Source organism: Molossus molossus, unplaced genomic scaffold, assembly GCF_014108415.1.
Source record: "Molossus molossus isolate mMolMol1 unplaced genomic scaffold, mMolMol1.p scaffold_m16_p_20, whole genome shotgun sequence".
NCBI classification, from domain to species: domain Eukaryota; kingdom Metazoa; phylum Chordata; class Mammalia; order Chiroptera; family Molossidae; genus Molossus; species Molossus molossus.
The window spans coordinates 50,337,057-50,481,235 of NW_023425356.1; the positions used below are offsets into that span (position 1 = coordinate 50,337,057).

Below are 144,179 nucleotides of genomic sequence, written 5' to 3' on the forward strand. Positions count from 1 at the left end.
AAACACATCAGGTTGTTGTAAAAATCCTGAATAGTTGGACCTGGACAACACAGAAAAGGCAGTAAAGGTCCTTCCTCCTGAAGGATGACCCCGAGAGAAGGTAGGGAAAGTATCCCACGAAATCAGGCGACACTGGAGTCCAAGAATCTCAAACCCAAGGAATGGAGAAGAATACGACAGTGGATGAGAAATCTGAAGACTTGGGTATGTGCCTGCTACTAGGGACCAAGAAATCCAAGAACTGTTCAGAGATCTGTCCACTGCTACTTAGCAGTACCATCTGAGAAGCAGATCTAAAAATAGGGTGCTAACAGGAGACATGCAATGTCCCCATGAAATTCGGAGATCCAGGTGCCAGATGGAAGTGGCCACACAAATGTCATCCAAAAACACAAGCAATCAAAACCCTGGGGCCTTCAAAGAAGCTATTCCTGCCTCATGGATTCCTTCCACATGCACCCACATTTATTCCTAGCTTATGCCTCCCTGGGGGACCTTCCCATGATGAGTCAGAGAAGAACCTACTCTATCCTCCTCAAGGATGTGGCCTCATTCAGAGAAGATGCTGTACAGTTAGTTACCTTACTTTCTCCTAACCCTGGTCATGCTCAGGGGTTCATGTGAAAACCAACCCAACAGCAAATGTGGGTTTCGTAGTCACATGCCGGCCATTAGATGATGTGTCAGACACCACACTCCTATCCCATTATAGAATGTGTTTCTCTCAGCTGGTATTTGACTTAACCTTTCCCATTTCTCCACGCTAGGAGCAGTTTATCTCCCAAAGAAAACAAATAACACTGTCAGAAAGTTTATCCTAATAATTAGCTGGGATTTATGGCCCGAAAAGCACCGAATGGTTCTCCTTCACAGGCGTTGGGAACTTGAAAACATTCGTGCACCATTACCTACATCCCTCCTGAATTATGGCTCAACCATGCAGAGTTGAATCTGTCATTATTTCCTCAACCCTCCTCCCAGTCCTTCAAATCATTCCTGTTTTTCTACGCACTCTCCATCAATCACCGGCATCTCCGTGTGTTGAGGGCCCCAACGTTTAAACCTCTCGGATGCTGGGCCTCATTTCTTTCCCAAAACTCAGCAATGCCCTTAATGATATATCAGATGTTGTCTTAAATTTCTGTCTAATGTACTCCATGGGTGGTTTCCATAACTCAAATTTCTTGATGGATAACAGGATCCAGGGAAGTCGGCTTGGCTGTAGAAGAGAAGGCACTTCTTCGCATAGACCCATCTAGTTCTTTTTCGGTTCTGATTTGTCCATTTACTCAGTGGGGTTCACATCTCTTTGTATCTCTCGCTCTGAGATATTCCTAACGCTCTTCCCTGAGCAATATAGTCGGAGCCTTTTACTTAGTTCTTTAATCCAACTTCAGGCTGTGTCAACAGACGCGGCCAAGTTCAACTTCACCGTCAAGACTAAGCCATACTGATTGGGACAGACACTTGACAGTTTATCAGTTCACCAGTCTTCTTGGAATTCTACCAACTGTGACTTTTCCTACGTAAAATGTATCCCTTGTTACTCAGAGTCCATTCATTTGATTGGCAACCCTCCCCACGGTGACATTAGCCCTTAGTTTTGCTTTACTTGGCAGAAGCGCTCACATTATTTGACACCATCCAATCACTAATTTAAAAAGTCACAGTCAGAGATGACACACAAGGATTTGAATTCCGTAGCAGCAGTGACAGCCATTAGCTTAGATCTTTGTTTCCCTTGGAATTCATCGAGTTCTAAATATTCTGACCAAAAACTTGAACACAGAGGAAAAAATATTCTCTGTGGTCTTCTTTGCTTACCAACAGATAAATGTTCCTTTTAAATGTGTAAGTGGAATAATAGCTACCAAGCCAACAGTGGAATGAAATCTAAACACTCAGGGAAAATAAAATCCGTGTATGACCAGCTTGTTATTTGAGACCATGAGAACCTCGAATGTGCCAAGTATGAGAGTCTCACTAACCTTACCACATACCTGACATCAGAATAAGTCACTCAGAGAGAGTCTAGCCAACACCATGACTTTCTCTAAACATTTCCTCCAAGCATCCTTTAGTGGAAGTTTAAATTTCACATCTTCAGGCTAAAATGAAATTCCTTAAATCTTTCCTTGCATGACTTGTTTTGAAACACAATAAGCTTTCTCTTGATTGACCAAAATAATTATGCCTGTGTGCAGTTTCCAAGATTTAAATTGGAAATAAATCTTAGCAGGATAAAATGTCTGGCACTGTTCTTTGCTGGGTATACAGAAGAGGGCAGGGGAATGTGTTCTGCGAAGATTTTGAAGGGAATTCGATGTCTTGAGCACTGGCTCTTGAATACCTCTGCCGTCACTAGCTCCAAATCACTCCAGTTTGAGCAACGCCTGAGCGGTCGAGAGTTGCTGTCCCCAACTAGCAGGGACATTTTGTAGCCTTCATACTTTAAAAGACTTTTTTTATTCCCAGTTATTTCCTGCACTTCTTTTCTAAGTTTATTTTTTTTTATGGTATCCTACCCTTGATTAAATAGTATTTTTACTTTATAGGTCTAGAGATAAAGAAATCAGTAGTCGAGTCATCAGATTTCTAAGTGACCCGTTCACTTGTGTCTATCAAAGTCTTACTAGTAAAATAACCTAAATAACTACCTATTGGCACAAGGATGGTTGAGAAAGTCATTTAGCCCCTAATAAAGTGTTACATTACTGTGAAATAGTTTTAAAATAGGAAAGCCCTACTTATTCTCCTCCCTCCGTTAAATAAATATACTTCTCATCCCCTGCTCATGTTCTCTATTACCCCAAACCTTTCATCCTCTGCTTTCTGTGGCCTGACGCTCACCCCAAAGCTCCACTTTCATTCGCCAGAGCTCTGGTTTTCTGTTAACATTCTCCAAGGAGAACCTTTACTTCTTGTTGTTCTCGCTCTTCTCTGATGGAAAGGAATGAAATGGTTTTGGAGCTGGACAAACCCAGATCCAGACCTTGGCTGGATGACTGAGTCATTGGTGGCTTTGGATAAACTACACGGCCACATGGACTTCATTCTCCATCACTGTCCACTCGGGGTGGGGGAGAGGTCTCTCAGACAGGAAGATTAGCACTAATGTGCTATTTTTGTTGTTGTGTCATTTGGCTTGGTCCATAGGCTGCAGAATCCTGAGACAGATTCACAACGGAGTTGGAGACTCAACCCCTATTACTCAGAGATCCCGGAGTTGGAGGTAGACGCGGTTTGGGGTCGTTCATCATGGGAGAGAAGATAAATGTATTTTCATTGTGGAATATTTACATAATATTCGACCAAGGCATTACTTAAAATTTATATATAGGATTAAAAACTTGGATATTTGGGTAGCCAGAGGCATAGAATATGTGTAAATTTATTGTTCCTTTCCCGTAGCTACGACCCTCCATTTTTCCCTAACAACACTCTTCCACAGTTTGATGGAAGCATGGATAAAGATGCTCTGTGCTCCCTCAGCTGGAAGATGACCAGAGAACTTAAATTAGGTTATATGGGTAGAAACGTTCTAGCATTTGAATCTTGAGCACCCTGGCAAAGGCTGAAAACTGAATACGATGCATGAAAGGGCCGGGATGCTCCAAGAACCATCCTTGCTTTCCTGCTGCACAGAAATCTGGAGCTGCCCTGGTTCCCGCTCTTCCTAACCCTTATTCCGCATCCTTCCCTTCGGTTCATGGCCTGTCCGCTTATCCTCCTGACTTCAAGGCAGCCAGAGTCTGTCTCTGCAACCTACAGACAAGCACCTGCCCTAGTAGGATCTTCACTCGCCAGAAGTGGAAGCCGAAGCTTCAGAAGCGAAGCCCCTTGCCCGAGGTTTTCCCAGCTGGTCCGTGACGGTACCAGGATGTGAACCCACAGTTCAACAATGGCACCAGCTTCCTTCCGCTGCTGGCGCTGGCCACACATGCCACTTCTTGGAAATACTCCCTCTCTATGGGATGCTTTTGCTGAAGTTCAAGTTTCTCCTAATAGTAAATCCAAAAACACACCCCGCAACCTAAGATTCTCCTCCAGCCAGGGAGCTTTCTCTTTCTTCTTCTTCGCAACGTTGTTCAACATTTGGAGTCTTAACTCTATTTGGAATTGGTCTTATATGGGGTTTGAGGTGGGGCTATGATTTTATTTTTCTCTTATATGAATTATAACTGTCTCGGTTCTTCTTTTCCTGTGGAATCTGTCATGCCACCTCTATCATGTATCAAAATCCCATGTGTTCATGCCCTGCTTTCTTAGCTGTTCTATCAGTTAGTCTGTTTGTACACCATACCTTTTAACTTTAAAATAACGTTCTGATCTTCATATTTGGAACCACAAGTATTGTCTCCCTTTCTTTTTTAGAAACAAATGGAGCTGTTCATTGCCCTTTGTTGTTTTACACAAATTTTAGAATCAGCCTGCCAAAACAAAACCCTACTAAGAGTATTATTATTTTAATTAATAATACAGAGCTTATTTATCTATATAATTAAGAATACAGAGCTTATTTATCTATATTTATAATTGTTATAGACATGTTATTTCATCAGGAAGATTTTGATGAAATGTTTGTCATTATTCATCATTCATTTCTTAGGACAGTTTTTCTAGACAATAAATGGTGAAGTAGATTATGTGCTCTCCCATGCCAAATAGTGAGTTATGAAAAATTTTAAATGTGCAGAATAGGTTGAAAGAGTAATGTAATACATTGCTCTCATCAAACATCTTGATAGAAAACTGTTAACATTTTGCCATTTTAAAGTAAGATGCAGACATCATGACACTCCTTAAAATGAAGATATCCCTACATCTGTTAAAAATAAAAAAATTTTCTTATAACCACAATACTATTATTGCCCTAGATAAATTAATCATACCTTTCTAATCTAACTTAATACCAGTCCATATTTAACTATTCTCATATTGTCCCCAAAATTTCTTAATCTCCTGTTTTGTTTTTGTTTTTTTGTTTTTTTTATGAACAAAAATCCAACTGCAGTTTATCCGTCATATTTGGTTGTGTATCGTTTTCGGTCTCTATTAATTGAGACAGGTCCCAGTACTTGTTTTCTTTTTACTAATATTGAGTTTTGAAGAGACTGGGCCAGTTATCCTGTAAAACTCCTTTGCTCTGAATTTGCTTGGCTGATTCCTTCCACCTGGATGATAATTATCTTTCTTCTTTTATCTTTAATTCCTATAAACTGGAAGTTGGGTTTAAGGCAGTGGTTCTCAACCTTCCTGATGCCTCGACCGTTTAATACAGTTCCTTACGTTGTGGTGACTCCCAACCATAAAATTGTTTTCTTTGCTACTTCATAACTGTAATTTTGCTACTGTTATGTCTTAGGTGACCCCTGTGAAAGGGTCGTTCGACCCCCAAAGGGGTCATGACCCACAAGTTGAGAACCGCTGCTTTAAAGGAATAATTAGCTTCAGGTTAGACATGTTTACTAAGGATGTTTTTCTCGGCAATGTTGTACACACACCTCACAGTGCATCAGGTAGCACAGAAAATCAAATTGTCTTACTATTGGTGATGCCAAATTCGAGCACATGATTAAAATGGCAAGAGTCAGATCTTTCCATTGAAGTTATTCTTTTTCCTTTTTTTTTTTTTTACATCCTCACCTGAGGATATTTTTCCATTTATCTTTAGGTAGAGTGGGAGGGAGGAGGAGAGAAAGAGAGAGAGAAACATCGATGTGAAAGAGACACATCGATGGGTTGCCTCCCACACGACCCCAACAAGGGCCAGAGACCTAACCTGAAACCCAGGTGTGTGCCCCTGCCTGGGAATCTAACCTTCGACCCTTTGGTCCGAGGGTTGATGCTCTAACTGCTGAGCCAAACCAGCCAGGGCTACATTTTGGGGGGGGGGGGGGTTGTTTTGGTTTTTTTGGTGAAAACACAAGTTCTACTCTCTTAGCAAATTTTAATTAAACAACACAGAATTATCAACTACAGTCACCATGTTATACATTAAATTTTCACGCCTTATTCACTTTATAACGGAATGTTTTTACCCTTTTATCAGCCTCTCCTTATTTCTGTCACCACCCAGCCCTTAACAATAACCATTCTACTCTCTGTTTCTGTGTTCGACTTGTTTTTCTTGATGGAGTCCACAAAAGTGACAACATGCAGTATTTGCTTTTATCTGGCTTATATCACCTAGCACAATGCCCTCCAGATTCATCCGTGCTGTCGCAAATAGCAGGTTTTCTTTCTTTCTTTTCTCTTTTTTTAAAGGCTGAGTACTATTCCATTGTATATTTACACACCACCCTTTTTTTATTCATTCATCTGTTGATGGACACTTATGTTGTTTCCATGCTCTGGCAAGTGTGACTGATGCCACAATAAACACAAGAGCACAGATTGTCTCCCAGAGAGTGACGGTGTTGCCTTTGGATTTGTACCTTGCAGTGGGATTGCTGGATCATATGATACGTCTATTTTTAATTTCTTGATGAACTTGCATCCTGTTTTCTATGGTGGCTGCACCAATTTATATTCCCACCAGCAGCTCGCAAAACTTCCTTTTCTCCACGTTCTCTGCGGTATTTGTTACATCTTGTCTTTTGATCATAGTCATCCTAACAGGTGTGAGGTGGTGTCTCAATGTGGTTTTGATTTGCACTTCCCTGATGATTAGTAATGTTGTCATGTGCTTGTCCACCGTTTGCATGTCTCCTTTGGAAAAACATCTAGGCAGGCTCTTTGCCCATGCTTACATCGGGTTATTTGGGTTTTTGCTATTGAGTTGTGTGAGTTCCATGTATATTTTGGATATATGAACCCCTAATCGGATTTGTGGCTTGCAAACATTTCCCTCCGTGGGCTGCTCTTTGGTTTTGTCCTTTGCTTCTTTTGCTGTGTGAACGTGTTCAAGTTGCATGTCGCCCGCTTGTTTGTTTTGCATGTGTTGCCTTTGCTCTTGTCGAATGCAAGAGACCATGTGGAGACACAGGTTAAGGAAATGACTTCCTGTGTTTTCTTCTGGGAGTTTTAATCTCTTATCACTCCAAACATGTTCCGTTTCTTTCATGGTTTCACTTTTCACGTCTATGCTAATGGTTCTCAAATCGTTTCCTAAACCAAGGTCTCTTACCCAAATCTTGAGTCAGGTGCCTACCTGCTTTTTGTTTTTAGTTTTTGTTTTATAATACAAAACAAACCGGGTGATCATTCCTACCTCTTCCCCCCTCCCTCCCTTAATGCCCGTATGAGTCTTCCTCTTTGGTGTCTGTTGACTTTGTCCACTCGTCAATATTACTGTTACCATTACCTGAGGTCATGCCTTCATCATCGCTCACCTGGACTATATCACAGCGCTTTATCGTCCTGCCTACAGTAATTTCCCCCTTGCAATCTATTACTCATACTGTAGTCAGAGTAAATTTCCTAAGCCATGACTTAATCATGTCCCTCAATTGCTAACAGTTTTAGTGACTCAACATGCCCTCAGGATAAGGTCGAACCTCCTGAACACAACTTACAAAGTCAACAGCTGAGCCCCTCTCTAATTCCCAGTCTCTTACCTCACACTCTGCATGCTGGTCACATTCTGGCCCAACCTTGTGCAGTTTTTAATGAACAATTCCGGACTTTGTTCATGTTTTGCTTCCTTTACATCGTTAACTCCCCATAACCTGTGAGGTCTCACTTTAGGTCTTCCTTTGTCTTCAAAACCCTTTCTGATCCCTTATGTCTCAAGAATGAATGAGGGGCACCTTCTGTTGATTGCATTATACCTGGTACTTATCCCTCTTGGAGATTTGTTTTCATACTTTATTAGAGGTTGAGTTGTTGGTTAGAGGTGGCATCTTTACCAATTTCTTAGCACCTGGCACAGAACCTGGCATGGGACAAGTACTCAATGAATAACTGATAAATGAATAAATAAATGCATGCGTACACATACAAATGAATTACTTATTCTTAAAAGTTTATTCCCAGTTGGTAAGCTAGCCATTGGTACTTCCCTTCCTATATTAAGAAGTGTGAACATCATTCTCAGGTCAGTGTGTTTTATAAAACACAACATGTCAAAAAATTCAAAGTTATCTTTAGCATGTTGAACTGAAAGTTTTTCAAATCTCTTCAAAGCACAGGTCCATATTATTTTCAAATGAAAGTGGAAGTTTGCTAAGTTCTACTTCGTAGAAGATAATAGTAGGTAATACTTATTGAGCACTGTTTCAGCCAGTGTTCTTAGTACGTTACATGTCATAAGTCATTGAATCCTCACAACAGCCAATGAAATTGCTACTAGACCATGTTATAGATGATAATCTGAGGCATAGTTGCATTTAGCAACTTCCCCAAAGTTACACGGCTAGTAAGCAGAGCTGGGATTTGAACCCAGGCAGTCTAGCTGAAAAATGCTTTTGGCTTGAGAGCTTTTCTATGCTCTTGCCATCCTTTGATTTATCTTCCAGCCTTGGCTATATTTAATATGTAAACGTGGAACCTCTCCCATTCAGTCTCTATAAAGCCGACTCAGAATTAACTTTATCCTTTGAAATCAAAAGCAAAAATGCTGACCCTTACTATGAGGTAGCGCCATGCCTCCACATTCTCGTCCATAAATCTGAGCGAGCATGCACATGGCACTGAATTTCTTTCTGAAGTCTCAGGACTGACTGAATAATTTGCAGGGACCAGTGCAACATGGAAATGCAGGGCCCCTTGCTAAACACATTAGGAAGAATTTCAAGGTGTCGACAGCAGAGTGTGAAAGCAGCCGACGGGCCTTCTGAGCACAGGGCGCTCCGCAGCTGCACGGGAAGAACGCCCACGAAGCCAGCCCCGCGAAGCCTCCTTCCTAAGACACGTGGACCACAGTCCCCTGTCTACAGGCGACACGCACTGCACGACGCTGCTGAGCGTTTCTGGACGTAGGGCTAAACAGTCTGTCCTCCGCGTTCACACGGCCCTTTCGGCTGGGAGCAGCCCTTACCCGTGAGCACAGTGCAGAGCGTGGTGCCCCGCTGCCCAGACTAGCGCAGTGTCTCCGTGCTTCACCCACCAAAACACCTGTTTCCAACTCATGTGACAGGAATGTGTCCCCATTTTACAGATGAGCAAACAGACACACTCAGTCATTTCTATAAGGTCACTCCGCCAGCACCTTTGAGGAGCTCCTAGCGAAGCCCAGAGCCACCTGCCAGCAGAGACCACGGTTTTTGCATTATACCAACGACCTCTTCTGTGGCAACGGAACAAAGCACCCTCTGTCGTGAACTAAGAAGCTGGACTCTGAGATACTATTTTTTCCCCCTCTTAGTTGCTCTGTGTATCTTCCCTGTGGATCCCAAATTCTTCAATCCTGGGCACATATGCACAGGACAACGTTTGCTTTTTAAAAAGAGCAAGGCTAACTTGAGGCTTGGCAAGATCCTTCCCGGGGGCTGTCGTGGTCACTCGCAAGTACCAGCGGCAAATGCAGACTATTAGGAATTACAAGGCCAGCTGTTGTGTTATATCATTAGATTCTTGAAATCAACTGGGAGAAATCCACTTCTGCCAAGAGGCAAGTCTCCAGGCTCCGCAACAAATATCAATTCCAATTTGCTTGAAGTTGTGCAGGGTTATTATTTTTTCCCCTGTTTCTCGTGGTTTCAGAAGTGGGTCTCTGCGCGTTGGTGGGAGCTGAACCTGAAGTATGTCACGGTTTTCATCGAGATTGAAGAGGATGGGCACTCACTCATGCCCTCTAAAACTGCGCTGGGCACACATTTTCCATTTCAATGGAAGAAAATGTGTGTTTATTCCTGCTCTCTAAACCACAGCTGGGCATAAAACTTGTTGGGACTTGGAGCTGAGAACGGTGCATAATTTGCAGAACCAATCATCTGGCCTTAGACAATGGAAAAAAAGAATTGTAATGTGTTATTCTCTCTTGTGAACAGTTATATTGTCCAGTTTGGGTAATTAGCCATCCAGAAATTTACACGTGGTTCCCCTCGGCAAAACTCGATTGTGAGTCCGACGACAACTGTGATGATTTCATAGCGTTTTAGAATCATGAAGTGTTACCATTGGAAAGGACCTTGACAATCACATAATCGAAATACCTCATTTTACAGATGAAGACATTGATGTTCGGAGATGTTTCGAGGTGGCTGGAATCATAAAGCCGGCCTCTGAGCTGGGCCCGGACATCTGAGCTTCTGATCCCAGCCGAGTTCTCTTTCCATGACCCTGCACCTGCCTCCCTGGACTCAGTGGAGATGTCGAACTCCATTTGCTTTTCCTCTGCCAGTGACTTCCAATGTAGCAGGGAAACCCTTTGAAACAAGAACACATACATAAATCAAGTTTCATTGAGCATATGCTTATTTTATTAATATTAACACAGCATTCAGTCTGGTGCCTTGTATACAAGCAGCCTCCAATCATTCTTCTAGTTATGTATTCAGTCAACAGATATTTATTGAGCATTAAAAAAACACACACACACACACAACCATAACAGGTGCTTATGAAGATGGAATTCATGGTTCATTTTTAGAAAGATAAGTAAGACATGATCCCTGCCCTGAAAGAGCTTACAGTCCAGTGGGACAGAGTTAAACAAGCAATGAATAATTGTTTGATGAATAATAATTACACGAATCTATATTCAATAATAAATACAATAAAACAATACAAAAGAAAGATGCACTTGGCAGAAGGCTTTGTTGAGTAGGGGCCATATGGAGTCCAGTAATGTCCCAGTAGAGCGAGATGTGAAGAACAGCCCTGCAGACCGGTCGCAGAGACAGCCCTACATGACCAAAGGCACAGAGCATGAAGGTCACTGGACAGCCTGGAATCCTGGAGGGGGAGGGGCTGCGCAGCAGGTGAGCCGGATGATTCCATCAAGTTCAAAAATAGCTCTGACATGGCACGGTCAGAATGATCGCTGGACATCCCCTTCGGATCCAGTGCCCTTTCAAACCTCTCTCGTCTCCCTGTAGAAAAGAGAGCTGCTCCTGCAAATACACCCGGCCGCTGCAGGAAGACAGCGACATCCTGAATAATTTGCTCTAACTCAGAGAGCGCCGTGACTGCCCAGGAAAAAAAAAACAAACTGTTTTGAACAGATTTTTAAACTCAGGTGGTAACAACGATTAAGTTTAAAAGGTGTTAAACACGGGCGCTTCAGTGGTCTCTTTTAATTAGCATGCTATTGTGAATATGTAAACCGATGACATCAATGCATCAATAAAGTAGTGTAGTAGTGTTACTATGTAACTATTCTTTCTAAAGTAACTTAGAACTGCCTTCTTTCTCCAATTTCAAACCAGTTCCACGGGCTCTGGTCTGCCTCTAGCGTAGCAGTAGGCATGTATGTATGTGTGTACGTGAACTATGTGTGGATTATGTGTTTATCCCTCGTCTCTGAGCATGCCAGGCATGTGAACCGGTTCCCCAGATTCCGGCACTGCCCCACCCACGTACATGCATGGCCATCGGAGCTGTGGAAAGGCGGGTGGGCCCTCCAAGCCCCCACATGAAGTGGCCCTCCGGGGGGCCAGGACCTCTCCTCTCCTCCCATGGCCAGCACATCTCCGGCATCAGGACTTTATTCTGGCTGGGCGACAAACAGCCGGGACCCCACAAAATGGAAACACAAGGGGTAAGACTTGGATCCCACAGGACCCTCCCCTGAGGTCAAGTCTCTTGAGTGAAACTGTAATATACTACTAAGAAATATTAGTCTCTCCTCAATTAATTTTCTATAGAATAAATCATAAAAATGCTTTCTTCTGCTCAAACTCATATGCTAAAACACCATAAAAAGTCACACTTATCCTGTAGCTCTGAGTGTTTCTTGACCCCAAAAGCAAGTCTACTGGAATGTCTGCTCCCCTGGAACAGGGCATCCAGCCATTTATATTATATGTAGCATGAATTTAATTTCCTTAGGCTCACCTGGAATTATGTGGTGACATAGTTGTATTATAATTGCATAGTGGTATAACTTTCCTGTATTTTGCACCTACTTGCTCATGGGGCAAAGACCTTGGGGAGACTCAGTTAATATCACAAAACTACTAAACTCTGGCTCTAGATCTAGGACATAGAACTTTTATTCTTTAAAAGAACACACGAGTTTGTTAAAAAAACAAAATGATAAGATCTTGCAAGTCCAGGAAACGTAGTGATTACCACGTCATTGGGAACATTCGAGAGCAGGTGGCAGCAGAGTGGGCAGTAAAGCAGTTTGGAAAGCACAGAGTATGTCTTCACAGTGGAGAAATGGAAGGAGACATTAACTTGAGGGGTTTTTTGTTTTGTTTTGTTTTGTTTTGTAGCAAAATGCAGAAAGGTACAAGATTCGGTGAATGAGTTGCAGGTTAAGGAACTATTCTTAAGTTACAAATCTAGGAGCATGTTGATGTCCGTGGTAAAATGAGAGGTGGGCAAGGCAGGCTAGGGCAGTGATGTAAGCATAGGACAAGGAGCATCTTCCTGAAGGGGGGACAGAAGACAGAAGTAAAGGACAAAAGGGTACAGAAAGAGGTCGTTTTATTTTAAAGCTTCCTTTTCAATTGAATTTTTTGGGGAAAAAAAAATACTGCAGTCATGGGTTTCAAAATGAAAAGTACAAGCAGATGTTTGCAGATGCAAACATTCATCAAGCATCAAGTGTCTGCTATGGACTGAGTACTGTGCACCCATTAACTTACCTCCCTGGCAATGACTCTGAAGTAATTATTTTGATCCCCACTTTTCCGGTTAGGAAACGGGGTCTAATGACGGTAGTTCCCCCTTATCTGTGGTTTTGCTTTCTGAAGTTTCAGTTACCCATGGTCAACTGTGGTCTGAAAATACTAAATGGAAAATATCAGATATTTTGAGACAGAGAGAGTGGGAGAAACAGAGAGAGAGAGAGAGAGAGAGAGAGAGACCAATCCCATTCAGATCACTTTTATTAGAGTATATTGTTCTAATTGTTGTTGTTACGCTGTGACTGTGCCTAACATATAAATATAAAGGTACATATGTGTGAGAAGAAACATCATATACGTAGGGTTTGGTGCTGTGGTTTCAAGCGTCCACGGAGAGTCTTGGAATGTACCCCCCTGAATAAGGGGGGACGACTCTGCATCGTTGTCCTAAGGTCCCACAGTGAACCCTGAAACAGGCTGGTGTCTCCCAGGAGTTCCCCGCTCCCCCTCTAGCCTGCCTTTTGGAGATGAAGGAGACGGCCTGGTCTTCAGTGGACTCAGGGCAAGAAAGACAAGTGGGCGACTTCCACACACACCCAGTGCTGGGAGCTGCTAGCCACCTCGGGGCCAGCAGAGAAGGCCCCGCAAACTATAATCGTTCAACACGTTTCTTTGAAATATTTAAGCAGCTGTTTCTGCCATTCGGCACTGTTTCATCGGGGGCTGCACAGGCTTGTGTGACCGACCTTCCCTCGGCTGCCTGGTCTCCCCGGGTTGGACGCGGGCCTCTCCTTGCAGTTCCAGCCCGAGCCACCATGTGGCGTTGTTGTTCAAGTCAGACATCTGGCCTGCCGGCCTTTGCAGGGCCTGGTTCTAACCTAAGGGGTGTCTGTCCCCTGTCGGTCGGTCGGGTGGAGGTGAGGCGTTTTAAGTCTGCTTGTTCTCCCGTGTCCTGGAAGCGGAGGGAACAGCCGACCCGCTGTGTGTGCCCAGACAAAGCCAGCGGGACACACTGGCCCGGGGCGCTGCTTCCCGGCAGGGGACAGCTCTGCATTCGCTGTCTGGCCACCTTCCATCGGCCCCCGCGGGACAGCCTTGCTCAGTGCGGCCTCGTCGGGGCGCCCCCACGCGGGGCCTGGGCAGCACACGTGGGCCCGCCGCGGCGTCCTCCAGCTCCTCCCACGAGAGAGCCACGCACAGCGCGTGGAACACGAGGTCTCGCTCGGTCGCTCCGCAGAGCGGCACTGCCACGGCGGAGCGCGCTGTGGAAGGAGCCCCCCGAGCTTCAGCATCTGCACCCGGAGTCCTGGGATCTCCTTGGGAACCTGCGATATTCCGGGCCTCGAACCGCCCGCCTGCTCCGGAACGGTCACCCTGGCTGCCTACCTGCCGCCGTCGCCGCCAGGGCTGCTTGTTGCGCTGGGGTCGCCTCGGGCTTCGCTGTGACACCCGGACACCCAGGGGACAGCGGCCCAGACACCATCTCAGCGCGTCTGTGCAGGCAGCTGGCATGTCGTGCCCACCCTCGTGCTCTGGCTCAACCCGGTCTTCCACCTGCACCCCGGACCCCCCCCCCCCCCGCAGCTCTGTAAGGAAGGTGTTGCTAATGGCAACCAGGAAGCCGAGCCTCCGAGGGGCCGGCTTTTCTCAGGTCACCACGTGGCAGCGGGAAGGCGGGGCTCGCTCGGGGTGTCCGGGCGCCTCGGGCACCAAGGGGGAGGCAGGGTATTCCGAGCCAAACGCCCATTTCAGACAACGACCCCACGCACATCCCACAAAGAGAGTTGGGGGTCAAAGAGCAAGACGTCACAAGGGGTGGGAAACGAGGGACACAGACGTCCACGAAATGAGCGAGACTTTAACCAGCGAAATGTCCTGCACGCGTTGAGCTTCCTCGAGGCAGAATTCCCGCGAGGACGAGACCCGGGGAGGCAGCAGGCGAGTGGATTCCACGGCCTGGGGGAAAAAAGGGAAAAAAAGAGAGAAACCTCTCATCCGCGGATGTTTGTCATGATGTCTTTCACTGGCCAATGTGTTTCGCACATGTGAGTGTCTAATAAACGCTCGCTGCTAATGACGAAGACTGATGGCCTGAGAGCACCTTGCGCGGACCTGTCAGCTTGGCCGCGGGCGGAGCGCTGCACCCCATTAGCAGCTTGCTGAGCGCCGGGTCTGCCCGAGTCGCCGTTTGAACCCGCCGCGGGGGGGTCCGAGGGCTGATAACACGAGGCCGGATACGCGCGATGCCAATCATTCCGATGGGAGCTGAAAAGTGCCGTCAGTCATCTGGGGTGGGATCCACGTGACGCCGAACATCTGGATGAGTGAGTGTTTCCAGTTCTCACCGGGACGGCGCGGGGAGATGCTGGCGCCCACTCGCAGAGCCCCGCCGGGCTCCGAGACGAAGCAGGTTCAGGGCAGGGCGCGTTTGGGGCCGCGGGGCCACATCCCATTCATTCGTTCCCTCGGTCGGCACGTGCGTGGGAGCGCGGGCGCCCAGCGCAGGGTCGACAAGGGAGACCAAACGTGCACCGAGCCCTTCCAGTCCAGTGGAGGAAGACAGTGACGCCGGTGCAAGGTCGTAAAGGCTGGCATAGAGGCATAAAGCAAGTGCCGGAGGAAGGCCAAGCGGAAACAAGCTATTTGTGCCAAAGAGCCTTTGCAAAGCTTCCAAGATGAGGTGGCGCTTGAACAAGGTCCTGTGAGACTAGACAGGGCAGGGTGAGTGTCCTGGACGAAGAAGAAAGGCGGATGGTGATGTACACGGAGACAAAGAGATGCTTACAAACACTTCCTCGGGAACAGGAGAAATCAGGAGCGGGGTGGATCGTGGGGTGTGTGTCTGCTGGAGGTGCTGGGCGTGACAGGGCCAGGCTTCAGCCCTCTTCAACGCCACCCCTCCCCTGAGACAGGAGGTCCACGGGCAAGACGTCATGTTCACCTCTCCGCCTCCCCATGCCTGCCCTTTGCAGACCACAGTCTGGGTTCCCAGGATCCAGAATGCTTTGCCCAAATGTCCCCTCAAATATGCTTGAGGACCTATACAGCGCTTGTCCCAAAATCCATCCTCTAAAGGTAGATCATGCTACTGAGATGAGCTTCACCTACGCAGAGTTGAGTGGTGAATGATCATGGATGTGTGAGCTGGAGTCTACAGGGCGTGTATGAGGCCCCTCACACATAGGTTGGAGCTGAATATATTAAAGGAAGGGGAGCAGGCTTCGGCCTGGGCTGGGAGCCAGTGATCCCCTCCCATCATGAGCAAGACTGGAATTCCCAGGAGCCAGGAATGCTCAATTAGAATCTGGTCTTGCAGACTATTACAAAGGTAGAATAATCAACATTAAGATCATGCTACATGCATTACTTAACACTGTTACCTTGCTTCATAACTTTTAAATATCTAAATACATGGTACATGAGCCTCCACTGATATCCTTGAGCTAGGTTTTGTAGATGTTAGGGTCAGGTTTGTGTGGGGGGAAACTGGTTGATGAAGAGGCTGGGAAGAGATGTTGGGACTGGACTATGAAGGGTGTTATAGGACAGTCTTGGCATAGACATTTCCGAAACTAGACATGTGACATGTTATAGGGCTCAAATGTTTCCCTTTCTCATTCCTTCCACTGTGCCTGCCCTCAGAGATGCTTCTTTGCTAAACTATTGTTATAATTATCATCTGTGACATGCAACTGAGTTCTTAATTATGGAATATCTAATAGATTCATGAATCTCATCTAAATTCCCCAACCTGACTAAAAGCTCCGATATAAGATAAGAAATATCTAACATTAAAAAAAGAAAAAAAATCTTCCACGAATGTGTTGCATAGGTTTAGGGTGGTGGTTTTACTCATAAGTGCTTAACAATTCATTTCGTTGTTGACGAAAAACAAACTTCAGGGTCCCTGCGGAGCCACGTTCCGATGCCAACCCTATTCGTTATATTCCTTTATCCCTCCAGGACTGGCCATATAATTTGTAGCGCCCGGTGCAACATGAAAACGTGGGGCTCCTTATCCAAAACTTACTAAGAATTATCAAGGTGATAGTAGAGCGTGAAATGAAGCCTGGTTACTTCTGAGCGTGGGGTCCCAGGAGGCCAACTGCCCAGGTCTTTCACGCATTTAAGACAAGATGCTCTTCCTTTAGGCTTTGTTGGTCAACTCAGTGGGAATGATCTTTCTAAGTCTTTCCCAAAGCATGGTCCAGTAGGAGGCGAGGTGGTTGTAGGTGAGCATCTGTTTAACGTCCTCCTTAGGGGCGAATGGGTTATGATATATCTAACAGTTATGCAAATGTGCTCTAGGGAAATCGAATTTGCACCTCAATCCATAATTTCATGTTGATTATTGTTTGGAACAGGGCTAAGTCAAACAAATGGACTGAAGTGAAGAAAAGCACTAAGTGAGTAAGAGTACGGATGGTATGCAGGTGGGAAGGAGCCACGGTGCCGGAATCGCTGAAGTTCGGGAACGGGGGAGAACCGGGTGGCTGAGGTGGCCTAATGACCTGGAGTGTTTGTGTGGTCGCATTCTGGGGCCACACCTGACCTGTGATTTTTTGTTCTGGCTGATCCCTTTGTTGTGTTTGTCTGTGAGGCTGGTAAGACGTTTTCATATTGAAAAAGAAAGGCCACCACCTCTAGGTCCTGGTCGTAGGCCCTCAGAGTCGTCGGCTGTCACCACACCCTTTCCTGATCCTGGTTTGCAGGCGAAGACTTGACTAGTCACAGAGCTCCTCCTACGATTTTCCGGGAGGCCCTCCACCCCCGTGTTGGTTCTTTCTGATTTTATACGTGTGCGTGCAAAATTCAGCCAAGATTATTTGAAATAATTGCCTGAATTTATACCCCCTTTTTAAAATCAAAACTGCATAAAAGGGTACAAAGTGAAATTCCTAATTACACTTGATCTTATCAACAATCCAGTGACCTGTTAGTATATTCACAGGGCCAAGTGCTTGCCCAGGGTCATAGAGAGAGCAAATGGTGAAGGCAGGTTTATGGTTAGCTCTTCTAATTCCCAAGCTCAAACCATTTCCACCGTTCTTTGCTAGAACAATGAGCACTAGGGCCCCGTTATTCCATCCTGGAAGGCTATTTCTTCCTAAGTTCACCCAGGACTAGTGCTCCAAATTCCCAGCAGGTATTAATCTTAGGGATTTAGAAACAAGAGATCAGAATTCCTGGGAAATCCTGGGAAATCCCAAAGTCACGTAACTGTTCTTGAAATAGTCCCAACATTCTTTATGCTCTTTACTTATTACTATGGATGTCTAAAAAATGTTTAATAAATATATTTATTACCAATTATGAATTTATTATTAAAAATAATAGATATTAAGTTTGGTAGTACTAAGAAGAGCTATAGCCTATGGCAAATATTCAAACCCTGGAAAATACCGGAAAACATAATTGGGTAACATTGAAATAATGTAACATTTAGATCTTCTAACAAGGTTAATAGCAGTACACAAAATCACATCAAGCCCGGCTGGTGTGGCTCAGTGGATTGAGTGTCGTCCCACGGACTGAGAGGTCCTGGTTTAATTCCTGCTCAGGGCACGTGCCTGGGTTGTGGGCTCGATCCCCAGTAGGGGGCGTGCAGGAGGAGGCAGCCAATTGATGTTTCTCTCTCACATTGATGTTTCTATCTCTCCCTTGCTCTTTCTCAAAAAAAAAAAAAAAAAAAAATCAATAAAAACATATTTTTAAAAAATCACATATCCCCCTGGCTGGTTTGGCTCAGCTGTTTGAGCGTTGGCCCGTGGACCAGTCATGGGTTCAATTCTGGTCAAGGGCACATACCTGGTTATAGTTTGTCCCCGGCCCTGGACAGAGTCATGCGAGAGGCAACCTGTCGATGTGTCTCTCTCACGTCAATGTTTCTCCCCCCACCCCCACTCTATCTGAGATAAATAGAAAAATATCCTCAGGTGAGGATTAAAAAAAGAACAAAACAAACATGCCAATATTGTCAATGTAGCTTCTAAAATTTGCTCTTTTTAGAAACTCTGCTCACAGAATTTGTATAGTTCCATGTGATTAAACTTGCTATTGTTTACTTTATTTGCAAGAACGACTCGCTATCAGCACTACACAGGGCCACCAGCACACCCACGGCGTGGAAATAGCTACACGCAAGACAGACGAGGCTGTGCTCTCTCCTGTGCACCCCTGTCCTGGGACAAGATGCCCACCTTAAACGCCGACACCACGTCTCCATTTCCTGAGATTCACTTGACTCGGCAACTTCTCTATGTTGTTTATTAATTTTCATTCTCCCAGGAGATGGTATTTGTCTTCCCACTTTCCTGATTTCCACACCGACTTTGCTTGGCATTCGGGATTTAGAAGAGGATCTGATGGTAAAGAATGCTGGGCAGAGACTTCCACCTGGAAATGCTCCGTAGGCAGCGACCGGGGCGGCCAGGTCCAATTATGTGTGTCCCATCACAGGGGGCGGCACCAACTGAGGTGTTGAACAGCACTTCCTCCTTTCCCAGATCAAGAGCCTTTTAAACCTTATAGTAGGCAATGGGTGTACTACACAGATTTAAGATCCACTCTTCCCAGGAAGAACTATTATTTAGGAGTTAATTGCTAGTTGCTTGTTTAGTCTTTTCTGTGTCTGTCAGATCACTGCCGAGTCCCCACTCATAAACAAGACGCTTCCTAGCATGTCCTCGCCAGACCAAACGGACATGTGTTTCCCATTTAAACATTTCATTGCCCCAACTGAAAACAAATCAGCTGTGTCTTTGGGATCTTACGGGGAGAAGGTTGGGATTTATTCCTGGACAAGCCTGAGGAAAACATTACCCTAATGGATGAAATATGTTTGGACTGAAGGTTTCTTAAAAGTGTTCAATGGGTCTTTCCCAACTTGATCTCCTCTTCCGTGAAGAGGCAGAAAAATGCAGAGAAGTTCATCGGCATCTTCTTAGCTCTGTCCTCAAGCGAGTGATGGGTAAACCGTGCCTGGGTTCAGACAAGCAGCAGAGGTAGGCACCATCGCTACAGATGACTCACACCTGGGGCAGTGTGGCCCGCACTTCCTCCTCTTGGCCTTTTATAGCGGCAGAAACCCACTTCCTGTTTTCCAAAGCCAAATTCCTCCTTCCGTTCCATTTTTCCCAAGAAGGCTCTCACTGATGTCTCAATGCTCAATGTGGTCAGCAAGAAAATTGGTTCTGGAAAAAATATTTGACTTTCTGCGTAGAAAATAATGGTCTCCTTAAGACTGCAAGCCCACTGTGGAGGAATTTTGGCTTCTTTTATGATTGGTACCCTGCTGGGCCACAGGAAATAGGAAAATAGATTATTTTCCTTGGCACCCCGGGGGTGTGTTTGGTTTAGCAGTTGGACAGTTTTTAGAGCTCATGCCGGGCAGCGACAGCATGAGGCCCTCTCAGAAGTGCGCGGCAGGGTCTGAAGCACAGGAAGGAAAATCCACCGACACTAATGGTCTTATTCTGAAATCTAAGTGATAAGAATGCTCGGTGAGCAAAATACATTGGTGCTTTTTCCCCCTTCTTCTTTTCCTTTTTGTTTGATTTTGCCACAAAATGTTTGGAAACCCAAAGAACCTTGAGAGCTGGCGTACTCCACAGTGTCCCCACAGAACAGCGGGGCATCCGGAAGCTGGCATCTGGCTCCGAGGGGTGCCGTACCACTCCAGCACCGAAAGAACATCAGGACGGTGGGGAGAGGATATTTAAAATTGAACCTCAGACAGATCTCTAATTCAGATTTAGAAAGAAGTGTGGACGTCCCTTCTCTGTCACGCAAATCGGTGAGCCTCAATTTGGAAAGAGTACGGGTCTTTCTGTTTCAGGTGAGTCCTACAACCAGCCTGAGTCTCTTAGCAGAGAGCGTTTTCGCAGAACCATTCGTCTGTGGTTTTTATCTAAATCATTTTCTAGCTTTCGTATTCCTCGGTCTGAAACCTATCCTTCTGAATTTTAATTTGTAAAAGACAGACCCTAGGTTTCCTTGCAATTGTCATTCTGTGATGTCAGGCGGCACCATGATTTGCATTCGTGTGAAATGTAAGCACATGATCAAGTATTTTCGCTATTCTCTCGAGACTTGGGCCATTTGAAATCTTGATAAACAAAGTTTTAGGGGTTTTTTTGTTGTTTTTTTTTTTACCTTTGTGCAAGTAATTGATTAAAATAGTGAGCAAAGTGAACCTAAAACAAAGTCCTGAAATATGCTAATGAAGAAAGACAACCTTTGGCTATGGTTCTTCTGCCAGTCAAAAATTATAGCCAATGATACTCTATTATTGTCAATCTCAGATTTCCCCCCGCCCTTCCCCCGCCCCCTTTTTTCTTTCTATTGAGAAATGAGGAACTTCCTCAAAAATCCTCTTGGGCATTTTCAATTTTCTAGTTACCTACCTGAGGATAAAACCATCAAGTTGAGTGCAGAAGTTTTTCCATAGTGAGTTTCCTAATTTTTAAAAGGCTTCCCCAAATGAAGATAAGTAAGTACTTTAGAATATCCTAATCTACCAGTTTGCTAATCTGACGATTGAAAGGGGCATAATGAGCACATCCTAGCCTCTTAGGACCGTGCTCTCTCTTCCTTTTTTCCCTCGCAAAGCATCCATTGCATTGTCCAGGAAGCAAAGTCGTACAGGACTTAATGAATTTTAGCAGGACCCTGGACTGACTGAAAGACCACAGACGTTGCTTTAGCAAGTCAAGCTGGGTTCACTTTTCCAAAGGAGAAGCCAGTGCTGCGGGACACAACATCTTTCCAGGACAGATGGGAGGACAGATAGCCACACCCTACGATCCTGCATGGGCGGGGTTACCGGGTCTCCGTGGATGAGGATAACACCTTCAGGAAGCCCAGCTGCTCAGCTGCCTCAGGTTCGGCCTTATATAGACCAGAGCGGGCCCGGGCAGAGGTCGATCTGAATACCTGCCTAAGATCATGCAACTTATTGTAACACAATCGATTGTACAATCTACTGCATTGTTATCGTTGGGTACAGTTCAATACAGGACGTTTAGGCATCTCCCTCAGCCTCCAGGGGTCAGTGTGTGTTGGGTCCAGGTACGTTCCTGAACTCGGTGCAGGATAAGGACCGGGGTCTTCAGTCACTGTTCTGTAGGACTTCCATCTGGGAATGGGGCTTTGAGACTTCTGAGTGCCATTTTGGTATCCAGGCCAAAAAGAAAGCACACAGAACCAAGCCTGGAGTTGAAGAGTAGCTAGGCAACAGGAGAAACATCCCGTGGGTGCTGTTTCTGGGAAGCGGGGCGTCACACACACTCTGCACGTTGCAGGTTCCTTATGCGCTCAGGGCCCGGCCTCCTGACCTACATCCCGGTCTCTCTCCGCCGCTGCCACCGTGTCCCTTGAGAGGATGGAAGGAAAAGGAAATCCACAGGCGACGCAAGCAGTTCGTTCATGCTTCGTGCATGTTCTCTCTCAATCCCCCGCCATCTGCAGGGGAGGCGTCATTTCACTGAAGAAGACGAGAGGCCCTGGCCAGTGTGGCTCAGCGGTTAGAGCGTCAGCCCGAGGACGGAGGATGCTCAGTGAAGGGCACACACCTGGGTTGCAGGCTCCATCCCCAGCCCCGGCTGGGGCTGTGCAGGAGGCAACCATTCGATGTATCTCTCTACGTTGGTGTTTCTCTCTCGCTCACCCTCCCTCCCTTCTCTACCTAAAAATCAATAGAAAAATGTCCTCGGGTGAGGATTAACAACAACAACAAAAAAGAAAGAAAAAGACTCATAGGAGATAAGCAACTTCCCAGGATCACCCTGCAAGTGACTGACTGAGCGGGGACTGGAAACGGGGTCCGCACGTTCTCACTGCACCCCCTTATTCCCTGGAAGCCCTGCTGAGAGCCACCGTGTTAGCTACTCTGCAACAGGACCCCTGTGCCCCAGCTGGTCCTTTACAACCAGGTCCTGTTCCTTCCAGACCACGCAGGGATGATAATGGCCAATAATACCGCTTTCCTGTTGCAGCCCAGGGCGTGGGAGACTCCTGGGACCGGTCTGTGGAGGCAGGAGTTCGGGTGCAGTAGGTAAGCGTGGGAGATGTTTGGGGTAGACATGTTTCGGAGACCTTGCCTCTTCTATGCCTAGAAGCTTGTTTGGGTGATTTCGGTTATATGCAGGATTCTTTTCTTTTTTTTTAGTCTTAAAAGTATTTAATATCCTTCCTCCCCGCCTGGCTCCGGCGTAGTCCAGGGTTACACAAACTCTCCCACCTGGGACTCACACCTCCCCCAGCTGAGTCTGCAAGGTACACGTGCTGTCTTTTTTTTCTCCAGATTGGACACATTTTGAAATGTAATAAGCACAGAAAAGCACAGAGATGACTATCAGGAACACGCTGTGCTTACCACCCAGCTCTTGTCAAACTTCAACACTCGTCATCTCTGCTTTTCATATTTCTTTAGAGAAATAAAGCATTTCAGATGGATCTGAAGCACCCAGGGTGCCCCTCCCAGTCCTAGCCCCTCCCTCCTCATTCAGAAATCGCTTCTTCTGAAATTATTCTTCTAAAATTGTTTTCATTCCTGTACCAGTGTGCATTTTTACATTTGATATAAGTGGTGGCGTACATGCTTCTGCAACTTGTTTATTTTTTCCCCTTCGAGGTTGTATTTCTGAGAGGTGTCAAAGTGTAGGTGTCGCCAGGATTCGTTTATTTATTTTCTTGAATTTCTGAACCGCATTCCATCGTCTGAGTGTATCCCAGTTTGTTTATTCTCCAGCCGATGGACATTTTGTGTGTTTCCAATATTTTGTTCTTGCAAATGATCCTGCAGTGAACATGTGTGGTCACGTGTTCCCACGCACACGCGAGAGCATCTCTGGCTGTCCAGTGTTGCTGGCCTTGCTTTACCTCTGCTGAACTGAGGGACACTAAGCGGATACATATGCGAGACTCCATGAAATGGTTTTCAGATGCCTTCGATCGGTAGATGACCTGGCTGCCTTTGGTTTAGGAATTCCCTTGTTTATAACTAGAATAACGTTTCTGAACTATTTTGCAGGAACTCTAGGGTGTCAGGCATTCATTTATCGAAAGTGTTATTTAGTGTATTTATTTGCTGCAACATTCAATGATAACATCCAAAGGGCGCAAGATGCCAGTGAAATATATATTATAATATTTAAATAGTCAATGTGGGGAAATAAGAATATGTGGTCACTGAGAGCTGTAAGTCCATGAATTACGACAAAGATCTTAAAATGCAGGTGGTCTAGAAGGAAGGGAAAAGTAAAAGGAAGGAAAGGAGGGAGGGAGGAAGGGAAGGAGAGAGGGAACAAAATAGAGAAAGAGAGCCCCAGTTGGTTTGGCCTGTGGACTGAAGAGTCATGGGTTTGATTCTCAGCCAAGGGCACATACCTTGGCTGCAGGTTTGGTCCCCGGCCCCAGTCAGGGTCGTGCAGGAGGCAACCAATTGATATGTCTCTCTCACATTGGTCTCTCTCTCTCTCTCTCTCTCTCTCTCTCTCTCTCTCTGAAAATCAATGGAAAAATATCCTTGGGTGAGGATTAAAAAGAGAGAGAAAGAAAGAGAAGAAAGGAGGTGTATTCATTAGGTTGGGCTGAGTTGCAGTAACAAATAGACGTTGTCATGCAATAGTTCACCAACATAGAACTTTATTTCTCTGCCACGTAGCACTCGAAGGTGATTCCGGGTTGGCAAGGTTGCAGCTTTGCTTTCCGTAGTCACTTTTCAGGGTCCCTGGTTGACTGCTGCTCTTTCTTCTTCAACATGTGGCCCCCGCAAAGTTGATCAGAGGTTGTCAGATCCGTCGGGCAGATGGAAGAAATAAGGAAGACTTCACTCAGAGCCAGGAGCCAGGGTTGAAATGGTCAAACACCACTTCTGGTTGCATTCCGTTGGCTAGAAATGAGTCACGAGACCACAGGTGACTGCACGGGATGCCGGGTGATGAAGTCTACCCATGTGCCCAGAAAGAATAACAAACGGGCTTTGTCCAGTGCTAGTTCCCTCTTCCGCAGGAAAGAGGAAAGCAGTCGGTACGGTTTTAACTGAAGAATGCGCAGCCAACATTTGGAAGGGGAAACAGTTACACCAGTTGAGCTGGAAAACAATGGACAGTTAAAAATGCTTTCTCTCTTCCTCCTTGCTCTGTAGTGTCTGTGCTGGTTTTGTCTGCCTACGTTCTGCTTCCTTCTTCTTCTGGAAAGGAGAGGTCCCCGCTACTCCGTGCACACAGTTTGGGTGAGTTGGCCCCTGGCAGAAGAGAACAGAGGTTTCTCTGAGCCGCCTCCACCCCCAGGGCACAGCGCTCGGGTGGTGGGTATGCACCAACCAAGCCAGGAAACCGGAGCTCTCCCAGCATTGCAACGACAAGCTTGTTTCTCAGATCTCTCTTGCAAAGCTGGATGGATGTCAGTCTGCATCTGCCAGTAGCCACTTGTCCCGCTATGTGAACACCTGCCTGCAGACACGAGAGACACACACAGAGTTCCGTGATGTCAAGTCTCAGCTCCAGCCCCTGAGGTTCTAGAGCTGCCATCATTCCTAGGGCCCCTCCTTTCATTCTGTGACTGACCTCCCGTCCATCTAATAAAGCCCCTGAATAAATCGTCGCCACCTAATCGGGGTTGGGTTTCTGCCGGCTGCAACTGAAAGTCCCTGGCCAGGTAGACGTTGGTGGGTAAAAGTGGAGTGTTATTTCTCAAGGCCTTCAAGCCTCGAACTGGATGACTGGAGGTAGTTTGTGCCTCAGGGAGGATCTCAACCCAGTACCAGGTCCCCAGGGCTCCGGAGGGTCAGACACACTCTGGGAAATGTGAAAGAACTTCCCCCTTCCAGCCAAGTCGGGAGTTTTGAAACCCAGTGGAACGTACTGGGGCTTAAGAGGAGCTAGAGGGATGACCGGAAGTCTCCTTTCTCAGCCCCTTCCCAACCTCTCTGCTGTCCCCTCGCCCCACAGGCCTGGCGTAAGGTGTCAAACCCTCCTCGACTGTCAGTCACAATATACTGAGCTGCTGCTGCGGGTAAGATGAACTCTGCTCGAAGCTCTGTTACCCTGCCCCAAGGCAGAAGAATAGAAGCCTTGACACTGAGGTCCCAGGGGTGACTAGAGCTCCGGGTCCTGTTTCTAAGAGAAAAAATTGGGGCCACATAGATGCAGACCCAAGAATTATGACTCAGCATTTCCGGCACCGGATTCCGGTCGATGGAATCTCCAGAAATTAATCGAAAGGCAGCCGAGCCCTGGCCGGTTTGGCTCAGCGGTTAGAGCGTCGGCCTGCGGTCCGGAGAGACCCGGGTTCGGTTCCCGCTAAGGGCACGTACCTCGGTTGCAGTTTGTCCCCGGCCCTGGTCGGTTGTGCGGGTGGCAGCCACTCGATGTGTCCCTTTCACGTCGATGTTTCTCTCTCTCTCTCTGTTCCTCTCTCTCCCTCCCACTCTACGTGAACAAAAGATGGAAAAAAGTCCTCGGGTGAGGATTAAAAAAAAGAAGAAAGGCAGCCGAGCCAGGCCTTAAAGGAGCTGTATGTCGCTCGGTCCCTGGGGTGCCCGGCGAGAGCACTGAGGAAGGTCCGCATACCTACGTCCTGCGTTTAGGTGTAAACCGACTTGATGGACTGTTCCACAAGCTACAGCCTATCCTCCTACTTTCGGGAATATGCCTTCATAAGGATCTGAAAAGTCAGGTTAACACTTAGAATTCTCGGGCTGTTGGGAGTTCTTTTCCAGAACGTGGCAGTGTGGAATGGTCAGACCCTGGCGCCCCATGACATAGCCCCGCCTCCAGCCTGCCCACTTCTTACCCCAGACTCATCCTGCATCCAAAGTACCTGCTCAGGTGGCCACCGCAGCATGCGTACCCAAGGTCCACTTACATCTCTGACCCTCACAATCAGTGGCCTCAGGATAAACGACCTCTGTGGGTCCCCAAAGTGGGCTCCAATCATTTGGCCAGGGACTTTCAAATCCCAGGTACCCGAAGGACCACCTACAGTGAGGGGTGCAGGTTCCAGGTGGGCTCAGCCAGCAGGCCCTTCGTACTCTCTGCCCAGGGGAGGGGCGCAGTCATGCTGGTGGGACCCAGGGCAGGGTGTGTGAGCCTTGCCTGGTCGAAGGATCTGGGATCCCCAGAGCTGTTTGGGCTCCAGGAGCCCTTTTCTGGGTTCAGTGGGCAACCCTAGTTAGTGTCCTTTAAATGAAGCCCCTTGTAACTGAAACTGGTTTGATAGGTCGCTGCCCCTGCAACGGAAAGACTCCTTATTAATTAGTTTTCAGTGCCAAAGTCTCAAACAAGCGGTCTGTGCTCCATGCTTCCATTTTTTTAAAGCACTTATTCTTACCGGAACTTGCTACACCTGCCCCTCTGCTCCCAGCTCGCTAGCAAACTGTACTGCAGAACATCAGGAATCCAATGGCCTTTGGATCGACAGCACTGGAGTCGATCCAACACCCCTTCTTTTTGGAAACGTCTCTTTCCTGAACTCTGGGACAACAAAGAGGATCCTCCTCCTGTTTCTCAAACAGCTCCTGCAGTTTGCCTTGGGCAGCCCTCCCCCCACTGTGGATGTCCTTCGAAGCCCCGTCTTCCTCCCTGGCTCAAGTGGCATCCAGAAGCCATTGATCAGAATAATTATTTGGGTCACAACGATGCTCTCTCTTCTGGACGGACTGATTCACTCAGTGTCACCTCTTTAAAGATGAACCCCCGACTTCCTTCTCTGTCCTTAGCCTTGGTTCCAACCCCGACTTTCGTATCTTCACTGACTCGATATTTACATTTTGGTTTTCCAATTCAATAACCCACTTAAAGCTGAAATGATCACCTCCTGTAACCGGATCTCTCCTGCTTTTGTTGATTTTGTTTAGTTGTGTCAGTGATTCATTCTTCCAGTCCGCAGGGTCCAGACCCATGTTTCCTTGGATGCTCTCCTCTCTCTCCTGCCTTGCAGTTTTATTGATTCTCTCTTCGCATGATGTTCCCAATCCATCCTTTGGCTTTGTGCCCCTTCCCTGTCCTCCTGCTTCCTGTTCTGATCTCATTTATCTTTATGCTTTGACCACAGTAATTCTGCTCAAATTATTTGTTGCATATTTGTTCCGCTTAAAGATTTCCACTGGATCTCTATGGCCTGAGAATAGTCCAAACTCCTTTGCCTGACACACGAGTCCCTGCAAGGTGAAGGCTCTACCTCAGCTTCCAGTGTTTTCGTCCACTCTGCTTCCACATTAGCTCTTGTCCCATTAGCCATGGTCCCCGAACACAAATCCCCATTCCTGAATCTCTGCCTTACCCCTCCTTCTCTCCTTCCCCACTCGAAAGGCCCTGCCCCCCTCCTGCCTGCATCCTGGCTGCTGAAACGCAGGTCCCTGTGCCCACTTCCGCCGACGGTGCTTCTTTCTCCCTCTTCTGCACCCCAGTCTCTTAATTGCTTACCCCTTTGTCATCCCAAACTGCGGCACACGTCTGTTCGTGCCAGAGTTGCCCTTTATTCAGACTTTCACCTGTTAACTGGGAATTCCCTTTTACGGTATGCAGCGTTTGACGGATGTCTACGTCCCGCTCGGTTAGCAGGTTAATTTGTGTGGAAACAGAACCCGTGTCTCCCAGTTTGGGTTTCCCGTTCGCCCCATTGCCACACGCACAAAGCTATGCATGACGGGTGCTTAAGAACTGTTACTTCGTTGTTTCTCGATTCTAAGACGAAAGGCTGCGCCTTGTCTGAAGTCTGTTTTGTCAGATGGTACCGCACTGTGGGGACAGAGATGCGGAGGAAGCAGCTGACCACACCTGTTCTCTCCACACTTCCCTGTTATACTGGTCCATGGGCCTCCCCCTCCGCCCTCGTCCCTGCTTTGAAGGGACAATAGGTCATTTTCCTTTGCATCCCACTCTGACACGAAGTGCTCTCGCTTGTACTGTCCTCTGAGTGTAACTGTAGACCCTGGCAGATCTGTTCTTGAAGTTCAAAGAGAAAAGAACGGGCAGACTCAGCCGCACAGAACAAAAGACGACACGTGGCATCCTTGTTTCTTTTTATTGAAAAGGAATCATTTCTATTCTAGCGCAAACAACGTATATTTTACATCATAAAGCAAGATATAATTTACATATTACATTTCTTATGAGATCTTTATACCCTAAATGTCATTCCCTTTTTCATTCGGTCACCTCTTCTGGTTCCATTTAACCTGCTTTGTACCCCACAGCTCGGCATCCTGTGCTGGAGGGACTGGGGACACAGACAGGCAGCGTGGATGTGTGCATGTGCATCTGCGTGTAATGACAGTGACGAGCGAGGGTATGCCTTTGGACTCTGGCCCTGAGGCCCTCTGTTGTCGCCTAGCTCCGGAGCCAAAAGGCTCCTCCTGCAAATCACATATGAAACTTCTCCTTCTGTGGAGTCGATAAGCGAACAACACTGATTGCTTACACCACGGGTATACTTCCTGATCTAGTGCTAAGATAGTAGATGCTTGTGGTATACGTTCACCAGCAATGCCGGTTCCTACGGCACCAGCTCCTCGTGGTGCTCCCAGACACCGCTTGCCCAGGCAGGGGCTAAAAGTGCCCGTTTCACCTACCATTCGGATCATGGGGTCAGGCTTTTCTGTTCACCACTGAAAACAGGTGTCAAGATAGACACTTCCAATGGCTTGCACGGCTGTCTCTTGACTTGCTCGTCTAAGATTCCGCCCCCTTCGCAAATGGTTTGCAGGTATGATTTCTGTTCTTGCACTACAATCCAGCTCCTCTTTTAGCCTCACTCCCCAGACCCCAAACTCCAGAATGTCACCAATTTCTTGGATTGCTCTGATTTCACCAGGGATGTTTTCATCGGTTAGGATACACTGTTCCTTTGAAACCCAGTAATCCACAGCAGCTAGAGGGACGACAGGGTTCGCCCAGGGTCTCTCTAGGAAGCAACTATGTGTGCTGTCAGCCAGCCTACGTGACCACTCGGTAAGAAATGTTTGCGTAGCAGGTGAAGAGAATAGGGAACCGGTTGATGAGAGCAAAATGCATCAGATGGGCATCCTTCTGGTTACAGAAAAAAGTACAGAATCGACATTCAAAATTCATTTTCAGATTGATGGCTGTTTGACTGAAAAATGCCACCGTTGCTTACTCTGGTACGCCAAGGCAAATGACAGGTGTGCGCCCAAGTGCGTCTTAGACCCAAATTCCTTGCCTGTGCAAGTGGACGTATTTGGCCAAAATCAATCTAAAGCTTTTCAGTGACGCCTAACTAAAATTATTAGAACCATGCTGGTCAGGATGAAAATGTTAAGTTGAAAATGTGTCTGTTCTGTGTATCTTAAATTATTCTTTGGTCAGATGATGTGGTTTCTGAGAGGTCTGAAAATATGAACCTATTTCTCATTTCCAAATGCAGAAGTTATAAGCATTAAAAGCAGGGCAGCATATCCTTGCTAGAAAACAAGGCCTCCAGGTACCCTGTTCCCCTTGAATGCTTTTCTAGTCCCCTTCCTCCCATGGCTACAAAGTGCTGGAAATACAGAGAATACGGGAGAAGGAAGGAGCAAATGAGTAGGGCCTCACAACACCCCTGTGAGGTAGGCAAGTATTGTTAAACCCATTTTACAAAGAGGTAAACTGAGGCACCGCTTGGCAGTGGGATTTGGTCAAGTCCACCCGACATGTTATAAAAGCACAGCTGGACACAGAGGAAGGAACAAAAGAAGGTCAGTCCTGGCTCCCAGCCCCAGCCACTAGCCTTTATTTCAAAATAGTAGGAAATAACGAGAGCCCATCATGGCCTGTTTTGAAATGTAGACAAACCTTTAAGTATTCCAATAAACACGTGTCTTTCTGATTCCTGTCGGGTAGGAAAGGGCAGATGGCCAAATGGCTTTCCCTCCCGTCTCTAAGTGTGATCCCCACGACAGACCAGGACGGACCAGCGTCCGCCAGAGCTCGGGCTCCAACCTCAAGGACGTCCTTCCAGCCTGACATCGTCTCTCACTTATGTAAAACCCGAATGTAAAAATGAGATCTGTTCGCCAACAGCTGGACTGGGCTCAGTCGCTCTGTGGCCTTAAGAGGCTCTGATGGAGAGAAAGAAAGGAAGCAAAAGTCCCCAATAAACAGGTCTCATCGCCGCAGAGATGAGGAAAGTGGTGATGGAGTGAAGTTTGCTTTCTGTTGTGTTTGCAAAACTGCAAACTCAAGCTTGCAAGGATATTTTATATATATATACTATATAAATATGTACAGTCTCTATATAAGCGTGCGTCCGATGGCCCTTAAGGGATACCGGCCATGCCTTCACAACTTGGTCTTTGTTTTCCGAGAGAAATTTCTCTTCCTCATTCAAACGAAAAATGTGTCATCTACCAAACAGCCCATGACAGCAAATCCTTTCCAAACAACAAAAATCTTTAACTTAAGACAGCTCATTGTTGGGATGGGGGTGATGGTGAGCTCAGCTACAGCTTAGAGCTTAAACCGAGAGCGTAAGCCCGGCGTGGATTGCTCAGAATTCACCAGACACAGCCAGGCTCGTGGGTCAGACAGGCCAGTGGCCGATGGTGCCCGCGACGGCTTGTCTTCCCCCTCCCAGGAGCTGATGGAAAAACCCTCCCATGACCAACAGAGATGGAGACGGGGAGAAAGGGGATCACATCCGGCACAGATTCTTTAGAAAGACTTTGGCTTTTCAGAAGTTCGTAGAGTTCTATTCAGAGAACTGGGAAGAAGGAAGGGGCAAGGCACTGGGGTTTCAGCACGTCATTGAGGAGACTATAGGAAACCATATATATGTATATATGGTTTCTTTGGCTGCTGTAGACTTTTTAAAAACCCATGCAATCATGGGTGGGGGGCAGGGGGTGAGCCCAACTGAAGAAGCTCGGAGTATATAAAGCAAAGCGTGGAGAGAAGGAAAAACAAAGTGAACACACCCAGAAACAAGCGGTGCTGCCGTCCCCGAGGGGGAGGTGCACTTGCGACTAGTTTTCCTCCGGCCCCTCTCCTGCCCTTCTCTGCCATGGTCCCGAAAGCTTCGTGCTGTGTGTGTGGTGTTTTGTTTGTTGGTTTGGTTGTTGGTTTTTATTTTATTTTTTCCAGCAGATGAAGAAATGACAGAACAGGATAGGTGTCTTATGGTGTTGGTTTTGTTTTTTTTTTTTTTTTTTTGGTGTTTTTTTGTTTTTTTTTTATTTCTTCTTAGGCCTGTTTAATAATTTTTTTCCTCAGTTGACTGTTGGCACTTGGTTCCTCTGTAAACTATACTCCTTGGCCTTCAGTCTCAGGTTGGCAATGCTGTTGGCCATGTTGATGCCCTGTGCAGGGCTATTGTTGGCACATGTGGCAGAATAAGTAGCCATGGCACTGTAGGGACAAAGGAGAGAGCAGGGAGAATAACAGGCATTAGTTTCACGAAGCTGCAAGTCTGTGCCCCAGCTGGGTGGGACTCTGAGGAGGGGGCCGGCAGGGGCAGGGGTGGACTGGCTGACCTCTGAGGTCCCTGCAGCCCCAGGTTTCCATTAGTCTACGGCACTTGGCAGAGGGTGGCAGAGGGTTTGGGGGGCCGGGGGCAGCCGTGGGGAGCGGACCGAGGGACGGGGCAGAGAGGCAGCCTGCCGTGCTGGGTTCAGTGAGTCATGGTTTATTTCTGGGGTGACAGAAAAAGGCTGCTTGTGCTGAAGAGCAGGTGTGTGATCAGCTGACCGACGAAAACTGTTTAACCCCTTCCCGCCTACGTCCCTGGCCTGTGGCAGCGACCAGGGAGACACTGAGGCCTCTGAAAGAAGCATCTTTGCCTTCCTCACTCCAGGAAGTCGACTTTCACCCTAACGGTTCAGAGAATCAATAAACACCATATCAAACAGCGTGCTTGGAGACTCAGCTAAGCGACCCAAGGTAACTCCTGCACCATTCTTGATTCCTGGTTGGCAGTGCCAAGCATTGCCTCGTCCAGAAGGTCCCATCCCGTTTGGCCTTGATTTCATAACTTCTCGAAAGGACTCGAGCAGCTCCGGACACTGCCCTTCGGGCCATTTTGGGGATGCTGCAATCTCCGAGATACAGAGCAAAGGCCTCCGTCCCGGGATGCCCGACCCGCCTCTCACTGTCTGTGTCGCTGAGAACAACCCGAAGTTCCATTTCCCTATGTCAGAGATTGTAATTGAGACCTAGCAATACCACCGGGAAGAGATTTGTAATTGTTGGTTTTCTGTGACTTAGACCCACGAATTGCTTTTAAAGGAAAAAGTAATGGTTTCCTAGACTCGGAGGCAAATTATCCATTACTTTATATAAACAGTTAAAAAGGAACTCATTTTAATGGAACGAAACCATCTCTGGTTGTTTCTAAGATTAGCAAGAGCCCGTCCAGCTGAGACAGACGTACAAACGGAAGGACAAGGGCTCCCCCACTGCCCCGTGCCAGTCATTCCGTCAGCCACACAGGGGTTTGTGGTTCCGGGGATCGGGTGCCAGACAAGAAGGAGAGGAAAGGAAAGCTACCGTACCCCTCAGGAGCCTGTGTCATTAATACTTATTCGAGACACTGCATCATCAAGACGTATAGTCAAGGCCCATAATAGCCTCTTGCGGCTCTGTTACTAGCAAGTAACCCGGGAAAACTGGGTTGAAGAAATATAATTAGTCCCAGGTCACTAGGTCTTTCCAGAAATACACATCCTTAATGTGAAATCCTTACAGCACTGGTGTGTGTGTGTGTGTGTGTGTGTGTGTGCGCATGCACAGAAGGAAGAAGGTTCAGAAAGGCTTTAAGAGATCCGTATGTTCTTGTATTCCGTTTTCACCCCCTCTGCTCTGACTCATTTCTAGACTGACGACTTGAACCATCTACACACAGTTCGGTTCTCCGATGGCTCCCTGGACTTTTCCCGTTAGCACTCACTTTAGTTCCTGCCCTGTAGGTTCCACAGATTAGACACCGTGTCTGCCTTGCTCATCTCTGTCTCCCCGGGTGGGGTGAACCCCCTACCTACCACACATTTGGCCTCCCAAAACCTATTTAATGAAGACATAAACCACTGAGAAATGTCTAAATACCGTATGATCAAAACGATTCCAGATCAATGTCATTTTTCTCTGTCATCCTGTTTCGAGTAATATTCGAGAGATATTTTCTAAAAATATTTCACCAGGATGCTTTTATTCTTAGAAGTGAGCCCTTCCCGTTAATTTTGCTGTCTTCATAGCACGTATAAAACCAGAAAGGCCATGACAAAAGCGGGGGATGGTGATTGCATGCCCTTCAATCCATCAAAAATAGCTTTTAACAGTGAAGAATGAACAAATATTCGTGCAGGCTAGACTTACAGAATAGACTATCACGTTGACCACTGTCTACCATGCAGAAAAAGAGTCCCGAGTTAAGGTAGGTTTCAATTAGGAGTGAGATCAACGATCAGAACAACCCATTAAAATCAAACACGCCTTTTCCCCCTTTATAATATACCAAGAAACTTCATTTATTTTCAAACCTACACATATATAATCATTTAATTCCTAGATGAGTCGCATGCTTCCATTCAAGAGCCTACCAGAAACGCTCCCTGGTGGCCTAGTGGTTAGGATTCGGCGCTCTCAGGAAATATATGCGGGTTTCTAACCTCCACTCAAGGAAGTTCTAGGACACGCCGAAATCTAAGATTTCAGAGAAATCAAAGATCTAGGTTAGCATGAAAAGAGACGCTTGGATTCGGGAAATGTGCCTAAGTCACAGATCACAACATCAACCAAACCAGGCTCCTTCTCAACCAGGTGTCTGAGCGAGAACGAAGCCCCAGAGATGGTCCTTCGGGGTGTTATCAACAGGAATCACTATTTACCTGTATTGTCTGTTACGTACTGAGGATGAAGTTGGACAGCTTCCTAAAACGGAAGGCTAAACCCAAACCACTATCGTTGCGGTTTCGAGCTCATCTGTTACAGAGCCGTTCTCGCTGCGGTCTCTGCGGAGCTTCCTCGTACCATCTGATAGTCTCGCCTGAAGACCGATGCGGCTGACACGTCTCGGAAACACCGAGTTTTCTCACCAGATGCGGGCCGGAGAGTCATATCCCCCCTCGCTCGATCCACTTTCCAACTCAAAACCGAGCGAGTGGAAATTAGGGCCTAGCTTGCCCAGGAGATGAGATTTTCACTGAGATGGTTTCCCTTAAAGGGCAGCTGGAATCGGAGCAGAGAACCCGCCCTGACTGCGCCGTGGCCGCGAGGCCTCGAGCGAGCAGGGCCTGGGGACAAAGCAGCAGTTGACATTTATGAGCGACTTCTGCAGTCTCCAAAGAGCTTGGCCAGGGGTAACATCTCCACTTGACAAATGTCCAGGAAAGTTAGAAGCTCTCAGAAACGGACCTAAATCTCAGAGCCATGACAAGGAAACGGAGAGAGACGGTCCTGATGCAGGGCCTCTCAGCAAAAGTCGGGCCATCTAACGACAGGCCGGGGCGGCATGAGGCTCTGTGCACCCCAGAGGGGACTGTGCGTCCGGATTCCCGCAGGGCTTGGACATGGGTTTCGGTTCTCGACCTGGACTAACAGCGGGAGTGGTCCTTTGACGTGTCAGTGACGAGCAAGACTTGTTCCAGGTCAGGAAATCCAGAGTTAGGGAGGGGCACCCCAAAACAACATTAGAAGTTGGCTGGAGGCAACCCGCTTGCAGAAGCCATAGCAGGTGCGAGAGAGCCTTGAGCAGCTGCCAATCCGAGTGTTCACGACCACCTGTTCCCCTCCTCCTCACAGCTCCTCATGGGTGTGAGGCCAAGAAAGAGAACCCCGAAATGTGTTCTCACAAGACAGACGCCAATGAGAGCAAAGAGCTGTTTTCAATTAAATGTACAGGGCCGTCCGAACGAAGTGGTTTGTCTAGATCAAGCACACGGTCACACCAACAGCCTGCTGACCAGCACCCCGAGATCCTGGCCCTGGGTCTTCCTTTTTGAGTAAGAAGCATGGACTTCCTCTAACATGACAGGCCAACGTGCCCTTTGGGACTCGGGGTTCACAGAGCTTGGCTCAAGCCACATTTCTGTTTTGTTTTAAAGGATGTCAAGGCCTTTGTGTCCCTGACCAAGAAACAATGTTGCCAAACAAAGTGCACTGAGGAATCAGAGATGAAAAGGAATGCTGGCGTCCCCCATGTCCACTCGAAAGTCTACCCCAGAGACCCCCCAGAGCGGACACAGGGACGTGAGCTTGAACAGGGCACACCTCCTTAGTGGAGATGCCCAAGGAACGGCACCCAGGCTAACCACCAGCAGGGGTGCACTTCTGTGTCCTCTGCGGACACATCAGGCTGATGACTTCAACCTGCCCTGAGAGGTTGTCGTGAGGACGAGTGTGTTACAACGGCTGCTGAACACCAAGGAAGTCCCGGTGAGACTGTACACAATATGATTGTAAAGCCAGGAACCTGGGGGGGGGGGGCATCTGCCTCTCTGTTTTCTGAGCACCCCAAGTGTAAGTCCTGCAAGTCACAAAACAATTGAGGACAGTAGGGGAACAACAGTACCTGACTCGGTTTTCAACTCTAACTTTGTTTTTCTATGTGGCCCTTTTGGATAAATGACAAGCTGTTGAGAATTCCACCCCCGAGACAGATGGGTTAGCCCGAGACATCTGTGTGTTTTCTGAGGTCCTAGGGTTCCCCAGCTGAGGGGTGTGGGGCTGGAGGCTTGCACGACTCTGTCTGTGCCTCGTGGAGGTTGGAGGTGGTCTCTTAGGTCTGTTGATTTGTCACTGCAGGAGCCCCGGAGCCATACTTGCTTCATCTAAGGAAATGCGAACTTTCCCAGGGAAGTTCACTCTTAGAGGAGACCCCATAAATCCTTTCGGAAGTGATCTTTTGTGATTTAAATAACCATTTCTAACTCTTGCTTTTAAAATTCAGAAGTTGATATATATATTTTTTAATGTATATTCAGCTCTTGGACACACCTGGGCCCTGTTCCGCTGGTAAGCCTTCAGTTTGCACTGCCTGTCTGGGGGGCCCTTCTGCCTGTCTGGGGGGCCCTTCTGCCATTTCCATCTTTTCTTGCTATGAACGTGTTATATCGGAAGCCCTGCGTCTTTGCACGGTCTCGGGGGCCGGTGTACCCCGCGGGGGCGGGGGTAGGCGATAGGAAAGCTGTTCAATCTTGGATGCAAGGTCACGTAAGGGATAGGCGACCCCATTGGCCGGAGGAGCAGCAGGGGCCAGGACAAGAACATAGCTCTTCCGACCTCTGCCCATACCCTGCGGTCACCTCACTGTTCCAAGAAAGTCCCAGGTGCCAGCAGCTGGCATCACGGGAGTGCCTTCGAGCCGCAGGAGCGAGTCTGCGTACTGTGACGCGGTCCCTGCCATCCGTGGGCGCAGTCATTGAAGGGGGCCCTGCTCTAGGCTTCAGACTTCCCTTAGCCTGACGGACCCATGTGCTTGCGTCCCTGCTGGTTTCCAGGGGCCGTCCCCACGCGAGGACCTCCCTGCTTCATTCCTGGGACTGTGTCCCGTGTTCTTCAGCACGGACGTCCCCCTGAGCCCGCCCCCGGGGCCCCCCGCCCCTCTGACAGTTACCTTTCCAGTGTCTTCCGTTAGAATCCGTTATGAAGTCCCTCGTGTAAACAACATCTTGGGAGGGACGAGGATCTATTTTTGAAAGTGTGAAAGGGAGAAATGAGCCAAATGCGTTCAGCAGATGTCGGCAGCACCGTGACGACCAAAGCGGGGGAGGAGGAGGAGAGAGGGGGACTCTGTGGACACAGGTAGCCGGCCTCCCTCTTACTGGTCAGTAGTTCCTGCCGAAGCCCGGCCCGCCCCCTGGACACGGTCCTCTGGTCCCACAGTGCGGGGCCAGGCCGCCTCTGTCTCGGGGAAGGGCTTCTGGGCTATTCCATCTGACACAGCAGCCCGGAGTCCAGGGCGTGGCTACCCCGTGCTACCCAGGAGGCAAGCCTACGAGACAGAGTCCGGTGCTGGTGTGGTTTCTGCCTAAGGAAACAGTTCTGAGCTAAGCCGTGGGCACCTGTGCCAACAACAAGCTTGCTTCCCTGGCTGCAGGCCCGTGAAGGAGACACCTGGCAGGACAGGGTGTCCGTGTGGGGAGGACTTGCTCCCGCTGGTGCCTCGGTTGCCCGCCTGACATCACCACCGGTAACATGCTCCAGAGAAGAAGGGGGCCGGGACGTGCTCAACATCGTGTGAACCGCATGCCCCGGTTTGCCAACGCCTGTTGTTCCGGCGTCATTATTAACAGCACCCCCTTCACTCGCCAAAGTATCCCAGTTTGGATGACAAATTATGCAGCCAGCCCTCTCGATGTGAAAGACACCCAGGAAAAAAATGTGTTGGCTAGTTCCCATCCCATAATCCTGACCATATGCACACAGTTGCTGTGAGTCTTGATTTTCTCCTCTCTTCTCCGGGGCAGAGTTTTGAAAGTCAGCAGACTGTTCTGCCTGGTGAAATGTCTGCTCACTGTCCCAGGTTGCGTGGCCAAGCCATCCCAAGGGGGTGTCCCCACGCCCAGCGGGGGGCCTCCGCTGTAGGCGTGCTTCACTGATCAGGGACAGACCCTGGACCAAGGGCATGTTTACGTAGCTCCCCAGTCTTATACTTTTACTATTTCCAATATGACGTCAGGTTTAATGTAGACAGTAAGATGGCCGCGTGTCCTAGGGTGTTGGGTAGAAACGGGGATCGTGAACGCTGGGCCTAATCCTGCCCGCTGGAGGCTTCCCTTGGCAAGTGTTCAGTCTCTTGTTTGGAGCCAGGGCAAGGACAGAACCAGAGCGTTCCAAGAAGTAACCAAGAGAAATGCCTTTTAATGAGTGTCACATGAGAGGGTACGGACTCGACATAATGGTACCAGCAGAAACAGCCCGTTCAATTTCTATAACACAGGAGGTCTATCATTTCCTTTGCTTTCCATCACTTGTTTTATTTTGTGTGTGTGTGTGTTTTTTTTGGGGTATCATTCCTCCACAGGACTTGTATTTCCTACCAAACTGTGAAATGTGAAATCATAAAGTATTTGGGGTCTAAACACAGAGAAAAATCTCCGAGGAATAGAATAGCTTTTTTGCCACTTTGAGAAATGAATCAAAATAGAAACACTTCAGTCAACATTGGGTCAAAAAACATTATTATTGATTAAATTACTGCTTCAAACCATCATTTTCCTACTGATGTCTGGAGATTAACTTATTCTTCATACAGAATATGAACAATCAAATTCTATGAATTTTTAATGAATTATTTTTTTTTACAAATTCTGTAGCTAAGAGAGAAATGGTATAAAAGTATACTGTGAAATGAGTAAAAAGCACTAGGTTATATAATTTTAGGTGAAAAGAGCAGAATACAAAATAATATATACACTAAGTCTACACTATATAAAATATTGAACTCTAATTGCAAAAGTAAACAAAACTAGTAATGTCAAGATGGTGGAATGATGAGTATTTTTAAAAAAAATGTATCTAATATTTCTACATAATCTTTCAAATTAAAATAGAACATTTCCCAAAAAGGCACACATAAATTGCGTGTTAATAATTTCAGTTAGATGCTCATATACATTAATATATATGATGCCGGCCCTGGGGCTTGAACTTCTGCTGAGGTCCAGGTAATCTAGCCCGATATAAATTCAGGGAGGACTTCATCCCCACTCACGCAGGGCACTGCCCTCAGCCTGTCACTGGCAAGGACCCCGGGCAGCCATCTGGAGTGTTCCGAGCTGGTATGAAAAGTCCCTGCATTAGACCCAGGCAGAAAAGGGAGCAGGACTTCCTGGCTGTGAGCCAATCACACCAGAGACCTGGAAATGCCAAGCTTGGAACCACATCCATTTCCCAAGCCGTGCCGTGAGTCTGTGAGCTATCAATGTCCATCAGAGAAACAAAGCAGCCTTCCGGGTATTTAAAATATTCAAGTCTAGGCGGCTTCACAATGGTCTTCAGCATGTGCCTTTAGTCAGTGCTACGGGAGAGGAGCCTGGGTGTTAAATGGGACACAGATCTGAGAAATCAGCCAGGCGCACCAGGTCTGAGAGCAAGAAGAATTCCCAGTGTCCTACGCAGGGCGTGTCTGTGCACTGCGCCCAAAGTAATTCAGGCTGATTTCACAATGGGGGTTGCCGGAGAGATTTGCAAATGCATTTACAGTGTTTCTTGCAAGAAACTGACTTGGAACAGAGAACATTTAGGTGAGGCCTTTTGCTTTGATTAGAGAGATCAACTTTGGAAACGAGTCTGCATTTCATAAATGTGGCATTATACATCAGGAGCTGGGGGGTGATCTCCTACGATTCATTTAAAACATCTCCCTAAACCACTAGTTAACGTGAACAATGAAAAGGTAACCAAAGCGCAACAAACGAAGTTGTAAATAGTTCTTTCTCCACTGCGGTCAGCCAGAGATCACCTCAATCTGGCCGCTAAGCGTCCCCAAGTTTAGACTCAAAGAAAGGCACTTATACCGATGAGCATGTGTCAGGCCCTAGGTCTCAGGTTCCCTCTGGCTTGAACCTAGACCATAACGAAGGGAGGTTCAAGGCCTCTGCGAGACACTGAAATAGCACTCTGCTATTGGCTTCTTTGAAAATAGGCACCTTTTTAATAGAAGAGTTTAGTGTAAATCTTACATTGTTTTTATAGTTCAAAAAGCCCACACAAACAAACTGACCCCCACGGAACTTCAGATGAGTAGGTAAGAATTAGCAATAGACTAAGAAGGCGTGGACCATATGACATCCCCACCTGCTCACAAAGAATGGTGGCTATGAAACCGATCAAGATGGTCTCGGATTTTCTTTCCTTCTCTCTCTGTGCCTCTCCTTCCTTCCTTCCTTCCTTCCTTCCTTCCTTCCTTCCTTCCTTCCTTCCTTCCTCCCTCCCTCCCTCCCTCCCTCCCTCCCTCCCTCCCTCCCTCCCCTCTCCCTTCCTTCCTTCCTTCCTTCCTTCCTTCCTCCCTCCCTCCCTCCCTCCCTCCCCACCCACTTCCTTCCTTCTTTCCTTCCTTCCTTCCTTCCTTCCTTCCTTCCTTCCTTCCTTCCTTCCTTCCTTTTCCTTTTCCTTTTCCTTTAATTCAAAATCAGTTTTACTGTGAAGTTCGCCCCTGGTCCTGCCCTCAGCCTTACAAACTCACTCCCTACTGGAGCAGAGGAAAACGACCCTGTCTCAGATTTGGAAATGGCATCGTTTGGTTCCAGGATGCTTGCAAGGGGCACTCTGAGCACAGCTCAGTGACCTTTCCTTTCCGAGTCTTCCCCATCTTTGAAACCTTTGCAAGAGTTCCTGAGTCCAAGAGGAGATGGCTGACGGCCTGCCCCCTCTCTTCTGCCCCAAACCCTGCTCCCGGGGCAGCTAGTGATCTCCCGTGACAAGCTGGGGGTGTCAGCAAGTTGAATGTCTCTGAAGAGGTTAACCCAGTGAGAAATGTCAGCCAGCCGCACACGCAGCTTTGAACGTGACCGAGCGCGGAGAAACGTGTGGCATTGGAGCAAGGGGGGGTGGGCCCGCCATTCACCTGTACGGAGAGGCCGTGCCCCAGGAGAAGTAATCGGTGGGCCTCGGGGCAGGACGCGGCACGATGGGCTGCTCCACGGCGGTGACGTCCCCTGAGTAGGATTTGAGGAGGGAGGCGTTTTTGTTGGCCAGCATGGCTCTCTCGTTCCTGCGGAACTTGGCTCTTCGGTTCTGGAACCACACCTGCGAGGCGGGGGAGGGGAGAGGACACGGGAGGGACAGGAAGAGGAAGAGGAGGTTATGCCGATGGAGTCCTGGTCGGTTTCACTGGGCAGTGCCTTCCTCGGGGAGATGGAGGGGAGGGTGGGCTTCTCCTGAGAACCCCAGGGCCGCGCCCCAGTCCTGCCCGGGGGCCTCGTCCAGCCTCCTAAGGGCGAAGACTCATCACAGGACGAGACCGCAGAGGTGACGGCCAGGACTAAGCCACGAGAGGCCGAGTTATGGGCTCTAACAGTCCCCGTGTAATTACAATCGAGAGAAAGAAGAAGAAGCTCATCAGACGTCTGCTGCAGAGACGACATCAAGTTCCTTGAAAATGGGGAGCCTCCTCTGCTCTCCTAGTGCTTTTCGGCCATGTGCAGAAAACCCTTCATCTTCCCCAAAGCGGAGCCCGGGGCAAGGCATCCAGAAGGAGGTGGTGTGTTTGGGAAATGCAGGGAACAGCCGTGGACGGCAGTGCTCAGCCCCGCTGGACGCCAGGGACCTGCACGGGACAGACCCCCCGGGGGGCGAGAGGGCCCAGGAGTCGCACACCGTCCACGTTGGCTATTACTGTTCCAGCCCGGCCGACATGCTGGACACAGGCGGGCAGCTTCCTGGGCCTCTGAGAGAATCACGGGAAACGGAAAGGAAGATGCCACCTGGCTGGTGTGGCTCAGTGGTTGAGCATCGACCCTGCACCAAGAGGTCACCGGTTCGATTCCTGGTCAGGGCACATGCCCAGGTTGTGGGCCCGATCCCCAGTGGGGGGCGTGCAGGAGGTGGCCAATCGATGTTCCCTCTCATTGATGTTTCTCTCTCTCTCTCTCCCTTCTTTCTCTCTAAAAGTCAACAAAGGGGAAACAAATTTTTTTAAAAAGGAAATGAAGATACCCAAGGTTGGAAGTTGAATGAAGTACATCCAGTTGTTGGAGGGGTATGGGCAGTGCCACCGCGTCATAATCACCCTCTCATTGGTTAAGTGCGCCGGGGCTGGGGACTTGTCTGAGCACACTGCGTACATCAGTTCTAGCTGGCAGAACAGTCCACATTAGGCTGTACTACTTCTATGTCAGAGTTGAGGAGACAGGTTCAATGGGATAAGCCATCGGCTGAAGTTCACACCGATAATAAATGGCTGTTTGAGCTCGAGGACATCTGGCTCATGATCCCGCAGCTCTCCGTACGGCCACGGGATTTTATTCCTTCATTTACTCATTCGGGAGCCTCTACAGAGAGCCTGCTGTGTGCAGACCCCGGCCATCCTGCTGGGGACAGAGGACGAGACTCATGCTCTGCCTATGAGTAGCTCACAGTCTACTAGAAACAGACCCAGAAAATGAAAATACTGCAGAACAAGAGTTTTAGGTGCAGTTATAGAAATGCACGACAAGGTATGGGAGGAAACAATTCTATGGTGCAGAGGGGGACGTTTGTACAACTCTAGGGAGCAACATTCACAGAAAGTACCGTGGGTTGGATGCCCCGCGGATGGGTGCCCCGTGGAAGGCCTGGGTGGAGGTCAGTAAAGGCAGAACCTGGACATAGCTTTCCTGGCTCCGCCGACTCCCAGCTCTTTTGTTTAAATGTGCTCTTCACATTGCTAGTCGGGTTATCATGTTAAACGCACATACACTCCCACGAGTGCCCTGCTACATGCCGCCCGTGGGTTCCCCGCCACCCAGAGTCAAACCACAACCTCTTGTCGTAGAATGAAGACTGCTCAAGAATGAGCTCTTTGTCCCCCAACCCAGCCCCACCCTGCCTGGCTTGGACCCTGCACTGGTCCTCTGTCTTCCCAGCTCCTACCCCGGCTCAAGTCTGTCGATGTCGTCGGTTATTCCTCACCTACATCTATTCACGACGAATACCCCCTCCGCTGTGACGTCCTTCCCCTTCGTCCAGGTACCTCCGTTGTGAAATGTCTTAGAAAGAACATGACTTCAAAGTCTAACTGAGTTGGGTAAAAATATTGGCTATAAGACTTTAAAGATTTGTCCTTGGGTATGTATTTAATTTCTCTGATTCTTCGTCTCCCCATTACATGAAGATCACGATACCTACTCTCAGGGTCGTTGTGACCACTGGCACAGTTCTGGTGTTGAATATATGTGGATTCTCTCTGTCTTTCCCAGGTGGGTTCGACCATTCCTTCCTCTGATCTATCACTAATTTGTTTTGTTTTGTTTTATTCTTGAACATTTCTTTAATGTAGGAGTCATCTTACCGTATCATAACAGTGTGCTGTGCACATCTGTCTTGCCTGCCCCCAGTCTGTGACATCCTTAAGGAAGACCAGTGCCTTAGGCACCCCCAAATCCCAAACCAGTTCTAATAGCATAATAGATGCTTGATAAATGTTTAAGGGAGGGAAAAAAAGAGTAGAGGGTAAAAAGACGAATTGCGAGAATATGATAAGATATGGCTTCCATCCCAGAAGATGTCACAGTCTAGTGGGGGAAGCTGGCCCACATACAACTCGATGTAATACATGTCATGTGGTGATCAGTGCTGTGCACATGAAGAAGACCAGAGTCAGAAGGGCGTGGTTCAGGGGACAGGGGGGACTTCCTGGGGGAGACTGGGGTGCAGCAGGAGAACCCTGGCCTGTGGGCCCAGGGAACGTGCTCACTCTGAAACCACTGGGAGACAGGGGCGTGAGAGACGAGTCAGGGAAAATAGTTTCTGCACAGAAGAAAGGCATTTAATTATGGTTCTGATGGGGCCAACATAGCTCCCAACCCCCAAATTGTGCTGAAACATTCTCCCCCCATTTGCAGCATTGCCCGGGCCAGGTCTCCTTATCTAAAATTCAGATTAGCACAGGGAAGGTGGTGCCTTCAGGTCCTGGGGGTTATGGTCTCGAGTTGTTCATTATACCGCTGTAGCCACGCCCGGGGCATAAAGGATGGGGGTGGGGAGGGGGGAGGGGTGTAAGCAGAAACAGAGCACGTTTGGGGAGCTGCGGTAAGCGGCATGGGGAAGAGGGTGTGGGGAGGCCAACCTCAGAGTCCTGCTTTGGGTAGAGTTTTGTCCCTGTGGTCACTGAGCAGGGACCCGAGTGGTCCTGTGTAACTCCCTCCAACCCCTTCCCAGGGACACCACGGCGCCCAGGCAACTTGCCCCTTTTGTCACCGACATTTTTCTCCTGGGGAGCGCTTGTCAGTGAGCTTGCTGTTTCCCATGGGACAACCTCACATGCTTTCTCCTCAGCCCGAGGGACCTCCAGGACCCTCTTCCTCCCTCCACAAGCATCTGTCACTGTGCACCGTGCGCATGGCCCTCAGGGCCACTCGAGTCCCCGGCGGGCTAGAGGGCTATTATTTCCGGCCAGACTGAACACAGACGTACAAACAATAATTTCTGCAGGAAGACAGGACAGCTTTGGGCCGCCCCCCCCACCCCCCCGATCTAAACAGCAGCCTACCCCTGGCAACACGAAGATAATAAGACGGTGACTTTCAGCAGAGACCAAAGTGCTACTTGAAAAAGCATTTAGCCAGGAGACTCCTATTTATTCAAAGTCTACTGTAGGGCTTAAAACCACGAGCTCTGGGTCTGCAGAGCTGGGTTCAAATCCTGGCCCAGCTAATTCCTCCCTGTGTGAGGCTGGGCAGAAACTTCACCTGTCTGCGCCTCCGCTTCCTCACCTGGGCAATGAATACAAGTGTCACTGAGCCGGTGTGAGGGTAAACAGATCTGCTTCCGCAGAGGGCCAAGACGCGGCCCCGAAGTGCTCAAGGGGTGAGTTCCCTGGTCATCGTCACTCCTAACCAGGGGGTGTTACTCCTCGCTGTGGGTGAGCCATGGCATTAATGGTAGAATTAGTCCCCTTCCCTCTCTCACCCTCCCTTAGCCTTCTGCATGCCACAGAGTCTCAGACCCTGCCCTTGGCTGCGCCCCTCACACAGCTCCCTAAGTCGAGGTCTTCCTGTGACCCCCCGTGGTGCCGCAATCACATGTGTTCGTACACATTTCTGGAAGGTCCGTGCGTTGCCAAAGTCTAGGGAGGGGAGCTGAGCTTCGAGTGAGAGAGTTCATGTCTCTGTGCGCCTTAAGGCTCGAACTGAAGTCTGGGGGTGCGGGAATCGGAATGGGTGGGGAACGAGGAGGAGTGAGACCTGTCGCAAGGCATAGTCTCCCCCACTAAAGACACAGCCCCCCACCCCACCTAAAGACACAGGCCCCACCCCACCTAAAGGCATAGTCTCCCCCACTAAAGACACAGCCCCCCACCCCACCTAAAGACACAGGCCCCACCCCACCTAAAGGCATAGTCTCCCCCCACTCCCCTAAAGGTACAGCCCCCCACCCCACCTAAAGACACAGCCCCCCACCCCACCTAAAGACACAGCCCCCCACCCCACCTAAAGACACAGCTCCCCACCCCACCTAAAGGCATAGTCTCCCCCCACTCCCCTAAAGGTACAGCCCCCCACCCCACCTAAAGACACAGCCCCCCACCCCACCTAAAGACACAGCCCCCCACCCCACCTAAAGGCACAGCCCCCCACCCCACCTAAAAGCATTCAGTTCAATTTTTAAAAAGACTCTGCTGCCTCAAGAAACACTATGAGGAACGGACCCTGTCCTGAGGCCGTCCATTTACATCCTAATGAACTCGCACCCTCTCCAGCCGCGCACCCCGGGCTCGGGCTCGTGTTCTGGGGCAGCCTGGACACCCCGGGCTCATGTTCTGGGGCAGCCTGGACACCCCGGGCTCGGGCTCGTGTTCTGGGGCAGCCTGGACACCCCGGGCTCGGGCTCGTGTTCTGGGGCAGCCTGGACACCCCGGGCTCGGGCTCGTGTTCTGGGGCAGCCTGGACACCCCGGCTCGGGTTCTGGGGCAGCCTGGACACCCCGGTTCGTGTTCTGGGGCAGCCTGGACACCCCGGTTCGTGTTCTGGGGCAGCCTGGACACCCCGGTTCATGTTCTGGGGCAGCCTGGACACCCCGGGCTCGTGTTCTGGGGCAGCCTGGACACCCCGGCTCGTGTTCTGGGGCAGCCTGCAGAGACGAGCCCCGACAGGGAGGACTGCTCACCTGCACCCTGGCCTCGGTGAGGTTCACCCGGCGGGCGAGGTCTTCCCGCACGAAGGCGTCGGGGTAGTGGGTCCGCTCGAACACGCGCTCCAAGGCCTGCAGCTGGCTGCTGTTGAAGGTGGTCCGGTTCCTCCGCTGCTTTCTCTTCTTCTTCTCCTCCGAGTTCAGCTGGTCATCTGGGGTAGAAGACACTGACGATGAGAGCTAGTCGCACCCCGTCACTGTGCGTCTACGGTGAGCGAATGCTGCTTTGCTCACAGATTTACCGACGTGCTAGAGCCCAGCAGCCCTGTCCCCGTGCAGATGGGGCCTCGCTGCCCACGCCTTCCTGTGCCCAGAGCCCAGCAGAGCTGACACTTGGTTGCTGCTTGGAAATCTCGGACCAGACCTGAGCGTCTAGGGCAGTGGTTCTCCACCTTCCTGATGCCGGACCCTTCAACACAGGTCCTCGTGCTCTCTGTGGGCGCATCTGCAGGTGCGCCGACCCGCCTGGGGACGGGGAGAGGAGCGGGGTCTCGCTTCCTAAGACCATCCGAAATGTGTGTTCCGATGGTCTTAGGCGGCCCCTGTGAAAGGGTCGTTCGACCTCCAAAGGGGTCATGACCCACAGGTTAAGAACCGCTGGGCTAGAGGGACATTTCTTACGTGCTCTCTGAAGCCTTTTTTGTCCAAGAGGCTACAGGAAAATTTTGCTGCTGCCCAGATCCTGTGGGCTTCTCTAGAGCTGGGGAGAAGGTTGCTTTGGACCTCATTTGCCTCGGACAATATTATGTTCATTCATATGGTTTCATAACCAAGGAGACCAGCTATCCCTGGCTCTCTCTCCTCCACACACCCACCTAAACACAAATGCAAAGTCACAGAGGAGAAGTTTCTCCGGGAAGCAGCCAGGAATGTGTAACCGCACCTGCTCAAGACTGTGCTGTTGCTGAGGCCCCGGCCCAGATCAGGGTTAGTGCTCGTAGCACCATCCACCTGAGCTGACCGGGGCCTGGGACTCACCTGTCACCCTGGGAGAACTCAGGGACAAGGAACAGCACAGAAAGACCTCTGACCCCGTTTCACCCCAAAATGGAGTCCTTAAGGCCCAAAGACCTTAAAGTCCTTAGAAGAAGCATGACCCCAAGTTTTCACCGTCCAGTTCCCTCCTTGGTTTCCCCTGAGTCCCCCCCAAAGTACCCTGGCAAGCTGACCACCCAGCCCGTCCACAGCAGTTAGAGTTGAATGCTCCTGTCTGCCACCCGGCTCAGCCCAGGACTGATGGACGCATGAGCTGCACGGAAAACCCACTGTGCCGACACCCCATCCAGCCGTCACCCCGTCCAGCCATCACCCCGTCCAGCCGTCACCCCGTCCAGCCGTCACCCCGTCCAGCCGTCACCCCGTCCAGCCGTCACCCAGAGGCCGCGCCGCCACGGGCCTGTGCAGCAGATCAGCGTGAGCTGCCAGGCGAGGCCCACGTCCCACGCAGCCGGAGGAACTGGACGCCCACTTCCAACAGCTCTGCGCCCAGAGAGAAAGACGAGGGCAGAGGGAGGGTGGAGAGAAGGGAGCCTGAGCACTTGCTCACCTTCCACAGGAAACAGCTCTCGGCTGGTTTCCCACAGGCCAAGTCCCCTGACCCCCTGGACCGTATTCACACAGTGCACTCAGGCGACCACGGCACCCGGCACATGTCCTGATGAAGTGGCAGTAACGTCGGCACGGAGGGAGGGAATGTTCTAGATGTGGGTGTGCAGTCACAGTGTAGCTAACTCTGGGAGCGCCTCCCTCGCCCAGTGCCTAAGAGCTGAGGCCTCCAAGTCTCTCTGGCCAGAAGCTTCCTCCCCCCGCGCCCCCCCCCCCAGGAGTGCCCTCGGAGCTTAGAACAGAGGGGGCACATTTCTTCTTTAAATGTTGTTTTCTTTATTGATTTTAGAGATAAGAAGGGAGAGGGAAAACCCTGGCCAGTTTGGCTCAGCGGTTAGAGCATCGGCCCACGGACCAGAGAGGCCCGGGTTCGGTTCCCACTAAGGGCACGTACCTCGGTTGCAGTTTGTCTCCGGCCCCGGCTGGGGTCATGTGGGTGGCAGCCACTCAATGCGTCTCTCTCACGTCGATGTTTCTCTCTCTCTTACTCCCTCTCTCCCTCCCTCTCTCCCTGAAGATAAATGGGGGGGGGGGGGGATGTCCTCGGGTGAGGATAAAAAAAAGAAGGGAGAGGGAAAGAGAGATGAAACATTGACGAGAGAGAACCGATGAGATGGCACATTTCTTTAGGCAGCCAGTAGAGTAAGTGCTGGTTGAATCTGTTTCCAGGGAAGACGGGGACCTTTTCTCGTTTGAAACACTGTTTCGGTAGAAAAGAAAACCTATATGGTTCCAACCACATCCCCCGGCTCCAAAGCCCCGAGAGTCGTCCTTGGCTTCGCGGTTGCCTGGCCCACCCTTCTCTGGTTTTGTCACACCTGGTCTGGGAGCTCTGCTTCAAAGTCACCGCGGTGACACTCACCAGGGGCGGATCGGTGGCATCTTGAGAAAGGAGCCAATGTCACGATCATGATTTCTGAGATCTCTCAAGGCCTGGAGTATTCTAACCAATATCCCCCCTGACACCGCTATTTGGTTATTAGCGAACTTCATCTGCAACAGTATCCACACGAGAACGCAAGCTCCTGGGGCCCCATTTGTGTGCTTCTTCCTAGCTGCGTGTTTGCGGTCACTCCCGGTATTGCCATTCTCTTCCCAAGTTCCTGTGGTACGGTTCTGTATGTCTCGTACCCCGGGCCGCTCTGCCACCCCGGCCTTGCCAACCCCAGGCCCTGCATTTCATGTTCCCATTACACAGAGGTTTGCAAAAGGTCCCTGGCGTCTACAGCTACCCGGACAGACCAAGGAGACCTTGGCTGTGATCTGAATCCGGGGGAGGAAGCCCCTTCCCGCTGGTGCTGACGCGGTCTCCTCCGGAGAAAACCTGTCTCGGGCACCACGGTCGCCTGGTGCTGGTGGCGCCTGCGTCCCCGCGGGCTGCCGCCGGGCTGCACACAGGACCTCCACGGCTCGCGCTCAGCCCACGGCCTGCGTCAGACCCCTCGGCGTCTCCCACTGTCCACGCAAACCCGCGCTGACGGCCACCGCTCCCCGGAGTGGAGCCAGGGGCCTGAGAACCAGGGTTTCCGACAGAGTCAGTAGCTGCAATGACCTGAGACCGGCCCAGCAAAGTTTCCCACGAACGCCCTTGTTGTCTTGAGCAAATGAAAACACCAGTGTGGATTACAGTGAAGGCGAGAAAAGACACGCGAATGACAGGGATCCAGGGAGCCTGGGTCTGGCCAGTGTCCCCGGAGTGTGAGCATAATAGGAAGAGACAGTGAGGGGGCAGCGGGGACAGCTTGAGCACAGCCCTCGGCTCGTCTGTCTTTGCTCACGAACCACGAAGTGTGAGTCCCCTTTTCCCCCACGAACATGCGCACACAGGGCCCGGCGCCCCTCTGCCGCAGTGCAAGGGGAGGTAAACACGGGAGGTTCACGAAGGGGACATCTGAAGGGCCTGTGATCAGCTCGTGAGGTTCCAGACCGAGCCTAAGGCGGAGAAAGCAGGGCACGGTCACACTGCCTGAGGTCACCTTTCTTGTGCAGACAGCTGCGGGGAAGGGGGCTCTGAAACATGCTATTCAAGGGCGCTGACGTCCAGCCGGGCAGCCTCTCACTCCCGCAAACCCTGCGGAGGGTCCCCGAGCTGCAGCGGGACCACAGGGGACACGATGCGTTTTTACCAAAATCCCGGTGTTTCAAATCCAAGGTGTTCACAGGTTTTGTGGATGATTGTGTATGTTGCGAATGACCACGAACTGCAAGTACAATGATCTTATTGACCAGGTGCAATTATGAGTCATAAAATATGAGCACCAAATGAAACCAGAGAAATGGTCTAGTTCAACCCCATTATTGACAGATGAGGTGAAGGAGACTCTGGAAGAATAGAGACTTGCCCCGAGCAACACCACAAGGCACGGCTGAGCCCGGAATCCTAACGCCACTCGGGTCTAAGAAGGAGGGTCCATGTGTATCCGACATTGTCATTCCTACCAGAGAGCCACTAAAAAATGCAACTGTTCTTGCCTGGCCGGGGAGCTCAGTTGGTTGAGCATGGTCTTGTGCACCACAAGATTGTTGGTCCAATTCCCGGTGAGGGCATGTGTCTGGGTTGTAGGTACTGAAGGCAGCCGGTCAATGTTTCTTCTCACACTGATGTCTCTCTCTCTCTCTCTCTCTCTCTCTCTCTCTCTCTCTCTCTGTCTCTCTCTCTCTCTCCATGTCCTTGAGTGAGGAGTGAAGAAAAAAATGCAACCCTTCTCACCTAGAATAGCTACTTTGATCCAGATGTTCCTGAATTTTCCTTTTAGTGGCCTCCATAAGTCCTTGCTTCATCAGTTCAATGTGTGCAGGTCATTTCAATCCATAGTACACCCCTATCTTCTTCCCACACCCTTTCTGACACTTTCTTTCATTTTAGGGCCCCCTTCAACATCCACTTCCTATGACACATGTCAAATCTTACCTCCTCTATAAAACTTCGCTGGTAACTCCATTCTCTAAATCTCTATATATATTAGTATAGAATCAAATACTTGGTTAAAATTGTGGTTCAACTCTTTCTACGTCCGTGTTTTGTCACCCTTTGCAGTCAGGTGTTCCTACAGAAAATAAATAGGGTCTCTAGTGAAGTTAATGACAGTAAACAGTGAAGGAGTTAGGATAGTACTGTGGTACACAAGCAATCCCGGAAAATTAGAAGCTTGGTGATTCAGCTGCATTAATTCCTGAATCCCAATGATCCTTTTTAACAGAGCACACAGCCAATCACTGGGCTAACGTCATCTTTTGTCTGGGGATAATTTTACCTGGGGGACAGGGAACACCTTTTACCATGTTTCTTTTTCAAATAGGTTAGTCATCAGATAGAGAGAAGGTGAAATTGTGGCGGTCGGATCCGTTTGCAAAGGCAGGAACTAGTCCTTCCCTTTTATTTTATTTTATTTTTTCCCCTTGTTTGATTTTAGATAGAGAGAGATAGAAACATCTATGAGAGAGAACATCGATTGGCCGCCTCCTGCATGCTCCCCACTGGAGATCGGGCCCACAACCTGGCATGTGCCCTGACTGGGAATCGAACCAGCGACCTCGTGTTGCATGGGCCAGCACTCAACCACTGAGCCACACTGGCCGGACTAGTCCTTCAGTTTCATTCCTCACCAGGAAAGCAGTCCTCAGTCAAGGACTGATGGAAGCAATAGGAACACACAGGAGGAAGAGATGCTTTCTGGTGGGTCAGGGTGTTAGTGCACATGCAAAGCACTTCTGCAGGGAAGAAGCTGAAGTCCCAGGTAGGATGTCCCTGGTGCACTCACGGTTACAGAGAGCGCCAGGTCTGACCTCGGCTCCAGCATGGAATCCGAGGCTGCCGGAGTGGGTGAAGAGGCCGTGGGACCTGCCATCCTCACGAGTGAGGACCAGGCAGCGAACCGTGACCCCTCCTCCCCGAGGCCTGGCCCTCACCCCGCGGCTGCGGTTAGCTCCTCAAGACCCAGCCCCTCTCCTGCTCTCCGCCGTGTGGGAGGAGCCTTGGAGGGTCCAAACCGGACGCCAAGTGTAATTTCAAGGTACGGCAAGAGCATATTTTAGGAATCCGGTCCGAAGAGAAATGCGCTGTGCGTGCCCGAGCCCCATCAATTTGGGAAGAATTCTGATGCAAGAAGGTGGAAGCCAGCTCCAGTAGCAGGGACCGGCCGCCACATCAAAGCCCGCGGTGGAAGACACGGCGGGCCCGCGGGTCCAGAGAGGAGCCCGCGGGTCGTTTTATGGGCTCGGAAGAATGTTTTCAAAGGGCCGGCGTTGCACAACAGCTACTTACTTTAATGGGATTTGTGTGGTTCGGGCCCCGTAACCTTCAGAAAATTGAAGGGACATATAATTGCAAAAGCCACTAAAAACTGTTTCAGCTTTTATTGCCAGGCCTATGAAAAGCAGCGAGATGGAGCCGCGGCCACTCGTGTCTCTTTGGTTACACCGAGTTCCTGCTGCAGTGAGGACAGCGTCCTTTCAAGGGGGCCCCGGGAGGTGGAACACGGGTCGCCGACCCGGGCTGCCTGTTGCAGTGTAGACTGAGCTTAGCACATCACGGTGACCGGAGCCAGGCTCAGCGGCACACCCACTCCTGCCACCGTCCACCACTGAATCCTCGCATCTATCCAAAGGGGGCAGCCCTGGCCATCGTAGCTCAGTGGTTAGAGCATCGGCCGCTGCACTGAAGAGTCTTGGGTTCGATTCCTGGTTAAGGACAAGTAACTGGGGTGCAGGTTCATTCCCCAGGTTCAGTTGGGGCACGTGCAGGCGGCACCCAATCGCTGTGTCTCTCTCACATGAATGTTTCTCTCTCCTCCTCCCCCTTCGACTCTCTCTAAAAAAGAGGGGGCGGGTCTCTGCCTATACAAGTGCACAGCTGTGTAGCTACTGTCACCCCAGGGTACATATCACCGTACAGCCGCCAGACCCCGAGTGCTCTGTGATGGTCTTTGATGTGCATATTTTTTTTCTTCTTACTGTCCACTTGGCCTACACGTGGTTTATGTTGAGTCAAGTATTGGTCCTAAACCTTATAAAATAGCACTAAAATGCCTTAAACGTAACTTGGGGGACATATTTTCTACAGAGAATTAAAATGCTCTAAAGAGTGTAAGATAGCCCTGGCCAGATTGGCTCAGCGGTTAGAGCGTTGGCCTGCGGTCCAGAGAGACCCAGGTTCGGTTCCCGCTAAGGGCACGTATCTCATTTGCAGTTTGTCCCCGGCCCTGGTTGGGTCGTGCGGGTGGCAGCCACTCGACGTGTCCCTTTCACATTGATATTTTTCTCTCTCTCTCTTCCTCTCTCTCTCCCTCCCACTCTATCTGAACAAAAAATGAAAAAATATCCTCGGGTGAGGATAAAAAAATAAAAAGAAAGAAAGAAAGAAGAAAGAAAGAAAGAAAGAAAGAAAGAAAGAAAGAAAGAAAGAAGAAAGGAGGAAGGAAGGAAGGAAGGAAGGAAGGAAGGAAGGAAGGAAGGAAAGAAAGAAAGAAAGAAAGAAAGAAAGAAAGAAAGAAAGAAAGAAAGAAAGAAAGAAAAAGATAACAGTCTTTTGAGTGGTTTTGACCAAAGATGTGTGTGGCATTGGCTAAAGCTAGTGCAGTTCTCTGTGGACACGGCTCAAAGCTGAGCCTGCGGGAGCCGACCTGCCCCGGGAACAGAAGACGTGAGCTGGTGCATTGTGACTGGTCCCGTGTCTGGCTTCATCTTATCTTCCCCCCCCCAGCCCTCCAGGACCAGTAAGTTCCACAGAGCCAACGTGTTAGCACAAGCATCACCTTCTCCCCTTTAACTCTCACGACACTGCTCAAAAGGGCTCCTGATCTGAACCCCCAGGACCCCCAACATGAAGCAAGCCTGTCTGTGGTCCCCTGTTGGGGACTTAGCATCCTTCTGGGGCTACGCTGATCATTCCCCCGGCTGGCATGTTCCACGTGACTCCGAGTCTATTTCAGACTGTAACCGTAGGGTACAAAATTTATGTTTATATTGAATCGAAACTCTTAACAATGCTCAGTGAATACAAATTAATAATCAGACAGGAAATATTCATATACCGAGATGATTATCATAGGAGTTCAGTTACTGTACGAAACACCTTCCCTTTTTGACCAACACAACATTCTGGCTGTAGACATGTAACCTACTCCCGTCTCTCTACGGAGGAATCACTTACTGACTCACTCTTCAATTCCCTTCTGGATGTCAAAAAAAAGTGAAAAATAAGACTGTTTCAGTCAAACCCAACTAAACTGTCGCTGGGGAGAGGGCCCAGTGGACTAGAGCGGAACGTGAACGGGATTGGAAAGGCGAACAAGCTGGGTTTTCCTGCAGATGCTGCTATATCCTAGCTGTGTGGCCTTGGGGAAGACACTTCACTTCTCTGAGCCTCCGAAAATGGAAGTAGACTGTACGGCCGAGGGTCACCTGACACATAGCAGGCAGGACGGGCCGGTGCTGTCGAGCTACTACAACTTCCCCTTCGACGTGGTGGGTCTCCACCAAGTCCTCCTTTGCTCTGGGTTCACTCGGCTGGCACCGCGCCACTCGGTGAGGTTTCTATCCCAGCGTAACTGGGGACAAGGTAAGACAGCCACTCAGCTATGCTGCTATGACAGTTCGGTTGGAGAGCGTGACTGATGTCTAGAGAGCGTGAAAAATGAATAAAAGCTTCAAAAACCAAGAACTGAGACATGGGAAATTGCACATGGAAATTGCGCCTAGAAGTCTGCCCCCGACGCCCCATCAGGACACTCGTCTGCGGCTCGTCAATTCCTGGCTTCCGACGAGCCAGCGTTTCTCTCCCGGTTCGGGTCTTGAAAAGACGCCTTCAGAAAGCAGGCAGAGTCTAGCACCCAGACACAGGCAGGCGACGGGCACCTTTTTGACAAGGAGCCTCGCAAGAAATAGGTTTTTTTTTAAAGGCAGGAGAAAGAAAGAAGGCCAAGGGTCAAACCAGGCTAGGAAAAGTCCGGGATTCCCCGGCCCAGGGTTGACTAATTTGGTTGCCACATGTCTAAAAACACAAAAGTTGGGTCATATTACTCAATATTTGTTCAGTGAGGGCCCCCCGCCCAAATGGCGGAGCGCTTTGATACGTTCCAAAGCGATGCAGGGAAACGCAGAAGGCGAAGTTCTGGGAAAGAGTCGTCCTGACCGAGGTTTTAAAAGCTCTCTGAGCTTTGCCGGATTCCAGGTGTGTGGTCCCGGGGGAGCCCGGGACTCGGCTGAGATGACAGACAGGACTCTGGGTGAGCCGAGCGGCGCGGCTGCTCCTGGCAGGGGGCTCGCTCTGTGGGGAGGCCACTGTCCTCGGGTTCGCGACACAACATCCATCTTGACAGCGGCGCTAGAGGTGGGCGTCTTCCTGGGCCGCGCCCGCCCGCATTTCGTAGTGATTCATTTTTAAGTAATACATTGTAACGTTCTAAAGACAAACCTGATAAAAACCAGATTTTTAAACAAACAACAAAGCCGAAAGCAGAGAGCAGCGAGGGAGAGGGACCACGGAGCGCGCGGGCCCAGCCTTGGGCAGGCCGGCGGTGCCGGAGCAGGACCGTCGCTTCCCTGTAAAGACAGCGAGCGGCCTCGAACGCTTGGGACCTGCAGCCGACCTGCTGCACACGCTTGTCCCCCGCACGCTAACGGGGCGGCGCCTCTAGCAGGGAAAGTCAGGGGAACAGAAGGTCAGCTTTTCACCGCAAGAAGATGTCGAGCAGGGAGAGTTCTGCATGGCGTCGATGGAGGAAATAACCACCTCTCTCGAGGGTCGCCCCGTCTTTTATAGCGAACAAATAACAAAGGCAGATGTGCCGACAGAGTCCACGTAAGAAGCTTGGCAATTTCTAAATAACGTGTAAGTGAAAGGAAATTGAAATTCTCTGTCGAGAATAAGAAGAGCTGCCCTGGCTGGTTTGGCTCAGCAGGTAGAGTCGGCCCACAGACCGAAGGGTCTCGGGTTCGATTCTGATCAAAGGCATGTACCTGGGGTGTGGGTCTGATCCCTGGTCCTGGTCGGGGTTGTGCGGGAGGCAACCAGTCGATGTGTCTCTCTCACATGGATATCTCTCTCTCTCTCTAAAAATCAATGAAAAAAATTATCCTCAGATGAGGATTAACAACAACAACAACAACAAAAAAGAATAAGAAAAGACAAAGTGTGAACCATGGTCGAAAGCTGGACATTTTTTGAGGAATATACCACCCTGTCACACGTCCGAGGTGTAACTTTCTTGTTTGTGAAACAGTTTGCTAAGATAGAAACAATGCATGGTTTTAAGTGTGTAATGACTAGGTATACACATTTTCTGATGTTTTGCTTTAAATTCTGTTGTGGAACCAGTGTGGAAAAACTGTGTATTGGCAGCCAGGAGGCCCAGGTTCTAATTCAGAAGGATCACGGACCAAGTCTGCAATGTTAGGCCACAGTGGTCTTACTGGCAATAATTATAGGTTGGGCTAGGGGACAAAGATCTCTTTCAAGTCCAACATCATGGGTTTTTTTAGAATTGTTTTTATGTTTTCAATAGAAAACTTCCAATAGTTATTTGTTTAACAAAATGACTGAACCATGCCCCTCTGTTGCTAGGTTTTGGGTTTTGCTTTGTTTTGTTTTTGTCTGTTCTGGAAAACCGTTGGCCAGAAAATGCATCGGATCAGAACTACACTCTAATTACACAGGCCTGGAGAAAGGTTAGGTGACTGACCTATTCCTCCATGCCCAGAGCGCTCTGCAGAGATAAGTCTCCAAACGGAAATTAATATGAATCTTTATCTTAAATTAGTTCGCCTACAAGCACCATCTAGAGGAGGAGAAAACCAGAGAGGTCTCTCAGAGACAGTTATTCTAACCTTTTTTTTTTTTTAATCCTCACCCGAGGACATTTTTTTGATATTTTGTTTGGATAGAGTGGGAGGGAGAGAGAGAGAAACATCGACGTGAAAGGGACACATCGAGTGGTTGCCACCCACATGACCCAACCAGGGCCGGGGACAAACTGCAACCGAAGTACGTGCCCTTAGTGGGAACCGAACCCGGGTCTCTCTGGACCGCAGGCCGACGCTCTAACTGCTGAGCCAAACCGGCCAGGGCCAGTTATTCTAACCTTTAAATGGACTCAACAGAGATGGGAATCATCACTCTTTCTTTTCTTTTTTCTACCAGCCTTGACCTCCTCACCATGGGTGGGGTGACAGTAACCTTGCTGAGAACACTCTCTATCAACCACGTTAGGCTCATCCCCAGACTTGTGCCACTAACAGTGGTCACACTCCATCTCGGCCTTCACACCCTCACATCAACACCTTATCCATTTCTTCGAGCGAATACTTCTCGGGCATCTACGGCACTTCAGGCGAGCAGGTGCTCGGAGGATAGCGAGAACTCTCACACGCAGTCCACGGGACTCTGGGGCTGATTGGGGGCATGACGGCACCGGCACCGGCAAAGCAGAGGAACAGTAGAGAAGGGATATTCCGGTAGCTGTGGCGGCAGAGGGCGAGGGAGGGGGACAGAGACCCCAGAGTGGGTGGAGGTCGGAAGACGTGGTCAGCACACCCCACCTCGTCTCACTTGAAGATCAGCCCCCATTTCTCAGCTGCACTGTCATCTGCCACGCCCTCTCCACTTGGTGACAAAGACACATTTTCCTCGTCTTTCATTGATATTCTTTGACCTTGTCTCTTTTTGCTGAACAACACATCCTAGGCCTGCCCCCACCCACTGACTCCTTAAATGGATGGCGCCTTCTCCTTCCCCAAGTCTCAGTTTTCCTGTCAGCTCTCCATGGGGACCTTTTCTGATCCTCAACCAGAAGGAGCCTTCCCCTCACCGTTCTGCCAGCAGCGGAAACATCTGCTTGACAACACGTGTGAATCTGTAATTATTGAGATTGTCTCCCACTAGAGGATGCGTGAGGGTGGGAACCCTTTCTGACTTGCTGGCGGTGGGACCCAGCATCTAGCATTCGTGCCTGGCCTTCTTCGAGCACCTTTCCTGGAATGATGAAGTGGACGTGTCAACTGTGCTTTGTGAAAACACCCCTTGCCCCCAGCCTGGTCAGTCCACACTCAGCCACCACACCTGGAGGTCCTTTCAGGGATGGGTTTCTGCAAAGTCTTAGCACACAAATGTCCCTGTTTCAAAGACCTACTGCGTTCTCGCTAAGTTCCAGAACCGTGTGCCACCCAGGTCTCCCCAAGGAGAAGGTACGCCTTGAAGGCAGGTGAACAAAATCCGATTCATCTTAGTAGCACCCAGGACATCTTTGACTTTGATAATGATGACACAGATGCAGCGACTGACCATTTAGACATGACCTAGCACAGTGACTTCTGTCCCAAAAGTACATGTTTCGCTTTAGGTTGCCTTCTCCTCTAGGTAGTCACTTCTAGTCACTGTGTCTTTTGTCCCCTTTCGCTGGCAAAGGAGCCTGGGTAAAAGCCTGGCTAATTCATTCTCCAACATACAGGAACATTCCCGCCTGTCAGCCACACCTAAACCTTAATTACATGGTGACTTCCTCTCCAGGGGTATGTGACTGTTTTAACTAGTAAGGATGATGATGCACTAAAATCATATGAGGAAAAATGTTTCTGGGCAAAACACCCCCAAATCCTTGTGGAATCATCTTATTCCACTGAATCATGTCCCCTGTTACCGAAGAGCCCTGAAGAACTGCCTGGAGTGGAAAACTGTGAGTCATCTGTGTGTCACTGTGACTCATGTCATGCCCACCACTTCCAACTCCCCGTCATCTGAACGCGGCAAGAAGAATTCACACTGCTCAGCTCATAACAGGAAGAAGCCAGGAGGGAGGGAAGACCTAATAAGTGTTGTTGATGAAAAAGAAGATTTAACTAGGAACGTGAGCCAAAGATAAGAACAATGACTTTCTAGTCACCACCCACATCATCCTGTTCCTTGGTCTAATGTGCCTTCAGTGGGTCAATGCAGGTGTTTTTCCGTCCACATTCTTGCATCTTTTCTCAGACGTCCACGACTTTAAATTTTTTCCAACTTTTAAATTACTTTCAAGAAAGGACTCTGGAGACACTCTGCTGAGCCAGGATGAAGAAGAAACTGGGGCCAGCTGGTGTGTGATTCCCTGCCCAGCCATTCCTGGGCCATCAACAGGACTTCCATTTGCCAGCCTCATTCTCGTCGCTCCTCTGCCACTCCAGTGAAGATGACACAGTGCCCGCTGACGTGGTTAACCTCCGAGAAGGCAGCACCGTTAAAACAAAGTATCTCAGGGATACACTAGCAGGTTTACAAACTCAGGGGACTCCTAAAAATCATTTGTGGATTAGGCGTGTAGGTGGAAAAAGAGATTTTAGAAAACCAGATTTTATAAACACAATGTTTCGTTACCAGAAATCGGGTAACGAACGTAGGTATATGGTAACCGGTTTGGACAAATGTGGGGGCATGGTAAACTGCAGTTTAGAACATTTTTATCTCATCGAGGAGGGAGTTACCTAGAAGGAAACCCCTTGTAGCTTAGTCAGATGGTTCTGAAGACCCCTGCTAGGACCCGTCACTTTGTTCTGTGTGGTTATGTCCATACCAAGGTTTTCTAGGGGTAGTGGTCAAACCTCCCTGGACAGCATCAGTAGGTTTCTTCCTCTACTGCACATCTGTTCGTCCAGGGAAATCTCCTTGGCCAGAGGATTATTATGCTTGTCTTTCCTGGAGACGACGTCCTGCGTTAGCACCCTTTCCAGCTTTTTATTTTATTTTAAATAACAAAGATGATCTCTAATTAGCCATGGGCCACAGGTCAGATTTATGTAACAGTGGTTTTATGCCTTCCCGTGTTTTCAGTAATCCCATGTCTATAAAAGTGCTTTCACAGAATTTTATCATAAAGACAACTTTAATTTAATGATGGGGAAAACACGAACTCCAGTGGATTAGAAGTCAAATGACCTGGGTTCTCATCCTGTCTGGCCCTAAAAAGTCGCATGATTCCCCCCCCTCCTCGCCCCCACCCCAGTAATGTGATTTTAAGAATGTAAGTTTGGCCCTGGCCGGTTTGGCTCAGCAGTTAGAGCGTTGGCCTGCGGTCCTGAGAGACTCGGGTTCGGTTCCCGCTAAGGGCATGTACCTCGGCTGCAGTTTGTCCCCGGCCCTGGTTGGTCGTGTGGGTGGCAGCCACTCGATGTGTCCCTTTCACGTCAATGTTTCTCTCTCTCTCTCCTTCCTACTCTATCTGAACAAAAAATGGAAAAATGTCCTCGGGTGAGGATAAAAAAAAAAGAATGTAAGTTTGTCAGTCTGGGTTTCCATCTCTACTGCTGTCAAATGGGGCATGTGTTAGATTGTGTTTAATATCTCATTCTGATTCTCCTCTTTAAATATTTGGCCAATGAATAAATCTGTGCACTCAAAGAGGAGTATAGTAAAAAAATATATATATTTACTTAGTCATTATCTCTAATTTTGGACTATGTGAAATTAAGTGGATTACATAGATATTATGTAATTCCATGGATATGTATTTTTATAGTCAAATAAGGGTTATTTCAACATTGCATGGATGCTTATTTTCTTCGAGATAACTTTTAAAGAAAATGTTTAGATTTAGCAGATGTTCAAGCAATAGAGAAGAGAGTAAAGATGAAACACTTTTATAAAGTTCTGAATTTTAAATAATCTAACAGTTATAGATGGGGGACATATTTCATCTATGATGTCTGTGTGCATGCGTGTGGGGGGTAGATGGGTGTGGATGTATCTCTGCGGGGCTACATGTGACTCAGCTCAGAGAATCCTGGGTTGAACTGTAACAGTGTTATAAACACGAGAACTAGAAGCAGATCCAATTGCCCACAGTGGAAAAGACCAACCTGTAGCACTGGGCAGCGTTCCCCTTGTTGGGACTTTCTGTGGAGCTAAGACATATTATCATTCCCTAGTCTCACGCCAACTCTATCTGCTAACTCACTTCGACGTGTTAGTTTCCAGGTAGGAGCTCCCAGACAAATACTCATGTAATGTCAGTGCCAGCTGGACCCAGCTGTGAACAACAGAAAAAGTATTTTAAATAGATATTTCAGATGTTTAAAATTTAAATAAACCAAGGCAGAAAGTATATGTTTCCAAGTGAAATCAATTGCCAAGTTGCGCTGGTTGGTACAACCAAGTACCACATCAGCGGGGTCTTAAATTGTAACATAATGCAGACAGAGAGGAGGAAAAGTGGCAAAAAAATAAAAATAAAAATAAAAAGTAAAAATAAGAAAGGAGCAGGGGCATTAAAGATGAATCACTAAGGATGGTCCTCTATTAAACTCTGAGAGTTCATACACTGACACCATCCCAGGAGGACCCAAGTAATATGCGGGACCTTGGAACCACTGTGGTGTATGTTTCAAAGTCCAGAGCAAAGCCACTAGGCAAGTTTTATGGGTCCGTCTACAAAAGCAGCTTCTTGACAGGGCTGGAAAAATAATGTTACCGAGGGTCCAGTAACAACAGAATCTAGGCCTGTTCGTTAGATTTCAGTCTGATGCCCCTTCCAAAAGGAGAGCATCCAGAAAAACAATTTCTTTCCCAGACCGAGAGAGAAAGTCTAATATTAAGGATTCGAAGAGGTTGGGTGTGTTGCCTGTTAGACTCAGGCTGCTGATCTGTGGGGGCAAATCTGTCTACCATTTGTTTCAACAAAGACATCACGGAGATGAGTTTCTCCAAGATCATCCCTACTGGGAGCTCGGGACAGGAGACGGGATGTTTGCCACTGGCTTCCCAAGTCTCTTGCTTCTCGGGTTCCTTTAAGGATAGAGAGCGGCTGACGAGGCCAGTTAGCATCCAGTCCTATGCAAAGACTGCAGTGACCAGTGGCCAATAAATCAGCTCCATCTCGTGCACCCTACTTAACCTTCGAACATGATGAATATTCGGAGCTTGTTTTTTGTGGTTTCAAGCCAAAAGTTAACCACGGACTACAGATTTTTGTACCTCGGGGAAAGAACTAGAAACCTATGTTCTCTACTTTATTCTCAGAGTAGTTGGAGGGAACTGAATTCCACTAGCCAGAGACAATGTAACTGAGTTTATAACTTCTGAGGGTTGAGAGGTTGCCTTTCTTCCAAAGATCGTAAAACACCTAGCATATGCTATTGTATTCATATTCCAAATGTCTTTATGGCATAAGCAAAGAGCACTTAATACCATTTTAACCAAACAAAAAAAAATTTTAATAATTTAATACAGTTTCGAAAAACTAAGGAAAGCAACATTAATCTAATTCAGTATACAGGGAAACCAATGTTGAGTAAGGTTTGACTTTTAATTAAAATTTCATTTTACTTTTCCCAACGTCTCTAGATCGCATTAATTATTCTCTTTTCTTAACTCCAACTGTCCCAGCTGCTTGATTTACAGTGTCGCTCATTGTTTTATACACAGTCATGTTGTCATCTTGGTTTTCTGTGTGTTTCCATCTCAGTAGCCACCCACAGGGAGAGGCTGGTGTGTGTGGGAAATGACTCTAAGGGGGAGACAGAACCCCGAGACAGTCTCGCCTGTCACTCATGGTCAGCCAGCTCACAAATCCTTTCTAAGCTCCAGTTTCTTTACCAATAAAAAAAAATACTCCTAAGTGTCTTACGGGATTGTCGTGAGGTACAAATAAGATGATTTTCTTAAAAAACACTATGCCTGGAAATAAGACATTATTAGATAATTATTATAAAATTCTATTATAGAATTTAAATTATACGATCATATAATTATAACGCCGTAACTCTGCGAAGGCAGAGACACTATTTTGTAACTTTCTCACATATTTTCCATCTAACACGATTTCAGGTCAATATGATTTCCCAAGTAAGTGCTTAGTAAACAGATCTTAATAAAACACACCATTTCTGAGCACTTACTGTTTGCCAGGGAGCACTGTTCGGTGTTTATTTTATATTTCACTACACGAAAAGGTCATGTTATGATCATCCCCATAGTGCAGATGAAGAAACTGAGGCTGCTGACACGTGACTCCGGCTCGTTTGGTTACAGGGTCCAAGCTGTATGCTACTTGCCTTTCACAGAACCAGAGAGGCTGCGAAAAGGCAGAGACCATGGAATGTCCTTCCTACAGCTATTACAAATGGAAGACCTTTTAAGAAATGGATAGGAATCTGTGAGAGTGTGTTGGTATCATTTTATCGCAGAAATTGAAATAGACAAATAGACCAACGTCTTGATATGATTGGGTTGCAATCGTGTGATTTTTCACTAGAGGTGTTTAGTTCAGAGAAACGCTTCTGAGAATTAGATTTAGAAAAAAAAAAACAAAAAAAAATTGAACCTTGAACTTACAGTCTCAAGATATTTCTATTCTTCTCCCGATCAACTAGTTATAAAACCCTCCCAGAATGGTGGGAGCACACATCTGGTTACGCATGAGGCCGACGGGACGTGATAACTGGGTAGACCAGGACTCATCCCATACACCCCGCGTCTCCACCACTGAACTGCCACGGCTCAGCTTTCTGGAACCCTCACGCTGTTTAAAACACCCCACTATTGCCATTGATGGAAAAGCCACGTTATACTGTCCTTGCTTTAGTGCTATCAAAATAAATACATTTTAAATGCAAGTGTTACCCTTCAGAGGGTGCGCGTGGCAGAGCAATGGCAAACACATGAAAACAGTCAACGTTTGATATCTTCTGACAGGAACAGGGGTGAGCACCTCAGTGTGAAGGACTGGTTAGCCCAGTCAGGACATGAAGTTGAACAGTTCCCTTTTCAGTCCTTTTGTGGTGGAAATTACATTTGTTAGCGGAGATGTGGGTCTGCTTTACACACACACACACACACACACACACGCACACGCCCCAACTCCAAGGGGAGGAGTCTGACACACGTATGATTCTTGAACATAGCAAGAAAAGCACTTGGCCTGAGTAGACATGGAATAGTCAGATGCCAAGAAATGAAACTGAATTCATGCCCAAGACTTCTTTGAGCCTTTAAACCACGGAATTCAACTTAAGTGGCAATGATGAGTCAATTCCGATCTCTCTTGTTTTCTTTCTGTTCGCCTAGCATATGTTTATTGAACACCTACTGGCTGGTGGGTGAGGCCGACCTTCCCAGGAGCTCACTGCTTAGTGAGAAAACCAGGCATATAAACCAGTAACTTGAGAAAAAAAACGAGCTAAGTAAAATAACGGAGGGCACACACTGTCAAGTGTGGCGAAAAGGAGGGATCAACTGTATTTAAACACGTGAGAAAAGTCGCAGAAAAGGAAGACCTAATTGCACTGGATCGTAAAGGAAAAATATACATTCTGACCGGAGGGAAAGACTATTATGGACGGAGCTGAGCGATAGAAGCAGAATTACTCGTTGCTAATAGGGGATTTTCACCTCATTTATTCCTCTCCGGTCTCGTGAAGGAGCATGTCCTTGTGCTAATTTTAAAGGTTCAGAAAAGCAGATGTCTCAAGAACGCAGGGCTGGTAAGTGATATGATCTCCACCCCCGTGTTGCTGCAGCTGAGTATTTGGGCGCCTTGAGAAAAGAAAGACGAAACCGTGGGGAGAGCAGGGCCAGGTGGGGAAGGGCCTCTTACAACACGCACTTGGACTTCACCCTTCCCTGCGGGGGACTCAGGACTGGAGATTTTCAGCAGGGGAGTGGGTGATGGGAGCAGTTTTGCCTCTCAGATGGCATCCTGGTAATTGCATGGAGTTTGGTTTGGGCTGGGCGTGAGGCAAATGCTTTATAGATTCGGAAGGTCGATGCTGAGAACGTGGCCCTCCCTGCTTCTTTTCATGGTCAGGATGGTTGGGCTTCTCTGATTCCTAAACTTCCACCCTGAGATCTCTGTCCATCATCTCCCACTATCTCCGCTGCCCAGGCCTGTTTTGAACTTCCTGCTCATCTTTCTTTCCATCTTTGAAGTATACATGTATCCAAGCTACATGTATCCAAGCTACATGTATCCAAGCTACCGAAGATACAAAGTGCGAATTCAGAACATGAAGTATCATTTCTCTCATGTAGGGGAGAACTCTGAAGGACTTTCCAAATAGGCCAAATATGTACCCGAGAAGTCCACGGACCCCCCTGTTAGGGACCTGCAGTGACAGCCCGCCAAAGGTTGTCCACCGACCTCCCGGGCTCCTGCAGAGCCTCACCTTAAGCAACTTGATGCGTAAAAAGGAAAATTTCCAAAAACATAAGACCAGAGAGGGCCAAAAAAAGCTGACCTTATGTCCTAGCCTGTTTGGCTCAGCGGTTGGAGCGTCAGCCCGCAGCCTGAAGAGTCAAGGGTTCGATTCCGGTCAAGGCCACGTACCTCGGTTGCGGTTTGGTCCCCGGCCCGGGTTATGCGGGAGGCGGCCAATCAACGTGTCCCTCTCACATGGATGTTTCTCTCTCTCCCTCCCTCCCACTCTGTCTGAAGATAAATGGAAAAATATCCTCGGGTGAGGATTAAGAAAAAAAAAAAAGATAAAAAACTGACCTTAGGATATCTTCAAATTGCTAACTCCACTGGTATATTTAAAATATAATTACATATATCCAAACCCCCCAGAAATGTGTCCATTTGTACTTTGAGGCAAACTGGTATTTCCCATCATCTTTCTGTGTCACTTTGTTGCATTTCTAAAGGCAGTCATTCCAATCCAAATGCCAGCCAGCCTGCCCCCTCCTGAGCCCACAGAAACCCCGCTCCTCTCCTGCTGGCCACGGTCCAGCCCATCACTGTAACTTTCCCTTACGTCTTGACGTGGGCAGGCCCCCCTGACCTCTTCCCCAGTCCTACTGCTCACCCTGCAGTTTTCTGCGAACCACAGGGGTCCCCTCGCGCCCTTCCCTGCACGGACCAGCGCTCCGGGATGGAGAGAGAAAGAGGTGAGTCTCAGCGAAACATACAGAACCCTTCGCGTGTCTAGGAAACAACAGTCACCTCTCTGGAAGAGCTTTGCAAAAACATACAAATTAAAAGCACAACATTAAAAAAAAAAAAAAAAAAAGTAGTACTAATGTTTGCTGGAGAAGCGGGGAAGCTTTTCCTACCAGAAAAGTCCTTTCTGTCCCAAACTTGGCAGCTAGACGGCCAGCATTTATCTCCTGCAGAGAGAGTGCTCTATCAGGCAGCGGTGACCGACAATACGCGGCAAAGCACGCCACAGACTCCCACTGTATTTTATTTGGCACAGAGGAGTTACCCCTCAGCACAAAGTATTTGCAACTGGCACTGGTTAAACAAGAAATTACAACCTTTAAAAGCCCTATTTATCATTAGCTGCAAAAGTGCAGACTTTGCCGTCGATTACCCTGACGGAGGATCACAGACCATCAACACCGGCGCAGGGTAACAACAGCTCTGCGGGCCTCGGGCCTCGGGCCTCGGGAGGGAGGATTAGAAAGTTAACAGCCCGAGCCCCTTCTCCAGGGACCCGCTCCGTCCTCCTCCGCCCACCCCCTTCCTCTCTGCAGGCGGACTCTCCCATCACAGTGCCCTCCCTCCGGCCCCTCAGCTGGCAGAGGCTGGTGGACCAGCCAGCGTGGGCAGAGCGGCCCTGCTTGGGAAAGGCATCGCGTGAGAACCACCGGCCAAGTCGGGGCAGGCGCAGCGTGGCCCGGCTCTGCTCTGAATGTGCTCTGTTGATGAAACTGGCAATGACGAGACCGATTTCCGAAAGCTCGAGAAATAATAGGGTGTTATTTCTGTCCGCTGTTCCATTGAGAGGTTCAGTGGTCAGAAAAATAGTGATTTTAATAAGCCAAAGGCCCCGGCTGTGACTGCAGAACACCCACCCGATCCCTGAGTGGTCCTGTGTGTTCCGGAAGGAGCCTTTCACATTGCCCTGGCATTAACCCACCTTTCAGTGACTGCATTCCGTGGGAACCCAAACACAGAGATGCGTTGACTTCCAGACACTAAATAAAATTTACGAACGTATTTTCAAGTGCTTACATAAATGATAAGACATTATATATATATAAAGTTAAAGCTAAATAAGAATATATATGACATCTTTATATAGAAAGATGTCCTATCTATATCTATATCTTGTTTAGCTTTAACTTTTCGGAGAAGTATGAGGTCATTATTTGTGTTACTGTCACCCTGTTGCTGGTTAAATTAGTTTTAAGTGGTCCTGGAGTTTCTCTCAGAGGCTTACAGATAAACATTATTAGCCTCTTCAATATTTTGGTTTTGTTGGCTATATTCATCTCAATATACAAACATCTTTCACGACAACAAAGTAAAACAAAAAAAAAATCTGTGTACACAAATCTAGGGACATAGTACCTATTGTTCAATATTGATGATGATGACATGGGCTATCATGTTGAAAAAGATGATGGGGGAATGTGTGTTATTAAAAGTTATGTTTTATAAAGGCTATTTAATGATATGAAAGAACACTTGTGAATATATATATACACATATATACACATATATACACACATATATGTGAATGCAAGTTATACACATGGTATATTCTTAACTATATATAAAACAATATTGAGCAAAAAAAATCTGAAGGAAATAAATAAAAATGTTAAGACTGTTCACCTTGGAGTGATGCAATAATGGGTTATTTCCCCCTTACTGTTTTCTCAAGACTTCTCTGTTTCCTTGAGCTTGTCTTACATTATTCTGAGAAAAAAAAAAATAGAAAAGGTACAAGCAAGGAAAAAAATCAAGACTACAATAGTATACATGTAAAGTGATTGTGGATTTATAAACTTTCTCACATTCAGCATGATAACCCATCAAAGGAGATGACTGTTTCCATTTTCAAAAATGTAACCTAGGTTGAAAGAGATTAAGTGATCGGAATGGAAACAAGTTGGGGGCCAGGACCCAAACCAAGGCGCAGCATATTTCACTTCTAGGCCTTTGTGCTTTTCCTCCGTGCTTGCCATTCATGGATGTGTGTGCATGTGTGAGCATGTGTGTGCATGTGTGTACACGCGCACATGCGTGATTGTGCATCATTAATAAGCCCAAGTGTACTTCACTTGGCTGAGTGGATAATACCGCAGTGGTACATGTACGCAATGGAGTACTATGCAGCTGTAAGAAAGAAAGATCTCTTACCCTTTGAGACAGATGGCATGGAGGGACCTGGAGAGTATTATGCTAACAAAATAAGCCAGTCAGAGAAAGACAAGTATCACGTGATTTCACTTATTTGTGGAATCTAATGAACAAAATAAACTGATGGACAACATAGATCCAGAGACCTGGAATCAGGGCGCAGACTGAACACAGACTGACAGATCTCAGAGAGGAGGGGGCAGGAAGAGATAAACCAAATAACTTAAATGTATATATGCATAACCAATGGGCACAGACAACAGTGTGGTGAAGGGGGGTGGGGGGGCTGGGAGGAGGGGATCAACTGGGGGGAAAATGGAGGGACATCTGTAATACTTCCAGCAGTAAAGATAAATAAATAAATAAAGTTTTTAGCAAGCGGGTCTATTTATACATGAGTCTCCTAATCTCTCCAGATCCCCGATGGTCCTTCCCATTGGGTCTACCCGGTTCATGAACACGGTCGCAGGGCCATCGCCTGTGGGTGACCTCCAGAAATTACCGGAGTTCACACAGCTTTATTTAGCTCTGGTAGGTTCAAAGAATGTGCCAGGCAGATTCTCGGTCCAAAAATAATCTCCCTTTATTGGTGCTCCAAATGCACCGGTGCAGAGCGAGCCGAGCGGAGCTGGAGCCCTGGGCCGGGCCAGGGATTTGCACTGAGCGGGGCTTTCTGGCTCCGTGAGAACTTTACTGTTTCCTCCGGCGGAGGCGGAGCTTGGACGCAGAGAAAGCCGCTCAGAGCACATCTTCCAGAAGCCACTTTATTTGACAAAGACTCTTAGTTTAATTCCCTGGTGTGGAACATTTAAAAGTTTTATAGGTTTTTCCCCCCCTAGCTTTTCAAGTCGTTTGCATTTAAGTAAAGAGATACCAATCTCTAGCGCAAATGGCAAAATGTGTGCGGTGCCCTTTTCCGACTGGAAAATGTGGGTTCATGAGCGTCATTGGGTGAGGTCCTTTTCCCCATAAAGGACTTCTAACGGCTTGACACATCTGAACCACATCCCTTCTGGGCCACGAGCTACACCTTATATTAGCTTTTCCTGACTGTGGCACATTCCTCTTCTGGAGGTGCGCACCAAGGAAGGCACAGTATAAAACGTGTGCTGTGCCTTATGTCAAGGTGGCCCCTTTGTCCCTAAGACGTCACCGCTGCGCATGGCTAAGGACGCCCTTACCACCGTTCCTGCAGCGTGGAGGAAGCCCGCCACATTTCCCGAAAGCCACAGCCAGCACGTCTGACCCTGGGCTTCAGGTCATCCCTCCCTTGCGCCCGCCTACCTTGCACCCTGAATAAGGGACCCGCGCAGGTGTGAGGGGTGGGTCCTCTCTGTCTCTGTGCTGGACTGGACTTTGGACACGACCACAGACAGAGAGGAGACCCAAGCGCCCAAGGGTAGAGGCAAGCGTGTCTGATTCCTCTCCCCACACCGATCACCCCGGAGGCCCCGAGGAACCCCCCGACGGGGCTCCAAGCTGTGCTTCTGTTCAACGGAGCTTCCAGCCAGGGTAGCAGAGAACTGACCCGTGGAAGGTCCACTCCGGAAACAGGGTGCAAAGGAGGATGGGGCCGGCTCGTGGGGGGGGAGATGGGGTCCGCGCCCCTCACCGATCTCTTGTTGGCTGGGGGAGCTGACTTCCAGGACATGCAGCGGCTGGAGCTGGCTCGTGGGAGTGGAATGAACTCGAGCACCGCTGGGGGGGGCGCAGGCGTGGGCCCTGACTCGCAGAAGGAAACACTCGCCTCTGCCCAACTGCGGCCGACACCTCACGTGTGTTCTAAGTCCCAGCGTGAGAGGAGGACCTCTCCGCCCGAGAACATGTGAACGACAGAGGACACGGACGTCAAGGGTATTCCATAAAGGTGTGGCTAACATAAGAAGGGGCAGGGGAACCCACGCCTGAACGCTCAGGCAGGTAGTATTTATACAGCATCTTCACCTGGGCGGTGGCCACCGTCCTGCAGGTATGAGAACGCCAATGGTGGAAGGTGAGAGGCATCGAACAGGAGCTCACGTCCTGGGCACGGGTGTGCAACCAGCGATCCGACCTTGTGCAGATCACCTCAGTTTACTCGCTTTGTAAATACGAGATTCCAAAGGACACCCTCTCTAGCCCCTTCCAGCCCTAATGGCCCGTGGGGGGCAGTGGTCACACTGAGCCATGCTAATATCAGATATGGGGTACAGCAGGCCTCCGGAGACATCGCAGGGGGGAACTGGACGCTTCCATTGCAAGTCCCTACAACCACACGCAGGGTCAGAGTGTGCGCAGAATCGCTGGGTCCTGCCAGTTTTCCAATTTATTGTTCGAAGAGGCTGAAGGACAAACTAGAAGAACAGGCGCCTTTAACTACCTCTACAGTCCTACAGTCACCGCTCTTCCAAGAGCAAGACAGTCTGAGGTGCTCTCCTACTTCCATTTGTAGCTACAGAAACACTTCAAGCACAGCTGTTACTCATCAGACTCCAGTGCTACAGGAAAGGGGGGGGGGTGAGTAAAGTTTTATTTACAGTCAGCTTCCACTGTGAAATAGTAGAAGTCCCCCAATCAATACAGAGATGTGCTTGGTACTAACAGCATAACGTGCTTTCTTACTACGGTGATAAATATGGTGGGCACATGTCCCAGAGTTGAAGTACTAGTTCAGTTTTCTTATTCTCCCCGTAAGTGTGCTCACTCTGCGGAGCCCATGTGACTGTGCTGTTGAATAAGAAAATGCAGCCCTGGCCGGTTTGGCTCAGCGGTTAGAGCGTCGGCCTGCGGTCCGGAGAGACCCGGGTTCGGTTCCCGCTAAGGGCACGTACTTCGATTGCAGTTTGTCCCCAGCCCTGGTTGGTTGTGCGGTGGCAGCCACTCGATGTGTCCCTTTCACATCAATGTTTCTCTCTCTATCTCTTCCTCTCTCTCCCTCCCACTCTATCTGTACAAAAAATGGAAAATGTCCTCGGGTGAGGATAAAAAAAAAAAAAGAATAAGAAAATGCAGTGACACGGGGACCAGGCCTCTTCTGGATGGGCAAGTGTGTTCCATGTGCGCATAAGCGCCCGCACGCACAGAATCGTCGCGTTCGTTTTGCGCCGGTGATTTGCACCCTGCGAAGGAAACAGCCCTGGGAGGCACCCCATCTGCGAAGACCTTGCGGAAGCCGGGTTCTGTCTGCCAGGAGCACCGGAGGAGGAATCCCAGACCCCGGGACAGGCTTGATGCCGTCACTTAGAAGCTCTCTTTCAACTCTGAATTCCACGGTTATGTAAGTTACTATTTTCTCCTCCTAAATTCGCTTAAAGAATCGACTGGACATTTCTACTATGTTTCATGTGTTGGCAGGTACTTGAACAAACGCCGGAGAGAAAGTGAATGACAAGTTAGGAGGTTTGAGGTGCTGACATTTGGATACATTTGCACCTGGGGTGTTGGACCCGCCTGCGCCTGGGAACCAAAGGCTCTGGGAGTAAAAGCCTCCGTGGCAGCGACGGTTCTCCGAGAAACTGGCCGTGCTCTGGGCAACTCCAACTGTTGCTCGTGGAATCTGTGTGGGGAGCGACAGTCCCCGCTGCTCACAGGCAGAACACATGACAACGAGCCACCGTCATCCGTCAGTAAGGTGGAATTATTGTTCCCAACCATTGACTGTGTGGGTAAAAACCCACCTGAGTCTTAAACACCGTAGACTCCCTGTTTAGTGGCTGATTCCTGCTTTTCTCCAGGAGGGTCTGGTTTCTGAGAGAACAGATCTGCCTTGACCCCTTGTTTCATCTCAACGTTGAGTCCGTTCAGGACTTGAGTTCCTCCTCACGTTTATTCCATTTCCAAGGAACGGGAAGTCATCAGTTGCCCCCTCAACCCCATTGCTCATCCGCTGTCACAGCAAGCGCAGAGTCAAACGTCTTATTCCTAAAGGGGTTCCTCTGACGAGCCCGGCCGGGCAGCTTTGACCTCGCGACACAAGGTGTCCGGTTGTTTACGGTGGTGAAGGCGGTTTAGCGGGGTTGGGGATGGAAGAAGAGGGGACTGCAGACCAGCAAGCAGCCCAGTGTTGTTCTTCCCTGTCCCTCCAAGGCGGGCAGTGCTGCCTCACTGAGTCCCTGCTCCCTGCCAGCCTGCCTGAGACCGCGTGCTCGGGGAGTGACATCAGCGCGGATTCCGTCTCTCTGACCCCAGGTGCACCCATATTCCGGCGCGGGCCCTCTCACCCCACCTCCTTAATCACATTTGCATGCTGTCTCCACGCTTTTTAGCAATATTTAGAACCTTTCTACAGCAAATTCTATTTTGCAAGTCATTTATCAGGGCTAATTCATCTCTTCTCACCTTTAGTCCTTTGAGGTGGAGCCCCGTGATTAGTAGTAACAGCAGAACCTCGGTATGTGGCTTTTCTATAGCTTCTGTCTCCTGAGAACGCTGCGAATATTAGCGGCACGCAGCGGTGTCCCGGCACAGCTCAGGTCACTGGGGTGCGGAAGAATGCAATGACTCACCTAAGGGGGGGAATTGGAGGTTGGGTTGGACCTGAATCAAGATGCCGGTGTTAATATGCCTGGCTCCTCAGGAAAAGTTCCAGGATTGCTTAATGATGAAAAGCAATAAGGCTGTCAAAATTTGCCTGGAATATATATGGGATTAGGCCAGCTCCTAAAATTACCCAAGGTGCCTTGGGGTCAAGGGCTTTCTGCAGAAAGTAAGCCTTTCTCATGATATAAAAAATTCCAATAGCCCCAGATGCAGGAAAATGCAAGGTCAGTAAGGGGGTGTGTGTGTGTGTGCGCGTGTGTGTGCGTGTGTGTGTGTGTGTGCGTGTGCGTGTGTGTAAGAGAAAGAGAGTTAGTTACCTCCATGAGGATTCTCTATTGCACCCATTTCAATCCTCAATACTTATTGTAGATTATAATTTCTTATCTTGAAAAAAAAAAGATCCCACAACAAAGGCAAATCTGAGTCTTTAATAAGAGAATACTAGTGTCCTGATTTAAAAAAAAAATAGCTTAAAATATTCATCAAATACATGTAGCGCAGCAACTTAAAAACAACGTACGTTTCTAACGCCTGTGAAAGTGCGAGGTTCCACTTCACAGCGGTGGAAAGCTACCCTGTGCCGGCGTCCTGAGAGGCAGCCACACACTGCTACACAACGCGACGGTGAATCCACAGGGGCAGGGTGACCCACAGGGGCTAGCCCCTTACTGGAGCTGGTAAGGCTCTTCTCTTGAGTGAAACCTTTCAAATTAAGCATTCAATGAAAACTGTGGCGACTGTGGAAAAATAAAGAATAGATTCTTCATGGTAGTCCTTAGGAAGGACTTCCTGACCCTGGACAGACAACCGCGAATGTAAATGCATGTTCTTTGCTGGCAATGTCCACCTGACCAGATCCCCCCCCCCCATCCTGGACGCCAAGATGCAGGTAGCTCCTGCGTCATATGCTTCGGTCCTCTGTCAGCATCACTCTGCACTTGATGTTACATTGACTTGTGTGTATCTAACCAGAGTCTAGATCCTAGACCCACCCATCAACTTCAGGTTTCTTGAAGGACGGGGAGCTTTGTGTCCCTGGGAGTCCTTACCACAGAACCACCCACACATACTGATTGAACGGCAGTAATGCAGCCTTACGTGCCCCACCCCCAGCAGAAGGTGCCAGAGTCCCCTAAACCTGCTGCTGGGACTCGGTCTGCCATCCAGAGAACGAGGGTTCTAATTTTCCCACTTTACATTAACCCCTTGGGGTTACGTTTGTCACACACACAAAAGTAGGGGAGGGAAAGGGGGGGGAGAAAGGGAGAAGGAGGAAGGGGATGAGGAGAAAGAGGACAAAGGAGAGGGAAAGAAGGGACAGAGGAAACACCGTAATTCAATGTTCCTAAAATAAAATCAAAAGCAGGGAAAAAGAAAGGAGGGAAGGTAGGAGGGAAGAAAGAAAGGAAAGAAGGAAGAAAGGGAAGGTGGGAGGGAGGAAGGAAGAAAGGAAGGAAGGAAGCAAGCAAGCAAGCAAGGAAGGAGATTTCCTCTCAATGACATCAGAATCCACTAGTGGCTTCTCCAGACTCATGTAGGTTTGGCTGATTAAATCCATCAGCAGCCTCTACAAGACACTACTTTATATTTCACTTCTGGGTTGGATAATAAACATTTTAACCCAATTTCTGCTTGCTGGCTGGCACCCAACCCATCTGCTTCATCTATTCATTCAACAAATATATTTCGAGCAGCGACTTTCCGGATCTGTGACTGGCACTAGAACAACACCGCTCAGTGAAACGCACCTCTCGCGGGAGGGGCTCACCCGCCTCACCAGCCACGGAACAGCCGTGCGTGCTAGCATCCACCCCTCAGTCCTGTCAAGCAAGCACCGTTCGCCACATTACCCCGCTAGACCCTTGGCCTAAACAAAACCATCGGGACCTTCTCCCTGCAACCACGCCTTGGTAACGGACAACCTCTGACCCCCGCGTGCCGTCCCTCGTCCCGATGCCGACGGCCGAGCCTGCATCCAGCCAACTTCCCATTCTCTCCCCCAGGCTCTTACATTTTCTGAAATGTCCATCTCTCCGAATTGTCTCTGAAATGTTATTCATACTCTTCCCAGAATCACACTTCCAGGATGTCTCAGGAACACGATCCGGGTGGCCCATATCTCAACTTGACCCAATAAAAATTTTTGACTATTTAAAATCCAATTTATATTACAACGACGCTTATCACACAAATTCTTACCCAGAAAGAGTGGCAAGGAAGTCAAGTTTTGCCACATGTATATTCTCTCATTTTTATGTTCAAACACCAGGCTACTCATGGTAACTACTGATTGTGCTTTGGATGTGTGGTTATAAATAAAAGCTAAGACCCAACCCACCTTTCTCATCCACACCACACACACTGGAACTGCTCTTGATGGCAAACTGACTGTTAGTATAGTTCCCCTCAAAGTTCATGGCTTCCATTGGTGTGGCAACGCCATTCCTGCGTGACTCTCCTCGCTCTTGCCCTGACCGTGACTCTGTCCTGGAACTCCTAACATGTTGCTGATCTAGGGTCCACAGGTCTGCTTCTTCTAAACTTCGAGCTCCCAGGGGGCAGGGACCAGACCTTACATGACAGTATTTCTGGTGCTTATTACAGCGCATAGGACGAGAGCCTTATATACCATGAAATACTAACCAAAAATGGCTAGTAGAAGCTAGAGACCTCCCAGTAGCTCTTGAATTTTCCAAGTGACATACTGTCTGGAATCTGGTGAGAAAGGTGTTTCACACAGATGATGAACGCCAACCTGGTCTTTCTCAGCCAAACGTAACCACAGCTTCTCCTTGGATCTCTCTCTCTCTCTCTCTCTCTCTCTCTCTCTCTCTCCTCCCCCCCTCCCCCCTCACACAGTATCAAATCTGATCACTTTGCTCTGTAGCTTTGCACATGCTTTCGCTAGGACATGATCCAACCTCGGTGCCCCAAGCTCCCCACACCTCACTCCATATCGCCACCTGGTGTCCAAAGGCAAGAAAAGTACCTAAGAAATGAACATGATTTTTTCTTTATTTTTACATTTTTTTCAATTACACTTGACATACAATATTATATTAGTTTCAGGTGTATAGCACAGTGATTAGACATTTCTATAACTCAGGAAGTGATCATCCCGATATGTCCAGGACCCACCTGGCACCATATATAGTTTCTGCACTATTGACCAGATTCCCTAGGTACTGTGCATCCCCGTGATGATGGTATAACTGCCCATTTATATTTCTTAACCCCCTCACGAGTTTAAGCTAATCAATGTCAGAGGGCCCTGGAGCCATACGCTGAAAGCTTTTTGACATTGCCTTCTGGTCACAAACATAAAGGTACAAACCCTCCTCAAAGGACAGCCTATGTCCACTCACATCTTCACACACACACACAAACAAACATTACAAAACAAAAACCAGTGTGTTCAATCTTTACAGCTCATGGACTACCTTCCCCCACAGACTCTGTTTTTGAAAACCTTTTCTACCAAATAAACTACATTTTGTCGTTTGCATTAAATAAACTCAAAACTATCAGTGTACGGTACCAGTCAGCCGCTGGGAGCCAGGAATGGTACCCTTCATTCAAGCGGTCATTCTGCTCTTTAATGAGTTCCTCCTGTGTTCTAAGTGCCCTGAATCACCCTCAATTAATATCAATCCAATCAAAATATCTTCAAGTTTCTTTGCCTGTAGACAGTAAATAAACTTTTTCATTTGGCTTTTGAAATAGCAGGAAATTAGTAAAGATTCCCTATCACTTGCCCCAAAGAAACTGGGGAATCTGAGATTTGGGTACAAGTAGATCAGGGAAAAAGTCTCCTGATGGGTTTAATAGAACTTCAAATAAATAATTCCCGAAGGGAAAAAAAAACCAACAAAACAACTCTCAAAGGACTACCTTTAGCTCAGATTTTTGTTCATCTGGTTTTAAATATGGCAGGCTGTTCATGTATCCTGATGATGATTTCATCGTCACTGGACTAGGAACCAAAAGATGCAAAGCTGAAGAATAATATGGATTTCACTTGAACTTGAGTCACCACAAAACTGTCAGGATAGTTTGAATAATAAAATTGGCAATGAAGCAGCGAAGCCGTAGGAGGCAAAAACACCCCCCAGTCAGAGATCCCCAGGCCTCAAGACAAAGACAGAGTGTTCCGGGTTCCCACATACAATGTGAGTTTTCAGAAGTCGAATGTACCCACTTCATTTGAGGTTATAGTCATTCTATGATCTTGGTGCTCCGGTCCTTTCTTTTATGAAATGATATAGTCAGAAAATGGTAGGAGGGTTCTTTAAATGAACGTACTGGGCTAAATGAATAAGGGTACCCGGATTTTTTTTTTTTAATAAAATTTTACTAGCAAATACATTTCTAACGTCTGGGTAACCCTGAGCAAGACTCTGAAATTAATTTTGAAGGGCTGAAGTCGGAAACCCCTGAAACATACCTGACTTTATGTTATCCTGAAGATGAAATTTAAAAACCCAATTGCTCTTTCAAATGGACTGGTTAAATACAAGCAATGTTTAAGAAAAACAGGGGGAAAAAATCAGAGACCTTAATTTTGCCACAATGTAGCCAGATTCCAGAGATAACTTCTAGCACCGGACAACATCACATCTTCCGACACACGCACGTTCACTGCTAGTGTTTCCTTCGACTCTTAATTTACACTGCTCTCTGGGTCCAAAATCCGTGTGGGGGTGGGGTGAGTGCCTAGGTTTTATCTCCCAAGATCGCTAGGTGAATAAATGTAATCGCAATAATTACAATGAATAATTTTTAGGGAGGTATCACAATGGATCTAGAGGTCATTCTGCAAATACGTGGATGTAGATGCTCAGTGCTTTGCCGTCTGAACCACAGTAAAGCCACGTGCTGCTTCTCAAACAAAACAGTCTTCAGCTTGAAGCAAGACCTATTTCTCTCCCGCTCTTTCTCTTTTCCCTTCTTTCTTTTCCCCTTTCTCTCACCACAAAGCTCCCTGCATTGCGACGTATTTGGTCACTTGCTCCTTGACCCCAGAGTCCCCTGAGACTATATATTCATTTTAAGAGGGAGTCCCTTTAGTTACCTAGAGTGTCCTGAGATTAAATCGTTTCCAGATGTTTACAAATATTTCAAGGACACAGCCACACCGTTTTTATGGCTGAGTGAATAAAGGACTCCACAGTGTCTGGTCAATTGTAAAATAAGGATCAAGTACTTATTACAAAATAACTTCCATTTGGTATTTGCTACATGCCAGGCCCAGTGCCAACCACGTTGGATACATTATCTCATCCAGTGCTCCCAGGCAGGCGGTGCTGGGACCCTGGTTTCAGGGGGAAGCAGGCGAGGCCTTCCCCGGACGAGGAGCGAGGGAGGGGGCGGCGATGCCAAGGCCGCCTGCCCAGTCCCCGGGGCCCGCCGCTGTCTCCGGGCAAAGCTCTTCCACGACCTTCGAACAGCCGAGAAAGGGAAGCCGCGGGGCACCCCTGAGCACCCAAAGACACTTCCTTCGGGAGCCGAGAGAGGGAACTTTGTACTTGCAATGGGCTCCCTCTCCGAGTGTGACGTCAACAGACTGGACGTGTCTGGTGCCAAGCTGTCGTCATGACCCAAACACCACCTTCCCGTTGGGCATTGGAAATCCACCTGTTTACTGCTTGCTCCTCGCTCACGATACCCTAAATGGTCACGGTGACCCCTTTTTTTTAAAAAAAAAAAAGTTCTTAATAGCATAGAAACCATGTGTTTCGTTTACCACTGTGTCACCCTGGGAAGAGGCTCCTGTTACTAAGAGAACGTCAATGGCTGGCACTGGGGCCGGGGTGCCACCAATTCCGGATCACCTAACCGATGGAGAGAAGAAGCCACAGCCCGTGCAAGGGACCCAGGCAAAGTCAGTTCCGTCCCCCAGAGCGCGAGGTCGTCAGAAAGCCTTCTGTAGTTAAGCCTGGAAAATATTCTACAGCGTCTTTGTGCTCACGTGCCCAGGAGACGACGTGTCTGGCGGGGCGGAGGCTGACTTTGCGCCGGAGTCAGGCCCTTGGTGATGGAGTGTGCATGTCGCACATGTCAGCTGTGCTCTTGGAAAGAATCCACCGAGTGGAAACTCCGTGTGCAGGCGCTAAGAGGGGACTGTTTGTTCTGGACGTGCGTCCCGTGGAGTGGGCTAAGCGGCTGCCTCCGCCGTCTCCTACCCATGAGAAATGTCACCTCCCCGGGCCACCCCTTCCTCTGTTCTCACCGAACAGCTAACCCCCTAAGGCCAGAATTGGAATGCGTGTCAGCAACTGCTGACCTTGGCAAGTCACCTTTTCCTTCGTCCCCTCCCCAAGGCAGGACTCGCAGACGTTTGACCTTGCTGAAAACCACTGGACAGCTTGAGTGAGAAATTCCCCTCCCTGCCTCTCTCCCGTCCTCTTCCACTGCCCTCGCCCCGCACTCGGTCCCTCTCTAGGAGAAGCCGGTTCTGAACCGCGGCCTGCTTCCCTCTGGGTCCTCCAAGCGCGCGAGTTTCCCAGGCTGCCATTCTCAACGCACCAGGCCATATTTGAAAACATAAAAAACCTGGAACACAAACGGCAACTTGTTTTTGGTACCCTTGACTAAAAATCTACCGGGCTTCCTTTTCTGATACGTCATGTTGTTTCCAATCATTTCTGAGTGAGTTTAATGCTGGCGAGCGGTGCCAGATGGACAGCCTGGAGGCGGAGGGCTGGTTTTTAACTAGAAGAGACTGAAGCAAAGGCAACTTCGGCCAAGGAAACTCCCAGGCCTCCCCTCCTGCCTGGACGGCTCCTGGGGGATTGGACAGGCACATGGCCACTCGACACTTGCTGGCTCACTGTCTGTTTCGTTAGTAACTCACGAGGCTCTGACTGGTGAGGAAGTTCAAGTCTCACTCAAACGCGGCCCCTTTCCTCGTGGTTTCCTGCTCAGGGTGAAACCTCCACCCTCTGAATCCCTACTATCTTCTTACCCCCTTTTAGAGTCGTAGAGTTGTGTGGGTCAGACCTCAAACCATATACATCCTTTTCTACACTGTGCCCCTTCCAGACTCCATGGTTTAAAAACAGATCAAGAAGGCAGCATCATCCCACCTGACGGACAAGAGGGGCCCGGAGAGGCGCCATCGGCAGACATGGAGGCAGATAGAAATCTACGACTTTCTGATTCCAAACTCCAAATTCGTTTGTTCTCCATCTATGGAAACAAGTGTTCCTTAAACTTCCTAGCCTGGGTCAAAGCACCATCATTCCCAAATCACCTTCCCTCTAAGTGCGCATCGCGATGGCCGTCCCAGCTCCCCTGGCCTGGACTCGGCCTGCTGAGGGCCGCTGAGCTGTGCCCCAGTCCACGGCCAGCCCAGGCGTGGATGTCCCTGTGACAGGACTTCCCCAGCCGGAGCCCGCCACGACCGGCCGGCCTTTCCACCTCAGTGTCCCCCGCTTTGGGGCACGTGCCAAGCTGGTGCACCGTCGTCAATTGCTTCATCCTGACCCAATGTCCTCTGTTCTTTTTTTCAGGTTCTTAACGAAGACATGAGTAGAAGCTTGGAAGGAGAGGCAGCCTAATGAAACCTCAAGTAAGTCCTGCGGTCCAGCCAATATGCTAGCCCCAGGGAAAATATTGATCAAACTGCCCGTGCCAAGGAATGAATACGCTGACTGTCTCTGACGTCAGGGGACTGTCATCTTGTCCCAAGATTCGTTTCCTACGAAGTCCAGTTTTTCTTGTCAAATGTTGACGTTTTCTGCACGATCTGCTTAATCAATCGCATCCCTGTACGTTGATGCTGACTCTAACTTACCATTTGCTAAATCACTCGAAGGAGCGTGAGAGGGTGTGGGAGGAGTAAATGAGCTAGTGAGGAATTCCTTAACGTTCACAATGCTACCGGCTTCAAGAATTTGGGGTTCGAGATCTTTAAAAGCAAGAGGTGTCTATTCGAAGTTCCTTCTGATACTTTCCCAACTAGTGGTTTCTAACAGGTCAGGAATTCCTCCTACAGCCGGGGATCAACTCCGAGTCTCAGAAAGTTCCATCTGTAAGGGGCGACAGGGGAGGTCGTGACCGAGCCCTGGTGAGGCGACATGTTCTGAGAAGCAGGTGTGCAGAGTGAATGACAGGAGGGGTGTGGTCTCTGGTGCCACCCGGCAGCTTGAGGTACTGCTGGATGACTGGTTTGGAGGGTGGATGATGTCAGGACTGGACTTGGTGAAATCACACTGATGGTGAGCCGGGAGTGGGCTGGGATTCATCTCACCAATTTGGCAACTGGCTCTTTGGACGAGAGCCTGTGGCAGAGGCTTCTTCGGAGTGCTGATCATATCTGTTCATCGGATGACCAGCGCAGGTATACAATGCTCCGATTTCAGCTCTTCGGAGGTATGCTGACCGTCTCACTGTTTGGAGAGAAGACCTTTGGCGGTGTCCTGCTGACACACACGGGGAGGCGCTGGGAGCTGGGACGTAGACAGAGCTCTCCTTGAGGACTTCTGCTGCCCAAGTCTTCACGGAGCTGAATTGTAGGCGTTGACTGAGCTGCTTCCCGATGTTTTGCTAAATTACAAAGAGGCCGCTCTTGCAGAACTTAAAACAGAACCCTTCCTTTCTGGGCGAATTACAGGCAGTGCCTGAATTACAGGCTCTATCGTTTCAAATAACAAACTCAAGGTAAATTGCTCCCACTTCACACCCCACTACATCCCCCCCACTCCCTCTCCTCCGGCAGCTGCTCTAGGGACCCGGCCAGGGAAAGGCTGCAAGTGTGAGAGCAAACCTGGGTAAGAAGCACAGAAAAGACGAGGTCAAGAAAAGTAAGTGTCCTGGGTCAGTCCTCCAGTCAAGGCCTCGTTCATCTACCAGTGCAGCTGGCCCCTGTCCACCGCGGTCACACTCAGAGTATAAGGTCCCCATCACCTGGCCCCTCCGTATCTCTCTGACCTCACCTCCCAAACTGCCATCGCTTGCTGTCTTCCAGTCACACTACCTTCTTTCTTGGATATATCAAGTTTGTTCCTGCCTCAGGGCCTTTGCACTTGCTGTTCATGCTGCGGCCCCAGAGGCTCTTCACCCTCATCTCCTCCTCTTCACTCATATCCCTGCTCAAGTTAACCTGTTTCATTTCCTTTATGGAAGGCGCCATTACTTATCATTGAGTTACTTATCCGGTTGTGTGTATGTTTTCCTGTTTATTGCCTCTCTGTCCCAGGAGAGTGTACGGTGTACGAGAAGAAGGCGTTTTACGTTAGTCGCAGACGCGACTGGCACACAGTAGGGACTCGCCCATGTCTGTCAGGCACGTGAACGGAGGAGGGAGGGAAAGGAAGGGAATGAGCGTCTGTCCTGCGATCACCGCAGACCTAAACTGAAGTCTCCAACGGTGCTTTATCAGCAAGTCCCAGAAGCCGGGGCCTTGGGGAGCCCAGGGTGTACTGAGGGTTTGTGCAGGTGATGACAGTTCAGTACCTTGCTTTGCATTCTGCGGTGGCTCCTCACTGGGACCTCAGGAAGGGGGCGGAGTGGGATGCTTGAGGCCGCAGAACCTCAGTGGCACCTTTAAGAAACCACGAGGTTCACGTGAGAGCGGGTGGGAGGAGCCAGGTTCAGACCCTGGTGGCCGGGGTGGGTGTGGAAGAAGAGGTTGAGTTCATCGAGTTCCCAGCACTGGTCTTGTACCAATAAGGGGGAAGCCGTCCCTGCCCCTCACTAGTGAGCCCCTAAGCCATGTCTTGGCTGCGACAGCCTGGCCGAGCTCATCTGTCTCATGCGTGTCCTCGTCTTTGGGAGGCTTGCTGAGGACGCCATCGCCACTTACAATGTTGCACTGGGAAAAACGGACGTCCGGTTCCAAAGAACCAAGTCAGGCTGCCTGATTTAATCTTCAGCAGACTTGTCAAAAACACGTCGCTGTTTCTCCAGTGTCGCAGGGCTATGGCATGTTCAAGGCCAGCGCCGTGCTCAGAATCAACAGCTGGTCTTCAGGGAAGCTTTGGGCTCGACGGGTTTCTTCTCTAGTACCATCTTCCAACTCACTCACTCTTTCAAGTTCACTGAGCCCCGTAATTAACCTCAATTTTGTTGCTTAGCTGTCACTGAAGTGCCCGGTGCCATCGGGCCTTTTCTTGGCGAAGGTATAATTTTCTGGAGGATGATTTGTGTTCTCTTCCTCTGGAAGCCCGACTCTAGAGCCACAGGAGTCCTGTGTCCCACTGCGTGAACACCACGGAGAGGCCATTTACCTCCATCACCCCCTTCCAGTTTCCTGGCCACTGGGGGCTGAAAGAGAGGATAACGGGATGCGGGGTTCCAGAGGGGTGACGACACTCTCTGGCTTTGTGGGGACCGACCCTGAGGCGTCTGAGACAAGCTTCTGAGCCTCCTCGGAGTCTCTGAGCCCGATTTGTAACTGGGGGAGACAGTAGCCACCGCTGAGCATTACTGTGAAAATTCAAACAACGTAGGTGGTATAATCACCCAGCACGGGACCCGGTCACGATGGGCAGTACATCCTAACGACTTTCCTTAGCTCCTTCCCCGAGAAAGACCCAAAGGCACTAGACACGCAGGGTCCGCTCTGAGCTTCAGGGCCAAACACAGAGACATGGAGACTTAATCCCAGGTCCCGTTGCTGACCCAGAAAGCTTTGCCATCTGACAGAGTTTCTGACGTTCTCCTGGGTTCGTGGGAATAGAACCACACTTCACGGTGACCTCCCGGGCGTGAGCTGGCCTCTCGGAGAACTGCGTTTCAACCAGGAAGCCCTGCTGTGTTTGGTAACTGTTCCCCCGAAAGGAAAGCTCACTGAGGACGGGAGTGGGCTGGGATAACCTGAGGACCATCGCCCCGAAGCCAGCATCCGCAAGGCCTGAGCGGGGGGTGTTATGGCACATGGCGACTTGCTTCTGACGGCCTCGATTCTGCAGCGACAGGATTTGCAGGAGCATGACCACGCCGCTCCCTGGAGCCTGGAGCCAGGAGCCAGTGCGCTCCACACACCATGAAATACAAACCAAGCGACAGCCCGCTGAACCCTGTGGCCGGCTCCCACCTAGGGGCTTCAGTGCTGTCGAAACCACCCAGCTAGGATCATGTCACGGAAGGGTCCCAGCAGGACCGGAGGCCTGGAACTCAGCCGTGGTCTGCGCCCAGACGGGGCTCCAGGACAGCTTTCCCCGACGGTTTGGTCCCCTCTCGTCTCCCCAGGGCCCGCCTTTCTTGTCCTCTCCCTCTGGGCTCTGCAGAATCACCCCAACCCTGCTTCTCGGACGCCGCTCCTTTCTAATCCGGTACATGGCCTGTCATTTAAGAGGCTCGCCCCAGCCCCGTCCCAAGCACCCTTTGGAGAGCAATCTAGAAACTGCACATACTTCATTAGAAGAAAAAAAAAAAAAAAAAAGCCTGATATTTAACAGAAAATCCATTTAGGACAAAAACCCTGGAATATACTTTAAGAGGGGATCGTTGCCGGGGGACAGGAGTGTGTGCCAAGCCTCATTCCCGCGTACCCCACTCATGGCATGAACGTGTTTTAAACATGACCGACGTGCAAAGGTGAGGCTGAGATTTCGAACACAACCTTCCCCCCATCAGTATCTGAACGGGGGCCGGAGGCCTCGGCGTTGTCAGACTGTAGAATCCGAGTCAACTGAATTGCAGAAATCTTAGAAAAACTGCTTTATCCATCGGCAGGACGTAAGCAAGGACCTTGGAAGGAATGAGGATGCCCAGTACTGAGCTCTGCTTCCTCCGTGCGGCCCACTTTCGTGCAAAGACGCACTTAGCACTAAAGCTCCAATGCAAATATTCACGTGCGACCCACTGTCCCCCTCTGACACCTGCTTTTCCTGCAGACGAGGGGCTGAGATGATGCTGACCTGGAACAGGTCACAGGATTTTTACAATCCCCGATAATTGCCTCGACCCCCTTTGCTTTTGCGTGAAAAACTTGAAACAGGGCCCAGTACGGAGGTGGGTGCTTTGCGCAGCCTCTGGTTCCATCTCCCCGTGTTGTTCCCGCGCCCATTTACCAGGGACTGGTAGCCGAGACCCCCACAGTACAAAACACCTCGAAAAGTGCTCCGAAGTGTCAAACATCTGCCCCTCTGCCCTGGTCCGCACGACCTCACGCATCCGGTTGGAGAGAAAGACGAACGCTTCGGGGGAGTAGACGCTGGCCCACAGGAGGGACCTGAGGAAGGGCTCAGGAAATGCGTCCTCGATACCAGTGACTATGTGGGAACATGGTCTCGGAGGACGGTGTCAATCTTTCCAGTGTGCAAACATCATCTGGGATCTTTACAATGCACATGGTTTGGGCGATGCCCACTCACCGGCTATGTGCGGGTCCTGGGATCCGCATGTTTAAGACACTTCGTCCTGATGCAGGGGAACTAGGTCTTGTAGGTCTTGTAGGTCTTGTAGGTCTTGAAGACCTACGAGATCAGACTGTGAGCGCGTCAGAGAAAGTCGGCTTATCTGTCCTTTCTCTTGGTCCCTTTTGGCTCAGTCATTAGACATGAACCACATGTGGGGGAAACATGGTAAGAAATGAAGGCAGCAAAGACCAAGGAAACGTTTCCCTGGATGAGGACGGACTCCATGCTCTCTAAAGAGTCGCCCAGATTGTCTACACTCCCAGTTTAGAGACCCTCCCTCCTCTCCTAAAACACACACTGCATTCGTAGCAAACATACTTTTTCATACATCAGAACTCGTTTTCCCAGCAGAGCTGCGCTCCTAGTCTCTGACTGGTATCCACCGATCGTGTCTGAGAGACAACCCGACTCTCTTGCATAAGGCAAGACACAAGGTAATCTCTGCTTTCAACAGGAGCACAGTAGCCTCCGAGAATAACCTGGTGTCTGATGGTCCCCCCCACAGTGATCCATTTCCTTCCCATGTATCACAAGTGTTAGACATGCTGACCTATTACCAAAGAATGCCAGGGAGATTTCATTGTTAATTGCTTGGCAAAAAAAAAAAAAAACATAGAGTCCCGGATGCTTCATGATACAGAAATGCAGCCTGTGTGTCTCCCAGGTTTATCGGATTTCAAAGCAATCCACGTGAGAGCAGGTCACGTGTGAGACTCAGGCCAGAATGTTTATCTTACTCAACTGCTTGGGAAACATAAGTTGGCAAAACAATGGCAACTTGTATGTATAATCACAGTTAACATGGTGAGCATTATCCGTGTACAAAAAAATTAAGTAAACTCGACAGAAGTCTCAGAGGAGTGGCGAGAGACGGCTGTGTGCGAGGCATTCTTCTCCCGAGGAAATGGACGTGGTGGGTCTCCTGGAAACTCACGCCGTGTCAGGTGTGGGAGAAGGGGACCTGGTGTCCTAAGCACAGGCCATACATAGTCTCCGCTAAGTTCAGTGACTAAGTCGGGGGCGGACGTTTGTCCCCAGTCACTACAAAGTCCACGGTGATGGATGAAGCACGTGGAAATATGAAAGATGGGGGCCGTCTCGGAGTTTTAAAAGATTTGCACCACTTTCCATGCCAAAGAGGGGGAGGGGGGCCTGGAGGAGATGATCTTAGCCAGGAACTTCCAGGCCAGACTCCTGGCTTTGCCGGACACTCATGTGTGGCCTGATTGTGTCACTAGACGTCACGGGGCATCCGTTTCTGACTGCAGATCCGAAATGGACTCAGTCACTTGGCAAGAGACAGGCTATATGGGCATGACCTTTGGAGAATGGGAATACTCCCAATATTAATGACATTAAAGGGCATTGAACATCGGTTGGGAAGCCACATTGAATAGATATCGGAGCCTGGAATGAGTGATCTTTGTCAGAGATGGTATACAGTGGGGACAGGAAAGGGGAGGCATCCATCTGAGTGCTCTCAGTGGAAGGGAAAGTATTGAGGTCTTTGTCTACATTATCTCATTATTCCAAACAACAGATTAGTCTAACGGCAACCAGCAAGCACGGGAGCCCCCTCCCATCCACAGGGGATCTGTTTCAAGACCCCCCAGGGATGCCTGACACCACAAATAGTGTGGGATCCTATTTACACTATGTTTTCCCCTACACATGCATACCTTTTCACTTAACAGCTTCTCTTTGGTATATGCACATTGCCAGCATCACTACTCGTGTGCTTGGGGGCCACTGGTAAGTAAAATGAGGGCCATTTGAACACCAGCACCGCAGTGGATCTGGTCACCTGGACTGCTGCTAGGTGACTCACAGGCAGTCACATCACAGTGTGGACGCTGGACAAAGGGATGATTCATGTCCCCGGGGCACAGAGCAGGACCGAAGAGAGTTCATCCTGATACTCAGAACGACATGTGGTTTTAAATGTATGAGAATTGTTTACTTCTGGAATTTTCCACTTAACATTTTTTGACTGCAGTGGACCACGGCGAACTGAAACTAAAAAGTGAAACCGTGGATAAGGGGGTTTCTGCACTATATTGTGCAACCGTGAATTAACACAGAATTCTCTGAACAGAAAGTGGGATGCTTAGAAACGCCTAATGTCCTTAAATCTAAACTAAAGAGTCTTTTTGAGGGCTGGGTATACATGCATTGACACGTAGTAGTGGGTTTTGAGCTTTATATGATAATTTAGAAAAGTCTCCCTTCTGGTGGAATAACGTACACAGATTCGGCCCTCTCTTTCTCAAATATTTTCCCAGATGCACTATCTTTTTAGCCTCCTCCGTTCCCACAGGGAAGCTAGACAGAGCAGCGACATGCTCGCTTTATAACGAAGAACAGGAGCCAGAGGAATTAAGGGACTGTGTAGCACGGCCATGTGTTGTGAATGGGGGGGCTGGTCCCCCTCTTCTTAACTCAGTGTTGTTTCACGGGACAGGAAGGCATCTCCCAGAACGGGGCTGGGGTGGAAGATGGTGGGGATATGATGAAAAAAGTTAAAATGGGATCAGGAGAGAAAGATTCAAGTCACCTCCTGGTGGCTCCGTGAACTTCTACAAGCCACAGGCTCTCATCGGTCAAAGGGCAATAATCATGCCATCCCTACCCGCCTCTCAGAACTGGCTTGTTAAAGCACAGGTGTTCTTAGCGTTTGCGGAGGAGTTTCCTATTCAATGTCACTTTGTCATTTGTAGCATTATCAATATTATTAATCCTTTAAGACAAAGCAATGCAACAATTTATACAAAAAAAAAAAAAAAAATCAGGCAAAAGAATGAAAGAAACCACTAAAGTGATCGTAGTTTCAGGGTTCCCCAACCACCACTGGGATTTCCTGGCTGTTCAAGGTAGCCCCGAACCTCCAAACCAAAACCAAACAAATAAGAAACCCCGAGACAGTGCAGACAACAGATATTCTCCCTACCCTGGGAAAGGAGAATGTGGGAGGGAAGAAAAAGGAGAAGAAGACATAAACGGAAATAGAGCTCCATACATTCCGAGTTCAAGTGACCACACCCGGGAAAACCTCCCTCCCGGAGGGACGCTGCGCAGACACAGAACCGTCCAAGGACAGGGAGAGGCTCTCTCTCGTCGGGAGGGAGTCAGCCTTCCAAACACGTGTGGTGAAACTGCACACTTCGGTCTTCGTGATTAATGAACTAAATTAAGTTTGATTTCTACAACGTGTTGAAGATTCGCCCTGTGGTCTTTCCTCTCATTTGGGGATGGAGCGCTGAGCCCCACAGCTGGGCAGAGGCAGAGCGCTGGATGCTTCTCTCCTCCCCTAGAAGCCGGCAGCGGGGCGGCAGAAACGGGGCCGGGCAAGTGTCATCTCTAATCCGCAAAAATGAGGAGTGTGCTCTCGGTTCCCCCTCTCATGAGAAGGAGAAAGGTGAATTATTACAATACACCTAATTCATCATTTAAAATTTTTTTCTGGGTGATTTCATGTCACTTGTTAACACTTTCTCCTAAAGAGAACATGTGCATTCATCGGGCGAATGTTTTAACCTCAACTAATAACGATGTATATTCTCCCCATAATCATCACACCGCCTAAGGGCTGGGGCACTGCAGACTTTGGGACCTGGAGGAAAGCATTGTCTTTGAGTTTGACAAGTGCTCTTTCCCCTGTGAAAACATTGCGTCCCGGGGTCTGTCCTGTCCTGCCGGGTCATCGCTCCACCAGGCACAGAGGAAAACACGCCGTTTGAGTATTTTCTTAATTTGGGGGAAACACAATGTTTGAAAATGGAAGAAAAATCCCCTCACTGGCTGAAGAAACACCAGAAATCAAGAATGTTAATACAAAAATTGGTAAAAATCAAAAGGAAACATTTTAGCACCAAACTATGAACTGTGTCTACCATGGTTGAAATATAGATGACCTTACTTTCCTATTTAAACTTTTCATTGTAAAATAATCCAGTTCCTAAAACGAGCAGCATTGCACTTTGATATTATTCTTATATTCAAAAAATGACTTGCAGCTGGAGACTGCAACAACACCATACCCAGACCACACCCCAATCCCCCCGTTTCTCTGCGTACCGCAGCTTTGCCGTACATGCTGTGGAGTATGCCCTCCTCCCAGTAAAAGTCTCTAATCGTAAGAAATTCTCAAGACAGCTTAACTGTCATAGATATTTAGAAGATAACTAAGCAATACTTGTCGAGGTGCTGACTATTCCTGCAGAAAGCACTGAGAAAGGGATTTGCTTGGTCTGAGAGGAAGAGTGAAGGCCCGTGTCACCCTGAGGTATGTTGGGGACAGATGCATGGATACATTTGCAGAAGGGGAAGGGAGCAAGAACATTTCAGATCAGAATTAGAGACACAGAAAGGCGACTCCCTCAGGAGCACAGCGGGGCAAAGTAGGGAAACAGCCAGAAGTGTGTGTGTGTGTGTGTACAGGTAGGTTACTGGGGCAGGGATGGAAACAGGTGATAAAGGGTGATGTAAAAAAAAAAAAAAAAAAAAACAGGACAAATAATTTGGTCGTCCTGTAGAAAAGAATGAAAAGCAATCGTGAGTTCTAAACAAGGGAGAGCCATGGATTTTAAAAAGTGTGTTTGTAAAAGAACACACCAGCAGTCATCACTCACTCATTCAGCGAATAGTCTTTGAAGCCCTATCACATCCACTCCGTTCACCACCTGCTCACAGAGGAAGGTGAGCACGGCTGCGGGGCACCCGCCTAGTGAGGAGGCTGGCGCAGCGGCGGTGCAGGAGAGATGCCGCGGAGGTTTAGAAAGGAGGTGGATTCGAGTGACTTCGGCAAGTGAACTTGGGATCGGGGGATGGTTGGACAGGGCGGTAAGAAACGGAGCAAGGATGAGATTTCTGAGATTTACGCCCACGTGTTGGGGTGCAGGGAAATAGGGAAGAGCTATAACAGGATCAGTTGTGAGTGACGTGTTTTCTCGATGTTGAGGTTGAAGCACTCGGACGGCGTTCAGATGGAAATGTTGCCTAGGTGGGTAGCTGCATGTATGTATTTGCAGTTCTAAAGGGACTTTGAAGCTATAACTTGGGAGTCGTCGATATAGAGATGGCTATTGAAATGAGCAGGCTACAGAAAATCTCCAAAGCAAAGGGTATGAGGAGGGAAGAGGGGCAGAGAGGGCCCAGAACATAAGCCGGATTGGAGAGGGGGTCCACTGAAGACAGGAGCTCATTCTGTCACTGAGCACAGACAGCAGCTTGGCCACTGTCCCAGTGGCATATGACTGCTGTGATTCAGACCGGGTCGTAGGGAAATAGCACTGGTAAAAAAAAAAAAAAAAAAGGAAGGAAAAGTCATAATGTACATATTTAATGTCCCCTCCCAGTCTGGATTAATGGTGATGTATGTCAATGGCCAGGTATAGAGGTTTAGGTTCAACACATATTTCCTTTGGAGCTTTCAACTTCATGTATTTATGTGTCACCTGGAAAACAAAGAGAATGGTCCCCAGGTCCCCAGACCTCAATTCCCAAGAAGTTGCCCACCGGCTACTATAAAAGGAATTACCGGGGAGGAAAAGCCCATGAAAAAACCTGGTATGTGGCAGGTCCTGGAGCTCAGCAGCCCTCTCCTTTTCTGAGGACCCTGCAGAATGGTATTTCGGGGGCTTCTGTGGTCTCCACGCACCAATCTCTCTGCCACACAGAGGCCTTGCATAGCCTCTGGGGGCACAGAGAATACAGAGAAGAAGACAGTACAGAAGGACTGGAGGCTGGGACACTCAGTCCCCTACCATGTGCCAGGCCCGAGCCAGTTCTACCAAACCCTTCGCAGATTAGCACGGAACCTTGAGAAAACGTGGTCCTCACTGTCCATCTGAAGTGCTGGCTGGGCCTTGACTTCGCCCACAGTCGAGCTGATTAGACTTAGCATATCCTGGCTCACATCTTGATTGACTTGGGCCCGTTCGTCTTGAAGTTGTATATCTGACTCCCCTTTAGAAAGATTTGGCCTCCCATATCTATTTAGGCACTGGGAGGCTGCCCGTCTGCTTTTGTGCTTATTTATAACCACACCACCTTCCAGCACTGAGGCCCTTTAAAATATAATGACATGACTAATGATGAGAAATTAAGTGCCTGGGGTGAATGTTTTTACTCCCAGACAAATGTTTGTGGGAAGGCAATTTCCTTCACCGTCCTGGCCTCACGCTTCTGTTTCTAGCGAGCACCCAAGCTCAGTCTACCCTGGAAGGCATGTAGTAACCACCACCTACACTAAGACGACGTTTTTATTCTGCCTCTTGGGCTGTCCCTAGCGATGCTCTTCTTGTTGAACTCTGGTGTCAAGGTAAGAAGAGAAGTAGAACATTTCAAGGGGGGCACTAAGAATTTACCCTCATATGTCCTTTGGGTCTTTTTGAAACTCCTTCCCCAGAACGGGGGACCCGTGGAGGCCAGGAGTCAGAGGTGGGGTTTGCAAGCGGCTCTGGGTGCCCAACTTGCAGACACACCCAAGATTTGGGGCTGCCTACTGGTCTTCCTTTGAAGGAAAGAGGGTTACCCTAACCCCAGGGTTTATCCGTAGGGGGGCTGGCGTCCTGCCCTCTCTGAGACTCCTGGGCTGTGAGGGTCTCCGTGGAAGTCTGAACACCACCAGCTCTCTGGCCCTCGAACTTGCCTGCTCTCTGCAAACACTGCGAGTTCATATGCAGAAATGTCTCACCTGCCTTCTCAGGGACAAACCCCTCCCCCGCAGAGCCTAGGCACCAGCCACAGCACCCACTGCCCCTGGGTGGTCTGTTGCCACTCCCCTACTGCCCTTCCAGTTCACCCTGGAATCCTGGCCACCTTGTTTCAGAGAGGAAGGCAGAACGCCCACCAGTCATCTCTGTAGCATCTATTTATGGTGGAGCGTCTTCGCCACACTGACATTTCCCATCCTTTGCTACTTGCCTGCAGGGGTCTTCCAGCATGCCTCTCTTTCCTGTGGGAATTCAAGGGTTTTTGAAGGCAGCCCTGCCTGGGAGAAATGCGCCCCCTTTAGGCAGGAGAAGGCAAGGAGATGCATACCTGGCCAGGCTCACAGTGTACCCCACCCTTGGAGCGCAGCACCCCGCGCCCTGGAAGGCCAAGGGCCAAGGGCAGAGGTGAGCTGGGTGCTTGTATCTCTTCCCACTCAACCGGGAGATCACTTAAATCTAAGATACTGTCAGCTCTGTTTTAAAAGTTAAATTCACTAAATGACTATATTAATTTTCCCTCACCCTATTTACCCCCTTCCCCCCCTCCCCCCGAAAGGGGAGATTCAAAGAGCACCCACTCTTCAGGCCCCGAGATCTCTGTTGCCACCTGGGGATGTCCGTGTGGTCTCCCCGTGCTGCTAAACAGGTAAGACAATTTGCAGGCACTTGCAAATAACTTCACGAAAGCAGACAGAATAGGTGGCAGAGGACCTGTCCTGGTCCTTTTCCATACCTCGGATCTTGGGGATTCAAAGGAATACACGTTTCTCAAATTTATTTCTCATTTGGAGCTGGGTCTGGGGAAATCATTAAAGGTAAAAATAAGCCCCAAAGTTCTTGGGAATTACAGTTCCCTCATTACCTGGTGTAGCAAAGGGGCCAGGGCATCCGGGACCCAAGGCTGTGTTCAGGGCAAACTCGGACTCTTGTTCCTGCATGTGAGAACTTGGGAACAGGAGCCGTAAGAGTCTGAGTGTCCTCGGACGCTTCCGAGAAGTCACATGTGTGTGTGTGTGATTGATTTGTTCTGACATGTTTTCTTTACTTTCATAAAATCTCCTTCACTGACCACCCTTTGTGTGCTTGTTCCCCTCCGGTCCCCATGGAGTGGCCGTCGCCCCTGCAATCAACTTCCTAGATATTTTTTTTTTCATCAAGAAAAGTGTTTCCAGGACAAGTGCAACGTAGTGATTTTTTTGAAAGTCTTAAACCTAAAATCAATAGCCCATAATTCCCTGTAAGACTACTTCCTTGGGGCTGCCTCCCTGAATTGACAAATGACACCAAGAATTGACGAGGATTCCAACCACTGTGGAGACTTCTTACTCCAAAACTTCTACACGTGGGAAACAAGCGGCTGACCCAGCTCACGGAGGACTGTGCCTCCTCAGATGTCTCCTCCATGTGTCTCTGCACTGATTGATTTAATAAGAAACAGCACATGTCGTGGAGAGGAGGCCGTGGCACAGGGTTGATATTATTAATGCTGTTGGAGACCGCTGGTTTTTAATTGAGTGTTAGCTTGCTCGCTGAGCTATTCGATGTTACAAGAATCCAAATTCTTGAGGACAAATAACAATGCTGTTGACAAATGCATCCTCTTAGGGTTATTGCAAAGGGAGGTAAAGGACACATTAGACCCGCGTCCAATTAAAACGTGGAGTTCGCCCAGGGACTCGGAAGGCGAGCGCGCACAGGTCAAAGTTGGGACACCGAGAGGCCGCGAGGAGTGTCCCCTTCTCAAACAGCTCCTGTAAATGGCAGTCTCTAGCTGGGAGGAATGCTCCGAGGATCCTGTTGTTGAACTAATGGTTTGGGTGGAGGATGCCGAGACCCGGTTCACTTTTTCTTCGGGGAGATTCTTTCCCAAAACACTCTTCCACCCACTGGGGGGACAAAACGCAAGCCTTCTCGCCTTCTCTCCAAACAGACTGCCTCTATTTCTGAAAGTTTCCTCTGCGGACTCCATCTCCCCGAAAGGGTCAAAAAGAAACAATGTATGTTGCGAAGCCTCGGCCGAGCGGGAGGCAGGCGGGGTGGCGGTGAGCACAGACTGGCCCTACCCGCGGCCGCGCGTCTGCGGTGCAGAAGGTTCTCCGGGAGCTGGGGTCTGCTTTGACGGGGTGCCCTGCTACAGGAGGGGAGGAATTGTAAAAGAAACAATGTCTTTTAAAGTATGAATCAAATGGGTCCAGGGATCCTCCTGGTGGAAAACCCACCGAAGCCGCTGAAATGTGAAAAGGCGTCCCGAGGTGGCTGCAGGCCGGGAACGACGCTCAGAAAGTCGGAGCTGAGCCAGTGCGGGGTCGGAAGAGCTGTTTCTGAAGTTGCTGGGGGGGCGGGGAGGGGGGCTTCGCACGAGGTGGGGGGTGGAGTGGTGGGTGACATCTTGTTGGTTTGGAGATGATTTATTCACTCGGGTTGTAAAATCTAAAGCGAGGCCCTGGGAAGATGAAGAAACTGCAGGGACCCGTGTGACCCACCGCTGCCCGCGGACGCCACGAGGCTCCGATGCGAACACGCAGGGGAAGGCTGCGTGGCCGAGCCACAAAGCTGGCTGCTCCTGCGGGAAAGGCGCTCGGAGTTTTGTTGCCAAAGGGCCTCGGCGGAGAAATGCGCGTGGACGCAGTGCTGCGGGCTCTGGGGCAGGGAATGCTGCAGCCGGGGGCCTCCGACTCTCCAGGCCCCTCTTCCCGACCCTGCAAACTCCAAGCGGTCCCTGGCTCCAGAGTAGCGGCAGTCACTAGACTGTCCGTTTCTCCGAAATTAATTAAGAGAAGGAGGCCGTTCGTCCCCTGCCCCTGCCTGTCAGATACACAGATTCACCACCTCTTCTCTGAACTTGACTTTGGTCTTTGGGGACTCAGTGACGCCCCCTTGATCCTGGATGTCACTGCCCCTCTAAGGAGAATTTTTTTTCCAGGCTACCCTTACAACAATGTATTTTCTTGACTCCCCCCTTGGGTTGAGATAGTTGAGGCCCAAATTCAGAGCGCCAGCACCCGCTCCAGGGTCCCAGGGTGGTACCCCACAAGAACACCCCTGGCGCCATAGATGTGGCAAGCGCTGGGCCTCCAGGGAAATTGACAGTCTGATCGAATTCCAGCGGCCGGGCGCCTCCAGAACGTTCCCGCTTCCTGGGGCGTTTATCTCGCGAGGAGTAGTCGGCGGAGGTGGGCCGCGGGGTGTGTGGAGGGGGAGGGGGGGCCCGGCGGGCAAGTCCTCTGCGCCGAGTTCACACCTCTCCCTTTGTGACAAATCAATTTCCCGGGCCTCAGCGCTGCATTTGCACCCGCCCCGGCCGGGCCCCAGCTGCGCCCGCTCGGTGCACGCTTAGCGCCGGCTTGTGAGTGTGTGCGTGCGCGCGCGCGTGTCTAATTGACTTTCCGTCTACCTTTTTATGACTACATGTGTTTCCAACAAAAGGTCTTATTAGGACAATCTGGTTTCACTAATTTAGAGGCTGGGAACGTGGAAGGAAGGCTTTTTTTTTTTTTTTTTTTTTTTAAGAGTTTGCAGAAGTTCAGATTAAGAAATGACAGAGGGATGCACCCTCCGCCTAGGAGTAGGTCTGCCTGTTTTATGACCTGGTCCTCTTTCCTTTCCCTGACTGCCCCCCGATCTAACACCCCCCCCCCTTCACACTCCACACTCCCCCAGCAGCCACTGCATTCCTAACAGCGTTAAAGAACCGTTTCTTTAAAGCCTTAAGGTATTTGAACCTAGAAGTTTGAGAAATTTACGGGCTGGGAGAATCAGTGGTGGAGGGAAAAGGTCGTTCTGCAGAGAAGTAGAGCGAAGCTCAACCAACCCGGGAACAGAATTTTAGGGAGTGGGGGTACCGGAGATCAGCGGAAGCCCTCACTTTGGACGGGATACTTAGCCCCTCTTGGCCAAGGTTGGCCCAGGTTGTAATTCGACAATTTGCACCATTAATGATCTAAATTTGCAAGTGTAAATGGAGTCTTATGCTAATTTCAGCCCCAAGAAAAATGTAGGAAGGACCTGTTTTCATATAGCTGGAAGAGGAAAAGGTGTCTGGTGAGGTCCACCATCTCTGCGAGGGGGATCATCTCCATTTCCCACTCGAGCAGACGCCCAGCAGGCTGCACAGAGCGCCTGCCTCCCGGCGATGCCTCTGCCCCGGGAGGCTCAGAGCCCAGCTCTAGTCCTCTGCCTGGAGACTCTGATTCACTGTCCCCAGCGGACTGGAGGCCTAGCCAGAGCTGGCTTCCAGGTCGCCCACAACAACTTCCTGGGCAACTCCTGATGGAGGCCGAAGAACCGAGCACAGGGTCCTCCTGGACCCTTGCTGTCACCCAACTCACCAGACCCTCCAGTTCTCCATTCCAGAGATGAGGAAGGAGGACGAGGAACATTATTTCTAAAAGCAACAACTATTTGTTAGAATAGGCCCCTTTCCATCTCTGGAAACTGAGGCCTGTCATGTGTGTGTGTGTGTGTGTGTTCTCCGCTACCTTCCCAGCCCCAGGTAACAGTCATTATGTCCCTGACACCTCGCTCTGCACTCTGCGACCTCCTTGGACCACCCTTCCTCAGTGTCCTCTCCCTGTCTGGCCCGCGAACCTTCGTTTCCTTTCAGGGTTCACTCTCCTCCGGGCCTGTTACTCCGTGAAACTGAGATGCGCTCAATTACCAAGCGGGCAGGTTCCCACAGTTCTCATCCCTTTCCCTCCAGACACAAGGTCCCCCAGTTCTGCCTCCTGCCCTTTGTGTGTCCTCGCGCACCCCGCAGATGCCACGCATGCAGCGAAATCTGGGTTGTGCCAGGCCTAGGTCTCCTGAGCTGTCCCTGGTCGCCTCCCCACAGTGCCTACCGCCTCTGCCTCAGCTTGGGGGCACTTCCCAGCTGGCCTGCTCGGCCCAGCGCTGCTCCCTACCCGCTGGAAGGCCACCAGGAACCCAAGCTCCATTCTCAAGGTATCCACTGGAAGCCAAACCAGGGGAATGGCCCTCATCCCTCCAGCCCTGTAGTGCCCTGCGCCCGGCAGTGCTGGCCAGGGGCATGGGCCTGCTGTGCACGCCCTCTGCTCGCTCTTGGGGCTAGGCGCTCCCTCCCCACCCGGCTTTTCTCTGCAGCAGTTCCTTCACCGCTCCGGTCTCTGTGGTGGGCCCAGCCTCCAGGGCTCCTAATAGTGGTAACTGTTGCTATTGATCCTTAGCCGCGGGGAAACAAGGGTAGAATGTGCGGAATCAATGACGCCGGGTGCCAGGCACGTGGAAATGCGGAATACTATATTCTCCCTACTGTTTGTGTATTTACCTTTTCCCTGGTACATCCTTTCAAGAGAATGATATTACTTCACGGTGCATTTTCTTGGCGCTAAAAGTGTTGACGCAAACTGTTGACGCTGCCAGGGGGTGCAGCCGGAGCAGCCCCCGCACCAGGACCCCGCAAAGGACGCCCCTGCCTCCGTGCCCAGCTCTCACTGACACCTGGGGACACCGGGCCTTCATTCCTCAGAGGTGGCCATCTTGCCTCAGTGACAGGCCAGGCCAGACACCCGACGCCCTCTGCCTGTGCAAGTACATAGGGTGAATAGGTCCCAGTTCAATTTTAGCTAAAATACCCGGAGGGGAGCCCAGGCCTGGACCAAGGGGAGCAGGCTACCTGCGAGGGAGTGGGCTCCTCCTGCAGCCTGCTTTGCGCTGGGGGGTGGGGAGGGTGGGGACCACTGGGCCAGGCCTTGCTTCCAGCTGTTTCTGGGTCCCGAAACTTTGTCTGTGTTTTCTGGAAATCACAGAACGCCTGGTTCCACACGTTCCAAATTTGAACACAAAATAGCACTCGGCAAAGAGCAACAGGGAAAGAGACCAATCTCATTTTAAAACTTCCAGCCAAGTTCAGGCTCTTGCAGACCCCTGTCACCTGGGATGAGCTAGGTGACAGGTCTGTTGCAGACTCGGGACGCGTATATACACTTGGAGTCACGTTTTTAAGGCAAGGTTAATAAAGCTAGGCGACAGTCCCTGGGGGGCATGCGACCAGTCAGGGAGGATGGGGAAGGGAGATCGTGTGTGGAGTTTTCCGGAGGTTTTGATGCCAAAAGGGAGGGCTCCTCCCAAGTGACACCGGCTCCGCATTGGAACCCACGCTTGCCCTGCGCATCTCGTGTGGGATCATGAATGTCAGGAGCTGGGATTCACCCACTGGAACCTTTCAGGCCTTGGACTCTGTCAGGGTCCCCAACCCGTCTGCAGGCGGAGGCAACAGCAGGGGGCAGAGGGCAGCCCCGGAGGCCGGCCGGGCGCTCCGGCACAGCCCATGCGGCGCGCGCCAGGCCTCGGGAGCCCACGCGCCCTGCACCAGCGAAGGCGCGTGGGTCTCGCTCCCTGTGCGCGGCGCCGTCGCCTCCTCTGCCCCCTGTGCCCAGACGCCGCACGCCCGCCCTCGCTCGGCTTCTCTAACCCGCTGCCTTCCCCAAACAGGGCGGGCTCCCCGAGTCTGCACCCTGTAAAGCCCTCCCCAGCCCTGCCTCCTGTCTGTGGGAGAGCTGGCGCCGCTCTCCCGGGGCGGAGGGACAGCCCAGGCGGCCTCCGCGACAGTCCGCGGCGGCAGCGTCCCTGACCCGGACCGCAGGGCCTCGGAGTCTCCCCCCAGCGTCCGCCCGGCGACGCCCTCCGCGGAGCCGCCTCTCCTCTCCCCTTCGCCTCGGTGACAGGCCCTTCCTCCGACCACTGCCATCGCTCCTCCGCGTCCCCTACCTCCTCCCCGGCCCGGCCCGGCCCGGCCCCCCGCCCGCGGTCCCGGTCACCGTCCCGGGGGCACGCGCCCCTCACTCACTGTCCTGCTGCGGGGTGTCGCTGCCGCTGGTGAGTCCCGGCGACTCCAGCAGGCTCCGGCCCGCCTCGCCCACGCTCTCGTCCGCCTGCGCCGCCACCATGTCCCCGGCTTCCTCCAGGTCTAGCAGGTGACTGACGGAGAAGTTCTTTTTCGCCTGCAGAGTGTCGAGGTTGCCCGGGCTGTCCAAGCGGCCGCCCAGCGCCGGTTGCCGCTCCAGAACGTGCCCGTAGCTGGAGGTCATGGTCTCCCCCTCCGATCCCACCCACCCCCCTCTTCCCGCTCGAATCAACACCAAACGCTGTGGGCGCGAGGGGGGAGAGGAGCCGAGTGGGGAAGAGAGAGGGGGGAGTGGAGAGAGGGAGAGGGAGAGAGAGAGAGAAGAAGGAGGGGAAGGACAAAAAAAAGTGGAAAGAGGGCGGGGGGGGGACCCCCTTGTGCAGAGCAGAGCGTTCTCCCACAGCCTTTGACAGCCCCGCTTGCTTTCCTGAGGCCAAGTCCGGCGCGATCCAAAGAGATAATCCACACCAAAAAATAAAATAAAAAAACCACCCTATGTTCAAGTCAGAAGAAAAAAAAAAATCTCTTCCACCTCTCTCCCCAAAAGCGTCCACACGCACACACTAAAAATAATAGTCAGGGGGAGAGATGAGAGGGGAGGCCAGCAGGGCGGGGGAGTTAGGCAAACACAAGAAGAGAGGAGAAGGGGTGGGAGAGAAGAATCAAAGTGGGTTTTTTTAAGGTTAAAAAAGTTATTCCCAGGCAAGAGTTCAAGCACCAACAGAAGAAGGCTTGTTCCAGCTTCAAAACATCTTCAAGAAAACGTGTTCCCCTCTCCGCACTCCTGTGGATTCTCAGGAGTGACTAAAGTTTCAGGAGGAGAGGGTGATGTCTTGCAGATGTATTGGAGAGCAGGATTCTCACTTTACTTTTCGTTGGGAGGAAGGAAAAAAAAAAAAAGGGCTTGAAGAGTCCGAAGGAGGGTGGTGGAGGGTTCCCCCCTTTCCCTTCCCTGCTCTCTCTCCCCCTCTTCTTGCCCAGCTCCTTTTCCTTCTCAGTTGGATCAAGAAGCTCTCTGGCACTTCAAAAGGCACAAACTGGCATGCAGAGGACGCTTTGTAGGGAATACAAGAAAATTGGAGACCCCAGGGAGGGCAGATCTCGACTTAATAGGAGCCTGTAATTACGTGGCAAAGCCTTTGTGCCGTGCCTGACGATTTACAGACCCCCTTTCCCCATCACAATCTCCTTCTTCCTCCTTTCCCTCGGACCGAAAAACAGTCTGATTAAGAAAAACCCCTTTGCCAACATCTGAGCGAGAGAGAAAGAGAGAGGGAGGGAGCGAGAGAGGGAGAGAGGGAGGAGGGAGCAAAGAGGGAGGGAAGAGAAAGCAGAGAGCGCCTTTGGATTTTCCAAGTAAAGGTCTAATTATCATTCCCCTGCAACAGTATCACAGGGAGAACAGACAAACTGAAACCCACAGTCACTTCAAACGGGCAGATTATTTTGCCTTGGCGTTAACTCCTCCAGATTGGTTTAAGATCCTGTTGGAAAATCTCATTTGCATGTTTTGATAACAGCTGCAGGGAAACTTGTTGGAGAAAATCCACAACTATCTCAATCAAATTTTCTTCTCCTTCTGCCTTTAAATTTTTTTTTTTTAACGTTTCCTGCTGTTCTAAGTTTTGGGGGGACGGGGGGTGGAGGAGTGTCTGAGAGAGAACGCGGGAGAAAGCAAAGCATAGGACGGCTGCGCTCGGCTCTGCAGAGACAGTTTATTAAATAATGTAATAAAGTCACAGGAGCGGTTATAACGAGACTCTCCCACGCTTCTTCCGCGGACTAGATCAGATTGGGGCGATCCAGAGGGCGCCGAATCCCTTCGCGTCTCCGCGCGGCTAGGAATCCCCCCGCCGGGGCGGTAGGACATTTACATATTTATTTAGCCCGAGGAAGGGACTCTAGGAGTCTATCATAATTGTTCCTCCCACCCCACCCCCGCCCCAAATCTGGCCAATTTTGTAACCTTTTTGGTGCGGCCAAGGTCGCTTCCCCAGGCTGGGACGCTAAGCCGAGAGGGTCGCGCTGCCCAGAGGCGGAGCAGGCTGGGCGCTCGGCGGGCGAGGCTCCTGCACCGCGCGGTCCAGCCGGGTGCCTCGGGGCGTGGGGGAGGGGAGGGGAGGGGGGGCCGGGAGGGGAGAGAGCCCCCACCGAAGCCGACGGATAATGCTCTGTCGTCTGTCTGCTGAGCCCTAACTTGACAGAGGACAGGGAGGTGCTGAGCGATTTTTTCATGACCTGTTGGAATTTGGTAACAGCTTTAATAGTCTCATTAGAAATGAGTTACTATATGACGAGTAAGTAAAATATTAAGTGCTTATTTGTGGCGTTTTATGTTCTTTAAACGTACACACACACCCTCACTCCCTTGATTACTGGACTTTTTTTCTTTCTTTCTTTCTTTTCCTCCTGTAGCCCAGAGGCTGCTCTGAAGAGAAAGAAGGGTGCGAGTGTGTGTAAACGGTTTCTGGGCTCCAAACGGCCGTAGTTAGCCCAGAACTCCCAGCCCCGATCTGGGAAAAGAACATTTGATGCCATCAAAGGGCTGCAGATTGAAACCAGATGTGCTCGCCTCGGTTCTTTCCATGCATTTAATTAAGGAGCCGGGATGGAGGAGACTTTTTCATCATTAGTCCACCCACTCCTCCCTCCTCTTTCCATCCTCTCGCCCTCCCCCGGGCCGCTCGCACCCCCGACCGGGAGCCCAGAGCCCCGCCAGCGCCGCGCCGTGCGCCCGTGGCTGCGTCTCCCCAGCGATCGGGACCCGGAGCCGTAAACATCTGTCGGCCGCCGCGGGCCGAGCGAGCGGGATGCTGGTGGGAGGCGGACGCGCACCCGGTGGGCCCGCGCCGAGTGGGAGCGTCGGGGTTGGGGCGCTTCCGCGGGGATTTCCACCAAGGAGCCTAAGCCGCGCGTCGCACGTGTCAGTGCCACCGGCTCCAAGGGACGCGTCTTAATCGCGCGGAGAGATTTTCGCGGGGCGTCCTGCTGGTGAGCCTAGGCGGAAGGCCGAGGGGCGCCCCCCCCCGCCCTCCGCGGGGTTTGCCCCCAGGGCCGGAGCAGGCCCTAGCCGGCTTCTCTCTTTCCCTACCCTCGCCCACACAGTGTATTGTAACGTTTCTTTTCGTCCCTGACTCCGACCGAGCTGCCCTTTGTGACAAAGGTCTGGGTAAGGAGCCAGGGGCCTCTGACACCCGGGGTGTGCTGCTTCCCCAGGACACCCAGCGACCTTTCTAGTTTGGGGGAGATGGCCCTTCCGAGGAAGTCGCCCTGTCCCGGGTGTGCCGCCAGCTGGGTTGGTGACCGAGAGGGAATTCAGGTCGGAGACGCACAGTTGCAAACAGAAGCGGGCACCGCCACTGATACTGCGCCGCCTTTCCGGAGGAACCGGGAGCTCCGGGCACCACCCACTTGTCATTCCTGTAACAATACCGGCCGGTCTTACCAATACCACCTAGGATGCCAGCGGTTCCACAAAACAACAGCTGCTTCGTAACTGTCGGCCAGACATGAACATCTCTATAAGTGATATATAAATTCCTATGCACAGTAGTTTTCCTAAATTTCGCTCCGACTGAGAGCTCAAATACCCGCGACCGTGCCGGGCTGATCCAGCCCGGGAGCCCCTTTGCGGGGATGGGGGGGCCTTTGAGGACTGCGGGCCGGAGCGAGCGGCCAGGGGCAGGGTGTTCGCCAAGCCCAGAGGCTGAGACCAGGGGACACACTTCCAGGGGGCCCAGGAAAAGGGAAAAGCCCGTGTTGGGACAGGGTCTAGGTCCGGGCCCCTCTCGCCAGCCCGGAGTTCTTTGGGGGGAAAAGGGGAGTCCTGTGGAAGCAACTGGAGCGCCAGATCTTAACCCCTCCAGAAGGTGTCTCCTTCCCAGGGTGTCCCCTAGGCCTCAGCTGCAGGGACTGAGCTCCAGCGTCCTCCAGAGATCACCGCAAGGAGTCGGTGAGGCAGGGTGGGCTGGGGGGTGCGCTGGGAGGGTCCCCGAGAAAGCTGAAACTCCAGGGATCGTTTCTGCAGGATTTATTTGTGTTTGTTTTTCTTTCCTTTTTTTTTTTTAATTAACAATTACTAGTAGATTGAATCTGGCACCCTGATTATGTCTTCACACAACATTTGTAAATTGTTGAGATTCTGGATTGTAGTTAAAACCCGCCGGCTAACCCTATGAATAGGGAGGGTCAAGACCAGGCGGAGGGTGCTGTCGCCTGGTAAATAGAGACAGGCGGGGTGCCAGCAGAAGAGAAGGCTCTCTCTGAACCTGGCCCGGTGCTCTAGCGGGTACTCAGGCGCTGGGAGCTCCTCCTCGGGGTGCCAAGGTCCCTGCCCTGGCCTCTTCTTTGGTCCAGGACTTAGGCCCCCTCCTGCTCTTGGAGGAGTGGAGGGAGAGGAAAGTTGGTGGGACCACTTCTCTGGGCTCAGGTTGCAGAAGCCAGGAGGGCCAAGCACCTCCAGAATTCTAGAAGGTCCATCTGGCAGAAAGATGTCAGGACAGAAGAAGCTGCGCCGGGGGCACATGCTTACCTCCCTGCAGGCCTGGACTGGGAACATAGAAGGCCCCAGAGAATGGTGGCCTGTTTTGTTCCTTAATCACTGCTTTGTGACTTCCTTTTGGGGTGAGTGGGAAGGAAAGAATTTCTAACTCAGAATCTCCAAACACGAGTAGAGCCTTCCTTGGCATTTGCTTTGACTTTATCCGCCAATCAGTACTTTTTAAAAATTTGGAGCCTTGGGTGATGTCACTAACCAGACCCTCTTCCTTATGACCCTTCCCTCTTTAAAAGAAGTCCTGTTTGTGAATTCCTCTGCAAGGACGTGGTAACAAAGCTGGGGCTAGGGAGGAAAGTTGCCAAGAGATCAGACCAAGGTAGGAAGGAGGTTTGGTTCCCAGCCACGTGCCCTTGGGTGGTCCTCTTCATAGTCAGGTTTGGTATTGATTACTGTCCAGGGTTTCCCTGGCACCAGAAGCTGGCATAACTCTGCCCCATCTGGCTAGCAGGATGCCCCCACCCTAAGCAGTTTCCCCTCTGAGGTGGAAGCCAGGAGTTATATCTCACATGTTAATAAGCTGACATGATTATCACATGTGACAGGCCATGGGTTCCATGCCACATAGACAAGACACTACCACCCTGGTGCACCTAACATGCTGTGGGGCAGAAACGCTGTTCCCTCACGGTCGACAATCCAGTATGTCTTCATTAACAAGGAAATGGGGAAAGGATGAACTGCAAGGTGGATTCTGCAAGGTTCCCTGTTGTAACGTTTTTGAGGGCGCTTCATGTCAGACTTGAAAGGAAACTCTCCTTTGCCCGTCCACTTGTGGTTCTTGTAATCATAAGCGGCATTTTAGGAGGGCTTCTCCTGTGCATGGGTGACTGCTCTCCACCCACCCCTGTCTCCATCCAACAGCCCTATGGAATTATTTTGATGTTCTGCAATAATCAAATGAAATAGGACTAAAACCACATTTCCAAGAAGGGAGCTGGCTGCGGGTCCATGCTGTAACAGGCTGGGAGACCCTCTGTGTTCAGTCGGGACCTAGTGACGTCCGCTGAGGTTTTTTTGCTCTTCTAACCACTGGGCATTGGCTTTGCATCCGCCCCTGAGCCAGCTTTAGCTGAAGATACCAGGACCTACACATTAGCAAATGCACTGAATATGCTCAGACCTATTTTGCTCAATGCCGCTGCAATTATTAACAACAGTGAGCACCCGCTTTGTGAAATTTCTTCTGGTCCTCTCTTTCTCTGATCACTTCTCCTTGGTCTTCAGAGAGTGTTCCTTCCCTTCAGCTTACTCCTTAAATATTGATAATCTCCAGAGTTCTGTCCTTCATCTTAACCCTCCTTTCCCATAAACGGGTTGTTGTTAGATGATCTCATACATTTTCATGGTTTAACTACCATCTGTGTGGATGAGTCTAAAATCTAAATCACCTTGGGCAAACTGGGTAAGTTACTTACTTCTCTAAGCCTCAGTTTACACATCTTTTCAGTAGGGCTAACCAAGGCCCCTATCATGTACCTTTGTGAGAATTAAATGAGAATGCACGCAAGTCATTTAACACATACTTAGCACACAGTAAGGCCTGGGGTGGGGGTGGGGGTGGGGGTGGGGGGACAGTTGTCCTCTTGCTGGACATGCACATTCATTGAAGAACTTTCAACTCAACATGCCCAAAGCTAGGCTCACCTAGTCTCCCCATGCTTCTCCTTTCTTCCGTAGGAAACCTAGGCATGTGCCCACATTCCTGCCTCTCTAGCACCACCTCCATCTCATCGAGGTAATCACTAAGGTCTGCCTATTTTTGTTTGTTTGTTTTTCAACTTTTCTTAATCTATTTTTGTTACAGGTGTTTCTCTTTTTTCCTCCCTAGACACCCTCCTCCCCGTTCAGCCCCTCACACCCCCAGTATTGTTGTCTGTGTTCACTGGTTATGCATACATGAATATAAGTTCTTTGAGTTATCTTATCCATCCCCTCTGCCCACGTCTTCTGAGGTTTGTAAGTCTGACTCGTACTCCTTTCTGTGTCTCTGGGTCTATTTTGAGGTCTGACTGTTTTATCTAGTCAGCATATCCTGTAATTCAATAGTCAACAAGAGCTTGTCAAATTGAAACTGAAGATTCAGTAAGGCTGGAGCAAATGAAGAGGCAACACTACCTGTGAGCGTGTAACTGTGGTACTAGAGTATGTTCATGTTATAGAATGACAATAACATTTAGTAGTCAGGATGCCCTTGGAGGACATATGTATGTGCAAATGCCATACCTTCCCTGGCCCCAGGAACTCAAGCCTTATGTAGCAGGCAGATTCAGAGGGATCACACATGGTTGTTGGGAGGATAAGAAAGAAAACAAAAGTAAAATGCCTTAGCACAGTCAATAGTCAACATTGTTAATTCCATTCCTCTGCTCTTTCCCTGGCACTCAGGTTACAGGTTGCTCTGGGCTCCATAGAAGGATAGGAGGCTAAATTCTTGATATCTCCCTGTTTTAGAAAAATCATTTAGGGATGGATGGATGCATGTCACTAAGAAGCTTAAAACAGGGAATGATTCTAGGCCAGCAACAGCCCCCAGAGCTGACCCTTCAGTCCTGGGATGGAGGAGCTCAAGGCTGGTGGAATTTCGTATCCCACTCTGAGAGTTAGAGAACCTGCATGCTCGCTGGATTCTTGGCCCTACATAAGGCATCTGAACTGAAGTCATGGGCTGGCTCGCCACCTCTGCAAGCTCCCCAGCTTTTGGGCCCTGGAGCTCTGTTTCTGGGCTGACCAAAAGTGGGATAGAATTTTAAGAATAGGTACAAAATTCTTTGGGCCTCAGTAAGTTGGCCAATTGGAAGCCCATAAGGTGCTTCAGCTGACTTTAATGCTTATTTATAGTAAGCCCAGTGGGTGGGCCACTTTGGGTAAATCTCCTTGTTTTGCTGCTCTCACAACTCTGGAGCCACGCATAGCCCCTTCTCCACGTGCCTTCCTGTCCCAAGTCCTTGTGTAAATCTCTCATTTCCTCAACAGGTATCTCTCTTTTCTTCTCCCAGTTCTCCACTTTTCCTGTAATACCAGCTCATAGGTGAACAGCCAAGTTGGCTGCATGTTCTGTTGTCCAGTTACGCTTGATAGTTGGGTTAGGTATATAATTGACCTCCCCCTCCCCCATTTCTGTTATGCTGAGCAGACCTGGATCTGTCTTACTGCAAGTTTTGCTTCAGAGCAAATAGTAGTAACACATTCCAGTGACCATCTTTTCTTGCTTGTCTCCCGAGGATGCCGGAGGATGCCGCGTATGTAGAATGCAGGCAGAACCATCTAGAAGAGCAGCTGCTGTTATCATTACCTCCAGTTGTCACGTTTCCCTGCCGGTCTTCTCTCGCTTTTCATCACTACAGGGAAGAAGGATGAATTTACATAATGGAATTTAGAAACCTGATTTTTTTTTTTTTTTTAAGTCTGAAATAACGTAGTGTTTCAACACGTTGCAGATCAGGCATCTAGTACTTCAGCACGTGGTTAAGTCACTGTTCACCTCTTTTACAAACAGGTGCCTTTGCTTGTGTGAACCCGGTCCCTATAGAAAGCTCCAGAGCCACCTCTGCCCAACGCTCATGCTTCTCCTGCTCCCTGCTTTGGCCTCGCCACTTTCTGTGTGTTTCCCTTTGAGGCTCTTCTCCTTTAAACCAGAAGTCTGAATTATTTCCTTCACAATTGAAGGGTGAGATGTAGTCATTGCTCTAATTTTCGTTATTGTTGGCTGGCTCGCTTTCTCCCTTAAAAATGATTAGACGGGATCTCAGATATCTAATTTTATGTTATTTTGGACCGAATGACAAAGTAAGAGTTCACCATTAGTCTCAGGCCATTGCCAGAGAGTCTGTCATGTCCCACTTCGAGCCTAGGATGATGGGACAAGTAGAGGCTCCAGAGGCCTTGGAGGTAAACTCCTTGGTTCTGCCCCTCTTAAGACCCTCGAACAAGTTACTTAGTCCCTCTGAGCCTCACTCTCTGAGCCTCGGCATCTCGAAACACTGCTGAAAAATGTAAAATAACATAGGTGAGAATCTAACAGGGAGCCTGGCAATAGAAAATACTCATTGAGTTAGTTCAGTATTTCCACATTTGGCTATGATGCAGTTCGTAGAAGACCCACGATGCTCCCTCCAAGAGCTACTAGAACATCTGAAGTATTATATCTTCTTGACCCAAATATCAGAGGGCTTCCAAGGCCGCCAGGACTTGAAAAAGTATGTTCCAGAGAAGGGTACCCTTGAGGTAAAGCAAACCTTTTCTATTCCCCATTATTCTTGGATTATCTCCCACACTCTGGCAGAAAGCAAGAGACTGAAAAAGGAGAAGATTCCTACTAAAAAGCAGACTTTGGCCCAGCTTTATGCAACTGTATGGCCTTGCAGGAAGACAAGTTCGAGTTTGGGATCACTGAGATTTCCTGGAGAAGGGAGGAGGAGACCAACGAAACCAACATCCACACCAGTCTTCCTCCCTAAGGTAGCAACCTAGCAGCCACACAAGGTAAAAGGATAAGAAGAGTAGCATAATGAATACAAAGCAGTCAGATTTTGGTAACCTGACAGGGCCAGGAAGAACAAAATTGAAGTTCATAACATATCAAGGAGGAGAATCCACAAGAAACATCTCTGCTCTCTGTTAGGAAATCCAGAAATCTACACCCCAAGAATGCAAGCAAAATGAGAAGCAGACCGAACCTTACTAAGACTGAGCTCAGTCCCAGATCGAATTGGACGGATTGACCTCTCTGTTGTCTTCTACGAGAGGCTGAATCCTCTCTGGAGGAGTAGAACATTCAGGATCACTATAAGTTTTATACAAAATATCCAGCATTTGATTTTTAAGAAACCATACATATTAAGAAACAAGACCAAGAGAAGCCATACATCACAGAAATAGGTGGCCGAGATATTGGACGTAGTAGACATGGACTTAAAAATAACAGTAATTAATATAATCAAAGTAACATATGATGATAGGAGAATCGCACCATTGAAACTATGAAAATCAAATGGAATTTCTAGAACTAAATAATGTAACCATAGAACGTAAGAACACATAGATGGGTTTAACTGGGTATCTGGCACAGCTCAGGAGAGGATTAGTGAGCTTGAAACTAGATCAGAAGAGAATAAATACCCAGACTGAAGCATGGAGGGAAAAGCTAATGGGAAGTGGAGAGGATTCTGGGAGGACAAAGAAGTAGGAAGCACCAGGAGACTGTCTTCTTACCTCGACAACAATTGCACTGGCAGAATCTGTCTCATGTAATTAATTTAAAACTCTGGAGTCTATTGAAGGCTTGCAACATCCAGGGAAAGGCTTGGACAGTAAATTGAGGTTAATTTTGGTCAATTTAGCTCTTAGCACAGTAGCAGCTACCCATCCTCCACCCTCAGCCCCGTGGCAGGCAGCTGTGCACATGTTTCTGGAGCAGCTACATACAGCACATGGGAGCCAGAGTGGGAAAAAGACCCTCACCTTCAGCTCTCAGAGATCTGGGCTCTCGTTGCTGTTTGTTGTTTCTGATCACAGAGGTGCAGACAAAGGGGAGGGTGGCAATGGTTGGCATAGGGCCCCCCGCCCCCCGCCATTGCTGCAAGCCCCTTCCTTCATGTTGAAGAGGGAGTCACATGGCAGGCACTCCACCTCCCCCTTCACTTGAATCTTTCCCCCTTTTTGGAGACCCATTGAAGACTAGAACATTCTTGCCCTGGCCGGTTTGGCTCAGCGGTTGGAGCGTCGGCATGCGGTCCTGAGAGACCTGGGTTCGGTTCCTGCTAAGGGCGCGTACCTCGGTTGCAGTTTGTCCCTGGCCCTGGTTGGTCGTGCGGGTGGCAGCCACTCGATGTGTCCCTTTCACGTTGATGTTTCTCTCTCTCTCTCTCTTCCTCTCTCTCCCTCCTACTCTATCTGTACAAAAAATGGAAAAATGTCCTCAGGAGAGGATTAAAAAAAAAAAAAAAAGACTAGAACATTCCAAAGCCGATGCATATAGGGGGACAATTAGAAAGTGCCCATACATGCCCGGGGAAGGGTCAGGGCTCAGAAAAGACCCGAGCAGATCTTAGGTTTATGCCTCAGGCTCATCCTTGGCATAGAGACAGTCTATAACAATCAAAACAACATCAAAAACCAGCAAACACTCGGAAAGCGGAAGAATCTGATTTCCAGAGTTGGATTCAAATGTCCAGTGTTCAACCAATAAATCACAAGGCAGACAAAGAAACAGAAAACTATGGCCTATTCAGAGTAAAAAAGAAATAGACAAAGATGTTAAAATAACTGCCTTAAAGGTGCTCAAAGAATATAAGAGGTGGAGAAAGTCAAGAAAATAGTGTGTGAACAAAATGGAAACATCAGTAAAGGGACAGAAAAGATGAAATGAAACTCGGGGGCCGAGAAGTACAATAATTTACATGAAAATGCACCGGGGGGGGGGGGATTTGAGCAGACAGAAGAAAGAATTGGCAAATTTGAACATATGACCATGGAAATGATCGAGTGTGAGGAACAGAAAGGAAAAGGAAGAAACGTGAGCATCCTACGTGACCTGTGGGCCATTATCAAGCAGACCGTTTTGCACTGTTGAGTCCCAGGAGGAGAAGAGAAAGCGTGAGGGGCAGAGAGACTGTTTGAAGAAATAACGGCAGAAAGCGACCCAAATTTGATTTAAAAAAAAAAAAAGTGAACATAAACGTTCATGACAGCAACAAATTCCAAGGTGAGCTCCAAGAAACCTACAACATTATAATCAAACTTTCAAAAACCAAAGATAGAAACTTTTTTTTTCTGTATTGATTTTTAGAGAGAGAGGAACGGAGAAAGAGGGAGTTAAAAACATCGATGAGAGAGAACATCGATTGGCTGCCTCCTGCATGCCCCCCTCTGGGGATCGGACCCACAACCTGGGCACGTGCCCTGACCGGGAATTGAACCAGCGACCTCTTAGGGCATGGGTCAGTGCTCAACCACTGAACCACACCAGTTGGGTCAAAGATAGAATCTTGAAAGCAGTAAGAGAGAAGAGACTCATCACATACAGGGAATCCTCAGTAAGATTATCAGCAGAATTTTTTCATCAGAAACTTTGTAGGACAGAAGGTAGTGGGCAGATGAATTCATTGGCTTAGAGAAGAATAAACTGCCATCCAGAATTCTATACCCAGCGTAACTTTCCCTCAAGAGTGAGGGAGAAATAGAAGCCGAGGGAGTTCGTTACCACTAGAACTGCCTTTGGCATTTTAATTATTATGCGTAATTTTATGGGTGCATTCATTCACACATTTAGGGAGCACGTAATTCTAGGCTTTTTGCATTGTTCCAGAACATAGAGAAAGAGGGAATGTTTCCAATTTTCTTATATATATGCAGGGCCAATGCAACCCGATAGAAAATCTTACAGAGACAGCACAAAAAACAAAGTACTCACCAACTTCCTTAAAAAAAAAAAAAAAAAGGACTAAATCACCTGAAATATTTTTTAGAAGACTAAGCTACAATGACAAAATAGAATTTGTTCTAGGGAGAAATGAGTGCTTTGATATTAGGATATATATCACCATTATTCATCAAAGAAAAGGCATCAGAAGAGACACTGAAAAGACGTTTAATAAAATTCAGAATCGAGTCTCAATAAAACTTTAAAAAATAGGCTTAGAGAGTGATTTTTTAAACATGTAAGATGCATCAGCTTAAAATAATTGCACACTATCATGCCTCATGATGTAACCCTCCAGAAATTCCCATTAAAGTCTGGAACAGTGAAACAAGCCTATGATTGCAAAGATTGTGTAAGACTGTTCAGGAAATGCCAGCAACACAATTAAATTAAAAAAAAAAACAAAAAAAAACACAAAACTATGTAATACTTAAAGATATTAAAGAGGAGAAAGCAAATTTATCAAATGTTATAAAATTATATGATTTTCCCACCTGAATAGCCTCAGAAAATCAATAGAAACAAGCTCTTAGAACTAATGAGTTCAATGATGTAGCCCGTTAAAAAATTAAATATTTAAAGTTCTACAGTTTTCCTCTATTTCAAATATAGTCAGAATATATAATGTTAAATAAAATACACAAAGCACTGGTTAGGGCTTAAGTAAGGCAAACGGCAGAGTATTCTTGATAGGGAGAAACAGCCCATCCCCAGATAAAAATACTCAATGTGTTAAAAATGTCAATTAGCACTAAATTAGCCAGTAAATTTAATGTAATTCTAACAAAAATTACTTCTTTTTCTTTGCAATTTGCCTAAAATTATTTCAGAGGTCAGCTTAGAACAACAAAGGTATAAGAATTCAATTTTGAAGTGTATTCTGGCAAATTGTATCAAAAGCACTTAAAAAATATTGCATGATTTTTGACACAATAATTCAGCTTTGAGGAATATCTCTCTAAAACATAATTGAACAGGAGCATAATAAGCTATATACTAGAATATCCATAACAACATTCTTTATAATTCAAAAATATAAATAATAATAATAATGATAGAGTAATGGTCAAATAAATCATTAATAAAATTAAGCACAATGCAGCTATTAAAATAATGAAGTCATTGGCATACACTAGTTTGGGAAACATTCACAATGTAGGTGCTTTGTGAAAAATTAGGCAAAAAGTATTTATAAACTTGTATTTGCACAGAAATGAGACTGGGAGAATGCACACGACAAGCTCATCATGAAGTGCTGGAAGTTTTAGTGATGTCGTCTCACTTTTCTGTTTGGTGGTTGTTTATGTCTTCCAACATTGCATGCATTTCTTGTGTTATAAACAATAAACAAGGCTGCTCTCTCCTCTGGGTAGGATGGGACAGTCGCCGCGCGGCTAATAAAGCTCTCTTAATTTGAACCCCAAAAAAAAACAAAAACAACAAAACAACAACAACAACAACAAAAAACAATAAACAAAAGTCAAATAAAGCAGATAAAAAGAAACCATTCTGTAGCTATAAGAAGTTCAGTTCTATAGGTTTTTCTTCCTTGATATCATCTGCATCAACCCTCTCTTCACTGACTAGACCAGCAGTTTCTTTTTTTTTTTTCCCTTTATTGATTTTAGAGAGAGAGGAAAGAACGAGAGAAACAAAGATGAGAGAACATGGATTGACTGCCTCCTGCAGGCCCCCCCACTGGGGATCAGGCCTACAATCTGGGCATGTGCCCAGACTGGGGATCGAACCAGCGACCTCTTGGTGCATGGGTTGATGCTCAACCACTGAGCCACACCAGCCGGGCTAGACCAGCAGTTTCTAACCTTGTGGCTAATACCTCTCTACTCCGCCAAGAATGTAGATTTCCTAAAATGCAAATGTGATCATATTTGTCTCTTTAAACATTATACAGTGGTTCCTTATTGCCTAGGAGAGAGAAAATAAACACCTTCATATAGCGATGACATGTACTTCCTTCCATCACTGGACTAACCTTCCCTCCCACCCTCCTCTTCACATATCAAGACCTCTGCCATCGACTTTTCTAGAATGGTCATCCCCCCTACTTTGTTTAAGATGCTCATTCTTTGGGTGTCAGTTTCAAAGTCAACTCTCACAAGAAGCCTTCCTGGCCTTTAAAGAATATGTGTCTCCCCTCATCTCCCTTTCTCTAGTGTCTGTCTCAGTCCTCCCTTTTCTTTTCATAAGCACTGCTAATTTGTAATGACCTTATGCATTTATTTACACAGTACTTACAAGATCTGCCCCCATCTCTATAACATAGTCTCCATGCAAGTGTGGACTGAATGCATCTTGTTCACCATTCTAAGTAATTTGTTTAATAAATGAATAGATGAATATACCCTTTTTTATTATTAATTTGTTTTTGTTACAGATGTTTCTCATTTTTCCCCCATTGACACCTCCTCCTGATGCCCCGCCCCATCCCCAGCTTTGTTGTCTATGTCCATTGGTTATGCATACATGCATGTAAGTTCTGTGGTTTATCTCTCCCCACCCCCAAACCCCCCTCCTCTGAGTCTTGTCAGTCTGTACCCCACCTCTATGTCTCTGGGTTAATTTTGTTCATCAGTTTGTTTAGTTCACTATATTCCACAAATAAGTGAGATCATATGATATTTGTCTTTCTTTGCTTGGCTTGTTTCGCTTAGCATAATACTCTCCAGGAACTTCCATGCCATCTCAGAGGATAAGAGATCTTTCTTTCTTACAGCTGCATAGTATTCCAATGTGTACATGTAGCACAGCTTTTTTATCCACTCATCTACTGATGACACTTGGGCTGTTTCCAGATCTTAGCTATTGTAAATAGTGCTGCTATGAACATGGGGGTACATATATTCTTTCTGATTGGTGTTTCAGGCTTCTTAGGGTATATTCCTAGAAGTGGGATCACTGGGTCAAATGGCAGTTCAATTTTTAACTTTTTGAGGTAACACCGTAGTATTTTCCATAGTGGCTGCACCAGTCTGCATTCCCACCAGCAGTGTACTAGAGTCCCCTTTGCTCCACACCCTCGCCAGCACTTGTTGTTTGATGATTTGTTGATGACGGTCGTTCTGACAGGTGTGAGGTGATACCTCACCATTGTTTGATGAGTATACCCTTACTTCAAATTCAGCTCAGCTCTCTGAACGTATCCAGCTCTTTCGATCTCTGCCTTCGTACGTTCAGTTTCCTGTCTGGAGTGTTCTCTGGAAGCCTGGAGGATGTCTGGTCATCTTTCATGGCTCAGCTCAAGTGCTGCGTCCTCTCAAAGGTTGGTGGAGGCGGCCGCTCTGTGTTCGGTCCTGCCGAAGCATAGTTCACCCTCTTACCATGGGCTCCATCACATGCTCTTGCTTGCACTCGTTCGCACGGGTAAGGCAAGGTAAGCTCCTGCTGGCGGGGTGGTCCTTGCTCCTGTCTAGTCTCCCAGCATTCAGCCCGGCACACAGCTGCCTTCAGCAATCCCCTGGAGTGGGTCGGAGGAGTGAATAAATGAGTTTCTCTCAAATACCTCATAGCACTTGTAACTAATAACGTCATTTTATTCCAAAGGATTCTCACTGAAAATCATCACCAGATTATTTCATTTATAGTAGGAAGAAAAGACAGGAGCTTCCCAGAGGAAGTTTTGAAGGACAATCTTTATCTCTGTAGTCAATAGAATTTGTAAAAGTAACACCCACGTATCCCATGATCCTTGACAAATACTACCAACGACCATAACAGGAAACTAGCAGTGGAGGGAAACGTTCAGTTCATTGACCAGCCTTAGCCGAGCACCATACTGGGTCACAACGGCATTGCCCTTTGAAAGGATTTAATTAGGCACTGTCTGGAATTCCTAAATCTTTGATTTATATTTCATTTAAAAAACAAACAAACAAACAAAAAACCTGCACTGGCAATCTCTGCTCACCATCTCTGAAGGAGCTGGAGGCAGTTTGACCCCCATGGGACCAGCCCTCGGAAAACTGACTCTCGGGCGACTGGGTGCCTTTCCCTTTGGGTTTTGGGGTGATCGCTGTGCCTTCTGCTCCCGGCCCACACTCCTCACGCAGCCATGCAAAGGCAGCCTCTGGTGCACAGATGAGTATAAAACAGCCATCGCTGCAGGTGCAGAAACGCTTTATAATGAATTGCAGCCTCCTCACTGGGAACCAGGAGAGACCTGCTGTGTTTGTCACTTTTTCGTGATTAGGCCATGTCTGCAGGCACCCATGGTTTTCATTCCATACTTACCCTCTTCTGGAGCAGAAAGCAAGTGCTGGAACAGCTGCGTGTGTATTTGTTTTCTTTGGGGCAGATACAGGCCAAAGAAACCACAACAGACTGAATCGCAGCTCTTCCTTCTCTTACAGAAGGATACAGAAGCAGGTGCACAGTGCTGGTTTGTTCTGGGTGTATAATAGGGGCTCTGAGCTTTCGTATTAATAATTTATAAGCAGCCCCTCATTAGTGTCACATGTATAGTCCGAGTGATGTCTCAGCTCGCCCCGTGACTGCTTTCAGACACCTGATGGGTTTCTCTGCCCCATACGCCTGATTCAGACCAGCACCCTTCTCCTTACTCCCATATTTGAGGCTTCTCCTTACTCTCAAGAGTTACGGGTTCATGGAATGGGTGAGGTCTTTGTTCGACTGAAGCCCTCATTCCAAACCTAATACAGTCTAAGGAGCCCAAAGAGGCAAACCTTTTGAAGGATCATTTAACTGAATAAAGAATTCTAAATTCGTAGATCTTTTCTTTCAACACATTAACCATCCACTTTGCCTCCACTTTCTTCTTCTTGCTCACATGGGTTCTGAAGTCTTGGTAATTCCTTCCTTGCTCCTCTGTAGATAAGGCGTCCCCGACACCCCTCTGCTTTCTTTCATGATCTTCTCCTAGTCTTTGATTTTCTACAGTTTGATATATGTGTTGCTGTAGATTTTTGGTTTTTCTCCTGCTTGGGGTTCTCTGAGCTTTCTGAATTTATGTTTGATGTCTATCATTAACTTGAGGAAATTCTCCGTCATCGTTGCTTCAATGATCCCTTCTGCTCCTTTCTCTGTCTTCCTTCTGGTATCTCCGTTGTCATGTATTTCTCCTTTTGTAGTTGTCCCGCAGTTCTTGGGGGTTCTGTTGTCCTTTTCATTCTTTTTTTCTCTTTGCTTGTCAGTTTTAGAAGTTTGCATTTCTTCAAGCTCACGGGCAGTCTCGTTGGTCGTGTCCGGTCTATTGAAGAGCCCATCAAAGGCATTCTTCATTCCTCACACAGTGTTTTTGATTTCTAGTATTTCCTTTAGATTCTTTCTTGGAATTCCCTGCCGGTATCATCCATCTGCTCTTGCGTGTTGCCCACTTTTTCCATTAGAGCTCTTGGCATATGAATCATGGTTGCCTTAAATGTTCAGTCTAATAATTTCAGCATCTTGGCCCTATCTGACTCTGGTGATGCTGCTTGCTCTGTCTTCTCACACTGTATTTTTTTGCTTTTTAGTATGCCTGATAATTTTTCTGATTGAAAGCTCGACATGATGTCCTGGGTCAAAGTAGGACTTTCGTGTGAATTTTATGTTTATCTTGCTAACAGTTAGGCTGTGTTCACTGTTTGCTGTAGTTTATGCGTCAGAGACTAAAATTTCCTCTGGTGTCCTTGGGTTGGCCTCCCCTGCTGTCTCTGGGTTTCCCTGGAGATTTCTTCTTAAGTCAAGTCTTGGGCATGCAGTTCTTTCAGTTGTGTTTCCTGGTTATAAGGCCAGAGCCCTCGTGATGTGATGAGCAGGAGAGGGGAAGGCTCTATGGTCTTTTAGCGAGCCCTTGCCCTTGGGCTGTGACTTCCATAAATGCCTATCGGTCAACCCCTCCGTGTAGGTGAGTCTCTATGGAGAAGTACCAAAGGGTTTGCAGCCAGGCTTTAAAAACTGCCATACATATTAAATGTGTTGTGAGAATGAAATGCTAGCAAGATGAGGAACTAAGATTCACTAGCTATATATGTATTATGATATGACGTTCACTTAGATTTGTGCTAGAATTAGGTTTCCAACGTTCAGAGGGTGTGCAAACACACCTAGATTCACTAGTTCATTCCCAAAATGCCGACAGTACTTTGGTGCAAAGACAAGATCCTTGACCTCCTGAAGCTTATGTGGGGTAGTAGGATAGAGAGTAGGGAAGCATGATAAAGAAGCAAAGGAATCCGTGGACAAGATGATTCGGGACAGTGATATATGTCTAAAGAAAACAAATCTGGTTGATAATGTTTAACACGTGATAGGAAGTTTCAATGACAGAAAAATGGACCTAGCTTACCACAATCACGACAACATGTGACGTGAGGTATGTAAGATACAGAAAATCTGTAGAAGGAGGACAAGAACTGAGATGACAAAAGTCGAAGGCTGAAGAACACATTTGGGGGCATAGAATATCAAAATGTCTACATTTAAATGTCATATAAAAGATCAGATCTGGGGTCAAAGAAAGGAAATGAAGCCGAGGGTCAAAAGTAAGTTGTATCTGGACTTGAACAAGAATGGGGATGATAGAAAAGCAAAATGAAATTGCTGTCAAATGTCTTCTGGGTCATTGACTGCATATGGTGGATAGATCTGTCTTGAAGAATAAAACTGGGGCATGATATGAAGTCCAGCAACTGTGGGAGACATTTTGCATGGCATCCATTCTGTTACAATCTGCTCTGCCATCTCCTGCCCCAAGGCAGGGTCTCTCTGCATACACTGTCTCTGCATTCCTCTAGATAATCATTTACTCTGCTAGCCATTCTTTGCTTATCATTTGTTCCACCTGGGGTATTTACTGGAATTTGCTTCAGGTGGGATACTCATTAACTGTTTCACCTGCTTTTTGCCCTATATATTGTGTGAACTCCCCCTGAATAAATGAGACTTGATCAGAACCCTGTCTTGTCTCCATTTCTCCTGTCTCTTGTCCCTCCTCATCCTCACTCCCCCTCTAGAGTCCTCGTTGCTCGACCTGTGGGACGGGTCAAGCAACCGACGTGTAAATAATGAAAGAAAGAGGCATACTGAAGGAAAGTTATTTGCAAAGCCTATAATTGTCAAATAATTGGCATCTAGAATATGGTAAAAACTCCAACAAATTGATTTAAAAAATCGAACAACCTGGTGTAAATATGGGCAAAAGATATAAATAGGAAAATCACAGAAAAGGAAATCAATCTTACTATAATCATGGAAATGCAAAATAAAATGTACAATAAAAATAACAAAGTAGCCCTGGCTGGTTTGCTCAGTGGTTAGAGTGTCGGCCCATGGACCAGAGAGTTCTGGGTTCGGTCCCCACTAAGGGCATGTACCTCGGTTGCACTTTGTCCCCAACCCCAATGTGGGTGGCAACCACTTGATGTGTCTCTCTCACATTGATGTTTCTCTCTCTCTCTTCCTACCTCCCCCCCCTCTGTTCTATCTGAAGATAAATGCAAACATGTCCTCAGGTGAGGATTAAAAAAAATTAAATAAATAAAGTAAACTATTATTAAAAGCCCCCTCCCACACACACACATGAGTACACCACGTCTGGTGGTTATAATGATGCAACTAGGTCCATATATCATTTTGGATAAATGTCGGAAACAACACAGAACGGTTAAAACAAGTAGACATGAATGTGAACACTATACCATTTGACTAAAGTTTTAAAATGTGCAGACGATGCTATATGATGATTTTTGCACATCCACATATAATAAAGCATGAAAACAACAACAAAAGATGCACACCGATTTCAGGGTCTGCTGAGGAGAGAGGCGAGGAGAGGAAATTGAATTCTGAAGCAGCGGGTGGGTTCCACGGGGGACTTTGAGATGTGTCTATGTCTTCTTATAAAAAATTAGATCTAGCCCGGCAGGTGTGGCTCAGTGGTTGAGCGTCAACCCATGCACCAAGAGGTCGCCAGTTCGATTCGCGGTCAGGGCACATGCTCAGGTTGTGGGTCCGATCCCCCGTGGGGGGCGTGCAGGAGGTGGCCAATCGATGTTCTCTCTCATGGATGTTTCTATCTCTCTCCCTCTCCCTTTCTCTCGCTCTAAAATCAATAAAGAAAAAAAATAGACCTAAAGCAAATATGACAAGAATCTTAGGTTTGTAAAATGTAACTGGTGATAGTAGATCATTTCTATACACTATTTGAAATATTTAATAATCAATTTTTTCAAATATTAGAAACATAAACTATATGGAATATTAACATTGAATTCCTCTTTGTGGACAGTTGGGGAAAACCACTTGTTCATGTCTGGCTGAAGGACACATGTCTGTCTTTGTCCAGTTTGGGTCATATTTTCCTTTAGGAGACTTTTTCTTTGTCCAGTAAAGTTTTTGTCCTGTGCCTTCAGATTTAAATATTTACTTGCATACATCATAATTTTAATACTAATGACAGAAAATTTTCAGATTCTCCACTTTAAATATTTCAAAGTTCATACAGGAAGTTGAGGGTTTGTTTGTTTGTTTGTTTGTTTTAAATCAACTATATTAGAATATTTACTTACCTGGCCACAGGTAGTTTTTGAAGAATACTGACCCGTAAGTATTTTCTTAATTTAAATTTTCAACCTTACTCTCTTCTATGTTGTGATGATAGGGGTGTGTGTGTGTGTGGTTGTGTGTGTTTGTATTTTATTTAACTTTTTCTTGGGAAACAAACAGCTGTCAGTTTTGGTAAGATTTTAAAAAAGGCTCATTCATTGTTCAGAAATCAAGGACTTCATGCGATTTCATTTCTTAAATGATTTGAGCATCCAGTTCCTACAGTTGAACAGCATCCTGGCACAGAAGTAAGGTTCACCCCCTCGCCGTGTGGACTAGATAGGAATATACGAGAACACAGGGCGCAGCCCCTGGAGAGTCCTGAAGTGATCTCACCCTCGCCTGAGCTTCTACAACGATCCTGCAAAGGGTGGTTTGTTAGCTAAGAGTCGAGTCTGCAGCAATTTAAATGCCAACTCCAATGTCTCGTGTTAAAGTCACTTCGCCCTTACCCTGTCTTGCTCTTCACCCTCAGGACAGTAACAACAGTTCTGGAAATCGCTTCCCAGGAGACTTTGCTGGAGCCATGACTACAGTGGCGTTTCTTCTCCTTGGTGACATTCCAGCAAGCGAGCGCTCGTGTTTCCGAACGAGCCCGGAGCCTTGGCGGGGCGGCCGAGCCTTGCTTTCTGCCAGGCTCCCTGGAATGCACAGCTCACAATGGTTTCCAGATAGTCAGTTCCCTTCCTGTCTAGGACATTGCATTGCCACATGACCTTTGCCAAGTCACTTCTTGCTGCTCTGCCATAACATGAGGTTGTAATTATGATGATCTCCCCCGTAGAAATGTGATGAGAAGCTATTCATAACAAAGACTGTAAAAATCGCAAACATGACGGCAGAGGCTGATATGAAATGTAGGAGGAAAGCTCTCAATTGAATATTCATTTCCTCCCTGGCTCCGCGTGTCCTTCACATTTATTTGTCAGGACAACAGTAGTGAGCATGCCTCATTAGGTCCTCGTGTTGATGCCGTCCACGGAAGATAGATATTTTCAACCCCAAATATGGCCTTGACGTTCAGACACATGGTGTGTGTGTGTGTGTGTGTGTGTGGGGGGGGGGGGGGGCGGGGCAAGATACCTTTTCATTGTTCTCTCATCAGCCACACGATCCTTCTTTTGTCTTTTCCAAGAAGACTGTGGTCCTTTAGTTGCTTTTCAAAGGGCAACACATCATGGCCAGTGCCAGACATATGACACGTTCTAGTAGCCCTCTGGACCTGGCTCTGGGATCAGATTCCCCTCCAGCCCCAATCCAGTTCCAAACACTTGTGAGCGCGGAGGGCGGGCAGGAGGTGGGGAGAGGTGAGGCTGGGCCGGGCTGGCATCCACCCCGCGGGTGGGACTCCGGGACAGAGGCCGACTTCAAAGTGGAGCGAGGGCGTGATTGACAGCGCACCGGGCTGCCCGTGGCGGGCGAAAGGGCAGGGGGACACACCAGCTGCCGGGCGCGTTCTTTCGCGTGTCTGTTTACCTTCCATCTGTGGGCTCTCGGAGCTGCCTCCACATTTGGCTGTGGACATTGAAGTATTGCTGACCAGGACCAGAGACACAGGAATATCCCGCTGTGCTTTTGATCTTCCCATGCGATCCGATTTCCTGGCCGCCGCGTTCCTGTGCGCGCACATGTGTGCACACGGGGATCTGGCTCGCTCCCAGCAGCGCGAGCTGGGACCAGGGGCCGCGGGGCTCCGACTGCGATGCTGATCACTTCGTGGGCGCAGGGCCGGCGCACGGTGGCCGCCGCCCCGGGGCTCGTCCCGTTGCCACAGGCCTTCCTGGAAAGCAGAGCAAACCTTCAGACGCCTGGAAAAATGTGGTTTCGAAACGGAACTTGGTGCTTTGCCAACTATGGGCAGTGCCTGGGACTTGGCTCTTGTCTTGTCCACCCTTAAGGTCTGCAGTCCATTCTATATTTAGTTGCATTAAACCTTCCAGTATTCAGGGGAGCAGGACAATCAATGAGAACAACTAAGGCCCCCCTCCCCTCATCTGGTTTTGCACAATTTGGTGTCTAGTACTGGCCTTAGGCAAAACCATAACGGTGGCATCAAACGTGAGAGTTCAAAGGTCAAACTCACCAGGTTGAGGGGGAGAAATCCCCTCCCAAGTTTTCAAAGTGTACCTTTCACTATAGGATCATGAAAACTACAAGGGCAAATTCGGGAAAGACCTCGATGCCCATGTTCGACCTTTTGATTGCTGCGTCATCAGTGACCACCGGGGCAGAGTAAAGCATTATTGTCATCTTCATTGGAGCCGCTCCAGCACCCAGAGGAAAACACACCAGAGCCTTACTTGCTCCTTTTTCCTTCCCACGACTGTGTCTAAGGTTTGACCTACGCGGGAGATGACCTGGAGCCTTCTAACCCCGCCGCCTTCCCCACACCGACCTGCCGGCTGCCTGCTCTGTCCTCTCGGGAGAAGGCATATTGAATAGTCACAAAAGGCCCGAGTGTGAGCTTATTTCACGTATACATCTTTCCTGTCTTCCAGAGAAATCTTTCTTTTGCAAAAAGGGCATAAGGAAGGCACCCTGCGGGCAGACTTCAGTCGGGCGTGGCATCTGTGGGAGGGGAGGCTGGGGGGAGAGCGTTCGGACCCCTCCTGATGCTCCTCCCAACAGCGAGACCCTGCCTCTTACTGCTCCGCGTGTCCTGCTGTGGTTGGGGCAGATCAGCTGCTTTCTTTAGGCTTTATGTCACTGGACTCCTGAGAGATGCCACAGAGCAGGCCTCTGTCCAGGCCGACGGAACTTCATGTGAGTTGCAGACGGTCCAGCCGACCCGGTAGCGTGGGTCAGCGTCCTCATCAGTCTCTGACTGGCTGTGTGGTCCTGGGGAGGGTCTCTCACCTCTTCACGCCTTCAGATGCCCATGGGTGGAGGAAGGATAATGGTACTTGGTTTGTGGGGTTATCATCTAGAGGGAAAGTAACGTCACGGATGGGCAAGGCCTTGCATGGCCTTTGTCACAGCTGATTCCTTCGTGATGTGAAGATGACGCGTCCTTGAATGTCAGTAGGTCTCCATCGGGCTCCATGGAGCTCACTTCTTCGTGCCCATTGACGTGATCTAAAAACTTAAGTGGTGGTATTTTTATTTTTTATTTATTCATTTATTTTTTTATCCTCACCCGAGGACACTTTTTCGATATTTTGTTCAGATAGAGTGGGAGGGGGAGAGAGAGAGAAACATCGACGTGAAAGGGACACATCGAGTGGTTGCCACCTACATGACCCAACCAGGGCCGGGGACAAACCGCAGCCGAAGTACATGCCCTTAGTGGGAACCGAACCCGGGTCTCTCTGGTCCGCAGGCCGACGCTCTAACCACTGAGCCAGACCGGCCGGGGCAGTGGTGGTATTTTTAAACAATTGTTTTCTATGGTGATGACATCACCAGCGTCAAATGGAAACTGGTGATAACAGCATAGCTGTGAACTCTTTGGTCGTCGTATCCCTTGGAAGCAGGGCCATGGGACAGTCCTAGAGAAAATGGCCAGGTTTGGCCTTCTTTAGTTTCCTTAGATTCTCAAATCCCCAGACAGGGCTGATGGAATGTCTTCCACTTACCCTAAAGCGCACAACTCCAATCCTCTCTTTGAACGGAGACATTTCACAAATAAGTGCCTAGTGTCATCATTTGTAAATACATAGTGAATGCCCTGTGTACTTCTATCACGTAGAAGTGGATTTTTTTAAGGTTAATAATAGCCTGTGTTGAAACTTACATTTCACACTCTCTGAGAGAGAAACGTAATAACAAAGAAATTTAAAATTAGAGAGTAAAACGAGATGGGGTCAATGATCAATTCAGGACAGTCTATTGACTCAATAGAGTGAGGCATTTTTTTCCGGAATAATAACAGCAGCCTTGAAAGTCTAGACATTCCCGTTTTGACCCAAGGAGTCACTGATTCTCCACGCCCTTCAGGGAACACGGTGTTTTGCCACAGTCGCTGCGCAGTGTGCCTGGTATTATCCGTTACTCCCACACCTTGATGTCTAGGAACACCCAAAACAGCTTGTAATTAGGAATCGGGCTTAATCCTTCAGCCCAATCAAGGATCAAGTAGGTTTGCAATTCAAAACCTGGATTCTTGGCCTCTCTCCCTCAAATTTTGAAATCTCACGTTTGAATTCTCATCTCAATAATTTCTGCGTTGTAATCGTCAGGCCCCACGCCTGTGAAATATAGGACAATGATGTCATTGTTTTTCTTTCTCTATAAAAGTCTCAGAGAAACATGCGAATCGGAAAGAATGAAGAGCCACCGTCCCGAGCTCCTCAGACTCTCCCTCATTAGACGAGGCTCTGCACGTAGGTGGTCATGAGACTGTGACATTGTCAACAGTTGGGACAACACTTCCTGTCTTCCTCAGGAAACAGTATTCCTTGTTCAGCTACCTCTTGGCCACAGAAAAGTTGAACAGTTGAGATTATGAAAACATTCCGCTCTTGTGGGAAACTTATGATGGTACATTCTGCTGAGGATACTCCAGGCAATTTGGGGGAATTTTGTTTTGAAGACACCAGGACCCTGCTTCTCACATTTCAGTCGTCATGTTAGCAGCTCCCTTTACTGCGTGATGGTTTGTGATCACAAAGGCCAGACCAGTGACCCTTTAGTCTGACAGTGGCCCCAAGCGTGTGTCTCTTCATTTGTAAATACATAGTGAATGCCCTGTGTACACCTCGGAACCTTGGGAAGTGCAGAACCAGGTAGCGAACACGGCCCTGCTCCAAGGAGCTCGCCTAAGGGAAAAGCGTGCTCATTTCCCTCCAGGACACAGAACTGAGGCATTAGAAGTGACCATCTGTCTCCCAGGGGATCATCTGCTCCAGAGGTCCTAACCTAGAGTGGTATTTACAGAACATTTTCACAAGTCCTCAATGTTTTCAAATGGGATGATATAGCATGAAATTCTGGACTTACAACTTCTCTTACCAATTGAGGAGCTATGGCACAGTTTTTCACAGTCCTCATAAAGAATATGGAAGGCACACACACACACACACACACACACACACGAGACAGAGTTGGGGGAGCAGTGGATGATGGAAGCTCTGGAAGGAGGAGGCACAAAAGGAGGTGAAGTAATAAAAAGAAAATAATAGAAGAGTTCCTCAAGTTCAAATAAAGGTCTAATCTGCAAATGAAAAGGACGGATGGACGGATGAGAAAAGACATACTCCAGATAGATTCTTTTGTTGTTGTCGGGAGGAATTTACTTTATTTGACCTCTAAAGCTTGATGTATAAAACCAACTAATGGGAACTATAACTGTGATGTAGATGAAGTAACTCATGTTTCATGACCAAACTAGGCTTCCTGTGGGTGATCTACACAGGAGGCCAAATTAGAACCCCAAAGTTGTTTGATAGCTGCGACTCAGAGCTGGGGGAGTTAGATGTTGTACATTTTTACAGATCTCTTCCATAAATCTATCCCTGCCCAAAACAACTGAGAAAACCCCAAGAGCTGAGATTCTCTCTCGGATCACATTTAGATGGGCTACTCTTCTTTAGCTAATGTTCGCTATCAACCCCCTCAGGACTGACACAGTCTTACCTTTGGTAAGGTCTGTCTCTTTGAGGGATCCTTTCCTGCTCTGAATGTGTGTGTTACATGGCCCTGGGTGTGTTCTAACTCCTGGCAACACGGCAAACTAGTGATGTTCACAATGTCCTTCCCTCAACAGCTCTGCTTAGCTCCTGTAGACTCATGCCTATAGCTTCTTCTTTTTTTTAAATTTTTTTATTAATTTATTTTTGTTACAGATGTTTCTTCTTTTTTCCCCATTGACACCCTCTTCCCCATCCCTCCCACCCTGTCCCCAGCTTTGTTGTCCATGTCCATTGGTCATGCGTACATACATATAAGTTCTGTGATTTATCTCTTCCCTCCCTTCCACCCCCTCTTCTGAGGGTTGTCAGCCTGTACCCTACTTCCACGTCTCCAGATCTACCCTGTTCCTCAGACTGTTATGTTCATTATATTCCATAAATAAGTGAGATCATGTGATATTTGCCTTTCTCTGCTTGGCTTGTTTTGCTAAGGATAATACTCTCCAGGTGCCTCCATGTTGTCTCAAAGGATAAGAGATCGTTCTTTCTTACAGCTGCATAGTACTCCATTGTGTAAATGTACCACTGCTTTTTTATCCATTTGTCTACTGATGGACACTTAGGCTGTTTCCAGATCTTAGCTATTGTAAATACTGCTGCTATGAACATAGGGGTACATATATTCTTTCTGATTGGTGTTTCAGGCTTCTTAGGGTATATTCCTAGAAGTGGGATCACTGGGTCAAATGGCAATTCAATTTTTAACTTTTTGAGGTAACATCATAGTGTTTTCCACAGTGGTTGCACCAGTCTGCATTCCCACCAGCAGTGTACTAGAGTCCCCTTTTCTCCACACCCTCGCCAACACTTGTTGTTTGAGGATCTGTTGATGGCGGCCATTCTGACAGGTGTGAAGTTATACCTCATTGTTGTTTTAATTTGCATCTCTCTGATGATTAGTGATGTTGTACATTTCTTCATATGTCTCTTAGCCATTTGTATATCCTGTTTGGAGAGGTGTCTATTTAGTTCTTCTGCCCATTTTTTAATTGGGTTCTTTGTGTTCCTTTTGTTGAGTTGTATGAGTACTCTATATATTTTGGAAATTAACCCCTTATCTGATGTATCATTGGCAATTATGCCCATACAGTGAGTTCCCTTTCCATTTTGATGATTGTTTCTTTTGCTGTGCAGAAACTTTTTAGTTTGATGTAGTCCCATGTGTTCATTTTTCCCTTTGTTTCTATTGCCTTTGGTGATGTATTAGTGTAAATTCTGCTGCGTATGATGTCTGAAATTTTGTTGCCTACATTTTCTTCTAGGATTTTTATGGATTCACGAGTTACATTTAAGTCTTTTATCCATTTTGAGTTTATTTTTGTGTATGGTATAAGTTAATGGTCTAGTTTCATTTTTTTGCATTTAGCTGTCCAATTTTCCCAACACCATTTATTAAAGAGGCTGTCTTTACTCCACTGTATGCTCTTGCTTCCTTTGTCAAATATTAATTGAGCATAATGTGTTGGGTCAATTTCCAGGTTCTCTGTTCTGTTCCACTGGTCCATATGCCTGTTCTTGTGCCAGTACCAGGCTGTTTTGATTACAGTCGCTTTGTAGTATAACCTGATATCCAGTATTGTGATCCCACCTACTTTGTCCTTCTTTTTCAAGATTGCTGTGACTAGTCCAAGATTTTGGTTCCATATGAACTTTTGAAGTATTTGTTCTAGTTCTGTGAAATATGTCATTGGTATTTTGATGGGGATTGCATTGAATTTATAGATTGCTTTGGGTAATATGGACATTTTAATGATGTTAATTCTTCCAATCCATGAACAAGGTATGTGCTTCCACTTTTTTATATCTTCCTCTATTTTTTTTTTTTTTTCAATGTCCTGTAGTTTTCTGCAAATAGGTCCTTTACTTCTTTGGTTAAGTTTATTCCTAGGTATCTTAATTTTTTGCCATGATGGTAAATATGAATGTTTTTTTTTTTAGTTTCTCTTTCTGTGAATTCATCATTAGAGTATAAGAATGCTCTCAATTTCTTGATGTTAATTTTGTATCCTGCTACTTTGCCAAATTCATTTATTAATTTGATGATTTTTGATGGAGTCTAGCAGATTTTTGATGAAGTCTTTAGGGTTTTCTATGTATAATATCATGTCATCTGCAAATAATGACAGTTTCACCTCCTCCTTTCTAATTTGGATCCTTTTTTTTTTTTCTTCATGTCTGATTGCTGTGGCTAAGACTTCCAGTACTATGTTAAATAAGAGTGGTAAAAGTGGGCATTCCTGTCTTGTTCCTGTTCTTAAGGGAAATGCTTTTAGTTTTTGTCCATTGAGTATGATGTTGGCTGTAGGTCTTTCATATTATGTCGAAATATGATCCCTCTATTTCTGCATTTTTATCAGAAATGGAAGCTGGATTTTGTCAAATGCTTTTTCAGCATCTATTGATATAATCATGTGGTTTTTATTTTTTATTTTGTTTATGTGTATCACATTTATTGATTTGCATATATTGTACCAGCCTTGCATCCCTGGGATGAATGCCACTTGGTAATGGTGAATAATTTTTTGATGTATTGCTAGATCCGATTTGCTAGTATTTTGTTAAGGATTTTGGCATCTATGTTCATAAGGGACATTGGCCTGTAGTTTTCTTTCTTTGTAGTGTATTTTTCTGGTTTTGGAATTAGAATTAAGCTGGCCTCATAAAACGAATTTGGAAGTCTTCCTTCTTGAATTTTTTGAAATAATATAAGGAGAATGGGTGTTCATTCTTCTTTGAAAGTTCGATAAAACTTCCTCGTGAAGCCATCTGGGCCTGGGCTTTTGTTTAATGGGAGAGTCTTTATTACATCTTCAATTTCCTTAGTTGTTATTAGTTTGTGCAAGTTTTCTGTATCTTCCCGGTCCAGTTTTCGGAGACTATGTGTTTCTAGAAATTTGTCCATTTTGCTTAGACTGTCGAATTTGTTGCCATATAATTGTTCATAGTATTTGTTAACGATCTTTTGTATTTCTGTGGTGTCAGCTGTTACTTGTCTTTCATTTCTGATTTTGTGTATTTGAATTCTCTCTCTTTGTTTCTTGGTGAGTCTAGCTAAAGGTCCATCAATCTTTTTTATCTTTTTGAAAAACCAGCTCTTTGTTTCATTAATCCTTTGAATTGTTTTTGTTTTTTGGTCTCTATGTCATTTATTTCTGCTCTGATCTTTATTATTTCCTTCCTTTTATTTGCTCTTGGGTTTTATTTTTGTTTGCTTTCTAGTTCTTTAATTTGTGAGGTTAGATAGTCTATGAACACACAACAACACAAAATCTATGGGATGCAGTGAAAGCAGTTCTGAGAGGGAAGTTCATAGAGGCCTACCTCAAGAAACAAGAAAAATTCTAAAATAAGCCTGTAGTGCTATGAAGTTCCCTCTCAGAACTGCTTTCACTGCATCCCATAGATTTTGTGTTGTTGTGTGTTCATTTTCATTGGTTTTCAAGAAGTTTTACATTTCTTTCTTGACCTGAAACCCATTCACTGTTTAATAACATGCTATTTAGCCTCCATGTGTTCAAATGTCTTTGCATGTTCTTGTTGCAATTGATTTCTAGTTTCATGCCATTGTGATCTGAGAAGACTCTTGATATGATTTCAATCTTCTTGAACTTGTAGAGACTTAGTTTGTGTCCTAACATGTGGTCTTTGAGAATGTCCCGTGTGCACTTGAGAAGAATGTGAATTCTGTACTTTTGGGGTGTAATTCTCTGTAGATATCTATTAAATGCATTTGGTCTAGTGATTCATTTAGAGTCTCTATTTACTTGCTAATTTTTTGTCTAGAGGATCTATCCAGTGATGTCAGCAGGGTGTTGAAGTCCCCTGCTCTGATTGTATTGCTGTTGATTTCTCCTTTGAAGTCCTCCAAAAGATTTTTAATATATTTTGGTGCTCCTTTATTGGGTGCATATATGTTTACGAAGGTTATATCTTCCTGTTGGACAGATCCTTTCAATATTATGTAGTGGCCTTCTTTGTCTCTAGTCATGGCCTTCATTTCAAAATCTATTTCATCAGATATGAGTATTGCTACCCCACCTTTTTTTTTTCCCTTTCCATTTGCTTGGAAGACTTTTTTCCATCCCTTCACTTTCAACCTATGTGAGTCTTTTGTTGTGACGTGGGTCTCTTGTAAACTATATATATATATGAGTCATACTTTCTTATCTGATCAGTTACTCTGTGTCTTTATCAGAGCATTCAATCCATTTACATTTAAGGTGATTATTGATATGTACTTATTTATTGCCATTTTTGTTTAGTGTGGTTATATTTTTCTTCCTATTTCTTCTACTAATTACAGTAGTCCTTTTAACATTTCTTGCAGTACTGGTTTGGTGCTAATGTATTCCCTTAGCCTTTCTTTTTTGGTCTGGAAAGCTCTTTATTTGACCTTCTAGTTTGAATGATAGCCTTGCTGGACAGAGTAGTCTTGGATTCAGATCCTTGTTTTTCATGACCTTGATTACTTCATGCCATTTCCTTCTGGCCTGTAGTATTTCTGTTGAGAAGTCAGCTGAGAGCCTTATGGGGATTTCTTTGTAGGCAACCTGTTGCTTATCTCTTGCTGCTTTTAGGATTCTCTCTTTGTCTTTAATTTTTGGCATTTTAATTACTCTGTGTCTTGGTGTGGGCCTGTCTGGGTTCTTCTTACTTGGGGCTCTCTGTGCTTCTTGAACTTGCATACCTTCTTCCTTCACCAAATTAGGGAAGTTTTCTGTCACTATTTCTTCAAATATATTCTCTAATCCTTGCTCATTTTTTCTTCTTCGTGGACTCCTATGATGTTAATATTATTACGTTTCCAGTTGTCCCACAGTTCTCTTAAGCTGTCTTCCTGTTTTTTCATTGTTTTTTCCTTTTGGTTTTCTGATTGGTTGATTTTTTTCTACCGTCTTCTAATTCACTGATCTGGTCCTCAGCTTCCTCTACTCTGCTGTTAGTTCTTCCAATGTGTTCTTTATTTCTGCTATGTCATTCTTCATTTCTTCTATTTCCAATTTGTTGATTTTCAATGTTTCTTTGTCTTTACTCATGGTGTTGATGTTCTTACTCATGCTGTTGATCTTCCTCAAGATCATGGCTCTGAATTCTACCTCTGATAACTTGCTTAACTGCATTTAATTTATCTCATCTTTGGTAGAGGTCTCTTGTTCTTTCATTTGGGATTTGTTTCCATTTTGGAGCTTGCCAAATTTTTTCTGTGGGTGTTGGTGTTCTGCTGTTTGTGGCTTCCTCTACTGGGTTTGGATGAGTGTGGGAGGACTCACATTAAACACCACTGTCAAGTCTTACTTTCCTGGGTAGATTTGCAAGCCCAGGAATGGTTCAGTTATCCTCTAGCTTTTTGCCTGTAGGCTATTAGTCATGGTTACTTGAAGAGCCTTGGGTTCTCAGTTGAATGAAAAACTCCCTCAGGTGTTCTGAATAAGAGGATTTCCCAAAGGTGGGGCAGATGCTGGTTGTTGATGAGCCTCAATTTGTATTTCAATGGCCCACCTGGGTGGGGTTGGCTTTCCAAGGGAGGGGCCACTGCCTTTGCCCAGAATCCTGGTCAGGAGTAAGATGGCCACCATCCTGCATATGGCTGCAACTCAGCAAAAGCTCTGAGTGCCCTCCCAATCCCAAGTGTCCCCACACAGATTCAGTACCGTCCACCCTCCCTCTGCTGGAGCCCAAGGTGAGTGGCTATGGCTATTTTAGTGCTCTGTCCTGGCTCTCTGCACTGTGAAGCGGGCTTGGGATTTTAACCCTGAGGGTGCTGCTCACAGCTAAGACTGCTGCTGTTTGTGGGCTCCCAGCCCCCCTCTCACACCTCTGCAATCCTACCAGTATCGATTCAGTGTCCCTGGTTATATGGTCCTTGCAAGCTGCTTTTCTGTTGCTTTTTCTCTACGATTTGTCTTTATTTTACTTGTAATTCCAGTTTGGTCCTGGGAGATGGTCTGTGTAGCTTCCATTAACTCCTCTACCATTTTGGAATCCTACCCAGATAGATTTTTTGAAAGAAAAAAAAAAGTAATATGATTAAAATTTTCACAAAACTGCTAAAGGCAAAAAGAAATAACACAAAAATAGATAATGATCAGGATTTTTAAAAGATTCATAAAAGATGAAAACAATTAAAAAGAGTCATATAACTTTTAACAACAATTTTGAAGGTAAAAGAAAAAGAATTTCCTAGCAAAATAAAATTACCTAAGACAACATGGGAAAACAGAAATGGATCAATTATCATGGAAGAGATTATTAAGCGATTAAAGATTTGCACTTAAAACAGTATCAGAAACAGCCCTGGCCAGTTTTGCTCAGTGGTTAGAGCATTGGCGCATGGACCAAAGGCTCAAGATTTGGATTCCCCATTAAGAGCACACACCTGGGTTGCAGGTTTGATTCCTGGCCCCGGCTGGGTTTGTGTGGGAGACAGGCAACCAATCGATGTGTCTTCTCACATGGATGTTTCTCTTTCTTTCTCTCTCTCTCTCCTTCCCTTTCACTCTCTTTGAAAAATCAATGGAAAGCCCTGGCTGGTTTGGCTCAGTGGTTAGAGCGTTGGCTTGCGGTCCGGAGAGACCAGGGTTTGGTTCCCGCTAAGGGCACGTACCTCGGTTGCAGTTTGTCCCCGGCCCTGGTTGGGTCATGTGGGTGGCAACCACTCGATGTGTCCCTTTCACAATGATGTTTCTCTCTCTCTCTCTCTCTTCTCTCTCCCTCCCACTCTATCTGAACAAAAAATGGATAAATGTCCTTGGGTGAGGATAAAAAAAAGAAAAAAATCAATGGAAAAATATCCTTGGGTGAGGATTAACAACAACAACAGAAAACTGTGCCAGAAGCAGATGAACTCACAACTAATTGTATCTCACCATTTAAAAATAGGCAATTCCAATGTTGGTTTTACTATTCCAGGTGTAGAAAAAGATGGAAAATTCGTCCAACTTATATTTCAAAGCCTGCGTGGCTTTCATATTAAAATCAAACAAACATAGTGCAAAAGAGGGACAGTCAAGGTCCCTCTCGCCTACAGGTAACAATGCAAAAATGTCCGTATAAAATTGAAGCAAATGGAACCTTGTGATATAGAAAAAGAATAAACAATTATTGTCTAGGTACACTTCCCATGCATCTCATCACTGTTTTATGAAATGCAGTGTATATGGGTATCTATGAGTCATACATTTGTGCCCAGAAGGAAGTGACTAGACAGCAGGTGCGAATAGTACCACACTCAGTTATTAGCGTGGTGCGACTGGGTTCATCGCTGTGTCTCCCTCGTGTCTCCCAGTTTCTTCCTCTCCCAATATTTCACAACTATCTCTACAGTTAGTTTGGGGCCATGTGACAAGTTCTGGCCAATGCACTGTGAGGAAAATGAGTTAGTTAGAAAATAATGTGCCTTCTGCATCGCTCTGTTCCTTGCCTTGGAAAACTTGGAGGCGACATGTTCCAGATGTCATCACTACAAGTTTGGGGAAGACTGCCAATCCTCATGAAATGTTGCACGAGGAAAATGAAACTTTTTTTGTTAAGCCTTTGAGATTTTTGGCATTTTTCTCTTATAGCAGCTATGTTTTCCTAATCCAGAGATTAATATTTTGAAATGAGGTATTACTGAAATTAAAAACCTAAGTTACATGTCTTGTATTCATGAGAAGCAGGCAGTAATAAAATTGACATCAGAGGAAAGAAAGAATGAAATTGCTGTTATTCAATGGGAGAGAGAGAGAGAGAGAGGGAGGGAGAGAGAGACCACACTTGTGGTAATTTGGGCATTAGGCAGACCACATGCATAGCAGAAGAGATTAGAAAAGATAACAATTAGAAGTTAATATTGGCTATTGCTGATTGATTCTGTCAAAATATTAAAAGGAAGTAATAAACTCAGAAAAAAAAATGGTCAATATGCAAGTAGAATTTTTTTTAATTACATAAAAAAAGAAATTTTGGATCAACAGGGCTGGAAAAACTGTCTATCAGTCTCAAAGAGTATGAGAAGTAACAACAACAAAAGAAATTGGGAGGGTAAACGTCCCATTAGACGTCCTTGCTGGCGAAGGTGATCACCTGGGACCTCTCACCTTTCAGCCCGCAGGCTTCCCGGTGGCTACTATTAAGTGGAGAAGACAAGTGTAGAGATAAGAAAGCCAAGATACAAAGCAGATCTGAACACTATGCTTCAAAATGCTTTAGGGCGTGGTTCCTGGATCATGGCACTGAGCACGTAGATGAGAAGCCTACTTTTTTTTTTTTTTTTTTCAGTGTTGAGCCTACCAAGATTTTAAGGGACTATGTAGCCAAAAAAAAAAAAAATGAGTGGTTTAGACCATTGTGGGACTTTGTTCAAGACATGGAGACATCTATATCCCATCAAAATGGATTGCCATCCCACAGAAACCAGAGAAAAAACACACAAAAATTGTTTGTTTGTTTTTTGGGGGGGGGGGGGGGCGGTATGTGCCCTTAGTGGGAACAGAACCTGGGTCTCTCTGGTCCGCGGGCCGATGCTCCAATCACTGAACCAAACCAACCAGGGCAAAAAATTGTTTTTTTACATCAGGCATAAGGTAATGAAGGATCCTTGAGAGATGAGAGACAAACAAGGTGAGCCCTACAGTTGCTCAAGCTTCCAGGCCAGGGGAAGTGTCCAGCCAGGGCACAGAGGGGTGACTCCGGAGCATGGCACTGTCCCTGAGTGGAGGGGACAGAGCTGGGCGCCTGGGGATTGCAACAGGGCTGGATTTTGCAGGCAGAGTGTCAGAGAGAAGGTTGCTGCACAGAGAGAAAACTCTAGACACCTGCAGAGGGCTCTTCTCAAGTATTCAGCTAAATGCTGATCAGAAAATGCATGTGATGAACTACCCGAGACTGAAGAAGAAACCACCTGAAAAAATTAGCAGGAACAACGCCATCAGCCAGAGTGGGAAACTCATAATGCATGAAGCTTTGATTGTGAAGCTCAGAACAATTTTTGCCTGAAGGTAAGGAAAAATCAAGGCTGACTCAACGCTGCTCTCTCCTAGTCTAATAAAATTAAAAGCAAGATCCAAAGGGTCAAATGGCTTCCAAACAATAGAACAATGTCCCAGAATAAAGCTCAAGAATATTTAAGGAAATACAAAAAATACAAACAAACAAGCAAACAAAAATCCCCAGCCACCAACAAGGAAAATTCACGATGTCTGACATCCAATCAAAAATTATCAAGCATGCAATCAATGTGATTGATAATATGGAAAAGGTCAATTCATTTAAGCCAAGTCACAAATGACACAAAGATAGAATTAATAGGTAAGAATACTAAAAACAATTACAAATGCATTCTGTATGTTCAAGAAGCTATGGGAGAGATGGAATATGTTAAGTAGAGACATGGAAGATATAAAAGAGAACTAAACTCAACTTCTAAAAATTGAAAACTACAATTTCAAAAATAAAAAATGCACTGGACAGAATTAATGGCAGATTAGATATTGCAGGGGGAAAGATTAGTGAACTTGAAAACACAGCAAAAGAACTACCCAAAATGAATCACAGAGAAAAATTAAAGGTATTGGTTTAAAAAAACCCAGAGCTTCAATGAGTTGTGGTTTGACTATACACATAATTCTAGCCCCCAAAGGAGAGAAAGGGAGGAGCAGAAAAATTTTTTTGAAGCAATAATGCTCAAATAATGGTCAAAACCATTTCAAATTTGATGAAGACTATAAATCCATAGCTCCAAGAGCTCAAAGATTCCAAAATAACAACAATAAAAAGAAGATAATGACACTGAGAAATATTTCATCAAATTTCTTAAAAACAATAATGGACAGGAAATTCTTACAAACACCCACCCAAAAAAGTGCATTAATAGAGAAACAAATATAAGAATGATAGCAGATTTTTCATCAGAAAAAATGTATAATTACATTAAATGTGAATAATCTAGATCTAACCAAAAAGCAGAAACTATCAGACTGGATAAAAAAAATTTATTATCTAGCCCTGGCCGGTTTGGCTCAGCGGTTAGAGCATTGGCCTGCGGTCCGGAGAGACCAGGGTTCGGTTTCCGCTAAGGGCATGTACCTCGGTTGCAGTTTGTCCCCGACCCTGGTTGGTCGTGCGGGTGGCAGCCACTCGATGTGTCCCTTTCACGTCGATGTTTCTCTCTCCCTCCCACTCTATCTGTGCAAAAAATGGAAAAAAATGTCCTCGGGTGAGGATAAAAAAATAAAAAAAATTATTATCTAAAAGAAATGCTTACGCCTGGCCAGTGTGGCTTAGTTGGTTGAACATCATCCTGTGCACTGGAAAGTTGCCAGTTCAATTCCTGGTCAGGGCACATGCCCAGGTTGCAGCTTCTACCCCTGGTGGAGGTTCATGCAGGAAGCAGCCAATCGATGTTTCTCTCTCACATAGATGTCTCTCTCTCTCCCTTCCTCTCTCTTGCAAACCAATAAAAACATATTTTTAAAAATAAAAGAGACATGCCTTAGACCAAAGAACACGAATAGGTTGAAATTAAGACATGGAAAAATATATTAGGCTAATAGTAATTAATTACGAAAGAGGAGTGGTTATAGTAATATGAGACAAGTTAGACTTTAAGGCAAGAAATATTATTAGAGATAAAAAAAAGACATAAATTAAATGTTATTTTAAAATAGTGAGACTATAGAAATACTACAGAGAAAAATCCCAAATGATTTGGCACAGCATACCTGCTTGGCACTGTGTATGTAGAGTAAATACGTTACTGTTATTATATTGTGCACACTGTGTTGTATAATGAACACCCTATAGCAATGCTATAGAAACTTGGGAGAGTTGAGGGGAAAATATTACAATATTTTCCAATATTCCTGTTAAAGTAACTTTGAAAGTTTCTGCTCATTCTTTGCCAATCATGATTCATCGCTATATACATTTCACCCAGAGTAATAACAGTGTAAAGATACTTGTTTACAATTTATTCACTTTATATTATCCCTTTTAGTAGCTGTAATAATATCGCACAGTGCGTATATCAGCATTTAATTATTCATTTTCCCAGTTTTGGGTAATTTCAACGGTTTCAAAATTGTGCTATTGTGAAAGTCTTCCTGCATATAACTGTTCCCTCATCAAAATTATTTTTCTAGGTTAGATTCCAAGAACTGTGTTTACTGGGTTGTTTTATAGTTTTACTTCCTAGATTCTGTCACTATCCACTCATCATCTTTTCGATCAAATGCATGAAGGCTGACAACTGCATTTAACCTATAGATCCTCTGTTTCCCTGCTTCAACCCTAACCCAACCTCTCTGGTATGTCAGCACATGACACCCACTCTCCTGTCTTAGTACCTCTGTCTAAAGGCATGAAACACACCTTTAAAAGCAGTGATTCAACTCTCCACTCTAGAGAAAAATGTGTCACTTCCTTTAAGAATACATACTGTATGTACCCAACTGAAATATCTAGAATGTCAAAGGAGTTTTAATTCCACCAAGACGTGGAGGGGTAAAAAATAAATGTATCAAGTGGAAAATAAGCTGGGAAGTTTACCCACGAGGTCTTCATGGAGGAAATAACCTTGAGTTGTGGCTTAATAGATATTCTGAGCTTAACACATTGAGAAAAATAAGACAAGCAACCAAATGAACATGTTTACTGCCTGAGATCTTTTCTTTCCATGTGCTCCGATTGGGACTTGGCAAACTGGATTAAGCCACGTTGTTTAAGGAGCGACCTAGAATCCGAAAGCAGGGCAAAGGACCAGATTTTCTGGGATTAAATTCCTAACTCTATCGCTAACTATGAGGACTGGGGCAACTTCCTAACTGCTGCCAGCCAGACTTCCTCATTTAGACTGGGAATAACTATACGGACTTCATACGGTTGTAGTAAGAAGTGACATGTTCATGTCTGTAAATGGCTAAGCCCAGTAGGCAACAGCGACATATGGAAAGTTCTTCCAATGTAATGGGTTTCCTCTGGCCCCATGGGCTCCGCAGCTTCTTCCGAGCATCCTCACCTGTAAACCGTGCTCTGACCATTGTAGATAGCTGCAAATAAAAAATTGCTTGTTAGATGTCACTGGTCATCAGATTTATCATCCCCTATGAAGCATGTCTGAGTAAATTAAATTAGGTCAAGACTGAAATAAATGAAGTGTAACTTGCCAGATTATTTTAGGGATTGACAAAGTGACCAGCTTCCACTAACAGCCGGACTTCCGTTTACCGTCCATGAAAAGGGAAAAGCAAGCCCAAGAAACCACTTCCCTTCTCCCGTGGTGTTGAATTAGCAGCTCTTTGGTGTGTCTTTGTTTGAACAAAAGGGAGAATAAAGCAGCAAGTTTTTCCAAGGGTTTAAAAAAAAAACAACAACAACAAGAAACAGTAACAAAGGAAATGCTTCCAAGAGTAACAGATCACTTTTTAGTCATCAGATGCTGATTAAATAGTCATTACTGGTTCCTTTGGGCCCTCGCCTTTACCTTATTAAGGATTTCAGCTAGTGTGGAGATGACATGGTGCTAAGAACACTGCCTAGCTCTTTGGGAGCCCGTTACTTGGAGATTAGGGATGCCAAGGGCTCCCAGCAAAGAGCTGGGATCTGAGCCAGCGTCGGCGTCACTGATGTGGGGAACAGACCAGCGCGAAGGGGGAAGGCTGTGTCCTTCTCCTGCCTCTGGGGCTCTCGACTGTGGTTGGCCAGGCAGCCGCCAGGGCCAGCTCTGTGCCTCGGAGCCTCCTCCTGTTGCCCACGAGGCCGCATGGACATCTGTAGGCAAAATTCCAGGTCGCATGCTCCTTCCTACTCAAGGACAAGAACCCACCCTGCTGATTTATTTTCGGACTTTGAGAGTGGGAATGGCATTTAAATCAGTTTTTATTTCCAAGTGCTAAAACTGGATTTGATATATATGCATTCAGTTCTAGTATCAGGGAACGCCAGGAAATTTTTGGTTTGCAAAAGCACCGTTCTCCTTGCAAACTCTGACTTCTCTGGTCTCTCCTCTAAGCACCGCCATGCCTCACCCTGGCCCGAGAAATGCCACCCACGGAAGATGGTGAATATCACCTGGCCACCAGGAGGACAAACAGCTACACCGAGCCCAACTATAACTTGGTTCCACTGAGCCATGTAAGGATAATAATATACATTTTTTTACCTAGATGTGGAAATGCATAAATACACCAAGGCTTCTAGCCACCCTCTGTTGCTTCCAAAGGCCAAATCAATGTTTTCCTGGGATTCATTTAAGGAATCTGTTCGCTTTGGAGATGTCTTCTGCTCCCCTGTGTTAGTTTTGCCTTCCTTTCACCTCGCAAGCTATTTTGGTGGTGTGGCATCGTTTTAGGACAAGGGGAGAGCAAAACACCAACGCTTTCCTCTCTCCTTCCTTATGCTTCTACAACTCTGTGTCCACCCACCCGAGTATGAAGTTGGTGCCCTCCGGGACCTGTGCGAGCTTGTGTCTTCATTCTAAGTGGCTCCCTCCTCTCTGCCCAGAGGCTCCCTGGTGTTGACAAAGGCTGTGGTCAAGCCCTCGCCCTTCCTTCGTGGGCTTGTTTGTATTTTCCCTGCCTGGGGTTGGGCTAACTGTGGGGCTTTCCACAGAAGAGGCAGGAGTTTGGATCAGCCAGCGGTTTATGCAGGTTTTATGACCAGCCAGTGTAATAAAATGCATTCAGGGGTCACCTGAGGAACTTTAATCAGCACCAGGGGTCACTGGATAGCACTTCTAGGCAGGAGAGACAGAAACAAGGAACAGAGATCCTTAGGAGGAAGAAGAGTTGGGGGAGGGGCCTGGGGACCCCAGGCCTCCAGTTATCGGAAATAACCTTTGAAAGAAACCAATGTGTTTCACAATCAGGATCGGCTAAGGAGCTGCTCTCCCCCGTGGAAACTGGAGACCGGCTGCAAGTTCAGGAGAGAATTCTACCCAAAGACTTCATTTTTTTTTCCCCCTTGTGCAGTTTTGCATGAAAGTTTGGCCTTATGATTGGTCTCGGGATGGATATCAGATATCTCACCCTGAAGGGAGAAACATTCCCACCAAATCCTCCCCTAAAAGAAAAAAAATTCTGCATCCAATAATCGCAGCCTGGGCAGACAAATTGGCACCACTTTTTTTTTTCCCTGTCCAGCTTCTTTTATTTTCTGCTGGAAGTAAGACTGCAGACTTGAGTCACAATTCACAAATATTTAGTAGTATTATGTTGCAAGGAACTGGGGGGGGGGGTGGAGAACCCCGAAGAAGGTAATTCTTAAAAGCTTTGCCTTCACTCACGCAAACAAACTTTATGCTTCTCAATAAATCTCCTGTTTTGTAAGTGGCCATTAAAATAACAGATCATTTGATTAAATTTTTGTTTTCTTTTCACAACAGTCATTTGGAGTTTTGGGGGACCTCCAAATGTGGCCTGGGCCATGATGTCATCAACATTTTATTAATGCATCCAAAAAGGTTAAAAGCTCTTACTTTTTATAGGGCTTTTAAAAGCAAACATTTGATTGTCTCTTGCATAAACTGACTCTGAACCCATTAAAATGTGACAACTTCAGAACTGACCCTGTTTAAGGGTAAAAAATTGATCAAGGATTTGCCACATTTTTAATTGCTTTGAATGATATGGAAACTGAACAGAGGCCAATATTTGGGAATGGAAAGAATTAAACCCAGTCCAACACCTTTTGATATAATAATGATATTTTTTAAATTAGGGTTCTTTTTTCCTTCTTTTAGAGTTGAATGATTCTTTATGGCACAAAAATAGTTTATAGTTTGAAAGGTTTAGTTTTTTCCCCTCTCTGGTCCAGTCACAATGCAGCCAGTTTGTCATTAAAAATAAGATGGAAATTTTTAAAAAAATATATGTTTCAGGTGTCCTGGTTTGAAAAAAAAAAAAATGCTTAGGGCGGCCAATTTGCCTTTGTGGTTTGTTTGGGTGGACAAGCATTTGTGGCTGTGTAGATTTGGAATGATGTTATCAACCTTTTAATTTTAAATTAGGTAGTTTTGGGAATTACGTTTTAAGTCCACGATAAAATAATACAACCTCAGAGCTGGTCTATGTAGCCATTTATTATTATTTTCTATTTTGTCTCATTCTCATCTCACATATTTTTAGGTCGGAGTACCCCACGGAATAATCTCTTGAATACAAAAGAGAAAATTCCTGCCCCCCCAACCTCTACTCAAAATAAAAATATACATGCTCCATTTTTTCCTGCTCTTACATCATTGATCTGGAAGAGTTTTCTACTTAATGCCAGTGTTTTATTCGTTCATTCATTCATGTATTTATTTTTAGTGATGGGTCACATTTCTCCCTCTAGTACATTTGTTTTGTTCAGCGCACATGAGGTCTTTATTTATTTATTTATTTTATCCCTCACAAATGCACTACTGCAAATCCATCTTCCTGAGCCTTTCCTTTGTAATTGCGCCTGTGTTCTGGGGCATTGGGGGGGGGGGGGCACAGGGCTACGGGAGCCGATCGGCAGATAAGCTTGCATAACACGCACTTAATTACACAAACAAGTCTTTCTGGAGAAAGTCTTCTGACAATTACCTCCCGAAATAAATATACCTTGGTGACTGTCAATAGTAATAAAACCTGCACAATCGTTGCTTAAAGCTTTTATTGTTTGCCTGTAATTAGCATGTTGATGTGATTAAAGCGGCATTTGACTTCTGATAAACCCCAGACTCCTAGAGATAACATTTCCAGCAGTTCAAAGCTGCTTTCATTAGAAGCGATATTTATCTGATTTGTAACCAATCAATTGGAAATAAAACTTTCCTGGGGCATGCCGTTAAAACCCCCGCGGCCCTGGCTCGCACGAGCCCTGTGCTGGCGGGTGCCCTTGGGGGAGATGGGTTCCATATGCGGGGCACCGGCCTGGATGGCAAAGGTAGGGAGGGCAGCTCTGCGGACAGGCCTGCAGACTGCTGGCTTCGTTCGCTCGCTGCTGCTCGAAGGCACGGTCACTGCTGTAACCAATTTTCTTGAAAAAGCCACTTTTGTGCGGCAGCAGAGAAGCCTGCAGAGCTGGGTTGTTAGGGTTTGCGGACGACGTGTGTGCCGCGTCCGTATTTTCAGTTCCGTGAGCTTCTTTATCAGGCCCTCCCCTTCTGACTTTAACTTGCTCCTCTTTGCCCCCCTCAATGCCATCTGTCCCTCTGTTCCCACTCTTCTTATCTTTGCCTCCTTCCTTTCCTTCTGCTTTTCTTGGGGGGGGGGGTATGTGCGCCCGCACGCGTGCGTTTTATATAATATTTGATTCGCAAACACTTCAAACTCCCTTGTTCAGAATGACGGGGCTCTACAAATGTGAAGCTTTGACAGACAGACAGTGATCTGCTAGAGGGTATCTGACCCAGCAAATAGGTTGAGGACGTCCTGGACGTCCCTAAGCGACAGAGACGCTAACAGCGCCTGCAGGTTACCTCTCCGGGGAAGTGGCGGTGGTGCATTTCACCTCTGCTCAAATCCACTTGTTCTTGTTCTCAGTAGTTAGGAAGGATAAAGAAAGAGTGAAAGAGGAAGGAAGGAAGGTAGTGAGGAAGGGAGGGAGGGAGGGAGGGAGGGAGGGAGGAAGGAAGGGAGGGAGGAAGGGAGGGAGGGAGGGAGGGAGGGTGGGAGGGAGAGAGAGAGAGAGAGAGAGAAAGAAAGAAAGAAAGAGAGAAAGAGAGAGAGAGAGAAAGAGAAAGAGAGAAAGAGAGAGAGAAAGAAAGAAAGAAAGAGAGAAAGAGAGAGAGAAAAGAGAAAGAAAGAAAGAGAGAGAGAAAGAAAGAAAAAAGGAAGGAAGGGAGAGAAAGGAAGAAAGAAAGAGGGAGAGAAAGAAAGAGAGAGAGCGAGAGAAAGAAAAAAAGGGAGAGAAAGAAAGAAGGAAGAAAGAAAGAAGAAAGAAAGGGTGAGAAAGGAAGGGAGAAAAAGGAAGAAAGAAAGAGGGAGAGAAAGAAAGAAAGAAAGAGAGAGAGAAAGAAAAAAGGGAGAGAAAGGGAGAGAAAGAAAGAAAGAAGAGAAAGCAAGCCTACCTTCAGAATCTGTATGTACTTATTCAAAGCACTTCCCTCTTATCCTCCATACTCTCCAAACATTTCATATTTTTAGAAATGAAGTAGAGAAAAGAAAATATTTTCTATAATGGGACCAGTGTTGACATTCAGACCTTTATGGACTTCCAGCCATGGCTCATTAAAATCTGTCTCTAGCTAGATGGTAAACATGTGCATAAAAAGCTATTAGATGCCATGCTTTCTAAGTGGAGTTTCAAGTGAGTGTGTGTAAACAAAATACTTTGTTGCTATTAAAATGGGAACATGAAATCTATGTCTGTGAATCCACTTTCACTCATCTGGATGTGTCCAAAAGCTTTCAATTTTTATTTAATTACATGGTATCCCAGTGCCCATACCAAGTGTTTTCTTGTCAAACACTGTAATTTTACAACTTTATCATCTTACACCGTTCCCACCTCATTTAGGCACACGGTTGTCTTTGCACAGGTAATTCAAGTGCATTGTTTTGAAAGCACAGATTCTTTCTTGTCTTAACCTCAGTTACGGCATTTAATGTCCTGAATATGAAGGCCATTTCTTGTATGTGTCACTTAGAGGCAGTTGCATTTAAAAACTGAATAGGAGAGGGGGGAGTATTCCTGTCGAACAAACAGCTAAGAAGACAGTAAGCCTGGTGGACAAGCCTGTCTAGTGCTCGGGGTTTGTGAATACGCCTTGCTGCCAGGGGGATTCTGGAGAGCGCCTGGCCCAGGGGAAGGTCCGTGGTAGAGTATGTGCCCTTTGAAAGGCGCTTTTATCAGCGTTTAAACATTTTCCTTTCCATTTACTTTAGGAAATATTTTAGAAATCGTTAAAAATCCATTTTAAATAAGTTAACTGTAAAGTGGTCTTTACATGCATTCTCTCATTTCTCCCTCTCCTAATTAATGTACACTAAGATGTCTGTTGGCAAATATGTTATGCTACCAAAATATTTATGCTCATCATCTTGATTTTGCATTCATTAATTTAAAGCGATTAATCATGGGTTTGTTGGATAAAATGTTCATTCCTGTTAAAAAAAAATGTCAAGTCTATTTTTGAAACTGAAGTTGGAATTTTTTTGGCACATAAATTATCTCACATTTTGGCAACCATATGATCACTAAAAAAACAGGTTCAGAGCATTCAGAACTTGAGCAGTGCCCTTAAAATACACTCTGCACATAACTGAAACCACAGTGATAATATTTCAAGCAATAGGAAAAAAATGGTTTGCAGATTTACAAAGAGAAATCATGTACTTCTGCAAACTTTTATTCTCGTAGGACTTGTCTGGCTTATGGACAAGTAAGATCAAGATAATATCACATCAGGCCTGGCCAGGTGGCTCAGTTGGTTGGAGCGTCGTCTCGTACACCATTAGGTTGTGGGTTTGATTCCCAGTCGGGTGCATACAGGAGGCAACCGATCAATGTTTCTCTCTCTCTCTCTCCACCCCCACTCCCATTTCTCTTTCTAAAATCAATAAACATATCCTCGGGTAAGGATTTAAAGAGATAATAGCACATCGAACAACTAAAGATAGGAAATGTTGCTTAACTGGATTTGCTTTCAATTGGAGCTTGAAGATTGGTGTGTGCGTGTGTGTGTGTTCGTGTACAACAAGAACACACAGGCCACCACAGCACCGTGATTCAGCTGTTTACTTTGTGTATCTTCTCTATAATTTCCTTCTCTTGAATTACCTGTCAAACATATAACTTAACTTTTTTTTGGTAGGGAAAACATATACGTATCTAGCCATTGACTAGAGCGACACAGTGACAGAACGAAAACAAACTGTTTCCTTTATAATGCGGAGACTGAGTGTCTGAAAATTGTCGAGACCCGGCCTAACGGTTTCAGTTTTTACTCCAGTGTTTCTCAGCATGCAGACAGGGCCACAGGCTCTCTTCCCTGTCTGCTGAGGGTCCTCGTCACCTGTAGGGACAGGGTATTTCAAAAGTACTCAGCAGAACAACTGCAGAAGTTACTGAAATGACCTTCTCCGGCTGCACACTCCGGAAGGGGACAGGTTGCACGTTTTCCCCTGCAGGCCTTCAACCAGGTCCTTCCAACGCGATCCCTCACCTCCCACCTCAGGGGACTTCCTCCCCTGTCCGTCGGGGCGCGGGTGTGTTGATTCCTTTATTTTTGTTTCCTGAGATTAACAGGACTCTTTTTAAAACTTCTCTACACAGTGGGGGTTTCAGTTTTGTTCATAAGTCATCTATGCGCATCACCAACAAATGCCTGTTTCTATGTTGGTTTGGAAAAAAACCCTCCTGACACAGAGAGAGAGAGAGAGAGAGAGAGAGAAAGAGAGAGAGAGAGAGAGAGAGAGAGAGAGAGAGGAAAACTTCTTATCTCATGTTCTGTGTGAAGCGAGTGGGTGCCCTTCCACAGCAAGGCCTTCACAGGACGAGGACGT

At 47.6% G+C, this 144,179-nt stretch overlaps 1 protein-coding gene across 1 annotated transcript; it reads right to left on the reverse strand.

The window, feature by feature from the left end:
- Positions 1–31,878: 31,878 nt before the first annotated feature.
- Positions 31,879–99,782, reverse strand: PRRX1 (paired related homeobox 1). Its single transcript, XM_036273696.1, has 5 exons — positions 98,502–99,782; positions 46,421–46,596; positions 41,181–41,362; positions 37,227–37,298; positions 31,879–32,026 (listed from the first exon to the last, which is right to left on the reverse strand). Exons 1-4 carry the CDS (start codon positions 98,740–98,742, stop codon positions 37,244–37,246), a joined length of 654 nt encoding a protein of 217 aa, XP_036129589.1. The 5' UTR covers positions 98,743–99,782; the 3' UTR covers positions 31,879–32,026; positions 37,227–37,243.
- Positions 99,783–144,179: the final 44,397 nt, after the last annotated feature.

What these genes read in the sequence shown, in the direction of transcription:
- PRRX1 (XM_036273696.1), bottom strand. Translation starts at nt 98,742, where the DNA reads ATGACCTCCAGCTACGGGCACGTTCTGGAGCGGCAACCGGCGCTGGGC. An exon ending in CGACACCCCGCAGCAGGACA is followed by an intron (nt 46,597 to 98,501) that starts GTGAGTGAGGGG and finishes CTTCTACCCCAG; the next exon opens with ATGACCAGCTGAACTCGGAG. An exon ending in TCACCGAGGCCAGGGTGCAG is followed by an intron (nt 41,363 to 46,420) that starts GTGAGCAGTCCT and finishes CCCGCCTCGCAG; the next exon opens with GTGTGGTTCCAGAACCGAAG.